The following is a 101,280-nucleotide window of genomic DNA, read 5'->3' as shown; positions in this document are numbered from 1 at the left end:
AGGGCGGCCAGCACATCCCTCAGCCCACGCTGCTTCCAGCACCTGGAGCAGCAAACTGCAGCCAGTGGGAGCCACCATCGGCCAAACCTGCAGACGTGGCAGGTAAACAAACCACTGCTCTACAGCATGAACTAAAAGCCATATGGCTGTTAGCTAAGGATGTAGAGCAAACCCAATCTCTCTCTCTCTCTCTAAATGGTCTCAGTACCACTAGATAGGCCAGAACACCACACCCAGGAGGTTTGTGGGTTACATATACAGCCTACGCAACGTTAAGTGCTTTGTGAATGTTTGGATAGCTCGGATTTGTTCTAAAGCAGGTCATCTGCAGTGCTGCTCTTTCAAAAGGAGTCTGAGTCTGCATCTGAATTCTGTGCAATCGTTATTAGGTTCTGATCAACCCCACCACATCTGGATATTAAAGCTTATTGAATGCTTTTGGGCCGAGCTGTGTATTAGTGAGTGTCCATACAACAGATGGACCCTGCTGGGTAAGAGCCTACAGAAGAAAGCAAGGGAGAAGGCGTTAGAGGAAGCTTGTGGAGTTTTTCTTACAGTTTTCCCTTGAGCTATCTCCTCTGGGGTGGACATGGGGTTAGGAGGAGGACAGGATGCTTTGTTTGGTTTCTAAAGGTCACCCACCCCACCTTTAAGACCACCATTTTCTTTCAGCTTGGCTTGTAGATCACATCAAATTGGAATTCAGGTTGTAAGTGAACATCTCATGTCTTGTGCTGGAACTTACTGTGTGCAAGGTTAGTGAGAAATCTCTGCAAGTGTCATGTGATCTCTTACAATTGCCAACCCTCCCGGTTTTGCCGGGAGTCTCCCAGAATCGGGCTTAATCTTCCGGGAGGCCACTGAAGCCAATCTGGGACATTTTAAACTGATAAAAGTCTGGTGGCACAGCAGGGCTAAGGCAGGCTCCCTACCTGCCCTGGCCCTGCACTGCATCTGAGAGCGGCTAGCATGTCCGGTCCCTAGGAAAGGAGGTCTCCGCGCACTGCCCCTGCCCACAGATGCCACCCCTGCAGCTCCTGTTGGCCGCGGTTCCCGGCTAATGGGAGCTGTGGAATCAGTGCTGGGGGAAGGGGCAGCACATAGAGCCACTTGCCCGCCCCCCCCCCACACACACCTAGGGGCCGGACATGCCAGCCACTTCCAGGAGTGGTGTGGAGCCAGGGCAGGCAGGGAGCCTGCCTTAGCCCTGCTGCACTGCCAACTGGGAGCCACCTGAGGTAAGCGCCCCCCTCACCTCCTCACATACCCCAACCCCCTGCCCTGAGCCCCTTCCTGGAGCCAGCACCCCACACCCCCTCATGCACTCCAACCCCCTGCCCCAGGTCAGAACCCCCTCCCATAGCCAAACTCCCTCCCAGAGCCTGCACCCCAACCTCCTGCCCCAGGCTCAGCCCAGAGTCCCCTCCCACACTCCAAACCCCTTGGCCCCAGCCCAGAGCCTGCATCCCAACTCCTTGTCCCATCCCGGTGAAAGTGAGTGAGGGTTGGAGAGAGCAAATGAAGGAGGGAGGGGGGATGGAGTAATCAGGGGCAGGGCCTCATGGAAGGGGTGGGACAAGGATGTTTGTGTGATTACACAGTTGGCAACCCTAGATCTCTTGTATTAATGAATAAAATAGTTTAACATACCTCATGACACCATTCCAAGGGATAAACACAAGAGGGCAGCATTGAGATTGAACTATAAATCTTAATTTGGCATTTCCCATCTTCTAAATGCTTGACTTCTGTCCAGATTGCAATGGTCCCCAAGGGAATGAGTGTTCAGCAACCCAGAAGAGTCAGAGCACAGAGGGGTTAGGCCTAGTCCAGCCTTCCCCCAAAATACCCATGTAGACCGGGTGCAGCGTAAGAGTGTTCCATTGGCCCATAGCTACCAAGGAATATTCCTTTTGACAGGAATGTTCCCTGGTGGGATGATGTGACTGGTTTCCAGCCCTTGTACATGGCACAGATTTGGGGCCTTTGTCACAAAATCAGTCCTGTTAGTTAAAATTTATGCTCATACTCTCTAATTCAGATATTATAACCGTTAGCGATAATGAAGGTTATCAGGGAAAAATCTGTTCCCTGGCTACGGCCCAAAGAAAGCAGACATCTTGATTCAATATGTCCAGGTTGATTAGTATCGTGTAACATTTTACACAGCATTTTTTATTCAGCATACTCTCCAAAATATATACATAAAGCACCACTGAACTAGAGGGCCATGTCCTCTGGGGTGGAGGCCACCTGCCAACGACAGCACAAGATGGGTGGCTGAGTGGGAGGATGGTCTGTGTAATGACACTGAGAAAACCTTCTCTTGCAAAATGCATCATATACTCTCCAATGTCCACACTGAGCTCCAGTTTTTAGGGCCTGGCCAGAATACTTCCCACAGCAAACTGCATGGAGCTCAGTCTATCTACCTTGAAGATGAACAGCTGATCTAATCCTGCCTACGTTTGAACTGGTCGCTAAATATCTCAAAATGTTGTGCTTGGACCACTCTGCCACCTCTTCAGCATGGCTTAGAAGCCCCACTGCTGTTTCTCTTTCATTGTCTTTATATATCAGATTCTCTTTTCACAGCAAATGCTTCTGCCAAACACTCTCCCCTTCAAGCCCCTTCTAGTAATTCTCATTTTACATATATCCTGATAACATCCCTGTCCTGCACACTCTGTGAAAGGCAGCATAGTTAGGCTACTGACAGGAATAGTCTCCCCTGTGCACTGCTACCCCAAGCTGCAGCAGGCACCAACTAACAGACTTTGCACCGTAATAATTTACTTAACCATTAAAATGTAGACAATGCATTGTCCCCCTGTGAGGTAATTCAATAACGTTACACCCATTTTATAGATAGGGAGTCAGAGAAGTTAAGAGACTTGCCCAGGGTCACCCAGGAATTTAGTGGCAGAACCAGGAGTAGAACCCAGGAGCCCTATTCTCCTGCTGCAGGAGACAAGTACCTGCTAGTGTGCCGCATGGGAGAGGTGTGTAATTGAGGGTGGTGGAAGGTAAGGTCCCAGGTCTCCTGAATACCATTCTCCTTGCAAAGTGCTCCCTCCCACCCTTCCTGGCAAGTCATTGAGACATCAGTTTTTGTCACCTCATGACTATCCTGCTCCATGTCAGCCCCACTGACTGAGGCCATAAAGTCAGGGGCGAGAGAGGAGTGGCTCAGCCACTCCTCTGTTCCCATCCTTAGCTTGTTCAATGCTGCTTTGACACAACACATTATGGCAGCTTGCTGGACAGTGTAGTACCAACACCCGCTTTCTCCTCATCGAAGTTTCCTTCCCTTAAAGCTACCTCTAGTAACATACTCCTGCATAAAATAATTTCATTGGTCTGACAGTTGGCCCACATATTTGTTAGGTGGTGAACTCTTTCCCACACACCTCTCCAAGTCATTACATGGGAGTGACTGTAAACTAGATGCTAGCTTTGCATTAAGCAAGAGGGCTATGGGATGGATACTCACACAGGGGAGTCAGATCAGTATTATCTCCATTTGAGAGACAGAAATAAAGATACAGAGATTAAGTGACCTGATTGGATGCACTGTAGTCTGGTAGCAGAGACCTGGACTTAGCTGCTGGGAGCCATAGTTTCTGGTCTTGCCTCTAACACAGATTTCTTGTGAGACTAGGGGCAAATCTCTGAGCTGCTTGGAGGCAGAGCCCTATTGACTTCAATGTGGATCCATTTACATTCAGTAATTTGCAGGATCAGCATCCCAAGTCCCCATGCGAGGAAGCCAGGTACATTTGCAGCTTCTTGAATAAGTGTGACTTCAGTTTTTTTTAAAATAGTTGTTCTTAAACAATTGTATCAATTAAACTGATTGACTTCAGCCTTGGCCCTAACCATTGTTAAATCAGATTTGGTTTCAGCAGAATGAGCTCTCTCTCTCTATAAAGCATTATTTAAAATGGCCTAGTAGACACTGCACAGAACTTTCAATTTTCAAACAAATGCAAAACCAATTTAATTTCTATTAAGGCAAGATGCTTTGCACCTGGAAAGCGCTTCCATCCCACAGCTCCAAAGCCGCCTCATAGACAGGAGTGGGAACAAACCCTCCCACCCCAGCCTGAGACATCACTTGCCAGTGTTGGTAAGAAATAGACAAACTCCATTAGATCATAGGCAACTTAATCAAGTTGTAAGGATGATAACTAGCTTGACTTCCTTGGGAAAAGCCTCAGATAAAGAATGTAGAAATTACCCTCAGAGATTTTTTGCTTACAGGAGGCTTACATAAGGTTACTTATCAAATTGGTAGACAATTATCAAAGCAGAATTCAAGTTACACAGTATGTGTGGCAGAATTTTAAAAAGCCAGTTGCTTAAAGTTAATTTCTTACCACAGCTATTAAGAAAAAGTAAAAACTGTCTTACAATAATTTTATCAGTGAGAGTTTGATCAATTTATACATTTTAGAAATACTAAAATGCTGGGGTTTATTATACCAAAACCTTTAATAAGTCTTAAACAATCAACCCCCTTGCAATTGAATTAAACCCCTCATTATTACCTCTCTGGGAGCATACAGGACCAACTTTCCCTAGAAAGTTTCTGATTTAATTTTGCAGCAGATATAAGCCTTTTCCAAGGGCTCAGAGCCAACCCTCACCCAAGCTTAACTCTTTGCCACCCTGTCCCTGGGCCTGTCAATGATGAGTCCCAGCTGATAGCCATCTGGAAGAAGAAACACTCAAAGTGATTCTCTAGCACCAGAATGAAATCAACATTTAAATTACACCATGCAAATATTATTGCTAAACAAACACACCCAGAGCAGACAAGGGATTGAAATGATTATGGTTATTTGTTGCAATCAAAAAGTAGCCTTTTTAATTAGCTGTTCTGTAGAAGATTAAAGCTATGAGCAAAATTAATTCAGCAATGTGGAAAAGAACTAATGGGTATGTGGAATTACTAAACTCATTTCTATTACCTATTTCCTCAAGATGATAGTAACTCTCTTTCAGTGTGTATAAACTAAACCCAAGCCCTTTTACTTGGTTGCACAACAGATCCTTAGCCTTACCTGTTTTAACTTGCATTTAGAAGGTTTCATAACCACAGCAGCTTGCAAATATATATGCAGTTTGAGTATATTCTGCAGAAGAGAGAATGGAACTCCTATGTGTCATCAACCTATTTATGTATACTAGTATTTTTCATCTTTGGAGCCCTTCGCAAATATTAAGGAGTTAATCCGCACAACATCTCCATGACATAGGGAAGCAAGTGGGTAGTATAATCTCCCATTTATAGATGGGGAAATTGAGGTAGAAAAATTAAGACAAGGCCAGAGAGGGTGTCAGAGCCAGGATTAGAATACTGCAGAGCCTAACTCCACGTTCCATCCTTTGATCATCAGACAACACATCTCCTACACATATGTGCTCATATCTGTTCCTGTATGTGGAGACGAGAGGTTGTCCATAGGAGCTCCACACTCACATGACACATATTGCCAGTTCCTCACCACAGATCTGTTTTCCCCTACACTGAGGCTCTGTTCCTGCAAACTGCCTGGCATGGGGGCACCCTGTGTGCCCGCAGAGCCCCACTAAAATCAATGGAGCAGCTTGTAGGATCAAGGGCCAAGGAGCCTGAGCCTGTGAAACATTGGGTGCCAGAATTCAGGGAGAGACAGACAAGGCAGAGGAGGTCATATATTTTACTGGACCAACTTCTGTTGGTGAGAGAGACAAGCTTTCACCAAGAGAAGTTGGTCCAATAAAAGATATGACCTCCCCTGCCTTGTCTCTCTCATATCCTGGGACCAACATGGCTACAACAACACTATAAACAAAATTAATGGTGCAAATCTCACTCCCTTCAGTGAGAGTTCAAGGCACTGAGCACATGGAGGGATGAGGTCCAAGAGGAATACGCAAATTGGAAACTACAGTAAATGTTTGTTCTGCAAACCAGAAACTGAGAGAAGAGGAACTAATTTAAGTTTACCAAGTGAATGGCCCACCTTGATTATCATACTGTCATAAATATAAAGGGAAGGGTAAACCCCTTTGAAATCCCTCCTGGCCAGGGGAAAGCTCCTCTCACCTGTAAAGGGTTAAGAAGCTAAAGGTAACCTCGCTGGCACCTGACCAAAATGACCAATGAGGAGACAAGATACTTTCAAAAGCTGGGAGGAGGGAGCGAAACAAAGGGTCTGTATCTGTCTATATGCTGGTCTTTACTGGGGATAGACCAGGAATGGAGTCTTAGAACTTTTAGTAAGTAATCTAGCTAGGTATGTGTTAGATTATGATTTCTTTAAATGGCTGAGAAAAGAATTGTGCTGAATAGAATAACTATTTCTGTCTATGTATCTTTTTTGTAACTTAAGGTTTTGCCTAAAGGGGTTCTCTATGTTTTGAATCTAATTACCCTGTAAGATATCTACCATCCTGATTTTACAGGGGGGATTTCTTTATTTCTATTTACTTCTATTTTTTATTAAAAGTCTTCTTGTAAAAAAACTGAATGCTTTTTCATTGTTCTCAGATCCAAGGGTTTGGGTCTGTGGTCACCTATGCAAATTGGTGAGGCTTTTTATCCAACATTTCCCAGGAAAGGGGGGGGTGCAAGTGTTGGGAGGATTGTTCATTGTTCTTAAGATCTAAGGGTCTGGGTCTGTAGTCACCTAGGCAAATTGGTGAGGCTTTTTACCAAACCTTGTCCAGGAAGTGGGGTGCAAGGTTTTGGGAAGTATTTTGGGGGGAAGGACGCATCCAAATAGCTCTTCCCCAGTAACCAGTATTAGTTTGGTGGTGGTAGCGGCCAGTCCAAGGACAACGGGTGTAATATTTTGTACCTTGGGGAAGTTTTGACCTAAGCTGGTAAAGATAAGCTTAGGAGGTTTTTCATGCAGGTCCCCACATCTGTACCCTAGAGTTCAGAGTGGGGGAGGAACCTTGACATGGTGGCATAGTGGTGGGATTAACCTGAAATCATTTTGAGATCCAGTTGAGATTTTTTGAACTAGAAATACAGATGTTAAAAAGATTTTTTTTTTTCCTTTGGAAAGGAAGTCCAGAAAGCAGTTGAAACTGAAAGCAGATTGTTTTTTCTCTGCTTTGTGGCCAAGCAGAGACAAAAGGGGATTATCTTGTGAATTGCAGGTTTTCTTTGCCTGGAGGCAGGGTACTTAACTCCTGCAGGGAAATTCACAGTCTTCCAACCCAGAGGTTTTTTTTTCTTTTCTTCCTAAAAGTAAATAGGGGGTGTGTGTTCTACCCATTTGCTTTTTCTTTGGGCTGGGTAAGCAGGTTTCCAAGTAGTTGGAGGTTTTTTGCTTTAATTTGGGCCCAGAGCAGAGACAAGGGAATAGCCTACAGAAAAAGACAGTCACTATCAGAGAATAGGTATTCTATTCCAGCACAGCAAAATTTTACAGCCACGTTTTGTTTGTTTATTTCTAAACCTCGGGTGTAAAGTTAGTTAAAAACAGAGAGGTTAGAATGACCAAATCCTCAGCTCGACTACAGCTGGAATTAGCCAAATTTCAGGCTGAGGAAAAACAAAGGGAACATGAAAGACAGATAGAACTCATGCGGCTGGAGAACGAGGTACAGGAGGCTGCCCACAAGAGGGAAATGGAGGCAAGGAAGCATGTGGAGGAGATGGAGAGGATAAAGGCCCAGCAGAATATACCAACAAACCCTAGCAATCCTTCTCCAGGTACCACTTCCCGTCCCAGAAAGTTCCTCACCTACAAGGCAGGTGATAATACTGAGGCCTTCTTAGAAAACTTTGAAAGGGCCTGCCTTGGGTACAACATCTCTACTGACCAATACATGGTAGAGCTGAGGCCGCAGCTCAGTGGACCCTTAGCTGAGGTGGCAGCTGAAATGCCTAAAGAACACATGAACAAGTATGAACTGTTTAAATCCAAGGCGAGAGTCAGAATGGGGATAACACCTGAGCGGTCTCGTCGGAGGTTCCGAGCCCTAAGGTGGAAACCAGACATGTCATTTACCCGACATGCCTACCACATTGTGAAACATTGGGATGCCTGGATATCAGGAGCAAGTGTTGAATCTCCAGTAAATTTGCCCTTCCTAATGCAAATGGAACAATTCTTAGAGGGTGTTCCTGAGGAAATAGAAAGATACATCCTAGATGGGAAACCCAAAACTGTAATCGAGGCAGGAGAGATTGGAGCCAGATGGGTGGAGGTGGCAGAGAAGAAGAAAACTGGTCGCAGTTGGAGCGGAGACCAGAAGGGACCACCCCAGACCACACCCTATTACCGGGGGCCGCCCAAAGCCCCACCTACCTCCCAAAGAACCCTCCAGACCCCTTATCGTCCCACCACCCCGTTCTCCAGCAACCCTCCTTGCCCCAGTGACCCGTCAGCTGGACGATGTTTTAAATGTAATGAGCTGGGGCATGTAAAGGCCAACTGCCCCAAGAACCCCAACAGATTACAGTTCATTGCACTGGAATCACACCAGAGGTCCACAGGCCCAGATACCTCCCAGATACCCTTGGAGCGGAGGGAAACTGAGTGTGGGCGGGAAGAAGGTCACCGCGTGGAGGGACACCGGAGCACAAGTGTCAGCTATCCATGCTTCCTTAGTGGACCCCAATTTAATCAACCCAGAGATCCAAGTGACGATTCAACCCTTCAAGTCCAACTCTTTCGATTTGCCTACAGCCAAGTTGCCTGTCCAGTATAAGGGCTGGTCAGGAATGTGGACTTTTGCAGTCTATGATGATTATCCCATCCCCATGCTGTTGGGGGAAGACTTGGCCAATCACGTGAAGCAGGCCAAGAGGGTGGGAACGGTCACCCGCAGCCAGGCTAAACAAGCCGTGAGGCCTAGCTCTGTTCTGGAAACTTCTATCAGGACCTGGTCAGAGGTGATGGACCCGGACCCCAGGCCAATGTCTGCAACAGCAGTAGTGGATCCAGTCCCAGAGACCCAGACGGAACCAGTCCCAGAACCGGAACCAGCCGAACAACCAACACCAGACCCCGTGTCAGCACTGAATCCAGGACTTGCAACCTCAACACCAGAGGACCCCACTGAACCTGAACTGGCAGCAGCCGATAACCCTACACAAGAGGCTCAGCCGGAGCCTGAATCCCAACATAGTGCACCAGCGGAGAGTGGTTCACAGTCAACAGAAACAGCTCCATCCCCTATATCGCTTCCAGAGGGACCAAGCCTAGGTCCCCAATCCAATGAGGGACTGATGTCTCCAGCATCAAGGGAACAGTTCCAGACCAAACGGGAAGCAGATGAAAGCCTCCAGAGAGCTTGGACGGCGGCACGGAGCAACCCACCGCCTCTCAGCTCTTCTAATCGATCCAGGTTTGTTGTAGAAAGAGGACTTTTATACAAGGAAACTCTTTCTGGTGGACACCAGGAAGACTGGCATCCTCAGAGACAGTTGGTAGTTCCAACTAAATACCGGGCCAAGCTCTTGAGCTTAGCCCATGATCACCCTAGTGGCCATGCTGGGGTGAACAGGACCAAAGACCGTTTGGGGGGGGGTCATTCCACTGGGAGGGAATGGGCAAGGATGTTTCTACCTATGTCCAGTCTTGTGAGGTGTGCCAAAGAATGGGAAAACCCCAAGACCAGGTCAAAGCCCCTCTACAGCCACTCCCCATCATTGAAGTTCCATTTCAGTGAGTAGCTGTGGATATTCTGGGTCCTTTTCCGAAAAAGACAGCCAGAGGAAAGCAGTACATACTGACTTTCATGGATTTTGCCACCCGATGGCCAGAAGCAGTAGCTCTAAGCAACACCAGGGCTAAGTGTGTGCCAGGTACTAGCAGACATTTTTGCCAGGGTAGGTTGGCCCTCCGACATCCTCACAGATGCAGGGACTAATTTCCTGGCAGGAACTATGAAAAACCTTTGGGAAGCTCATGGGGTAAATCACCTGGTTGCCACTCCTTACCACCATCAAACAAATGGCATGGTGGAGAAGTTTAATGGAACTTTGGGGCCATGATACGTAAATTCGTAAATGAGCACTCCAATGATTGGGACCTAGTGTTGCAGCAGTTGCTCTTTGCCTACAGAGCTGTACCACATCCCAGTTTAGGGTTTTCCCCATTTGAACTTGTATATGGCCGTGAGGTTAAGGGGCCATTGCAGTTGGTGAAGCAGCAATGGGAGGGAGTTACACCTTCTCCAGGAACTAACATTCTGGACTTTGTAACCAACCTACAAAACACCCTCCGAATCTCTTTAGCCCTTGCTAGAGAAAACTTACAGGATGCTCAAAAAGAGCAAAAAGCCTGGTATGATAAACATGCCAGAGAGCGTTCCTTCAAAGTAGGGGACCAGGTCATGGTCTTAAAGGCGCTCCAGGCCCATAAAATGGAAGCATCGTGGGAAGGGCCATTCACGGTCCAGGAGCGCCTGGGAGCTGTTAATTATCTCATAGCATTCCCCACCTCCAACCGGAAGCCTAAGGTGTACCATATTAATTCTCTAAAGCCCTTTTATTCCAGAGAATTAAAGGTTTGTCAGTTTACAGCCCAGGGAGGAGACGACGCTGAGTGGCCCAAAGGTGTCTACTATGAAGGGAAATGTGCTGGTGGTGTGGAAGAGGTGAACCTCTCCATGACCCTTGGGCGTATGCAGCGACAGCAGATCCAGGAGCTGTGCACTAGCTACGCGCCAACGTTCTCAGCCACCCCAGGACTGACTGAACGGGCATACCACTCCATTGACACAGGTAATGCTCACCCAATTAGGGTTCAACCTTACCGGGTGTCTCCTCAAGCTAAAACTGCTATAGAACGGGAGATCCAGGATATGTTACAGATGGGTGTAATCCGCCCCTCTGAAAGTGCATGGGCATCTCCAGTGGTTCTAGTTCCCAAACCAGATGGGGAAACACGTTTTTGCGTGGACTACCGTAAGCTAAATGCTGTAACTCGCCCAGACAACTATCCAATGCCACGCACAGATGAACTATTAGAGAAACTGGGACGGGCCCAGTTCATCTCTACCTTGGACTTAACCAAGGGGTACTGGCAGGTACCGCTAGATGAATCTGCCAAGGAAAGGTCAGCCTTCATCACACATCTCGGGCTGTATGAATTTAATGTACTCCCTTTCGGGCTGCGAAATGCACCCGCCACTTTCCAAAGACTTGTAGATGGTCTCCTAGCGGGATTAGGAGAATATGCAGTCGCCTACCTTGACGACGTGGCCACATTTTCGGATTCCTGGGCAGACCACCTGGAACATCTACAAAAAGTCCTTGAGCGCATAAGGGAGGCAGGACTAACTGTTAAGGCTAAGAAGTGTCAAATAGGCCTAAACAGAGTGACTTACCTTGGACACCAGGTGGGTCAAGGAACTATCAGCCCCCTACAGGCCAAAGTGGATGCTATCCAAAAGTGGCCTGTCCCAAAGTCAAAGAAACAGGTTCAATCCTTCTTAGGCGTGGCCGGTTATTACAGACGATTTGTACCGCACTACAGCCAAATCGCTGCCCCACTGACAGACCTAACCAAAAAGAAACAGCCAAATGCTGTTCAGTGGACCGGAAAGTGTCAGAAGGCCTTTAACAAGCTTAAAGCGACACTCATGTCTGACCCTGTACTAAGAGCCCCAGACTTTGACAAACCGTTCCTAGTAACCACAGATGCGTCCGAGCGTGGTGTGGGAGCAGTTTTAATGCAGAAAGGACCTGATCAAGAATTCCACCCTGTAGTGTTTCTCAGCAAAAAACTGTCTGAGAGGGAAAGCAACTGGTCAGTCACTGAAAGAATGTTACGCCATTGTCTACGCTCTGGAAAAGCTACGCCCATATGTTTGGGGACGGCGTTTCCACCTGCAAACCGACCATGCTGCACTGAAGTGGCTTCACACCGTCAAGGAACTAACAAAAAACTTCTTCGGTGGAGTTTAGCTCTCCAAGATTTTGATTTCGACATCCAACACATCTCAGGAGCTTCTAACAAAGTGGCTGATGCACTCTCCCGTGAAAGTTTCCCAGAATCAACTGGTTAAAATTGTCCTTGAGATGTGGAAAATATTGTTAGTCTTTATGTACTTGGTAGTATATTTAGAGATGCATGTGTCTTATTAACTCTGTTTTCCTAGAGCTCCAGGAAGAAATCCCAGCCAGTGTTTCACCCTAGCTGAGATTTGGGGGGCGTGTCATAAATATAAAGGGAAGGGTAAACCCCTTTGAAATCCCTCCTGGCCAGGGGAAAGCTCCTCTCACCTGTAAAGGGTTAAGAAGCTAAAGGTAACCTCGCTGGCACCTGACCAAAATGACCAATGAGGAGACAAGATACTTTCAAAAGCTGGGAGGAGGGAGAGAAACAAAGGGTCTGTGTCTGTCTATATGCTGGTCTTTACCAGGGATAGACCAGGAATGGAGTCTTAGAACTTTTAGTAAGTAATCTAGCTAGGTATGTGTTAGATTATGATTTCTTTAAATGGCTGAGAAAAGAATTGTGCTGAATAGAATAACTATTTCTGTCTATGTATCTTTTTTGTAACTTAAGGTTTTGCCTAGAGGGGTTCTCTATGTTTTGAATCTAATTACCCTGTAAGATATCTACCATCCTGATTTTACAGGGGGGATTTCTTTATTTCTATTTACTTCTATTTTTTATTAAAAGTCTTCTTGTAAAAAAACTGAATGCTTTTTCATTGTTCTCAGATCCAAGGGTTTGGGTCTGTGGTCACCTATGCAAATTGGTGAGGCTTTTTATCCAACATTTCCCAGGAAAGGGGGGGTGCAAGTGTTGGGAGGATTGTTCATTGTTCTTAAGATCCAAGGGTCTGGGTCTGTAGTCACCTAGGCAAATTGGTGAGGCTTTTTACCAAACCTTGTCCAGGAAGTGGGGTGCAAGGTTTTGGGAAGTATTTTGGGGGGAAGGATGCGTCCAAACAGCTCTTCCCCTGTAACCAGTATTAGTTTGGTGGTGGTAGCGGCCAGTCCAAGGACAACGGGTGTAATATTTTGTACCTTGGGGAAGTTTTGACCTAAGCTGGTAAAGATAAGCTTAGGAGGTTTTTCATGCAGGTCCCCACATCTGTACCCTAGAGTTCAGAGTGGGGGAGGAACCTTGACACATACACATTGTAAGGAGAGTGATCACTTTAGATAAGCTATTACCAGCAGGAGAATGGGGTGGGGGGAAGTATTTTTTCATGCTTTGTGTGTATAAAAAGATCTTCTACACTTTCCACAGTAGGCATCCGATGAAGTGAGCTGTAGCTCACGAAAGCTTTTGCTCAAATAAATTGGTTAGTCGCTAAGGTGCCACAAGTACTCCTTTTCTTTTTGCGAATATAGACTAACATGGCTGTTACTCTGAAACCTGCTGCAACAATGTAATGCTCAATCATGGGGCAAGGGTCACAGCATTCTTTAACCCTATTAAATGTGAATCTAGATCTGGTGAATACTCCAGTACAACAGAGGAATGTAACAGATAAGAATGACTCCAGTATTTCAACTCCAATAGTCCGAAAATAAAAATGAAATTTAGATTTCTAAATACTTGTACAAGTAAACACAGTTGATTTACCCCACAAAAATCATTTTAGGACAGGGAATATAATACACTCAGTTAACTGTGTTTTGGTTAAATTAGAACAAATCAAATAGCGAGACTGTTACTGCCATTGCATGAGGACTTTGAAGATACAAACAACTGTACAGATCAAGTTTAACCTGAGCCTTGGGAATTTTTACACTTAATACCTAGCACTTATATGGTACTTTCCAACTTCAAAGTATTTTGACCATTCACCAATCTTATCTTCAAATAGTCCTCAGTCAATGGGGAGAAGGAGGCTAGATCATAAGAAAACATTAAATGGCTTTCTAAAATAAGTAGTATTGTGACCTGGCTTATAACATTCTCATCATCAAATAAAATTGTTCAGGAGCATGAAATCACACAAATCTGAGCAAGTTGTGATCAATAAAATGAGTTTTCAGAGGTGGATACAATTGATCTCCACAACACTGATGAGATGGTTGCTCAGTCAGGCAATTTCACTGGTAATAAGGTTAGCAGAGAATTTGATATGACATTATTTTGTGTACCTATCACCCTTTTCATTGGCTTTATACTGTGCAATTAGAGAGAGTAAAAGTGAGACCTGTAATCAGAGTTAAAATAAGGTGTGGATTGCACTGGATTTCCCAATATACATAGCCAAGACACAGCCTCTAGGGCAGAGGTGGGCAAACTACGGCCCGTGGGCCACATCTGGCCTGCGGGACCATCCTGCCTGGCCCGAGCTCCTGGCTCGGGAGGCTGTCCCCTCTCCCCCACAGCCATGCTGTCATGCGGCAAAATGCTCTGGGCTGCGGGGGTGCAGAGCCCGTCCTGACCCGGTGCTCTGTGCTGCGCGGCACGGCTGCCTGTCCTGGTGCAGCTGCGCAGCCAGCCACCAGTGCTCCAGGCAGTGCGGTAAGGGGGCAGGGAGCGGGGAGGTCGGATAGAGGGCAGGGGAGTTCGGGGGGTGGTCAGGGGCATGTGTAGGGGTCAGGGCGGTCAGAGGGAGGGGAATGGGGGTTGAATGGGGGCAGGGGTTCCGGGGGGGGCAGTCAGGAAGGAGAGGGGAGGTTGAATGGACTGGTGGGGGGCAGTTAGGGGAAGGGGACAGTTAGGGGCAAGGGATCCGGGTCAGTCAGGGAGAAGGGGTGGTTGGATGGGGCAGGGGTCCCGGGGGGCAGTCAGGAAGGAGGAGGGGTTGGATGGGGCAGCGGGGGGCAGTTAGGGGCAGGGAGTCCGGGGGCAGTCAGGGGACCAAGAGCATTGGGGGTGGATGGGGCAGAGGTCCCTGGGGGGGCCATCAGGGAACAGGGGAGGTTGGATGGGGCAAGAGTCCCGGGGGGGCCATCGGGGGCGAGAAGTGGGGGCATCGGATAGGGGGCAGGAGCCGGGCAATGCCTGGCTGTTTGGGGAGGCACAGCCTCCCCTAACTGGTCCTCCATACAATTTCAGAAACCCGATGCAGCCATCAGGCCAAAAAGTTTCCTGCCCCTGCTCTGGGGGGTTCTGTTTTCATGCTAACGTTCTATCATAATGCTCTGGAATATAACCCTCACTGAAAAATAGGAGTTAGAGACCAGAATAGACAAATGCATTTTTCCTCACTTCAAACCCACGTAAGCATGGTTTGAAAGTTCATCTGGAAAATTATGGCATCTGCATTGCACAGAGGAGACATAACCAATGAAAAATATGGAATGGAAAATGGAGCAGACACAGAGTGAAAAACAAATTTAAGTGACTGAAGAATAGAGCAGAGAGTGACAATTAATAAAAACAATAAGTACATTGGGTCACATACTGGTCACTGGTCTGGTGGCACATTGAAGCTGTAGGAGAGCCACAAGAAGCTGGGCAAATACAGTACATTGGACACCAGCATAGGTGCAGCAAAAGGCCAGTGTAAGTGGTCCCTGGGGCTGCTCTAACTTACACTAGTGTCCACAGTGTCTCCTGGTCTTGAAAGAAGACTCTTAGTAGCACAAATGTGGTTTAAAGTAACTTTTGCCCCACCCTACCTCCCCCTGAGACGCGACTTCTGTACTGAATCTCTCAGAAAGCATGGCACAGAAGCTGCCCTACTCTGTATATTACATCCAAAAAACTATGTTAAAGAATTGCTTGCAAAGCACTTGAAAGATAGAAAATGCCAGAATTAAGTTTCTTATGCAACAATAATTTGGCCCACTTTTACCTATGCATTAAGATAGTCTTTGATTACATAGTCACATATTTTTTCCACAGGTGCCCTGCCTCATTTAGTGCACAGCACAGGCCTGTGCTGGGGATGAATAATGGTTGTGTAGCGAAGGAAAGTGTTGTGTGTAGGACCCATGCCTCATTTGCAGAAATTGGAAGGTGTGTAGTGGATCAGACAAGGAATTGCAGGAAGAGAAAGGAAGGTCTCATGGTTTTGCAGTTGAATGCTGCCCTTGTGAATCTGATTCTACCTCTGCCTGTATCAGAGTTCCTATATGATTCTGGGTAGGTCACATAAACCAGGTTTTTCCACAGATGGCCACTAAAATTCTGTGTTCCTCATTTTCTGGGTGTCCAACTTGATATTTTGGCTTTTGATTTGCAGAAGTACTGGGCACTGACAGCTGCAACTGAAGGCAAGGGGAGCTGTGCTTTGAGTGTATAAAGTGTTAGATAATGCTAAGTACTCTGAAAAATCAGGTCCTAAGTGTCTCCAATTGGCCACCCCAAAATTAGGGGGTATTTTTTACCTTAATCAGTGTACCATGGTTCACCATCTGTAAAACAGGGATATTCCCTACTCATTTTACAGAGGTGTTGTGAAAATAAGTTAGTGTTTGTGAAGAACTCAGATACCAAAGGAAAAAAGTCCATGAAGACATTAATAATCCTCTCTGCAGAATAATCTATCTATCTATCTATCCTATCTGCAGAATAATCCTATCAGCAGTAAATAAAGCTTGGGGCTACATATTAAACAATGAGGAGAAAACATAATATTGAAAACCTGCTCACCATCCAGCCTGTGCACTGAATTGCACAAGTCTGGTGCAAAAATAGTATGTGATCATGTAATTAAAGACTATATCATAATGGATATGTGCTGTGGATTTAAAGACCGCAATCCTGATGATGCTCTATATCAAGGACGATGATGCTCTGCATCAATATGAAAAAACAAAATCATCATCACATGGAACAAATTTTTACTGTTTTTTAACTTAGGAAATTACATAGTAAGCTAAATTAGATGAACATTAAGGTTGCAAAGTCAAGCACTCAAATGTAAGGAAATGCCAAAATTAAAGTTGCCCGTGCAACCTTAATTAGATTCTTTGTCCACATGTATTATGACAGTCTTCAATTATATCCTCACACACTATTTTTCCCACTGGACCCTTGCTTTATTGACTTATTTTTTTTTATGTAGCATAACAAAAAGGCCACCCATCCATAGACTTTGACCACCCTGCCAGTTGTTTAAAATTACAGAACCAAAAATGCAATTCAGGCAGCTCGCCCCTTGTAAGAAGTAGCAGCTTGGAATTAAATACAAAATTCAAATCATACATCAGCTTATACCTCAAGCCTCCTGGCTCTCTTTGAAAGGCAGGTGAAATAAATGAGTCCTGCAGCATAACATGATGCATCCGATGAAGTGAGCTGTAGCTCACGAAAGCTTATGCTCAAATAAATTGGTTAGTCTCTAAGGTGCCACAAGTACTCCTTTTCTTTTTGCAGCATAACTTGAAAGTCAACAAATCCAGGCTATTTTGCACAAGAGGCAGCCACAGTACTTGTTAAGGGGACACTTGATAAAACTAAAAGAGCTGCTAGGGTAATTTAGAGCACACACAAAGAAGTACTGTCCTACTTTATGCAGAATATTGTAAATGAATTGCATTCACTACTGATGATGATAGGATGCCTTACCTGGATGGTTTTTTGGTTGGTTTTTTTGAAGGACAGGCTAATTGAGGGACAGATATTTACTCCACAAGTAGTCCTAATTACCTTAATGGTACCAACTCCTGAATTAGGGTGTGGATTATGGAGTAGTATAAAATCTGTTTTTTTAATGCCATGAAATGTAACATCTGATTACCTTTGTTTAGGTAAAGTGGTTCATGTGAACCATAGCACTGTACCATTAGTCAGGTATGTTGTGGGTCATGTATCCATGTTTATGTCCATGGGGGAATAAAGACCTTACTCCACTATGCTCAAGTCTTAGTAAAAACAGGTTAAAGATTAAACTCAAATCAAATTTGTTTACAATCAGATTAAAGAAAGAACCCAAAGATAATCGTGAATTACAAAAATCCCACATACTGAATGATGTGTTGCTGGTTGCTTACTTGTTAACATTTTTTGATTAGGTACAGAATTAAAGAAATTCTCTCACTGCTTTTGTTCAGGTCAATTGAGTTAAGTAGTTATATACTTATTTTACCCTAAGCTCAAGTGGGGACTACAGTGTAGTGAGAGATTTTTGCCTTGAAAGTTTTGAATAAAGGCTTGCAGAAAAACCTTGAAAGGGGGTTTAAATTTGTAAATTTTTTCTCAATTGGACATAAAAAGAGTGATGACAGTATCAGGACACTTTAGTGTGCATAAAATAGTAATTAGTTTTAAAATTAAGGCTTAAAATAAATAAAAATTAATAGTTTAAATTTATAAAATCCAATATAGAGGACCAAAATGGCAGATACAGGGAAAGATCACCTAGAACTTTTTAGGAACTCCTAGAACCCAAGATGGTGCCAGGGAGAAGTAGTCACATGTAGGTACACATGAGTTAGAAAGCAGGTAGCTGATTGGCTAAGAGAATGTCACCCTACTGAAAGAGCAACCAATCAGAGACTGAGAAAATATCATGCCACTGAAAGGCAACCAATCAGAGCTGAGCAGGGTAGACTGGAAAGTGTATATAAGGGCAACAGCCACTAGACTGAATTCCTAATGGTTTGAGACCTTCAAGAAGAACAGAAGCTGCAAGACTCCTCCCCGAGAAGAGGGTTCTTAGGCAGCTTTGGGTAGACTCTTGTGAGGCTTTGGGAAGGGGTTGCTTTGGGGTTCTGAAGAACCACCACTTACAAGGGGCATCAAGACGTAGCAAGCAAAACAAGCTGGATTTTGGGTGGAGTCTTGTGAGAGTTTGGGGTTCCAGAAAGAGACTGCCTGCTAGAAGCCTCAAGAAGCAGCAGTTGCAGCAGCAAAAGAACCCTGAGGTTGCCTTGGCAATGGTTGCTATAGCAACCAAACCAACAGCCTCTGCCAGCAGCAGTTCTGTAGCTGTTGCTCCCTCAGCTGCCTGCCATAATCAGCGCTGGTGTCGTGTACCATCGGGGAGGAACAGCAGTGAGACCGAGCAAAAGGACCTTGAGGGCTCAAGAGCTACAGAGGGAATAATAGAAGTAAGTGTAAATCCCCATCTATTATTAAGGCATGTATGGGTGCATCTGTCAACAAAGCTGGATGCCTGTGTCTGAGTGAGCTTTCCCCTACCCATCCTGTGACAAGACTGAGCGGGGACATACCTTTTCAAGTACGTAAAAGGTTGTGACAAGGAGGAGGGACAAAAATTGTTCTCCTTAACCTGAGAACAGCACAAGAAGCAATGGGCTTAAATTGCAGCACAGATGGTTTAGGTTGGACATTAGGAAAAACTTCCTGTCAGGGTGGTGAAGCACTGGAATAAATTGCCTAGGGAGGCTGTGAAATCTCCATCAGTAGAGATTTTTAAGAGCAGGTTTGACAAACACCTGTCAGGGATGGTCTAGATCAGGAGCGGCCAACCTGAGCCTGAGAAGGAGCCAGAATTTACCAGTGTACATTGCCAAAGAGCCACAGTAATACGTCAGCAACTTCCACACCCCGCTCCCAGCGCCTCCCACCCACCAGCAGCCCTGCTGATCAGCTGTTTTGTGGCGTGCAGGAGGCTCTGGTGGGGAGGGGGAGGGGCGAGGGTATGGCAGACTCAGGGGAAGGGGTGGAGTGGGGGCAGAGCCTGTGACAGAACCAGGGATTGAGCAGTGAGCACCCCCCGGCACATTGGAAAGTTAGTACCTGTAGCCCCAGCCCCAGAGTCGGTGCCTGTACAAGGAGCCGGGTATTAACTTCTGAAGAGCCACACGTGGCTCTGGAGCCACAGGTTGGCCACCCCTGATCTAGATAATACTTAGTCCATCCATGAGTGCAGGGGACTGGACTAAGTGACCTCTTGAGGTCCCTTCCAGTCCTATGATTTTATGATCAGCCCTCACAGAATGTTAATGTACATATTAATGTAGACAGTTGTTAGGTATTAAATTGTTAGTGTTAAATGTGACTGTCTTAAGTGAATGATTACATTGCTATACATTATATAGTCTGTGTCTTTGTGTGCTGCACTGTGTATTTGAATGTAATTCTATTATGTTTTATGTTTGATGCATTCTTTCTTTAGTAAATTTCCTGTAACTTCTTACGTTTTTTTTAAATATTTGTTTTCAAAGAATTTCTACTTGTGTAACAATCCTTGAGCAGAAAGTGGTATCTGTGTCCTTTCAAGGATCAAGACTAGCTTGCTCTGGGGAGCCCTCTCCAGGTCAGAGACAAACCCCCTGGGAAAACCCTAGCAATTCCTTTAGGGCCACAACCTTGCTTTCCCTTTGTCAGATACATTTGTAGGTAATTTAATTGGCTTCTAAACTCCGAAGGTAACACCCCTGTTTAGCTCAGGGACCAGGGCCTAGGAGTCTTGAGTCCTATTCTCATTCCCAGTTCTTCCCTCGCTGCCTCTCAGTAACTTACCTAGGCTCCCCTAAATGTGCACGTCACACTTTGCCTAACTGTAAATTGGGTATGAGACTTGCTTCACTACAGGCTGAGGTTTAAGTTTATAAAGTGCTTCAGTATCCTCAGGTGAAAAGCTCTCTGTAAGAGGGAATCAATTTTGTTGGTTATTGTGGGGCTGAGGGATTCATGGCATTTCAGTCTCTCATCAACTTGCAACCCAGTTTGCTGAAGGGTGATGACAATGGCCAATTTTTAAAAAGCCACCATTCTTTTCATACCAATGTTTAAAAAGAACCAATGTTCTAATGCATGAATATTAAGTATTGTAAAATTTAAGTTTCATTATTAAACCTATGCAATGGTAAAATAGAAACTAATTTGTCCCTCACGCTGCTGTTGGACAGTTAACTCAATGGACACTCCCACTGTTAAGTTCTGCACTGATCTTTGTAATAAGAGTTAACTAACTTTTCCAACACACACAATCTTCCCTCTTGACTTCCTAGATTGCTAAAAGGAACAAAATTACTAGATTTTTATTTACTACTATGAAGGGAAGGCTGTGCTTGCTGTTTTAATATAGCCACTTTTTTTCCACAGATTCGAAGGCCAGAATGGACAATTTTGATCTAGTCTGTCCTCCTGAACAAAACAGGCCCCAGAACTTCCTTAATATAATTCCGAGAGCATATCTTTTAGTAGAACATCTCATCTTGATTTAAAAATGGTCAGTGATGGAGAATCGACCACAACCGTTGGTAAATTGTTCCAATAGTTAATTACTAATTGTAAAAAAAGTATGCCTAATCTTTCATTTGAGGAGAATCTGGAAAAGAAAATTACACAGGTGCCAAGTATTCAGCATTACTGCTGACTTGATGACTAATTTAAAATGTTTAATGTAGCTGTTTTAGTTTGTCTATTAACGTTACTACATTTTATTTTAATGCCTCAGGCAAAACAGTGATTTTGTGACAGCCTCAAAGCTGGTAGGACACCTGAAGCCCCTTTGATTTATCCAGATACGGATAGTAGGAAAAAATAATTTTGTATACCATCAGGAAGGGACAGAAGAATGCCACTTTGCTCATATGATAGGCATGAACTGCTCAGCTTTGTAGCTACTCACCATAACACTATCTACAACATAAATTAAATTTAAGAGGCTGTGGGTATAAGTCAAAAAACACACTTGGTCCTACAAGCTTAATGTATGGAGGTGGAGAATAGGCACTAATCCCAGGTATAATCAATGACACATACTCCACACATCTGAGTTTTATTATTATTTATTTATTATTCTTGGAATCCTGCAAAGCAAGTAATCAACTTTAGTTATGTAAAATTTTCCCGTGCCAGTCATGTAGGATAACTATGGATGCTTGGTTTAAGCATTAGAGCCAGGCAAAGTTTTTCAGCACACAGTAAATTTGCCAAAAAATACATTTTTGGGGGGCACTGAAACTATTTGCAAAACTGGATTGATTTGGACCAGTGGTTTTGGCTGATCTTTACACACACATTTAAATAGACTTTGGGCACATCCTTTAGCAGTTTAAGGAAAGATTAACACTTTTTTTTATTTAACCCTCAGTAAATAAAATTACTAAAATTCACAGGTGTCAGAGTAACAGCCGTGTTAGTCTGTATTCGCAAAAAGAAAATGAGTACTTGTGGCACCTTAGAGACTAACCAATTTATTTGAGCATAAGCTTGATTTTTTTTAAGATAGGCTGGCTGCTTAAGTGGTCCCTGTGACAGACCCTAAGGCAGGTTCCAGCCTCCTCTAGGAGCATATGGGGGAGTGTAGGGAGAGTGGTCTAGGAAAGAGATGTCATTTTTATATAGTTTTAGCAAACTGATTGGGATGAATTTTTTCCCATTTGACAAGTTTTTTAAAAACAAATTATTAAAATAGAAAACTAGTTTCTTTTCTGAATGCATTAAAATTGCTGGAGACACTTAGTCTATCCTTTCCAAAGGAATGTTCCTTAAAGCACAACAGTAGTTCAAACTCCAAAAGGCAGATATTTCAGAAATTTGAGTTTGTGGGAAAATAGTTCTAATGGGAAGAGTTTGCAACCGTATGTGTAGGAGGTGGTGATATCTGCCCATGATAATCACATGCATCAAAAGAGACTTTCATAATTGTTGCAATGTAGGTTTATGGCTTCCGCATACTAAGCTCTTGACCTATTGAACATTCAGTGTTGAGGTACCTATTTTTCATCTTTACAGCACTTTGCAAAGGAATGGAGTTAGGATAAGTTGCGTGTAGCTGTCTGACTACCATGCCAGTTAGTCATAGTGGGGTGTGAATTTAGCATCTACAGAATCACTATATTCTCACTATTTAATCACACTTAGTTCTGTTGTCTGCTTTAAATTAAATTAAGCACTAGAGTGAAGACTACAACTTAAACCTCACTTTTTAGGAATATTTTTGGCTATTGAATACAAAACATTGGTCTTCCCACACCATTAGAATACTGTCTAGTCTTTCCCACATTTGTATACACATTCCCTTTCACACTTATGTTTAAACAGGGCACTTGTTTAAAAAGAAAAATCCCTGAAATGACAGTTGGCGTTTTATATGTTAAGCGAACGTTGCCTCTGTTTGGATGTAATTAAAACCTACTGAGTAGTCCCCTAAACCATTTTAATAATATATCCTGTTATAAACTGTTAAACCCTAATTTGTTTTATAGTTTGAGAATAGAAACCAGAAAGTTTATAATAGTGGTAATCGCTTAACAGTTTGGTATACATGGTCTTCATCTTTATTAACTGTTGCAATATCAATAGTCCCCCCCCCCCAAAATTAAAATCAATGTTCAAAACTTCTATTTCTATGTGAGACCGTGGTTCTCTGAAACTTCTAAGATAGTATCAGGTGGGTGAGGGAAAAGCCTCCAATGTGACCCAAGTATCTAGAGCGCAAGTTAGTGTGTACACTACTTCAGTTTTTTTTAAGTTGAAACTGTTTAAGCTTTGGCTAATATTTTGGCGTTTCATTTCAAAATTGTGTTTTGTTCAGAAGTAGCTATTTACTTAGAGGGTGAAACACCTAAAACCATTCTGAAACAAAAAAGAAAAACCCACCCAAAACAAGCAGAGAACCAACAACAACAAAAAAAGTTTCACTTTGAAACAGTGTTTTTTGGGGATTTTTCAGTTCTGCCCAGGAACTGGAAAAACCAAACCCATTCACTCAGCTCTAGTAAGCATCTTCAACTTCTCCCTACAGTTTGAGTATTGTCCCAATTTACTAGTTCTGGTTTCTATAGTTCCTTTGTCCTTAACAACTGAGAAATAGAACCAACATTACTGGTTTTTCAAATACTACTTTTGTAGTACACTCTCTGTACAGCTTTACATTATGGTTTTATCTGCTATTTAATAATTGGTGTTTATGTTCCTCACAGGATATTTTCTCTACTTGATGTAAGTTGTTTGCAATGTCCTATTTTCATTGCAAATGACACACTGTTATATTACACCTGAGTACACAGGTGTCTTGTGCACCAGTGACTCATACATAGGCACTTTGGATGTCAAAATAGATAGATATTCTCTAGGAAAATTGAGGAATATTAATGTTTTGAAATGTTATTTTTGTTAGAGTGCAAATGTCATGCCAAGGAAATAACGTGGGTAAAAATCTCCCAAACACCAAAGTCTACTTCTGTCCCAGATCTAACACAAGACATTCCCCAACAGCTTGTTTATTCTAATAGGAGCTACTTTATGGATAGGTCATTTTACACACAGACATTTTAGAAATACATCCTTAATAATGAATAGCTGCATTAAACATTCTTCCAAACAATATAAACTCTTAATTTTGTTATTGTGAAAAGAGAGTAAGAGAACTCATTTAATCAACTGCCTCTTTTACACCATTCCCAGTTTTCTCATACTGGGAGAGGGTGCCATGCTAATGCAATTTTGTAGTTTAAAAGCATATACTCTAAAAAAGGAATTTTCAGATAGTGAACAATTGTGGTAACAAATTAGAAGGGACTAATAGGTGATTGTTGTATTACACTTACAGCAAAGATACTTGGAAGTAGAAACAAAAGAACACTAGTTGTCTGAACAGTCAATAATTAAGGAAGCAGATGGATGACCTGTCCTACATTGGATCTATTCTTAGCTATCTGCAGATAGCTATCAAACTTCTGATGAAAAATCTGTAGGCTGAAGATCCCCTTTCCAGAGGTACAGTTATTTTTATTGAAGGGTATCCAATTCCAACAGGCAGAGCTCATCCCAGATGGGTGAAGGATCACCATGGACTACAGGAACCTATGCACTCCCGCAGATAACTTTCTGAACGGCCTTCCGAAACCTCCATCAGTGTTGTGCACACAGTCAGCTAGCAAGAGAAAGGAAACTCATTTTATCCCTCCTGTGATTCACATTTTACCTATTTCAGATAGTCCCTGAGGAACAGAGAGGATGAGAACTATTTGGCTCTTTTAGCTTCTAATATTTCTAGCTGTATATATTATGAGGTTTGTTTTTAGTAAAACATTAGGTGTATGCTGTAAGAGCAAAAATTATTATGTTCTTGCCATCCACAGAGGTAAAAAGCCTATAGTCTAGCCACTATGATTAGTTATAACTAGATTTAATCCTAATCCCATTGAAGAACCGACAAGTGTCCATTCTATGCTAAAAGAAAAACTTTAGGCATGCTGGGACGTAGCACCTTGAGCTGCAACCCGAAAGTTTTAAAAGAATTAAGTCTAAGTTATGTGGATTGCCAATTAACCAGTTTTGTACTATGCTTAATGAAGGCCCAGAACCTCTGAAATGTTTTTGAATCAGTGTATTTATAAAAGAGGAGACATTATCCTAAAATTTACATCACCCCTATAAAAATAAATCAAACACTTTTCATCCCTTGATCTGTGCTCCTTGACATTCGATTCCTTGCTCCTGGCACTAAGGAAGATAAGGTGTGTGTGATGACTCAATTTGTAAACAGAGTGGACCAGATTTATCCCTTGGATATTTAAACTCTAAATTCATAGGTAACAGCATGAGATTTGGACGAGGTCAGATTCACTAAGTGTTTTTGCCTCTGACTATTTACAGATACAAGTTTAAATGATTTCATATACATTTTGCAAGTGCCAGAGAACTTTGACGCCAACATATTTTGAAGGAAGTTTTACTTAGGAATCTCATGTCAGTACTTCTCCTTGCTTTTGTAATTTGACTGCTGTTAGAAACGATTAGATGTTCATCCTTTTTTGATGAAGTTGGATTTGCTGCACATCCTCTTACCAAACTAGTATGATCATCGCATTCTCACTGATGTAAAATAACCACTAAGACATCTACTGAAACATTTTCAAGACCAAGAATATTTTTTTTGTTTCAAGTGTCTACCAAAATATACAGAGATCAACCAGGGTCAAATTTAGAGTCAGCCATGAGTAGGTGAAACTCCACTGAATCTGGCCTAAAGTGATGTACCCACGTTGTGGAAATACATCACCACTGCAAGAAATGTGAAAAAATAGTTACCTTATTTAAGATAGGCTTTGTGGAGAGAACATCATAGATGGCTGGTAGGGAGATGTTCTGAAAGAGATGAGTAAATTGCAATTAGCTAGGTTTATATTAGCTCATGTTTACATACAAATTACATAGCAAGATCATGCTGAGAACAGTGACCTATCATCTTTGCTGACTACTTAAGCTATAAAGTTAAAGCAGACTGAAAATACATAACTCCCCAACCACCCTCCAGACATAAGATAAGCAGGCACTAGAGATTGGCAGGCCAGGCTTTGCTGAAGGTAGGGCAGTTTTGTAACATTTGGCACCTGTAAACTCAGCTGTAGTATTTTGCTCATGGATGAAGCAATCCCTATATGTAGTTTAGGAAGTGTTTTTATATGATCAGTTGTACCCCAACCTGCTTGCACTGCTGAAGAAAAAAATACTTCAGAAATTGGAGTTTAAAAATGCAAAGCAGTGAGAGCCTCAGGCTAGCCCAGGAAGAAGCCTCCCATTAAACCTAGCAGCAGCCAGCTGAGCTGCTTTATACATACATCATGTAGGCAAATTTGCATCAAAGCCTTAGTTAAAATAAAAGGAGTACTTGTGGCACCTTAGAGACTAACCAATTTATCTGAGCGTGAGCTGTAGCTCACGAAAGCTTATGCTCAGATAAATTGGTTAGTCTCTAAGGTGCCACAAGTACTCCTTTTCTTTTTGCAAATACAGACTAACACGGCTGTTACTCTAAAGCCTTAGTTGTTCCTGTTACCAAGCTAATGCCCTGAACTGCCATGGTTAGTGCAGACCCTTACTATGAGGTGGCTTGAGTTCAGATAATTTCAAAATACTAAATTAAGTTATTTTAAAATATTTACCTCTTGCTTTGTCTGGTTCATGCACTTCATTGCAGGTGTTCTACGGTCATCCAAGACAAGGGGAGTCTTCCAACGATCATAGTTTGTTTCCAACACGTACCATGTGCCCTTGTTTGCATTAAGGCTTGAAAAGAGATGTAAATGTGTGTTCATTTTCTGGTTAAATACTCCAGATACACTTTTCCCCCTATGCTAACTGTATCTGTATTTCACTGACGGCACTAGTTAAAGAATTTGAGATTCCTGAGCAGATTAGTGAAATAGCCTAGGATTATAAAAGCACTTTTTCCTGAATAAGCCAGATACTATATCAAAACGCTGCTTTTTAGAGTTTTTAAAGCTTTTAATCCAATCAAGCAATAAGATTCCAGAGTCAGCTTTTTAAGGAAAAAAGAGCTCATACATTAGACATAGGTGTGCCTATGTCAACGGAATTTGTCTTACTCTTAAGTGTACTTACTCCCAGACATCCAAGGCAGCTTGTCTGCTACGAGTGATCACACAGCCCTCTCCAGATTTGTTTCCGCCCAGTATGAAGTAAGCTGGAGCCAGTAGTCTTGTTTTAACCAGCTGGTCCTTTGCTTCTTGATAACTAAATAATGCATTAGAGAAAAAAATGTAGTTCAACAAGACTCGTGTGCTTTAAGCCCTACGAATACCCAAACATTGATGCTCAAAGTATTTTCCATTATATCAGGCTTATTCAATAAGTAAACTTTAATAGAACTATATAAAGTAACAATACTGAGTTTCTAGAAGTAAAAATTCTCCAATAGCAAGCTGCTCATGTTTACAATTTGATTTTCTATTAAAAAAGCCTACAGTTTTCTGGGAGACGTCTCCTGGATAGTTTTTTCTTTTAATGGTTGTCAAGACAGAAATGGGAACTTTTTTATGACCCACCTAGTGGGTTGCAGCGAAACAAAGCATTTTTTTCCCCAATATCATGACATCCTAACTTATGTTAGTGTCTGAAGAGGTTCTGTCATGATATGCCACTCGAGAGGTGGAAGTGGTCCTGTTAATTTTAGCTTCATTTAAGAAAACAAGGGCTCGTCAGGAACCCCCACACATGCATGCCAGGAAAAGGTTCCTTTTCTAGCTTCTAAAAAGATCTACCACACATTTTTAAAATAGGCAGAGATCAGTTTAATTTTCAAGTTTCTAATAAGAGATTAAAAAAAGAGTAGGGGGGTTCTAAATGTTAATATCCACAACCATGATAAATCCACATCCATGATAAACAAACCCACTGGAAGATGACCAGAAAACACGTTACCTTGTACCGTTCTCTAGCACAGTTCTGGTGAGGAAACCCATCCACATACCATCTCTCCTCCCAAGAATCCACTCAAAGATTCCTGAAAGAAATCACCTGTTATAACAACTTTTCTTCATAGAGAGACAATCTTATTTCCCCTTGACTTTTATAGCTTCTACATCCCTGGTATAATCCCTAGCCTCAGCTTCTCTGTTTTTCCCCGTCTTGTACATCTGACACTGACTTCAGTCTTTTTTTTGTGTGTAAGTTAGCAGATGCCCCTAAATTTTGAAAACTTTGCTATGTATTCAAGAAACAAGTCTCAGTTACTCACCAATGTAGCCACCATCAAGACTGAAGCGCTCATTCATTGTAAGAGTGAAAATTCCCTGGGAAACAGTAAACAAAATGAGTTAGCTTTCATAATGAAGTGAAAGATACTTTTACTAATTACTGACACTGCAGTGAGTAACACTGTACTTTAAGGTGGACATATAGCCTGATCCTGTAATCTGCTCTGTGTGTGAATATTCCCAAAAGATACCAGTGGAACTACTCATTGAGAAAGGAATTGCAAAATTAGACACGTGCAGCAGAACCTCACTAATCTAGATGTGGGTAAGACCAGGCTGAACTGTATTCTGGGGTTTGTAGCCTACTGTAGCAAGCCACGAAGATTCTCCTGTCGTGCTAATCCAATGCTGGGGTCATTCTCCCTTCAAACCACTACAGGAGCATCACATCAGCTACCTGCCAATAATGTATCCGACCTCCCTTTTAGCCACCTAATTAGTCTCCCAGAAAGAGACCAGACCTTAGGAAAGTTCCAGGCTTGAAGACTTGCCCCATGGCATGGTCACTGGTACCACACTTATAAATTATAGTCGCACATGAAACTACCAAGGTGCATGAGCTTCCAGGTTAATTTCCCCAACCCCTCCTGTGTACTCCACTCCTCCAGTGGGGTGGGAAGGGAACTCAACAGCTAAGGCCTAGACTCCTGAAGGTGGAACTCACACTATATTGCTGGAGCTCATTTTACTGTGTTTGTGGCTAAAATGGTAGAGAAGAGTGGAACAGAGCATTTGGAGAAGATCTGAGGTGATGGTAAAATATAGGGAAAAGAGGAGGCAGAGAGAAAAGCCACCCGTTTGAGAAGCAGGGTGTATGTTTATAGTCAGTGTTTAAAATCTTGATTAAACCCCAGATCTCAGCTGCCTAAGAATCAAGACAAGTTAATTTAAAATACATGCCTACGTTTGCCAGGAAGAGAGATGAACACATAACACTAAGAACACTGACTAAGTTCAGCTCTTTGTCTTTTTGGGAATCACGGGTGATCTCATTTTTTGCTTGCTCACAAAGCTGCTCATCTGGGGGAGGGATAGCTCAGTGGTTTGAGCATTGGCCTGCTAAACCCAGGGTTGTGAGTTCAATCCTTGAGGGGGCCATTTAGGGATCTGGGGCAAAAATTGGGGATTGGTCCTGCTTCAAGCAGGGGGTTGGACTAGATGACCTCCTGAGGTCCCTTCCAACCCTAACCTTCTATGATTCTATGATCTAACTTTTCTTTTTTTAAAGCCAAATCTGTGTTAGATACAAGACCGCACGATTCTGAATTTTGAGAGTGTGTGAAATTTTCCTTTAGCTATACAAGCTAGCTTCAAAGTTCAAGTATTTTATGTGGGCAATTTCCTTTTATAATGAAATTGTGCAAATCAATGGCATTTTCCAACAAGTATCCTTTCTTCTTTTTCCATTCTTTGGAAGCATACATTTCCATCTCAACTATAAGTAAACTTGGATGCTATAACTTGTGTAAAGGGCTCAGTTACAAAAGATGGACAATCTCTGAAGGTGACAAATGAACAAGTTTCAAACCTGTTCCTAACTGATCCTTAGAAGGAAGGTTAATCTTGCTCTAAAAAAGGAAAATCTGAGCCAGAAAGTTTTGTGGTGTTGCAAACAAAGAACACTTACTGGTTTGATTCCAGACACCATGCCCACATATCCCGCAAAGTTTGTAGACTTAAATACTGTTTTGTTGTTTCTCTGGAAGTCCAGAGTCACCACTAAGGGCTTCAGTTCCTGAGTTATAATCCAGGAACTATTTTTTATGTCCCACCTACAGAAGGAAAGTGTGCATTATTAAGACAACTCTGCTAACCCATGTTATTATACAGACTGCAACATTTAACTATGCATTAAATGTACACATAAACCCAATACAACAGTGTTCTTAATTCCACATTTAGCATTACTTTTAATTCCTTACTTCTAGCGAATCTATGCATGAAGAAAGTGTAAATCAAATTTATAAAATGCAGTTTATGGGTGAATATATGGTTTTAAAGACCCAATACTGGCCCACACCTGATTGTTCAGTGCCAAACTGGACCTCTACGCAATACTTACTAAGCCACCCTAACCCTATTAGTAAGGGGTCATGAAGTGATCTCAACTGTCATAACGACCCCACTTTTGGCAGAGATTACCTGGAATTCCAGGAGCTACTGAGACTTTTAAAGCACCCCAAAGATGTATACCTCTTGGTGGTCTCCGCCATGAGATTTGATCACCCTTTGTCCATCTTTAGTTTAAAGTCTCAGCCAGGTCCTTATCTTATACAGACATTGAGAAACCAAAGACGCAATATTATCAGGATTCATTAAAGAGACATAGAGGTTTTCTTTGTTGAAAGCTGAAAGAACCAGAGTTGAAGTTGTTTGTGGGGAGGTTATTATTGATATTAGTCAAGGGACATTTGAAAGATGCTGAGGAGCACTGATCAATGAAGCTCGAATAAAAGAGCAGAAGTTCTAGTAAAAATATGGAGAAGACAGTAGTTATGGTTAATTTGTGGAGGTATTAGAAAAACCTAGATAAAACTGACATTTCAGAAATGTAATGGGTGAATAAGTTAATGGAATTCTGAAATTCTTGGCTATAAAGACAGTTGGAAGGAAAACTACTGCCAAACAATGGAGCTCACTCTATTCAAACAGAGAGTGGAAAGGAACATGATACAGAATCATTAGAAGATATATAATAGTGAGTAGACTCCAGCTCTGGACAGAACAGATTGTGAATACTGAGAGAAGTCAAGAAAACAATGACCTGTACAATAACGGTTACCCAAATCTAAACTGAATTGTTTAGAGACATTGCTCAGAATATTACACAGTTGAGTCTCTAGTCCATCTGTCTATAAGCAGCAAGGTGTACTGTAGGCCTCAGATACTAAGGACATAACTACATGATTATAGTTATTTAACAAAAAAACTGAAAACAACCTGAAAGTACAGTGATAGGCAGGTTAAACATATACAAATTTAAAAACAAAGCACATTAAGCAGCACCAGAGAATTTTAAGAGTGGTAAGATCTCACCCTTGTTTTGTACTCAGTTTACTATTTATACTGTTTATGGTTTACAATCTCTGAGCTAAGAAAAATACAAACTGGTCAAACTCTTGCACTACCATGTGGCAATATTTGGGATGCAAACTCTCCAAGAGAATTTAGAAGATTATTCCATGGAAACATTTCTACTGATCTTAGGAGATGTAAAAGCTGAAGTGTGTCTGACCCAAGCTATCCTTTTAAGGAAACTCAATTCCAGAGTTCACACTGATGGTGCTGTTGTGCGGTATGTGTGTATACACACACAGGACCATAAAACAAGCAGCAGGAATAATCCAGATGACATGGTACAAGTGCTTCTTCAGTTCACATGATGCTATTAGAAGAATTAGATATTGACCACAGCCAAAGCTTGGTGACCCCGGTGATCCACTACTTTTCTTTTACACGGTTTCTTTTGTGTATTGTGCCACAGCAGATGCTGTGCTCTGGAGTGAGTCCCACCTGCTGGGACAGAGTGGAGCACACAGAGTGCAAGTGTTTCCAGCAACTATTCATGCCCATTCCCTGGTGTGTGTGAGGGGGTGGGGGGGATTCACTTGGGCCATCTATGGGGTTCTTCCATGCTAGCAGGACAAGATATGATTTTTTTTAAAAATGGAACAGCCATTTCTGCTAAGTATGGAAGAAGGGTCATTTTACTACTTGAGGTAAAGAGCTGTACTCTTACCCTGTACTAGTCTTTTTCATTATACCAGCAATATACAGTGAAGAGTTAATTAGTAACAGTAACTAGTTGTGACAAACAATGTGTAAATGTTAAATTAATAGCTTGTACTGAAAAACAGCAGAGTAACATTCACGCCTCGGTTGCTTTTAGGACTCTTATTTGGAATCATTCTATGATTTCTAATGGGCAGATAGACACACATGTACTTACCCCAGAAATAGTCCAAAATCTAAATTTCTAGCATGGTACAGCTTTCCTGGATTTAGAAGAGAAGTTATTTTAATATATTTTTAAAAACAGGCATGTCTAGGGGGTTAAGGCTCTGACTAAAGAAAAACAGGCAAGCTGAACTCATAGCAGATAGATTTTTATAACTGGATGGTGTTGTGGGTGTTCTTGCTATACCAACATGGATGCTAAAGAATACCATTCTATATTAAGAATGATTAGGGAGACCAAAGAGATATTTGGAACAAGTCTGCTTCTAAAGCTTTTCCTTTCTAAAATTTAATGTTTCCTAACCTTAGTGTTTTTTCTCTGACACTTGTCCCATTGTTTTCTATATCAAAATGGACTCCAATCCCCAACATTATTTGGGGATTAAAATACAATTCTCCCAGTTTTTCCATTACTTGTTTTTTAAATAACATGGAATGTTATCAAATTAACATGATAGAACACCTGAATGAATACATAATCAGGTAACTTTAAAAATGCTGTGCCTTCTTGGAAAGGCATTTCAACTACCCTAGTAAATCTGAAACCTAGGCAAAGTTATAGTAGTTTACAGATTGCTAATAGTGTTTCAGAGTCCCTGGAATGATGAATACAAAGCAGTTCCAGTTTACTGCTTCAATCCACAGCTGTTTGAGGGTTTTGTTTTAAATAAGTAGATCTACTCTGTTTGTAAAGGTGTTTTTTTTTTCCCCTGCTCTAAAAACTCTGTTTATGGGAAGAGTGACCATGCAATATCAGAACTCATTTCCAGGAAGGGGAAAAAGCAGCAAATGAAATACTCATGTCATTTGTTCACTGAATTCACTCCTACCCTCAAAACTATCACCCATTTGGCTGAAAAATGGAAGACTCCTTTTGCGACAACTCATATTAGTGTCTGTGCAGTTTAGGAAGGGGAAAGAATGGACCAAGAAAAGAAACCCAGAAACCCAGTTCTCTCACATAGCAACTGAGAACACTGCAACGATGGAGTGATTTTTTTTTTTTTAATTCAGTAGGTATGAATCAGCCACTTAAAACTATTTTGGTTTAGAGTTATATAAATGCTGCCCATCACCACAGTATCTGAGCACCTTCCACATAAAGTACCGAACTTGTACATAGTGCTCTTCATCTCTAGATCACAACATGCTTTACAGTGTTCAATATCATCATCGCCTCTACTTTCTAGAAGGGGAAACTGATGCAGGAAACAGCAACCTTGAGTAAGTCACTTCATCCAGCTGGACAGCAACAGAGCAAGGAACAGAAGCCAGCAATAGCAAAGTTCCTAGTGGACTATTATCAAAAGCTCAACCAAAAAGTATTTACACAGGACAAAAGCCATTGCTCCCATAAGATTCACAATAAAAGTGGTTAAGAACAGACTTTACCTGATTTGTCTTCTGCTACTATTGAAGTGCATACTGTAAAGATTTCATAGAAGATATTAAACAGAACAATTTCTCCTAGGAAAAAAAAGGAGCATTCAATCCAAGTGCCAGACTGTCAATAAAAAGAGTAGCTATTAGAAAAGAAGTCTATTGGAGAAAGGAGAATCCTACAGCACTACCTCTCTAGAATTTCAATTTGACTCTTAGGGTTTGAGTCAATGGCCAGTTCACTTAAAGGCAAGAGCCTCAAGAGGTATAAGGAGCTTCAATATCTTAACTAAACTAACACGGGGACTAGATTCTCTTGCACCTATATGCCCACCCAAATCTGACACTGAAGATACAGCTTTCCTTGTTCAGCAACTTGCATCACACAAGATCTTCAACATAGCACTGCTCGTGCTGCTTGCACACTGCCAGGATTGTTGGGGGAAAAAAGCACAGATCAGCAGTTCTCCTGATCTGCCTGGATTCTGGCAGAGAACATGTAGTACCCAGAGATCCAGTGTGAGAGTCTGCACACACACCTTATATTAGCATGTAGAGTACATACGCTGCATGTCCCCCTAGCACTGGTATAAACAGCAGTGTAGATGGTGAGGCATTGCTTAGGCAATTCAAGTCACATCTGAACCCTGTGGGTATGTACCCTACATGGCTCTCCACATGTCCAAGCAGCACCTCCCCAGTCTACAAGGCTATTTTTAGCAGTATGGCTCTGGAAGTGGGATGCCTTTCATTTGCATGTGTAGCTGTGGCCTGCTTTTTACTATGGCATGTAGCTACACATAGCCTTTCTGGGGAGAAAAGTCCCACAAGCACTCCTGCCCCTGCCCCTGCCCCCTCTTGGCATGTTGGGAGTGGGTGTAAGGAAATGCAAAGAACTCTCAACAAAGCAGTGCTGCAACTTCTAGCAGTCCTAGATTGAGAGCCTCCATATCTCTCAGCAGAAGATCTGCCTCACAAGGCCATCAGAGAGAGGGCATGGTTGGACACAAGGGTTACAAGTTGCAATCTTTCAAGTGTCATTTGCTGTCATATTCCTACAGATAATGTGTTCATATAAATCATTAAATTATCATTATATACTGAATAATTAGGTAGTGTAGGCTAATGTGATAGATAAATGCACTGCAATTTTAAAGGGGAGGAAGAAAAATCAGTGATTCAGACATTATAGAACTGAAATGTTGAAATTATTACCCAAAGGAATGCCCGAAGCATTTGCAATCCCTTTGAGCTCTTCATTGAAAGGGTAGGGAAGGGTGGAAATCAGCCGAACCTGGGGGACAAAAAAAATACCAAACCCACAACTTGTTTAAATTGTAACTGATGATGAATAATATCTTGGTCTCTAAACAGAGGCTCTCTCCTCCTTAGTCACATCTTTCTAGGCTGACATTGTAAAACTGGACACTGAATATCTGCAAATATTTGAGGGGTTTGTGGAAAAAACTGAAAAGCAAGGAAGCACCTTAAGAATAAAAATTAGTTTATTAAAATCTCTACACTCAAACAATGGAGATGGGCACAACGTCCAGTTAATTTTTGAGACCACGGACTGTTAAGACCAAGACAAGACCAAGGCATCATTCACAATAATGCTGATTAGGGGAATCCCTACCTACACTACCCATTCCCCACCACAGAGGCAAATTGGAGTGACATCAGACTGTTGTATATTGTGTAGGGACAGACCTGGCCGCCTGCTGCCTTCAGGATGAGGCAAGCAGAGTTGTCTAATGTTATGTCTACACTGCAACTAAGAATGCTTCCCAGTCCAGGAAGACACACACACACAAGCTCTGCTTAAGATAACCTGGCAAAGAATTAGCTGACCAGCTACAAGCCTGCCTGATGCCCGGATCCATACTTGGGTGGCTACTCTATGTTTCAACATCCACTCTGCTCTTTTTAGCACATTAGCTTGAGCATGTCATCTTGCTCCCTGCTCAGGTCCTGTACCAAGTCTGGATCAACTAGGCTTGAAGGTTTGACCCAAAGAATCTAACTTTTATTAAGAGTTTTAAAGATAATCATTTCAGTCAGTTTAGCAGCTGAGGAGGTCTAAAAATTTACAAAGGATAAAAGGGAAATTGCAGTGTATACAGACATGTCTTACAATATAGATCAGCAGATTTATCAACACCACATCTGCAATTTCTCTTGCTTTTGTCCCTTTTACCCTTTGCAAAACTGCACATAGTAAAATGGTACTTTTAACTCCAGATATTACTGCTGCTGCTCAAAACTGTACTGTTTCAATTCAGTTTTGCCACACTCGTGAATTACTCACAAATACTTCACATATCTGCTAGTAGTTAAAGGGGAGGGGGCCACAGTTTTGCGGTTAGTCCAAAACAATGGACTCTGATCAAGACCGTTTGGTAAATTCATAAGTGCTGTTGTGGTCAGACACTTGTCACATGCAGTGAACTAAAGAAAATGACTAAGGAGTACAGCACAGCAGAAAAAACAGCATTGCAGTAAGTCTGTTTTGTTAAAGAGACCGTCATTTTCAATGGCGTATGAATTTTCCTACTAGATAGACTACGTTCAAACTTTCTTGAATTCATAAGAATTCCCCCAAACAGAACACTTGCAATAATTTTTTCCTCAGTTTAGTATCTGTCTTCCAATAGAATTTAACTCCAGAAAATAAGTTTTCTAAACTAAGAGTAAGTATCTATCACATCTGAAGTCTCAGTCTCTGGATAAGTAACAGGCTTAACCTACAGCAAGGGAAAAACTTTGTAACCATAAGGATAGTTAATCTCTGGAATAGGCTTCCAAGGGAGGTTGTGGAATCCCCATCCAGGTTTTTAACAGGTTGGACAAACACCAGTCAGGGATGGTCTAGGTGTATTTGATCCTGTTTCTGTGCAGGGGGCTGGACCTGATGACCTCTCAAGGTCCCTTCCCGCCCTACATTTCTATGGATTCTAGGACTGCATTCTGGAGGCTAGGGCATGCAGTTGGAGGATTAAAAAAAATTAGACACTGAAGATACTTACCAACTTAGTATCCACTATTTCAACCGCTTTGCCACTAGGGACGAATGCATTTGCTATATTTTTAATACTCTGAATTACAGTCTTCAACTAGAAAGGCAAAAATTTTAAGTTAATAGAGTTCAAGATTGTGATACTTTTGCATTTTAATATAGGAAATGATAGGAAAATGATAATCTGATGCTAGTGATGAGACAAACATTGCCAGTCTCTGCAGCCATTTAAGAGCCCAATTCTTGAACCCTTACTCACTATCTTATTCACACAAGACGATAAGGGCCCTACTCTAAGAAACTTCGAGTATATACACTGGAAAAGCTTCAAATTTTCTCCACTTGAGAGCACATAACAAATGCAGCCCTGTTGTAAATGGTGCAAATCCACTGATTTGGTTTACATGGTTCAAGAGGGGGTACATGATCTAAAATATAGGCAGGTGTTTTCCAGTCTAGCTAAAAACAGATTCCTAAACTTGCATTTGGGCAAAAGCAGAACTAGCTTAGTTTTAAGAGGCGATTAACAGTCCCAGCTGACACTGGAGTCAATGCAAGAAGCTCATGCCCAACACATCTGGGGAAAAAAGCCACTTCTAATTAGAGGCCTAAATATGATTTTTAAGGCTAACTTTAGAGACCAGCAAACTTGAAAATTTGACACAGTTCCTTTTCTCTTTAGGTTCAAACCAAACACCTTAATATTGTTCAAGAGTTATTCCTACCCAATGGCTTATTAGATGGCTTGAATGAACCAAATTTAGTGACCTCTTTCCACTCCACAAAAAACTCCACCACAGTTGGTGCCTTAATTTACATACAGTGTTAGGAAGGCCAAAAACAGTATGGTGATGAGGAATGTACTACCCATTCAGCACCAGAGTCAGTTTCTCCATATTAGGAAGGAGGCATACTGACTGGATCGTGTGGGAAAGTTAAGACTACTGCCACTGTATCCTGCGTTTGTGGATAGAATACTTCAGCCCCCAGAAGGCTGTCACTCTGGCACAATTCCCCCGTAATAAACGTGTTTAGATTTGAAGAGGAAAAAACTTAAGTCCACCTCGGGAAACACCACTCTTCAAAGTGTTCTAATTACTAGTTAACTTACCTTCTATTAAGTCAGATCTAGTTTGACAACCTACATTTTGTAGGAAGAAAGTGTTTACTTAGCCATTTTATTTTTTTTCTGGTCAAGACCTTAAGTCAGATCAGTTTAAGTACAGAAGACTGGAATTAGAAACGTTAATCATTAAATATTTCAAAGATAAATTCTTCCCACTCCATGAAAAAGTTGTATACAAGTTATTAAAGCTAAACTTAAGAGCAAAAGCTTTATTTCATACCTCCATTTTTTTGTCACTCATCAACTTATCCCATCTTCTGCTGGGTGGTAAATCAAGATTTATGATGTATATAGGAACCGTCCCTTTAAATCTGAAAAATGAGTACCAAAGTTCATATTTATACAGGTTTATACATTTGTGCTATACCAAGTACAAGGCCAAAACTATGGAAGAGATGTTTTCATTTGATTCTGTTATGTAAGCAAGCCAAAAGTTTAAACTGCTTTTTTTCTTCCCAATTCACTGTTTTCCTGTAATGTGGTAGAAAGTGTAGTAGTAATTGGAGTTACTCACGTTGGTCCTGTAGGAGGATATGTTTTACTTCTGCAGTCTTCTCCAAACTAGAGAGAGAGAGAGAGAAACAATACTGTTTAAGAATGCAAGGTGTTTTTTTTTTTTAAACCAATTTCTTGGTTATCTGACTTTTGTTTTTAATATGCCAAGTAGTCTTAGGTTTTTGGTCCTTTTAAATGAAGCATGTCCAGTGCCTCTGTGTCAGTACAGGTGCTTCCAGTTTGACCAATTAGGGGGACTAGGAAGCACATGCAGCTATAAAGGATCAGGGAGAAGCACAGAAGGAGGGCAGTTTTGGGGGGGGGGGGGGGGGAAGCTACAGAGATGTTTACTGGCTGACTGCCCCAAGCTAGAGAGGAAGTTACCTACTGACTTCCAAGCTGGAGAGCTGAAACCAAAGACCACAGAAGACTAAAGGCAAGGGTGCAACGAGGGGTTTACCCAATGAGCTACATGCTGGAGAGCTGGAAAAAGGTTAACAGGAGTGAGGTATGTTCCCCTGACATGGATGAACTCCCAGCAGAGAGGGGTCCCTGCTGGGAATAGTGGGGTTGTACTCCAGGTGAAATGGTTAGGTGGCTGTTCGGCAGAAGGCTAGGAGAGGACCAAAGAGGTACTGGGAGTGTGGTATGTGCTATGTCAATGGATTAGATGCACTGGTGGTGATATAGATGGACTATGCTTTGGGACTTTTGTTTTTGATTTGCATGATGTTTTTGTAATAAATGGGCCCCAAGGAGGGGTGTTGAAGCAAGAGAGCCTGCTGAGGAGTCCTTAGAGGGCCTGACAGAGGAAGTGGGACAGTAACCCTGGCCTTAAGGTGCTCAGACACAAGGGGGTACTTTGGGATGACCGGGAATCATTCATACTTTTATCATAAAGGATAATATAACCTGTTGGTTAGCTGAGCAATCACAACAGGCTGGGAAAAAATCCTGTATTTTGGTAGTCCAAGCTGAACAAGTGAAATTATTATTTATTGCTTAGTGGACAAGCTAATGGCTTGCATTTAATCCTATATATTAACTGATTATTCTACTGTGATCAGAGGTGCCAGTGATAGCACTTAGCATTTACAGAGCATTCTGTTCATAGGTCAGAATAATTCAGAAGCGTTAAGTAAATCACAACACACGTGCAAGACAGGCATGTTAGACAGTATCCTTGTCTTACAGATGGGTGGCAAAGGCACATACAAATTAAGTGGTTTGCCTAAAGTCATCACAGCTTGCTATATGGTACAGACATTACCGACTGCTGATGTGAGCAGCTAAACTGGTGCTGAATATGACTTAAATACAAGGTAACATTTGGCACCATTTAATTAATTTTACATTCAGCACCAATATAGAAACTGATTAACTGCAAGCATAATCCCAAGCATATCAGCTGCACCCAATGAGTATTCTTTTTGTAGTATAGGGAAGTCTAGGAGTCAGCATCAGGGTCAGAACCCAAGTCTTCCTGCTTCCAATCCTGTGATGCACCAGCTATTTCACTCTGGCAACTCACCTCATTTGACTTGTAAGCGTAGCCAGCTAACAGAAGTAATGGAAAAAAATTACCAGCCTGCTTCTGAGTTTTGTTCACCCAAGTACACCCCACATTGCCCTACCGAACAAGGGCACACTGCTAACAACATAAGTGCACCCTGAAGTGTTTTATGGGCACAAATGCCATTTACAAGTAAACAGGCAGAAGGTCAATTATTTGCAGTTTGGTTGCACCAGTAAGAAAGATTAAGTTTGTCCTTGACAAATGGGCATACAACTCATTCAGACTAAACAACTGACAGCCAACATATCAGTGTTCAATAATCTGGATGGAGATGCAAGTTGTCCTTGGGCAACTCATCTTAAATTCCCTAGATTCATAAATTCAAATAGCCTGTGACATTGTGCAAGATACCTTCCATCTTACAAGTTATTCCATGGTATCAATCACAGAGGAAGACAGGACATTTAAAAGCGTTAAAGTTAATTCATACTTGTGCAATATAATTGGTGAGAGGATTTTTGATCTGTAACAAATTAATCTAGCGAAGAGAGTTTATACCCATCAGAGGTTACCCTTTGGCAGCTGCTTCTTACTCTTACCCTGTTGTGCTAGTCACAGCTAAGAACAGTCATCAGCAGAGCGCTGAATAAATGTAATACATTTGTATTCTTGCTGTTTTGGGTGATTGGTAAGAAACTTTATGAAGGGAATCACAGCTCATGCTAGACATGACTATAAGAAGTAAGCAGATTCATGGGCATGAACACAATGTTGCACAGTTATAATATCCTCTTCCTAATTAAGACAAATGTAAAAAAATTTCAAACTTAGAGGCAACTACCAAATTAAGGAATCTGAAATAAGGAAGCTAGCTGGAGACATCAGGTGACTGAGAAGGCTGTAAGGAGTCGGAATTCTGAACAGCAAAACTGTATCTTGTGAAACTTTTACATTTCACAATACTCAAAAAGGAAATATTCCATCACATGAAACTGTTTAACAGATAAAGCAAAATTAGGACTAGGTCAGGCAGTTAGTACAGTGCCACTTCAAAAATAGATACCTGGCTGAAAAACATTGCTAAACAGACAAATATTCAAGTATCTCAAAATGATAAATGGTTTTGTTGCCACCATTGTTTAAAAACATTATCCCTTCACAACAAAATTATAACACAAAACTAGGTAAACAGTATAAGTTTGAAGACTTCCAGGCAATGCACCCAACTGCTTATTAGTTATCTACTGTTAAGGGAAAATGACAAATTTCAGTTTGGAAGTTTGTCTCTTTTTTTAAGTGATAGCTGGATACTCTAGAATCCTTTTCTTGATAAGAAGCTCAATATGGTAACCTAAGCAGTCTATATTAATTGAGGAAATATTATTGCCTCTAGCAAATTGAACATAATAGGACATTAGCTTGAAATCCAACCTTTTTTTAAGTTTGGTGTTTCTAGTCCTACATATGCTGCTATATCCCCCAGCTAATTTTGGCTGTTCTATAATCACTTTTGCAAGGCTTCCCCTTTCTTTATTTGTGTAAAATAACCCACATAGTCAAAGGGGGTGTGGGGTGGGTGGATGAAACTGTCCTTTTATGTCCAGAAGTGACTTTTCTCTAGTCTTTCAGTTATAGTCAGTGTGTATTATGTCACAGTTAGTTAAAACACCACCCTTAACTTATTTTTAAAGTTCAAGAAAACAGACAAGTTTCTAGGTGGAGGGTTACAAACATAGCCTTCCATTCATGAACCAACACACACTGCTGTTTCCAGATCTTCAGACAGTTCTAGAGCATCTACTATTCATAGCTTTCCTAAGCAAAAAGCATGAAATTGACAAGACTGATTAGTTTCACTGCTGCTGTTCAGAAGCTTCTCTGGAGCAGCAGTGAAATTGACACATTTCCCAGCAACAGAATGAAATTAGGAGCAGGTCTGGAGCTATTACTGTGGTAAGGGAGACCCCTTCCTTTACAACTATCATGAAGCTGGAGGAAGGATAGAGGGGAGACACCCTCTCCTCTCAACAGTCAGGCTGCTCTTAGTAGACAGATCTTCTCTTCACTTTCAGAAGCCATGAAAGTGGGCTTCAGGTATGTCAGACACTTAATCAGAGGCTGCTACAAAAAGTGGAGCCTGGAAGCAGGGGCCTGAAGCGGCATCTTGTTAAAAATTCCTATACTTTCCTCTTTCTCAATAGCTAGGGAATTTTGGTTGAAGATAGGATAGCTTCTTGCTTGGACATTGGCCCAGACAGGCTGCATCTATCTTACCAACTTTTTGCTACCAGGTTTTGATTGTTAAATGTCGAGTAAAGTTTTTCTAAATTTCGTGTGTACATGAAAGTATGTGAGGGTGCGTGGCAGCATAAGTTACGAAAGAGAAATACAATAGATTGTGGAGGAGAAGCAGAAGGAAAAATATATAATGGAGGAGAAAGGTAATGCAATGCAGGGAAAGAGGTAAGATGGCTGAAGACCACATAGAAAAGATACACCATGATCAAAGTGAGTGAAGCCAAGTTACAAAGAAAGGGAGTCCAAAAAAGTCTATTAAATAGAAAATTGACAGTTACATTTAAATACAGAATATAGCTGTTGTAAACTGCAGGAAACATGGTGCCACAAATTTGTCACTGTAGAGTAGCATTAGTGCCCAGATTAGTAACAGTTGGGTAAACTTTTCAAGCCCAGCCTATTTACATTTATAAAGTTCATCTGGACATTTAAATTGTCCATTCTGAGCATTCCAAGCAACAGGGATTTCATCATTGCCTTGGAAGAATATTCTGTACTCCAGAATTTCTGGAAATTTTCCTCACTACTCAGTCTAAGATTTCCCTTACCTAACCCTATTATTCCTAATAATCTCCCTTTGCACAACTATAACTTTGAATAGTATTTTATAGATTAAAGATATCACATTAAAGCTATCAGACTAATTGATATTCAGCATTTTTTTGTAACTGAAGACAGCTTAGAATTCTATGTTCCATAAAACAGTTTCTTTACCTCTCCCATTACAGGGCAGTATTCTGCCATGCTGTAATAATCCTACTGATGTTTTTCATCCTTCAGAATAATAGTAACAAGTAATACACAACTTAACAGAATTGCAGACAATGCAGATACGGCAAGTGAGCCCAATTTTCTTCTGCTTTTAGTTCTATCTAAATTGAAATGGCAAGACAAGTTTTGCCCTCAGTTACATGTGTACAACCCACTGAAAGCATTCAGTTACAATCTGTGCAATTCTCAATACAATGGGGTTACACAGCTGTAACTGAAAGCATTAGGATATTTAATACTAGTGACAAAGTGACAAGAGAAACCAGCTTGATAGCCAGTGGTATGAAGTATACTTTAACCTAATACATCTGCATCAAATCAAAAGAAACCTGAAGTTCTTTAAGAAACTGAATCACACAAATTAAAAGTTATATAGTCATCCACTTCACCACCAACTCTCCCATCACACCTCTAAATAGCCTACCCCAACACTTTTTCACACTAGTGCCTCTAAACCACTACAGTAGTATGCTCCATGTGAACATGGAGCCCCAAGGATACACCTGGGTGCAGTCAACTACAAGATCAGGATCTAAGAATCTGGCTGGATTTTTAGATCCCCTTTGCCTCCCTTCAATTACCTTTGCAGTACTTTCATTATAAACATATTACAAATATTTGTTGTACTGGTGAAGGCCACATTTCATATTTTAAAAGGTATGATCACTTAGAATCATAGAATCTCAGGGTTGGAAGGGACCCCAGAAGGTCATCTAGTCCAACCCCCTGCTCAAAGCAGGACCAATTCCCAGTTAAATCATCCCAGCCAGGGCTTTGTCAAGCCTGACCTTAAAAACCTCTAAGGAAGAAGATTCCACCACCTCCCTAGGTAACCCATTCCAGTGCTTCACCACCCTTTTAGTGAAAAAGTTTTTTCTTAATATCCAACCTAAACCTCCCCCAATGCAACTTGAGACCACTATTCCTTGTTCTGTCATCTGCTACCATTGAGAACAGTCTAGAGCCATCCTCTTTGGAACCCCCTTTCAGGTAGTTGAAAGCAGCTATCAAATCCCCCCTCATTCTTCTCTTCCATAGACTAAACATCCCCAGTTCCCTCAGCCTCTCCTCATAAGTCATGTGTTCCAGTCCCCTAATCATTTTTGTTGCCCTCCGCTGGACGCTTTCCAATTTTTCCACATCCTTCTTGTAGTGTGGGGCCCAAAACTGGACACAGTACTCGAGATGAGGCCTCACCAATGTCAAATAGAGGGGAACGATCTCGTCCCTTGATCTTCTGGCAATGCCCCTACTTATACAGCCCAAAATGCTGTTAGCCGCCTTGGCAACAAGGGCACACTCTTGACTTATATCCAGCTTCTCGTCCACTGTAACCCCAGGTCCTTCTCTCCAGAACTGCTGCCTAGCCATTCAGTCCCTAGTCTGTAGCAGTGCATGGGACCCTGCACTTGTCCTTGTTGAACCTCATCAGATTTCTTTGGGTCCAAACCTCCAATTTGTCTAGGTCCCTCTGTATCCTATCCCTACCCTCCAGCGTATCTACCACTCCTTCCAGTTTAGTGTCATCTGCAAGCTTGCTGAGGGTGCAGTCCACGCCATCCTCCAGATCATTAATGAAGATATTGAACAAAACTGGCCCCAGGACGGACCCTTGGGGCACTCCTCTTGATACCGGCTGCCAACTAGACATTGAGCCATTGATCACTACCTGTTGAGCCCGATGATATAGCCAGCTTTCTATCCACCTTATAGTCCATTCATCCAGCCCATATTACTTTAACTTGCTGGCAAGAATACTGTGGGAGACCGTATCAAAAGCTTTGCTAAAGTCAAGGAATAACATGTCCACTGCTTTCCCCTCATCCACAGAGCCAGTTATCTCGTCATAGAAGGCAATTAGATTAGTCAGGCATGACTTGACCTTGGTGAATCCATGCTGACTGTTCCTGATCACTTTCCTCTCCTCTAAGTGCTTCAGAATTGATTCCCTGAGGACCTGCTCCATGATTTTTCCAGGGACTGAGATGAGGCTGACTGGCCTGTAGTTCCTCAGATCCTCCTCCTTCCCTTTTTTAAAGATGGGCACTACATTAGCTTTTTTCCAGTCTTCCAGGACCTCCCCCGATCACCATGAGTTTTCCAAGATAACAGCCAATGGCTCTGCAATCACATCTGCCAACTCCTTTAGCACTCTCAGATGCAGCGCATCCAGCCTCATGGACTTGTGTTCATCCAGCTTTTCTAAATAGTCCTGAACCACACTCTCCACAGATGGCTGGTCGCCTCTGTGACTGACTTGAACTGGGACTGTACAGAACATTGTTGCAACCAAGGTCCTGTAGTAGCACCAAAATTGTATAACAGGGGTCAAATAAGGTGTCTAAGACAAGGTTACGGTTTTCTGATTATGATTATGCAATCTGTATGCATGTATCATTTTTGTATTTAAAGTTAAGTATTGGCTCTATACTGTCTGTATTTCAAACTTGTGCTATGCTTCTGCATGACACCCCAGACAAGTTGGTGTCAGCTCTGCCTAGCCTGCTTGATGGCCCATTAAGGACCATCAGCTATACAAGTGACCCACTGAGAGAAGGCAAACATGCCTTGTGACTCAGCAAGGTATGCAGGGACATGCCTATGGACAGAACTCTGAGGTTTTTCCATGCCATGTGATGGACAACTTGTCTTTGGAACAAAGAAAGACAGACCACATGGCAAGAGAATATAAAAAACTGCTGCAGCTCCTCCATCTTGTCTTCAATCCTGCTTCATACCTCTGGAGGAGCTTTGCTACACTGGAGCTTTGAACCAAGGACTGAAAGCCATCCCAGCTGTGGATGTACTCCAGAGACTTTATTTGAACCTGCAGTTTATTTTATCACTGCTGCAAGCCTGAACCAAGAACTTTGCCATTACTGTATGTAATTGATTCCATTTAACCAATTCTAGCTCTCATCTATATTTTTTTCCTTTATGAATGAACCTTTAGATTTTAGATTCTAAAGGATTGGCAACAGCGTGATTTGTGGGTAAGATCTGATTTGTATATTGACCTGGGTCTGGGGCTTGGTCCTTTAGGATTGAGAACCAATACCCCAGTAAAAGAAAAAAGGTTTTCATACCCATCTGTCCCATAATGAGTGGCACTGGTGGTAATACTGGGAAACTGGAGTGTCTAAGGGAATTGCTTGTGTGATTTGTGGTTAGCCAGTGGGGTAAAACCGAAGTCTTCTCTGTTTAGCTGCTTTGGTTTGCCTTGGTGTGCATAGAACTCCAGCCTTGGGCTGTAACTGCCCTGCTTTAAGCAATTGGTCCTCAATTGGCACACTCAGTTGGGTCCTGCAAGAACCAGCATCGTTACAGCCTCCTCCCCACACTGTGCTGCCCAGTGCAGTAATCTGGGAGCTGACCTTCTTTGTGAAGACAGGCAAAAAAAGCATTGAGTACATTAGCTTTTTCCACATCCTCTGTCACTAGGTTGCCTCCCTCATTCTTCTTGTTGCTAACATACCTGAAGAAACCCTTCTTGTTACTCTTAACATCTCTTTCTAGCTGCACCTCCAGGTGTGATTTGGCCTTCCAGATTTCACTCCTGCATGCCTGAGCAATATTTTTATACTTCTCCCTGGTCATTTGTCCAATCTTCCACTTCCCGTAAGCTTCTTTTTTGTATTTAAGATCAGCAAGGATTTCACTGTTAAGCCAAGCTGGTCGCCTGCCATATTTACTATTCTTTCTACACATCGAGATGGTTTCTTTAAAATACAGCCAGCTCTCCTGGACTCCTTTCTTATGAAACAAGAAAACTGTTACCTAGACCACAGAAAGTCATAAAAGGAAGCAATTGTTCTGTTGTAAGTTGCTGTGGACTAGGGAGAAGAAAGTCAGAGGACTCTTCTTAAAACAAAACTTAACTATATTGGCAGAAAGAACAGGAGTACTTGTGGCACCTTAGAGACTAACAAATTTATTAGAGCATAAGCTTTCATGGGCTACAGCCCACTTCATCAGATGCATAGAATGGAACATATAGTAAGAGGAAAATATATATATTTTTTCATACAGATAAGTTGGAAGTTACTATACAAACAGAGGCTAATTAGTTAAGATGAGCTGCTATTAGCAGGAGGAAAAAAAACTTTTGTTGTGATAATAAAGATGGCTCATCTAGACAGTTGACAAGAAGGTGTGAGGATACTTAACTTAGGGAAATTCAGTATGTGTAATGACCCAGCCACTCTGTCTCTATTCAAACCCAAGTTAATGGCATCTAGTTTGTATATTTATTCAAGATCAGCAGTTTCTCTTTGGAGTCTGTTTTTGAAGCTTTTCTGTTGCAAAATTGCCAACCTTAAATCTTTTACTGAGTGGCCAGAGAGGTTGAAGTGCTGTCCTACCAGTTTTTGAATGTTATGATTCCTAATGTCAGATTTGCATCCATTTATTCTTTTGCACAGAGACTGTCTGGTTTGGCCAGTGTACATGGCAGAGGGGCATTGCTGGCACATGATGGCATATCACATTGGTAGATGTGCAGGTGAACGAACCCTTAAGGCACGGCTTATGTGATTAGGTTCTATGATGGTGTAGCCCATGAAAGCTTAGGCTCTAATTTGTTAGCCTCTAAGGTGCCACAAGTACTCCTGTTCTTTTTGCGGATACAGACTAACACAGCTGCTACTCTGAAACTTGTCATTATATTGACAGGCATTTAAGTTATTACTGTTTGCACAGCTTCCAGCCCAATGAGGTCCCAATTCTGAATGAGGTCTCTAGAAATTACTGTAATCCAAATATTTAAACATTTTTTCATCTCAATGTATACACGCAGCTCACTTCATCTACTACTGAAATGAAGTTACAGATATTGAGAGGATTAATTCAGAGGTGTAGGAAAGTTACAGGTTTCAGAGTAGCAGCCATGTTAGTCTGTATTCGCAAAAAGAAAAGGAGGACTTATGGCACCTTAGAGACTAACAAATTTATTTGAGCATAAGCTTTTGTGAGCTCTAGCTCACTTGCTGCATCGGGCTACCTCAAAAGCCAATTTGTGTAAATTTAATCAGCTAGGAGTTTAACTAGCTTGGATAGATTTCTGCTATTCTGGTTATTGCGCAAACTTTGAAGTGTTTTCTTTTTCCACTGAAGAAAATCCAAGCTTCAATTCAGAAAAGTTCCCTGGGCCACTAACTTCAGTGGAGTTTTTAGAGAAAGTGGGGTCTTACAAATGTTCTCCCATAGGCCACCACCACTGGTTTTTCTGTGTATTATCTTGTCTGTACATTTCCTAACCCAGGGAACATGTTAATTGTATGTTTTGTCATATGAAGCGGAATAATAAATACTTCTGGTTACTCCTAGAAGATCTCATTTGAATACTAGTTTTCTGCCTATACCTTCTACAGAGAATAATCAAGTTTTCCCAATAACGTTCTGCACATTTAAATCACCCTGCTTAAACAACACGACCACTGGTTAACTAGTTCAGGGCATCACTAAACAATGTAAACAGCCCCAACCATCTCCTGCTTTACCGAATAAAGCTATACATTACAAATAACCCATACAAAGAGTGGTTTGGGGCAAATAGTTAAGAAGAGGAGAACCCATAACTTCAGCAGCACATAAAACAGGCTGAAAAGGATTTGCTCTTACTGTAGACTATACAGTACCACTTTCTGCACAGCAATACACCAAGCTCCTACATCATTAACAGGGGCTACCGTTTATGAGTTTGGCCACCTGGAATTCAGTACCTAGATCAGTGGCCTAACTTTCAGAACAGCTACACACCCCCAGCCTCCCCTGAAGACAGAGGATAAGATACTAAGAGAAGCAGTCAGGAGCACTGCACCTCTGCCATGCTGGAAGGTCAGGCTGCAGTGCCTAATTTCGGGAACCCCACTCTGAAAGTTTAGACCGATACCAATTACAAGAACAACTGAAACCAGCTTGACTCCCAGGATCCTAAGCCCCCACCTACTTGCTATTAACCCAGGCGCGGCAGCCCACTTCTCTCTCAGCCTAGGGCGGTGCCTTGAAGAGCGAGGTGCGGCCCATGCACATAACTAGTACCGACAAGGCTCCGCGTCCTCCCCCGGGGACCCAGAGGCCGAATCAGGCGAGGGCCGCCTCTGCCTGAGAGGAGAGCGCTGCAAGGGGGCACAACCCCAGAGAGTGCCCGGGCCGCTGAGGGCCGCGCTCCGTCCCGCAAGCAGGGGCAGCCCTCGCCCAGCCCGGCGCAGCTGCAGTTCCCCCCGGTGCTTCCCAGCAAGGCGCTGCGGGTGAGGCTCGGAGAAGGGCGAAGCCCCGCACCTCCAGCTGTCACCCGCGGGGAGTAGCCCTGCAGCCTGCCCCACGCAGCAGCCCAGCATGCCCCGCTCACCGGGTCCTCGGCCAGCGCCGCGAGCGCCGCGGCGGCAGTGACCGCCAGCAGCGACCAGCGCGAGATACTCATCCTCCCGCTGGGCCCCGCGCACAGCCACCGCACACTGACTGAGCCGGCACGCGCAGGAACCAGGAGAAAAGCGGCATCATGTGACTCGGCTCTGAGACCACACCACCCACGCCCAGTGTGTGGCGCGCCACGTGACTCATCATCCCCAGGAAGGTACCACTCACGGTGGAGGGGGGAGAGAAAGCGAGGGATGGTCTGCTGGCACCCAGCGAGAAGCAAACAAGGGGCAGTGCAGGAGTCCGAGTGCGGGCGCTGGGCCAGGTGGCTCAGCAGGGTGCAGCAGCCCTCGGCACACGCCGAAAGCGGCATAAGGAAATGCTTCTTTTGCACCCCCCACAATTGGCCTGTGGAACTCACTACCACGGCGATGCAGAGCCGTCATAGCAAAAAAGGGAAGGGCTAGTTATATGGACAGTGAAGTGAGAACACCCAGCCTTGTATTAGTTAAGATTAAAACTGTTTCAGGGCTATAAGCCTTCATGCGGCCACCTGGAATAACGCAGGCACTAACTTCCTGGAGTAAGGAATAAGTTTCCCTCATGGGCAGATTATTCCATAATTGTCCACTCCAGGGTTTGTTCCTTTTTACTCCAAGGCGAATTCTGCATCAAAAAATTAAAAATTCTGTGCAGAATATTTTAAAATTCTGCAAAATTCTACGTATTTTGTTTGTCAAAATAACACAACCATAATCATGCTGGTTTCAATTATTTTGGTAATTAAACTGCAATATAATGGATGGAGAATTGGAGTGGGAAGCATTGGAGGAAATCCCCAAACCCCCTCTGTCTAATAGCAATGTAGCTAGCATTGACCCTTTCTTCTAGTTGTTAGTCAACAAATATATGGCCATCTGCTCACTGTTACATCATAGGCAACTGAAGAGCAAGTAAGGGCTGGGGACTCAAACTCACAATATTGGCTACTGACCATCTCCAGAAAGGTCAGTAGCAAACAGTTCATGGAGCACGTTTTGATATGAAATTTTTTCAGTCCCAAAATTTAGACAGGTTCTAATCACTAAAGCGCCATAAGCATTTCTAAGGCCACACTTTACAATAAGGCTCCTTTACACCACTCTGGCAATGTAAAGGAGCTTTAAAATTTTTACACCTGTTTTATACTCCTGGGGGAATTCAGTAAGAAGAATGAGAACACTTCACTAAGCAGGCAGACTGCTACATTCTGCTCTGCCTGAGAGGACAGAGTCTGGTCCACACCTACCTCCTGAGAAACACCCCAAAGCCCTGCCCCTCCACACCAAGCATACCACAATAGCAAGTGAGAGGAACAGAGTGTCTCTCTCTCATATGTATGACTACCCAGCCCTCCTGTCCCTGCGGAGATTTGTGTCTCTACTGGCTGCTCCGGGCAGCCAAACTGATCTGTCTGCACTGCCGGGGAGGGGCACATAACCACTCTTGCGGCTTCCCTTTGTATCCCCGTTAGAAATAATTTTTCTGCAGGGAAGCAAAGAAATCTGCAGAGGTCATGAATTTTGCGCACGCGCAGTGATGCAAAATTCCCCCAGGAGTACCCCTTCCTCAGAGGCATCTATTAGCTCAGAGGTGGGCAAACTACGGCTCGCGGGCCACATCCAGCCCATGGGACAGTACTGCCCTGCCCCTGAGCTCCCGGCTGGGGAGGCTAGCCCCCGACCCCTCCCCCGCTGTCCCCTCTCCCCCACAGCCTCAGCATGCACCACCAGCCTGCTGCTCTTGCCGGGCAGCGTGGGCGGCGTGGCTGGCTCTGGCCAGGCAGTGTAGCTGCGAGCTCCTGCTGCTCTGAGCAGCATGGTAAGGGGGTGGGGAGCGGTGGGGTTGGATAAGGGGCAGAGGGGTCCAGGGGGCAGTCAGGGGACAGGGAGCAGGGAGCAGTTGGATGGGGTGGAGGTTCGGGGGGGTCAGGGGAAAGGGAACAGGGGGATTGGATAGGCATGGGAGTCCTGGGGGGCCTGCCTGGGGTTGGGGGTGTGGATAGGGGTTGGGGCAGTCAGGGAGCAGGGGTAGTTGGACAGGGGGTGGGGTCCTGGGGGGGTGGTTAGGGGCAAGGGTCCTGGGAGGGGGTGATCAGGGGACAAGGAGCAGAGTGGCTTGGATGGGTTGGGAGTTCTGAGGGGGGCAGTCATGGGGCGGGAAGTGAGAGGGGGTGGATAGGGGGTGGGGGTCAGGCAATTTGGGGAGGCACAGCCTTCCCTACTCGGCCTTCCATAGAGGCCACAACGCCAATGTGGCCCTCAGGCCAAAAAGTTTGTCCACCCTGTATTAGCTGCTGCCAGATGTAGAATACCTTACTAGACTGGATGGTTCACCATTCTGAACTAGTATGACAAGTCCTATTTTGCAATCTATGTTATATAAAGAATTTTAGCTGTTTAAAGAAAGAGTTGAGGCAGACAATCTACAGCACATTGGGAATGAGGTTGGATGTTGCAACATCTCAAAGCAATGATCATTAGTCAACATAATATTGAGTTTCTATTCTCAGAGTTCACTGCATGGAGCATGAAGAGACTATTTCAGAGATGAATTGCTTGGAGTCCATCCATACTGAAAGAGATTTCTCAGTTTGTATTTCTGTGAGACTCTCACTTGTTCTCTAGCTGAGTCTTGAAGACAGGGTGCAGATAATTAAAAGTATTTGAGAGATTATAGTCGGTTCTGAACAGTTCCATACCTTATTATAATTATTGGCAAAATATCCTCCCAGATGAGAAACTTTTCCTAACTCTACCCAGCAGGGCATGAATTGTAGTTTAGTTTAGAAGCAACTAGTGATTTTGTTCCTTGCTGTAAGACTAAATTAAATCATTTTGTAGTGTTGGAAGGGAGGTGAGCTCTGAAGTGGTAGACAACAAGATTAGTTGGCTTTAGGAGTACAGCACGCTCCCCTACACCAGTCTGGTCGGTGGCTCAGCAGCGGACTGGGGCTAAGGCAGGCTCCCTGCCTGCCCTGGCTCTTTGCAGCTCCTGGAAGGGGCCGCCGTCTCCCTGCGGCCCCCAGACGCTAGGGCATCCAGGGACTGGGAGGCTCCACGCGCTGCCCCCACCCTGAGTACCAGCTCCACAGCTTCCACTGACCAGGAACCACGACCAATGGGAGCGGGGGGCGGTTCCTGTGGGCGTAAAAGTAGTGTGTACCGCACAGAGCTGCCTGGCCGCCCTTGCACTTAGAGACCGCAGGGACCTGGTGACCACTTCCAAGAGCCCCAGTAAGTGCTGCCATAACCCCGCACCCCAACCCTCTGGCCCAGCCTGGAGCCCCCTCCTGCACCCCAAGCTCCTCATCCCCGGTCCTACCCCCAATCAGAGCCCTCACCCCTCCTGCACCTCAATCCCCTGACCCAGCTCGGAGCCTCCTCCTGCACCCCAAACCCTTCATCCCCGGCCCTACCCCAGAGCCTCCACTCCCAGCCCAGAGCCCATACCTCCCCTCCCACACCCAACCCTCTGCCCCAGCCCGGTTACAATGAGTGAGGGTTGAGAAGAGTGAGTGATGTGGGGGCGGGGCCTCAGAGAAGGGGTGGGGTATGGGCGGGCCCTCAGAGAGGGGGCAGGGCAGGGGTGTTTGGTTTTGTGTGACTAGAAAGTTGGCAACCCTACAGTGCCTGATGTCAGCAGGGCTACTCCAGCCAAAAGGAAGAGCTATTGGTTTCCCAGTGGGGGATACCAGCCCTTCTTACTGAGCTCCAACTCCACCATCGCTCAGCAACTCTCAATGTTGTTGTAGAGAAATAAAAAATTAGGATGTTCCTTGTAATAAGGGACTGTTGACAACCATAGCGGGAGGCCTCTGGGGTGCGTCTGACAGTTGCGCCTCACAGGCACAGCACTGGGTTGGAACTCAGTCTCTTCTTTGTGGAGCTAGGGGTTCTAGGTCAGTCTCAAGCCCTCTGGCTGAGAGAGATAAAATGGCTGTTTCCCCTTCTGCTACAGGGAGCAACGCTAGGTCTGCTTCTCCTCCTGCTGCTGTAACCCAACTCCTTGCAGCCAGCTGTCTCCCACAAACAGTGCCCCTGCCCAGCTCTCTGTGCACATGTCAGGCTGGTTCTAGGCATATGCAAGCTCTCCGGGGTCTGCAGATGGTCTTCCAGGCCACGCAAGCAGGTTCTGATATGGTAACTCCTTCTCCTCCCAAACAAGGGGTCTGTCTGGTGCAGCTCCAATGTCAGGATGGTCCCAGTCATGTACAGGCTATGCAGGGTCTGTATGTGTTTGCCCTGCTTTGTCAGTCAGACTCCAGTTCCCCAGGCCTCACAAGCAGTTTGTGTCCCTCAAGCAAAAGCCAGGCAAGCAGTTTCAGTAGCACTTCCCCAATCCTCTGTGCTTCTGACTGCATGAGCTGCTGGAAGCTTCTTTTCTCAAGCCCCCAAAATACCAAGGAGGCTACATTTATCACAGATTTATATTTTGGTAGTGCCTAGAAGCCAGTTACTGTGCTATTTGTTGTGAAAACATACAGTAAACAACAGTCCTTACCCCTAAGAGTTTTAGGATCTCCATTGTTCTTTGATCTATGACAGCATCAGCTGATGCAGAGTTCTTTTTCAAGAAGAGATCAACTTTTGGAGTATTGTAGAATAGCTTTGGCACTTTAAAACAATATCAAAATTATATTTTTCAAGTAGTTGAAACAGGAATTGCCAAATTATTTGGTTGACAGCCTTGATGCTGCAAACACTTCGAGTGATGGCTTATTATCAAGGTACGGCTGCTAGTTTGCTGGCTGATCTTTGTGGACATATTTTGACTTATCTGGGTAAATGATAATAAGGAATAAGTGGGAGTGAAGCAATCTCCAAAGACTTTTGCTATTGTCTTGTTGCCTCGGTTAAATATTTCAGACTACTGTCAGCAGTGAGAAAGACTATGTCTACCTCAGTGGATGCACTCTGAGCTGTAAAATAAGCATATGGGGTCAAGCCCTCAGCTGTCCCTATGTCATGCTCCTACAGCTGAGGTTGGGCTGGAAGTGAAGATGACTCTCAGTCACCTTTCCATTCTCTTAAATCTATTCCATGGACTGTTTCCCTCCAACATAGAGTAGCCCAAGGGTTGCTGTAAATTATATCAGTTGGAGCACTTTCATAGGGACTACTCCACCAGCTGATGATTTATCTCAGGGGAATCCTTGCCGGACTCTTAAGGGCAACTTTCCAGCTGTTTTGCTCTGCTGCTGCAGCACAAAACACCTGGAACAGGAGCCAGAGAGCTGGTTCATAATCTTTCTCTATGGGATCTGGTTCTGTGTTGTGGTTTATCTCCTTTTGGTGGTGCCTCCTTCCAGCCTGGGAGTAATAAACTGTATGAAGAAATATATTAAGAAATCTAACACAGGTATCATTTCATGTGCAGAGGATGGAACACCTAGATATTGCAAATGGGGAGTTCCTGAGATTATAGCAATCCAACCTTGGGCTGAAATAGTTTTTAACCTTTAGAGGTGAGGATAGTGTTATTAATACAACAGCAGGACTGTGGGCAGTTAGGAAGGTTGCATGAACCTGATCAAACCAGTCCAGTCTTTTTGTAGTTAATGTGTTTTTTCTTTTATATCTATAGGTGTGTTTGCTTTGAATAGTTTAATAAAAATGGGATATAGTTATCTGTAGTATAGTGAAGTCAAAAGAGTTACAGTGAGGATTAATTTGTCCCAATAACTTTATCAGTAATACACCCAGAAACACCCAACCCCAAGGTGCTCAGGTCAAATGAAAACCTTATAAAATATAAGACATGAAAACCTCTTAAAACACATAGTTATAGTTGGGGAGGTACTTTCCTTATAAGCATCTGTGTACAGGAGAGTTCATATAACTTGCTCAAAGCTACACAGCAACCTAGTGGCAGAACCAGGATGAGAAGTGAGTGGCCCACTTATCCCACCAGTTGTGCAGCTGCATGGCTGACTTCAACAGCAGCTATTAAAAAAAAAAATGAAAATCAAACAAAATATACTTTGTAAATGTTGCATTCCAAACACTGAGGCATTGTGCTACTGGATAAGAAGTAACATAACTTTGATTATTAAAAAAGTCAGTCTAAGGGTGTCATTTCGCAAACCTTTACTCACATGAATAGTTCAAACTAGGATGAGGCAGAGGACGGCTGGGGTTAAAGCACAGGACTGAGAATCAGGCAATGTGGGTTTCGTTCGAGGGATTTAGTCAATTTTCTCTCTGGGAACTCACTTGATGCCTGCTTTTCAGGAGTGCTGAGCACTTGTAGCTCTCGTTGATCTCAACTGAAATTGGGAGGGTTCAGCACCTCCTTAAAGTCATATTCACAGAACAAGGCACTTCTAAGCACAGAGGTGAACCTGGCTTATTTTATTTATTTATTTATTTGTATTCGTGTAGCCCCTAGGAGCCCTAGTCATGCCCCCAAATCCTACTGTGCTAGGTTCTGTACAGACTGAAAGGAAAAAATGGTCTCTGCCTCAAAGCAATAATAAACTATATCTTCCTCACAAGGTGTTAGGAAGATTTTATTCTTTAATGTTTGTAAAGCTGAGTGAGCTCGTTGGCTAGAGGTGCGGTAGAAGGGCAAAACAGTATTATTCAATTGGGTTGGTTGAAAGTTTCCATCAACTGTTTTTCAACAGAAAATTGGGTTTTCAACAAAATAATTTTTTTGAGGAAAGTGTTTGCTTTCCATGGAAAATCTTGACTTTTCATCTAACCCCCCAAAATTTTAGGCTTTCATGGGTTTTTTGCACAAAAAGTCTAAATTTTCCATGGGAATCCCCCTCCCAAATTTCCAGTGAACTCTTTTTAATCTGTTTGCATTATCCAAGTAGAATGAAAAACAAAAGAGACTGCATAAATATTGAAAGTAGAATTATTCAGTAACTTCATTTAATCACTTATTCTTTAATCTGAAAGTGTCTCTTTATGGCAGTATAGTTAATACAAAATAATATAAATTATTACATTGAGAACAACAGGTCTGAGCAGCTGAATGTCCAACTTGTCGTGTGTAACATTTTCAGCTGTAATACCGCATTAGTGTATTTTATGTTTTTGACATTTCTTTCTGTGAGACAATACTTGTTTCACTGAACAGAAACTTGACAATCAGGTTCTTGTTGATTGCATTTGGCTTGTTTTAAAAGATACTTGACTGGTTTTCAGCTGATACAGCAACTTAAAATACTAACCCAAAATGGAACCTACCTTAAAAATACATATTCAAACGAGTGTCCTGACTGAAAAAAAAAATCTATCTGTTCTGCAAAAGTGAGGCTGCAACACGAGGATTCTATTTTCTCTGTTAGGCAACCCTGTCTGAACAAACCTCTGGCGGTAAGTTTAATTTTGTATCCATTGCTCTATCTAATTGCTCTGTCTATTTGCTTAGTTCTTTTTAGCAGGTTATGGTAATAAAGAAGCTTAGTCTCCTGAAACTCTTGGGGGGCATGTGGGGGTGGGGAAGGAGTTTTTGTTATCTTGCCTGCTCAAGAATGCAACAAGCAGATTACCCACAGGCATGCAGCCACAGAGCTAACACAGATGTAGCATTAGACCTACCACCTTAGACAGTGTGTCTATTATTTATGTGTCACTGTATGTGATGTTTTACAGGGCTATAAATAACTCAGCAAACAGATAACAAGGTCCAGATGCTAAAGAGTTTATAATAAAAAAAAATACAAACTAGTATTGTTTTAATACTGTGTGCTTTGTACTAAAACACAGGCACTCTACTGTACTGTGTCTGAATGTTAGGTATGTAGGCCTTCTGGAATGGGAGCATTTTAATTTTGTTTCTTTTGATTTTTCCAATGGCCTACTCAGTTTCTAGGCACGTCACATAATTTAAAGCACACATACACAAGATATAAATTCTTTAATAAGCTAGTCTCTGCAGTTATCCAAGTTATTCAGGTATTGAACTGCCCCCCAAATAAATAAAACCCAGATGATATGAAGATGAGGGAATGTGTTGTTGGCAAATGCCAATGGGTTACTGTACTGAGTGGGAGGCACCGAAGAAGGTATAGTGTCACAAAACGATAAAGGAAACAAAGTGTTAAGAGTGCCTGAAGCAAATGTAGGGTGTGCAGCCATGAGTAGGAAGCCAGTTAATAGATGCAGACAGGTGTGGAGTTGCATAAAGCTTTTAAGGTAACGATGAGAAGCCTGATGTGGACATTGTGAAGTCAGTGTACGGATTTGAGAAATAGGGAAAATTGCTGCTGTAACTGTGGAGCTCAGCACTTTGACAGGAGTGTTTCATCATCAAAGGGCTCTGGAAGCTTGTTTTAGTACCTAATGTACAGAAAATCACCTACACTACTTTCTTTGGTGGCTACCTGTCCTTCTACTTGGGTGTCCTCATTGGGGGTGGAAGGGAATATACCTTGCATGTGGCAGAACACTAGCTTCATATTTACTGGTGGTAGCTGGATGCATTGTTTTGGTCTACTGGAAGAAAAGAGACCAGCCAACTTAATCTTGCTAGCTTACAAAAGTATATTACACCATTTCCATGGGAAAACTGACTTGCATCAATGCCAACAAGAGAGAATAGCTGAACATCTGGTTTCCAGTTTTCAAGTATGCAGTTAATGCAGATAACCTTGGTACATATAGGTTAAGGATGTATTACTGTTTTTCTTATATAAGATTCCTAAATCAAACTAGGACTACAACTTAGCTCCAACCTCAGATGAAGTGGGCCAAATTCTTCCACGGCAAAACTCCTTTGAAAAAAAATATTGTGCATTATACAGATGTTGTCACTTAGGTTGCTTCCACATTAGACTAATAGCTACTAGTTGGGCTGTGTAACAACAAAATATTAAGATAAAAGAGGAGCATGTGCTGAAAACTTTAACTCCTTCAGAACATGAATATCATCAAAGTGCTATACTTACTGTAGCTAGTTACAATGGTGCATATTTATTACTTTCCAATAGAACTAATTTTTTATTACAGAAGGAGTAAAGGGACATATATGATGAGATCAGGACAGCATGAAAGTTAGATGGTATCAAGGGAGGGTGTTAGCGGACGGCCAAGGATGTTTGGTGAGGTGCCAGCTATGCCCGTTTATACCATCCGTGACTTTAACCGCTAGGACGCACTGTCCCTTCGCGGCGGGCAGCCCGGGCTAGGCTGACGGATGCCCCAAGGTCCTAACCACCCGTGACTTTAACTGCTAGAGCTCAGAGCTCCTTCGCAGCGGGCAGTCAATACTGACTGACAGGTGCCCCAATGGCAGCACTAAGAGCCTCTCCACACCCGTGACTTTAACTGCTAGAGTTCAGAGCTCCTTCGCAGCGGGCAGCCAGGATTGACTGACAGGTGCCCCAAGAGTTTGCCCCGTGGAGGCGGCACAACTCAACGCTAGGCTCTTAGTACTCTCACCTAATGGCCAGGCTTTAGAGCCAAAACGGCTGAGGTTCTTTAATTGTGTTGGCTGCTTTACAGTAAACCAGAGAAAACAAGTCAGGCTTATGCACAAATGGTTACCAAAATTTATTAAGCTAGATTCTAATCATGTGGTTACAAAATTGCTAGTGCCTACTTATTTAAATGTAGAGATGTTACACACACAAACAAGTTACAAAACTGAAGCCACAATCCCAAAGAAAGAAAACAAAGTATAGAGCTCTATTTCAAAATATGTGTACACTAAAGATAGGAGATCAGGTGTGGGTGCTTCTTACCCTCCTTGCATCTCTCGATTCCAGCGGTGCCAAACCAGGATCGGTCACTCAATTCCGCGGAAAGACGAATAAGGGACAAGGCGTAGGGACCCTCTTAGCTGCAGAAGCCTTGGGAGGCTGTCACTTATCTGACCAGCAGATAGATAGTGAAAAGCACTCAAAAATCATGGTGCTGTAGGTCCCCTACTTATACCTCTGTACTCCTTTATTCTCTTTCTCCTTTCTTATGCCAAATTGAGGCTGGTCTGTCGGGGTGACGCCAGCTCTCGCAAGAGTAGTTTACACTTGCAAGGGAGAGAAACAGTAAGTGTCGACTACTGGACATTTCTTTTATCAGGGTAAATATTTTCCCACCTAGGATGTTGGTGTGTGTGCATCACGCTATTTAGTAGGGGCTAAGAGCCATGTCTGTCACAGGGCCTCTGCCTGCTGTGAGCTTAATCGTGGTATCTGTTCCCAGAGGCACATTGTAGCAGCACACCTGTGCTTTCACAGCTTCAAAGGCTGTGCTGGAATATATGTTAAGTGCCCTGTTCCGGCTTCCTCCTGTATTTCCAGCAATGCTGGTCTGAGGGGGGGGGGGGGGGGCTGGCTGTCTGGCTACAGAGGGCAGACCATAAGAAGATACTATAGTTATTGTATTATCTAAGGGTATGTCTACACTACAAAATTAGGTCAATTTTATAGAAGTCGATTTTTAGAAATCGATTTTATACCGTTGATTATGTATGTCCCTACTAAGTGCATTAAGTCGGCGGAGTGTGTCCTCAATACCATGGCTAGCATTGACTTACGGAGCGGTGTACTGTGGGTAGCTATCTCACAGTTCCCGCAGTCTCCATTACCCATTGGAATTCTGGGTTAAGCTCCCAATGCCTGATGGGGTAAAAACGTTGCTGAGGGTGGTTTTGGGTACATGTCATCAGTCGCCCCTTCCTTCCTCCCTCCGTGAAAGCAACGGCAGACAATCGTTTCGCACCTTTTTTCCTGGGTTACCCATGCAGACGCCATACCACGGCAAGCATGGAGTCCGCTCAGCTCACTGCTGCTGTTGTGAGCATTGTAAACACCTCACACATTATCCTGGAGTATGTTCAAAACCAGGCTAAGAGACGCCAGCACAAGGACGATTGTGATGAGGACATGGACACAGACATTCCTGAAAGCACGGGCTGTGGCAATTGGGACATCATGGTGGCAGTGGGGCTGGTTGATACAGTGGAACACTGATTCTGGGCCCGGCAAACAAGCACAGACTGGTGGGACCGCATAGTGTTGCAGGTATGGGATGATTCACAGTGGCTGTGAAACTTTCGCATGCATAAGGCCACTTTCCTTGAACTTTGTGAATTGCTTTCCCCAGCCCTGAAGCGCAGGAATACCAAGATGAGAGCTGCCCTGACAGTTGAGAAGCGAGTGGCAATCGCCCTGTGGAAGCTTGCAATTCCTGACTGCTACCGGTCAGTCAGGAATCAATGTGGAGTGGGCAAGTCTACTGTGAGGACTGCTGTGATCCAAGTAGCCAGTGCAATCACTGACGTTCTGCTATCAAGGGTAGTAACTCTGGGAAACGTGCAGGTCATACGGGATGGCTTTGCTGCAATGGGGTTCCCTAACTGTGGTGGGGTGATAGACGGAACACATATCCCTATCTTGGCACCGGACCACCTTGCCAACCAGTATATAAACCACCAGGGGTACTTCTCAATGCGTCTGGGTGAGGAGGATATGGAACTTGGGGAGGAGGGCAGGCAGTTATACAATGGATACAGCTGGGCTCTGTGCTCTTGTTGGCTTTCCTGCAGCCCCAACAGATGCTTCATCATGTCCGTTTCCTCCCCCATTAGCCTCAGCATCACCTCCTGCCTCTGCGCTTTGCACTCACTTAATGCTTTCCTGGCCTCTGCCACTGAATGCCTCTATGAATTAATCTGTGCCCTGTCAGTGTGGGAGGACTGCATGAGCTTGGAAAACATGTCATCGTAAGTCAGGTTTTTTTTGCCTTCTAATCTGTGCTAACCTCACGGACAGAGATGAGAGGGGGAGCATAGAAACATTTGCACCTGGGGGGAGATAAAAAGGGAGATTAAAATTTAAGATGATACATTTCTGAGAACAAAAGGGAGACTCTTTCACAGTGAATCAAGCAATTTACAGCAGACAGCACATGTACTTTAGGTACAAGGTCGCATTTTGCCTTTTATATTGAGCGCCTGCCGGTATGGTGATACATCACACACAGCTGGGCAACAGAATTCAGTTTCCAGGCAGCCATAGTAAGCCAAAGGGTACGAGGTGTTGGCTTCTTACGCCTTCATAACATGTGGGAATGGTTTCAAACTGCAGCGCCATCCTTTCCAAGCAATGCCGGTTGGGTTTCACATTTAAAAGGAGGGGCTGTGGTTTTCGGGTGGATGTGCAGCACACACCTCCCCCACCCCAAGCCGTGGCTATTCTCTGGGATGATCCCTTCACCCCTCCCCCGCCACGTGGCTATTCTCCTGGATGATCCCTTTTAGCCAGGTGCAAACAACCCAGCATGAATGGGGTCCTTTTACTGTTCCCTTACAAAAATTACCCTATTTCAACCAGGTGACCATGAATGACATTACTCTCCTGAGGCTAACACAGAAAGATAAAGACCGAATGTTGCTTGAATGCGACCAAAACCCAGGACCATTCGCTGCCATACTTTGTGCTGCAATGATTCAGAATACTTGCAACTGGCTTGGCGTGGTAAAGTGTCCTACTGTGGAGGATGAAATAAGGCAGCCCTCCCCAGAAACCTTCTGCAAAGGCTTTCAGAGTACCTCCAGGAGAGCTTCATGGAGATGTCCCAGGAGGATTCCCGCTCCATCTCCAGACACGTTAACAGCTACTTTTCGAGTAGCTGTACTGGTCATGAATGCATCCCAATTGTTCAGGGCAAATCAAACATTAAACACTATTGCTTTTAAACGCTGTACTGTAGTTACATCTGTGCACTCACCAGAGCTGCCTTCTCCGGCTTCAGGGTCGGGGATCCCGCCTTGGGAGGTATTGGCTCCAGGGTGATGAAAAGATCCTGGCTGCCAGGGAGAATGGATTCACCGCTTGCCTGCTGCACATTCTCCTCCTCCTCTTCCTCATCCACAAAATCCTCCTCCTTGTTGTGTGAGACGCCCCCCTTGCAGGTGTCCACGGACAGTGGTGGGGTAGTGGTAGGGTCCCCACCTAGAATGTCATGCACCTGATAATAGAAGTGGCATGTATGGTGCTCTGACTCAGAGCGACTGTTTGCCTCCTTTGTCTTTTCGTAGGCTTGCCTGAGCTCCTTAACTTTCATGTGGCACTACTGTGTGTCCCTGTTGTAGCCTCTCTACACCATGCCCTGTGTGATTTTGGCATATATATTAGCATTTCTTCTTTTTGATCGAAGTTCGGCCTGCACAGATTCTTCTCCCCATACAGCAATCAGATCCAGTGTCTCCCTTTCGGTCCATGCTGGAGCTTGTTTGCGATTCTGCGAGGACTGCATGGTCACTTGTGCTGCTGAGCTCGCCACGCTGACCAAACAGGAAAATGAAATTCAAAATTTCCTGGGGCTTTTACTGTGTACCTGGCTAGTGCATCGGAGTTCAAAGTGCTGTCCAGAGCGGTCACATTGGAGCACTCTGGGATAGCTCCCAGAGACCAATACCGTTGAATTGCATCTGCACTACCACAAATTCGACTCAGCAAGGTCGATTTTAGTGCTACTTCCCTCGCTGGGGAGGAGTACAAAAGTCATTTTTAAGAGCCCTTTAGGTCAATGGAATGGGATTAGTTGTGTAGATGCATTCATTTTAAAATTGACCTAACGCAGCTAAATTCAACCTAACCCCGTAGTGTAGACCAGGGCTAAGAATGGACAACTTTTCTTGCATAAGGTACTAAAGTATAGACAGGAGTCTGAGTCGCAACGATGGAAGAAAGGCTACATTTAGAGATATCATAGAAGAAAAAATGATAGGATTTAACAAAGGTTTTGATTTTGTGTGAAGGAAAGAGAGGAATCAAAGAGGACACCAAAGTTTTAACCCTAAGTAATAGGGAGGCTTATCAGTTCCGTATTACAGGCTCTCTATTAATAATCTTTTTTCTGTTTGGGAAACAACGTATGGATCACTCACAAAAGAATTGCTTCGTTATTCAGCAATTGTTTTTTTTTTCTCTTTATACCCTCCCAGCACATATGGCTATACCTGGGCAGGTCAGTGTTACTGAGTTTTGCTAGCATTCTCTATATGGGACTTTCCTAAACAGAAGAGGTTTGAATCCATCATATCGAGCCCTGTACAAGAGGGTTTGTATTCAGTCCAGAGACAAGGTAGGTGAGGTAATCTCTCATATTGAACCGACTCCTGTTAGTTAAAGACACAAACTTTCAAGCACCACAGAGCTCTTTTTCAGGTCCAATATTCAGTTCAGACAGTGTCATTCACAGCAGTCCTGTCAGGCAATCAGAGTTCTGAAGGTTTTTCTGAAGCTAAGAACAAACGTGTTGGAAACTTACCAGATTGTCTCCCTACACTGGGCAGTAAGAGGGAACTGGTGGAGGGTCACAGCTGCCCTGCCCTTTATGCCCTCATACAGGAGTGTGAGGAGAATACGGCCCGAGTGGCTCCAGTCGATGCTATTAAAAAGATTCCAATCTCACACTGACACATATTCATTGATGATTTTAACTTTGTCATTAAATGAAGCAGACTTGTGCAGTAGCTTATAGTCAATTTTAAGACCACAAACACACTTTAAAGTAGGAACTGAGCATTTATTTTAAAAATTCTCTAAGACTAACAATTGCCAACTTTTTGAGAATTCATTACCTAACAGTGTTTTATTTGGTTGCCTGTGCCTGATTTATATTGTAGACAATTGAAAAATATCGGTAGTAATACCAGACACACTGTAAATGGCTATTTGGTCTTTATTTCTACATTTTAAAACAACCATGTACATTGGGCTTTTGCTAGTCATGTAGAGATTGGCATAGCTAAGCTTTTTATTTTAAAAAATCAGATAGTGATCTCATTATGTGGTAAGCTTTATATAAAATGTCTGAACTCATTCACAAAAACTGTTTATCCACTAATTACATAAGCATCTTTTTTTTGTTTGCATTTATGGGGCGTTATCTCTGTAACATACCAATGCATACCATGTCTCTAAGGCTTCAGCAGCAGTATGTGATTTGCATTACTGCTTGACTAAGGCTTTACACGCCTCTTCAGTTTTTCTTAGGGTGGTGTCCCAAAGGACTCAAGCCAAATTCTCATATGCAATCCTACAGTTAGCCCAAACAGAAACACGTTGTACATGATGTGTGTCTGTGTAGGTGTGGGAGGGATGGGGCCTTAAGAACCGTATGTGAAGGGAGGGATGTAATTTCATGTGAAGTTCGTGAAAAAATTAGAGAAACACGGAACATGTTTGGTAACTACATGACTACTGTTTGTTTCACTCTAAATGATCTGCAAACTCTCTGGGGTAGCTTACTCTGGTAGGTAAAATACTGCCATAAAGTAGAAATAAAAAATAGAAATGAAAGACCAATTTTCAACATGGTAAAAGGTTAAAGTAGGGTGACATGAGGCTCTGTACAAGGACTGGAGTTCAATATATTTTTAAATTATCTTCGTAAAATGGGTGAAAAGTGATACTGCAGAATTTACAGGTGGCACAATTCTAGAGTTTAGTCAAGCCCGCAGAATACTATGAGCAACGTCAGAGGGACCTAACAAAGCTAGGTAGATGGGCAGCACCAGATCAGATGAAAATTTTTTGTTGACAAAATGCAAGATAGTGGAAAAAAAAAAAGAGAGAGAGAAAGACACAAGTGTCAGCATGGACAGTTCAATGTGCTCTACAGCAGTGGTTCTCAGCCAGGGCTGCGCGTACCCCTGGGGGTACACAGAACTCTTCCAAGGAGTACATAAACTCATCTAGATATTTGCTTAACTATACAACAGGCTACATAAAAAGTACTAGTGAAGTCAGTACAAATTAAAATTTCATACACAGTGACTTGTTTATACACTATACACTGAAATGTAAGTATGTTTATATTCCAATTGATTTTATAATTATATGGTAAAAATGAGAAAGTAAGCAATTTTTCTGTAATAGTGTAGCTGTGACACTTTTTTGTATTTTTATGTCTGATTTGTAAGCAAGTAATTTTTAAGGGAGGTGAAACTTGGGGTACATAAGAGAAAAATCAGACTCCTGAAAGGGATACAGTAGTCTGGAAAGGTTAAGAGCCACTGCTCTACAGCAACTGTCAAAAGAAAATACATTAGGATGCATAAAGAAAGAACAATACTGAGAACATAACACCATTACATCAAGCTTATAGTTCTCCTTACTTGGAATACTGTGTTCAGTTTTAGTTACCCTACCTCAAAACAACGTGGCAGAAACAGAAATTCAGACATGCGTGATGAATATGATTAGATCATGGCAGGATTTTGTATGGATGAGGAATTGAAAGACCAGAACTGCTTCATTTAGAGAGGACACAAATGACAGGTGATATAATGGAAGTGTACTATACAATCAAATAGCCCAGAAAAGATAAACTGAATGCTCCTATTTATCCTTTTTCACAATCCAGGAACAAGTGGGATGTTCAGTGAAATTGGAAAGCAACAAATTCAAAACTGATACCTGCAAATACTAAAAAAAACCCCAACACCTGACAACATAACTTAAGACAGACTCATTCCTAAACAATATTGAGATGGCTGAGCTGAACAATATTTAGAAAACAATCAGACACACAAAGTGGGTGAGAGAATCTTTTATTGGACCAACTTCTGTTAAGGAGAGACACAAGCTTTTGAGCTTACATGGAGCTCTTCTTCAGGTCACTGTATACAAAAAAGGATTAGACATTTATATAGTAAAAGCAAATGTCCAGCATTAGAGTTATGTTTAGGAAAGGCTATAAACCCTCATACTTCAGGCCATAGGTAACAGAGATTAAGGAGAAACTTTTCTGAAGGTCAGGTTCGACCACAATTGTCTACTGTGAGGTTTCTTGCACTCATCTTTGATGCATCTGTTAGTTGATACTGTCAGATACAGGTTACTGAATGAAATAGACAAAAGTGATGGCAATTTCTCTTGTTGTTCTGATTAATTTATCATATTATTAGTCATTCTTACAGCTTGGCATGGCTACGGCCCTTGCTTTAAGTTAACTTCTTTGTATTCTAACTTATTTCTATCAACCTCATAGGTCTTATGTGCCTTCCAGTGAACTTACTATTTAAAGGCTTGTCTTCATGGGAAATTATACCAGTATAATTATATTGGTAGCATGGCTGTAAATTTCCTCATGTAGACAAGTCCTCTTCTCAGGCAAAATCTCACACAAAAAGGCTTGGGAAGGAAAAATGGCAGAGTTTCTGCCTATTTTTCTGTTGAGTAATAAGTTTGACCACCCTGTGGACTAAGTAGATCTGCTGAGATCTACATGGAGGCAAAAGCCATATGCATGGAGGCCCTCTGACTCCACAGCAGCTCTGAAAGTCTTTTGACCCTCCCTCCGACTTCTTGGCAGCGCAGCAGCAAATGAACCTTGTGACAGATTCCCCTTGAAAAGCTACTTCCCAACAGGAGGGATATAGCCCCACGTTATATTAACTTTCATGTGAGATCCCTGCAGCATGGGCAGGAGGATGTGCATTCCCAAGCACGTCCCTAGCTCTTATGATTTCTCAGACCTGCAGAGGGCTTTCTTCAGGACTGGGGACACAGGGGAACAGTGCAGCTTATGGTTCCCATCCTTCCATGAGGGAGACCTAGGTGCAGAGTCCCCTCTGCATGAAGGTAAATGGCATGATCTGGTACGTCTAGACAAACAGCAACAAGGGATAAAAAGTAGGTGATAATACAATGGACAAGTGCTATGGTTTTTATTTTTTTAAATATATATATATTTTCTAAAAAACTAAGAGTTGGATTCCATTGCTCTATATTATCTAAAACTTGGATCCTTTATCTTTTTAATAGTATAAAATAAAACATTCGATTCCTGGCATTAAAACCATGTTGGAGAGCCAACAATCAATGTGCTTAGTTAGCACAGAACCAGTAAACTTTCCCAAGCACCAGTCTGAGTCCTGATACAGTAAATAATCAGTTAGCTTTTCATGTGATGAGGGATAATAAAATGGTGTGCAACGTGAGTTTTTCAGCAATATAAATCTGCACAAGCTATACACCTGTTTGTCTTATGAGTCCCTGACACCAGCATCACATACTCTCATGTGTATACAGCTCTACTACTGCAATTCTTTCTTAACTTGGCTTCAGCACCAGTTATAACTTGTTCTGAATATAGGCAATTAAGTTCACCCTGTTTCATTTTCACATAGGCTGGCTATGAAGTGACACCACTTTAAACTGGCGGTGCTGTCTTTCAGCCTTATGCTGATGGGTATTTATGCTCAGACTCTACCTGTTCTTTTAATGATCCCATTTTTATGCCTCAGGTCAGGCGTAGTCTATTTTTTGTCAAGGTCCAAATTTCTTGGTCAAGATATAGTCAAGGTCCCAATGCCAGATAAAAATATTTTGGGGGCCCAATTAAAAGTGTTTGGCGGTCTGGATTTGGCTCGTGGTCTCCCTATTAATTACCCCTGCTTTAGGTTATAGGCAATTCCACGCTCCAAATTTAAAACCACAAAAACCAGCATAGACTACACGTTGCATGTAGGTAACTTAAATTATGGCCTTCACTAGAAGTAAGACTTGAGATGAAAAGGCTGAGCCTGGTAACCAAATACTTTTTGACGACAGGTTAGAGCTGAATTGTGAAGGTGGTGTTACAATCAGTACAGTTGGAATAGTTCCTATAAACGGTTTTTATTAAAATAAAATTTTGGTAACAAGCATAAATAGCAAACAGCATTCTATGTAATAGTTATTAGGAATGCACAGTATCTGCATTTTAAACATTCTTTAACATTTTTACTTTAAAAGATAGAAACAAGTCCATCCAACAGCTTTAAATTAGCAAAATTTGAAAACATAAAAACCATCAGCAACATATGGGTAATTAAAGGGTTTCCTTTTCTCATGAAGAACCTCAATTTCTACATTTCTGACAGCCTTTTCTTCATTTCCCCATACTGTTTTTCAACTACATAGTTTATGCAAACATTCGCTTAATGTTTACAGACCCACTGTTCTCTATAAATGTTGAAAACCATTCTAGATCCTCAGTTGGTATCAGGCAGCATTGCTCCACTGAAGTCAAGCTGAGACTTCAGTCCCATATGTTCAGAGAGACATTAGTTTGATAAAATTTATTTATCCAATGAAAGTACAATTGGTCAGGGCAACTTTGTAGTTTGGTTTTGTATGCAGCTCTTCTCTTCGTGATTATTAATCATGACCTTCAGATTACTGAGTTGCTTCTCTCAACCTTCAACAATTCAATTTGCTAAAGCTATTTGCTTTTGGATAAAATTCTGCATACCAAATTTCAATACCGTGTAAAGTTTTATAATAAACTAAATGGCATTCCATCAGAATAATGACAAATTCTTATGCAGAGTGACACTAGATACTAACTCTAATGAGAAGAAGGAACAAAAAAGTCTTTGCATAAATAAAGTCACATTTGCAAAATGTCTTATTCAGATAGTATGTTCAGTTGGACAACCAAAGGATATAAAAGCAAGCAAACAAGCCAATTGTTTTTGTCACTTGCAGTATCTATCAGCTTTCAATTTTGCTCGCCTATATGAAAGAGAAGACAGACAAAATTTAGGTTACACAAAAGCCACATACATTTCAACAGTGTGATAGTTACAAGACATACGGGGAGGCTGTTATAACATTTGCTTCTACTTAACTTTGGAACATTGGCAAATGACATTAGAGGCCTGTTAGTACTTCTGAATTGTTTGTTGGCTTTGTTACTTTGTACAGCTAGTATTTGCTCTTGCATTAGAGCCGTGAGGAATATGCCCACTGGTCGCACATGCAACCTTAAAATTTTGGAGTTTTCTGGTTTCTGAATCACGAAGCCTTAATCTTTTACTTTTTTTTTTTAATAGAATTTTTTTAAAGACAGGGAATGTAAACAAAAATGATTCCATAGTCAAAAACTATTTGGCTGGACCATCTCTGGCATGCCACATCACACTTAACAAGGAAAGGCTTCATTGGCATACACAGCGAACATCACAGAAAACATTACGCCAGGTTAATAAAATTTTCAGTTGCACAAGTCAATGCAATGGGGCAGGGCTCCTATGGAACCCTAATGCCTTAAATCGACGTAACAATTGTACAGTAGTGGCATCAGCTCTTCTCAATGTTTTTCACAGCTGAGTTAATTACTTATAGGTATACAGTACAGCTTTCTTTTGCTTAGAAAGCTGGTAAGTAGTGCTTGGAATATTCTGCATTCCCCAAATACTGTACCTGTACAAAGTGCTATTCTCACACCCTCATAGCTTGGTCAAACCAAGAGTAGTTTTCACTAAACAATGTGAAAAGAATCCTTAATAATGGCTATTTCCCTACAAAAATGCAACTTTCTATCCTTGTTTTGGTGTCAGGGTTGTTGAAAAAAATAAATGTAAGAATTTTGCTTTTATAATACAGTATTATTGTTCTCCACTCTCCTTGTACTCAATTGACTAAACGAGTTTTGCTCAAGCTTTCCATAAAAGTTTTCTTTCAGGTAGAAACCAGGCAGGCTTGAAAAAGGCGAGTTTCAAAAATATACAGGCAGCAGAAAATGGACTATGGTGAGAACATTTAGGCAATCTTAACTCTAGTTGTCTTTAGCATTCCAGGTATATCACAGATTTATCTGTCAATAGCTTTCATTTAATTAACAGCTGGAATTATTTGGATTTGAAAATACCTGTCCAGCAACGTCTCATGGAAAGTGCCTTCTTTTCTAGCTTTTTTGAGAGCTTTACTGTCTTCTTGGCTTATTTTGAGTTTACGATCTTGGAAACTTTGGAACTTCTTTCTGCAACCAATAAAGAGGGTGAAAATAGCTCCAGTTCTATTGGAACTTTATATAATAAAATGCAATAGTTGTGCAAGGATTTCAAAGTTCAATTCCTGGGCTAGATTCGTGGCCTAAAAGTAGAATAAGATGTAAGAGAATCGGTAATGGTCTCACATGTTACACTGAGTGTTGTGGGTACAACCTATTCAGACAGTCTGTGTTCTAAGATCATGGGTGGCGGGTACAATAGGCCAGGGGTGTTGCTGCCACACCTGCCGGACCCCTGGTTGCGGGGTTTGGTGGTGAAGTTTTTGCTTTATTATGCCCCATGCAGGTGCCAGGGCGGCTGAGGAGGTGGTATGGCCTCCTCGGCTGCCCCAGAACCTGCATGGGGCATATCGAAACAGTCTTCTAACAGATGCTTTTCCCCTGGGCGGGCTGGGCCTGGGAAGGGAAGGCATGGTGTGGCTTTGGCCAGCCCCAAGCTCCTCGGGGCAGGGCGGGGGGGGAGGGAAGATAGACTAGCCTCCCCGCCTTTGAGAGGGAAGACTGTCATTCAGCAGGAACCTCTTTGGGTTGTTAATGTGCAGTGCTGACAGGACTCTGAAGAGAATTTCATTTGACTAGAAGGATGGTGGGTCAGGATTGTTTTAAACAAGGGGAGATGGGAATCCCTTGTGCTCAGATACGGAAATGGATAGTTTATTTTAGATGTAGAAGGCTGGCAGCTAAATAGCTTTCAATTACATACACATAATTGATTTCACATTGTTTAACATTTCCTTTGTCTTCTTCTGGAATGTCATCTTTCTGCTTAGCTTCTCTTTCAGCACAAGTACGGATCTAGTTATTAGGGGAAAATAGAAAATATACATTATACGAACTACAATTGATAGTAAGAAAAAACTAAACACATTCCAACTTCTCCTGGCACTCAGGATATGAAAAGCATTGAATTTTTGAGTAGGTCTTTTCAGTTTAACAGCTTCTTAGGATATGACAAAGATCTCTTAACAAAAAAGTTGATTCTATTCTATTCTGGTTTTATAAAGCCTTTGCTCCTACCTTGAAATTGTATATATAAAACATACAAACACTAAACAACATTTCACATATTTCTTGAATATACAAACAAAATATATTCTGAATCTACAGTAATAAACACTACATTTAAGGGATTAGCCACGATTCATGTTGTGACTGGTTCCCCCAGGGTGCCACTTGGAACTGGGTTCCCTTTACACTGTGCTGCTGTGACAGACTCTCAAGCTCCCTTCCAGGATACACACTTTGCCCAGCACTCAAGTGCACACCCCCCTTTGGAGTGTAAGCCCAAAATTGTCTTGTGCTGCACAGAGAACTGTACAGTATAAGCTCATGAAATTCGCTCCCTCCCTCAATGTGGAGGAAGATACGCACAGCTTTTTGGCCCCGTTATGAATTCCACAAACTGGATTTTAGAGAAAACAAAAACAAAATTAACTACAGAAGATAGATTTTAAGTGATTATAAGGGATAGTGAACAGATCAAAGCAGATTACTGAGTAAATAAAACAAACTCGCAAGCTAAGCTTAAGGTACTAAAGAAACTAAATGTTGTTTTAAGCAGATTGCAGAGGTTCTTGAAAGCAAGCTGCTTTTGCTTGCAGCTTAAAACTCCAGGAATTTCTTTCACAGACAAGACACCCTCCCAACCTGGGCTCAGCTCCTCCTCCTCATTCCCCAAGTCTTTGTTTCTAAGGCCTTGTCTACACTGCCACTTTACAGCACTGCAACTTTCTCACTCAGGGGTGTGAAAAAACACCCCCGAGAGCTACATGTTTCAGCACTGTAAAGTGGCAGCATAGACAGTGCACCAAAGCTGGTAGTTGCACTCCCAGTGCTGGTAGCTACTCCCCTCATGGGGGTGGTTTTTTTACAATGGTGGGAGAGCTCTCTCCCAGCGCTGGTGCCATGATTACACAGCCACGTTAAAGCGCTGCCGTACGTTGCTAATAAAGACATACCCTTAGATGTTTCTAGCAGTCATCCTGGGCAGGGATTCAGTGAAGAATGAACCACAATTATGTCACTCTCCTGCCTTAAATAGGTTTTACATATGGTGGGAATCCTTTGTCTTCCAGTGATTCCCACTCCTGGCCAGTGGAAAAGTACTGATTTTATCATGGAGTCAGGTGACTTGATCACATGACCCTGCAGCCATAACTTAAAAGTCTATTTGCAGAGTCCACAGGAAGGCTTTCCAGGAGGGTGGGATATCTTCAAAGACCTACTGTTTTTCCAAATGGCCCTTTCCAGCCAGCAACTAGACCGACTGCATTGTTTAGTGCGTGTTCCCCAGGTGTAAACACATTTGTAATAGGTGTATAGACAATATTCCTAACTTCAGATACAAAAATGTACATGAATACAAATATGATAATCATATTCAGTAAATCATAACCTTTCCAATGGTATCTCACATGACTCATCTTGCATAAAATACATCTTAATTATGCCATTATCATAACAGTATTTCTATGAATTATATGGGGCGTGGTGTCATGTTCTGAAACAGTTAATGCTTTGCTATATATGCAATTAAAACATCATCATCTGTACTTGGCAAGATGAAAGAGGACTTGGAGACTCCTATTTAAATTGTACAATCTTACAAGACTGAGTTCTTAGCAAATTTTATATACCAAGTTTTAGATTAAGTTTATGGGATTTTAGAAACTAGAAATCAAGACAAGAATTTTTTTTTTTTTACTCCTTTAATGTCCAGGAGTGACAATATATTGCATTTCTAATTTAACTGATGTTGAATTATAGATGGAGCTTAAGTGCTTTTCTATTAGAAACTGTGATAGTCTTGTTTGTACAAACCAGGGACATCTAGTACTTGCACCCGACATTGCCAAGGAAAACCCAAGTTGCTGTCAGTTACTGGCAAGGAGGAGGTGGTACACTTCTGAGCAAGTGTTGAACAAATAATCTAGCATACTATTAGAGAGCAGTTTGCTGTCAGAACTACAATCTGATTTGTTCAGACCAAAAAAGACAGTGACCACTTGTGGTCAGAGATCTTGTGGCATTTGCACAAGAGTAAGGAGTTTGCAATCCTGGTTACTTGGCATAAGCCAGTTTTGTTGAGTATTCTGCCTACCTGCAATTTCCAATGAGTATAACTCTCTTCCCATCTTAAATGGTTAGGCAGCAGATTTGTTGAAAAGCTGCCCCATATGACCTTGGAGAGGTCCATAATTCAGTGATGAATGAAGATGCTCCTTAATATGAAGTTTGTAAAGTGAATTAGAAAAATTCATGATGAAAGGTATTATGTAAACTTACGATGTTAGAATGTTTGTTCCATAAATATTATGGATAGTACATAGGTTTTGCATTTTCCACTATAGCATTCAAGCTGATAAGTATAGAGAATATATCACACACAAATTACCTTTATCATTTCTTCTTCCCCTGCAGTTTTACTTTTGGCTTCTATATCTCCCTCTTCATTACAGGTGATAAAACAGCTATTTGCTGCTAATAAAGCCATTTTCCCCTGTTAAAATACCACCATTTAAGTTAGTACTGTTAACAAATTTTAGACATGCCTTAAAATTATAAGAATTCTAGAATACTCCAGAAGACACCACAGATGTCTAAGGAATTCTTAGTAGCCACCCTTGGCAATCTGCTCTCTCTTTTACTCTTACATTGTATATTGCTGCCAAAACCAGAAAAACATTTTGATTTAAAGTCTTTAAAAATACAGTAATGTACCCAACTGCAACTTACAAATTAACTATTCTTTATAATTTTGCAATACCTGTCATGTCATTGTTTTACCACTTGCATGGAAGAGTATCCCATTAGCACTATTAATGTTAAGTTTAAAACAACAATTTTTACCAAGAACATCACCTGCAGTTAATATTAGAGATGGCTTACATCTTGGAAGACAGGTTCCCATTGCTCTCTTGATCCTATTGCATCTGATCGTCCAATAACAAGACCATCTGAATTTATGCCAAGGTATTTGCCATAGCCAGACTTCAGTGCAATTCTTAGAGAAATGAGGAAAAAAGATAGTGTTTTAACTTTAAAACATTCTGTAAAATATTCAATATATCAAAGAGGTCCAGTATTTTGGTTTTAGCTATACTTCTAAGAGCTAGATGTTACAATAAAGGAGATTTTAAGGGAGGGATAATTAGCTTTGATTCAGGGTAAGAGATCACATATAGCAGTCTAAATGAGACCTTATGGACATTCTTGAAGTAAAAACTGCACAACATCAAATTTTTCAAAAATCCACTGGAGAAATTACCTGGTATCAGACAACTTTACTGCTGTAAACTGCTCAGGAGGACTAGGGCCATCATCCTCTGAAAGACATTTTTTTTGAAAATTATTATTAGGTATAAAGCATTAGATATACAATTTTTGAATTTATGACACTAAGTTTAAATAAAGATGATAGATTACACAAGAATGATCAGTATACAATACAGGAAAAGGCTATAATGCGGGGCCAGATATTGACATAAATTTTCAGAAGAGTATCCAAACACTGTAAAAGCAAAGAAGAGTTTTATAGGAGTTATCTAAGCACTTACAGTATATGGTTAGCATTCTACAAGACACAAATAAAGACTATCCCTGCCCCCAACAAATTTAGGATTGAGAATTTATAACTATTCATGGAAAATGTGAATCTAAATCCACTGAATTGCTTTGTGAATCTCAGCCTATGCATTATATAAGCTTCTCCTAAGAAAATGTACTTGCACTGTTTTACTTGAGCGCATGACTAGAATTCAGTATTTTAAAAGCCACCATCACTTTTGCAACAGCGGGAATGATATACTGCCACCATTCCTGGACTGGCCATTACCTTACTCTGGGGTTGAAATACATCCAAATTCACTCTGCTTCCAGAACAGGGATTCCCTACTTGAGCAGTACCTCTCTCACTCTCAGAGTGAGGGAAAGACCAGTTACCAGGCCACCTCCACAGAACATCTACATAACAATTACAGGTATAGGAGGGTTAGTCAGCACCCTTTGACGTGGAGTGGGAGTTGTTGGTTGGTAAATGATGGTCCTAGTCTGACTTTAGTTTCTCTTTTTATAAGACAAAAAGAGAAACTAAAGTTAGACCAGGACCCTCATTCTGGTTTTGCATGGTTACTTACAAGAGCGATAGTGCTTTCCACCTTGTTAAAGGCCTAAACATACAGGTGAGCATCAGGAAAGGAACTGAATTACATGTTGTCATAAATATAAAGGGAAGCGTAAACACCTTTAAATCCCTCCTGGCCAGAGGAAAAACCCTTTCACCTGTAAAGGGTTAAGATGCTAAAGTTAACCTCGCTGGCATCTGACCAAAATGACCAATGAGAAGACAAGATACTTTCAAAGCTGGCGGGGGGAACAAAGGGTCCTCTCTGTCTGTGTGATGCTTTTGCTGGGACCAGAGCAGGAATGCAGGTCAGAACTCCTGTAAAGAGTTAGCAAGCAATCTAGTTAGATATGCGTTAGATTCTGTTTTGTTTAAATGGCTGATAAAATAAGCTGTGCTGAATGGAATATATATTCCTGTTTTTGTGTCTTTTTGTAACTTAAAAAGTTTTGCCTAGAGGGATTCTCTATGTTTTGAATCTGATTACCCTGTAAGGTATTTACCATCCTGATTTTACAGAGGTGATTCTTTTACTTTTTCTTTAATTAAAATTCTTCTTTTAAGAACCTGATTGCTGTTTCATTGTTCTTAAGATTCAAGGGTTTGGGTCTGCGTTCACCTATGCAAATTGGTGAGGATTTTTATCAAGCCTTCCCCAGAAAAGGGGGTGTAGTGCTTGCGGGGATATTTTTTGGGGGGGTGAGGAGGGAAGGGGGGAGAAAGACGTTTCCAAGTGGGCACTTCCCCTGTTATTTTTGTTAGACGCTTTGGTGGTGGCAGCATAAAGGTTCAAGGACAAAAAGGTAAAAGTGTGTACCTTGGCGAAGTTTTAACCTAAGCTGGTAAGAATAAGCTTAGGGGGTCTTTCATGCAGGTCCCCACATCTGTACCCTAGAGTTCAGAGTGTGGAAGGAAACTTGACATGGTGGCAGAGTGGTGGGATTTATTTGAAATCATTTTGAGATTTTTTTTGAACCAAAAACACAGAAGAATTTTAAAAGATTTTAAAGGGTTTTGTAAAAGGGGACAAAGCAACAAGCATAACAAAAGGGAGCTTGCTTTTGTGAGCTGCAGTTTTCTCTATCTAAAGGCAGGGTAGTTAACCTCCTGCAAGGAAATTCACAAGTTCTTCACAGACCTGAAGAGGTCGGGTTTTTTTGTTTTTTTTTAGCCAAGAACAATTAGAGGGTTTTTCTGTCTATTTGTCTGGAGACAAAGGATTTTTCTGTCGGCTGAGAAAACTATCAGAGAACATCGGTATCAGGTTACAGCACAACCTATATTTTTGACAAGCCAAGTGTTTTTGTTTGTTTGATTTCTAACTCTCGGGTGTAAAGTTAGTTAAAAACAGAGAGGCAAACATGACAGAAACCAAGGCAGAAAAAAACAAAGAGGCTGCCCAAAGGAGAGAACTGGAGGCAGCGAAAGAGGCAGAAAAAAAACGAGAGGCTGCCCGCAGCAGAGCTACGGAGACAAAGGAAAAAGAACTGGAGGAGAAGGAAAAAGAGAGGAAGCATGCACTGGAGATGGAGAAGACAAAGGCTCAGCAGAATAGCAATCTTTCTCCAGGTACCGCTTCTCATCCCAGGAAGTTCCCCACGTACAAGGCAGGCGATGATACCGAGGCCTTCTTAAAACACTTCGAAAGGGCCTGCCTTGGGTACAGCATCTCTACAGACCAATACATGGTAGAGCTGAGGCCGCAACTCAGTGGACCCTTAGCCGAGGTGGCAGCTGAAATGCTTAAGGAACACATGAACAAATATGAACTGTTTAAAACCCAGGCGAGAGTCAGAATGGGGATAACACCCGAGCATTCCTGTCGGGGGTTCAGAGCCCTAAGGTGGAAACCAGACATGTCATTTACTCGACATGGCTACCACATTGTGAAACATTGGGATGCCTGGATATCAGGAGCAAGCGTTAACTGTCCAGAAAAGTTGCCCTTCCTAATGCAAATGGAGCAGTTCTTAGAGGGTATTCTTGAGGAAATAAAAAGATACAGATGGAAAGCCCACAACTGTAATCGAGGCAGGAGAGATTAGAGCCAAATGGGTGGAGGTGGCAGAAAAGAAAAAAACTAGTAGCAGTTAGGGCAAATATCAGAAGGGGCAAACCGGAACAAAATGGTTGGAGGGAGGAGAGAGGAACAATCCTGGTTGCAGTTGAAGCGGATACCAGAAGGGACAACCTCAGACCACACCCTACTACTGGGGGCAGCTCAAGGCTCCAACTACACCCCAAGGAACACTCCAGACACCTTATCGTCCTGCCACACCGTTCTCCAGCAACCCACCTCGCCCCAGTGACCCGTCAGCTGGACGATGTTTTAAATGTAATGAGCCGGGGCATGTAAAGGCCAACTGCCCCAAGAACCCCAACAGATTACAGTTCATTGCACCGGAATCACACCAGAGGTCCTCAGGTCCAGATATCCTCGGATCGGAGGGAAACTGTGAGTGTGGGCGGGAAGAAGGTCACAGCGTGGAAGGACACCGGAGCACAAGTGTCGGCTATCCATACTTCCTCAGTGGATCCCAATTTAATCGACCCAGAGATCCAAGTGACAATTCAACCCTTCAAGTCCAACTCTTTCAATTAGCCTACATCCAAGTTGCCTGTCCAGTACAAGGGCTGGTCAGGAACGTAGACTTTTGATGATTATCCCATCCCCATGCTGCTGGGAGAAGACTTGGCCAATCATGTGAAGCTAGCCAAGAGGGTGGGAATGGTCACCCACAGCCAGGCTAAGCAAGCCGTCACGCCTAGCTCTGTTCCGGAAACTTCTACCAGTACCCAGTCAGAGGTGATGGAACCGGACCCCATGTCAACGTCTGCAACAGCAGTAGTGGATCCAGTCCCAGAGACCCAGATAGAGCCAGACCCAGAGCCGAAACCTGCGGAACAACCAGCACCAGAACCAGTGCCAGCACTGAATCCAGTACTTGCAACCCCAACACCAAAGGGCCCCACCGAATCTGCACCGGCAGCAGCCGATAACCCTACACAAGAGGCTCAACCGGAGCCTGAAACCCAATGTAGTGCACCAGCAGAAAGCGGTTCACAGTCAAGCGGAAACAGCCCCATCCCCTACATCGCTTCCAGGGGGACCAAGCCTAGGTCCACAATCCAACGAGGAACTGATGTCTTCAGCATCAAGGGAACAGTTCCAGACCGAACAGGAAGCAGATGAAAGCCCCCAGAGAGCTTGGACGGTGGCATGGAGCAACCCACCGCCTCTCAGCTCTTCTAATCAATCCAGGTTTTATTGTAGAAAAAGGACTTTTATACAAGGAAATTGAGCATCAGGAAAGGAACTGAATTGCATGTATAAAGAAAACATCAAGACTGGCTTAGAAAAATTAATTAGTGGTCAGTCATTAGGATTCAGTTATCCTCTTGGCTGTGCCATATAGGATGATATTTTGTATTATGTATATTAACTAGCATCACTATAAAAAAATCTTTAGGTTATTGTCTTCAACAAACACTCTCCACTTTGCAAAATATGTTTCATACCTCGACACTGCAAAATTTTTCTTTTTCTGATACAAACCTTTATGTGGTGCTCCAAGTGTAAAAAGGCCATTGTCAAGAGCGTGGATATAGGCTCCCTTGTCCAGTTCTATTGCTACAGTTCCTGTGATTTCACCAAAATTTTTTACTGCCCACCAGCTTCCTAAAATATAAGAAAATGAAATAACATAGCACACTTACAACTGGATTTTAGCCAAATACTATTATTATTTGAATTAACATAGCACGTAGGAGCCCTATCATGGATCAGAACCCCATCAGACTATGTGTTGTACAGAACAAAATGACGGTCCCTGCCTCAAAGAACTTGCAACTGACAACAGATGGATACAGACAGACAGGGGAGTACAAGGAACCAAGACAGTATTCATTAGCAGGATAGGCAGTGGTCTCAGCATACCAGCAACTTAACTGTCTTCAGTCTTTTTGTAGGTGTCACGGCAAAGGAAAGGGTTTGGAGGATAACGATGTTTGTGGGAAATGCTCTTAAGCATGAGGGACAGCACGGGAGAAAGCATTAGGGTGCTTATTTGAAAGTTTAATAAGTGGGTGATAGAGGTTGGCATCAATGGCAGATCAGAGGTGTGAATCAACATCTCAACTGTGAATGAGAAATTATAGGTAGAGTTGGGATACACTGTGCAGCGTTTTGAAAGTGAAGAGAAGCAGCTTATATTTGATATGCTAGAGATGGGAGAGCCAGTGGAGTGTTGCAAAGAGAAAGATGATATGGTCAAACTAACAGGCTAGGAATATGATCTTTGCAGCAGCATTCTGAATGGATATGAATGGGACAAGATTTCATTTGTTACAGATGTTAAAAAGAGAAAAGGATGTTCCAGTGATCAAGATGCAGCGATAGCTGCATGGATGGATAGGAAAGGCTATATCAGGGATAGGCAACCTAAGGCACAAAGGCAGCACGCGAGCTGATTTTCAGTGGCACGCACACTGCCAGGGTCCTGGCCACCAGTCCGGGGGGAAGGGGGGGGGGTTTGCATTTTAATTTAATTCTAAATGAAGCTTCTTAAAGATTTTAAAAACCTTATTTACTTTACATACAACAATAGTTTAGTTATATATTATAGACTTATAGAAAGAGACCTTCTAAAAACATTAAAACGTATTACTGGCACGTGAAACCTTAAGTTAGAGTGAATAAATGAAGACTCAGCACACTACTTCTGAAACATTGTCTATGGGCTATATCTTAGAGAAGTTTCTCAGAAAGAATCTGCAAGATAGCTTAAATATGAGGATCTAGAGAGAGGTTTGAGTTGAAGATGATGCCCAGGTTATGTGCCTGAGTGAAAAAGGAAGCAGTGCCGAAAGGGCATTGAGGGAAGATTAAGAGCTGTTTTAGCCATGTTGAGCTTCAGCTGATGGCTAGACATCCACGAGGAGATGCAGATTTTGGTCTGGGTAGGAAATAGATCTTATCTAGTAATATGTAGTAGCATGATAAGCTCCTACTGTTTAGGTAGTTTGCTGTGAAGCCTTGATTGATAATTATATTTAGGTTTATTTTGCTCTTGCAGTAAAACAATCTACAAGTATTCCAGAAGTTGAACAAAAGTGTTCTGCATCATTCACTTTAAAGCAAATAAATGACAAACACCAAATACCCTTTTTGACTTATGATGTGACACACTGCAATTAGAAGTTAGACTTAGCTGTTGGAAAGATTATTTGTAGCCTTAAACTTAGAATGGCCTTTTCCTCTTTTTTGGAAGCAGCCAAGAGAGCATAGTGTGTGTAGAGAAACAGAGGCTATTGGACATCAGACCTCCCTTCTACCCCATATAAAAAAAGATTTCTATACAGATTTTTTAAACAGTCATTTATGTATTTTTCTTGACTACAAGGACTATGATTTATAGGTTTGCAGACATGTACAAATAGTCAATGCAAAAGTGTTTTGTATTCATGCCAGAAGCCCAAACAACAAAACAAAACAAACACCCTAACTTTTCCTGTCTTTATCTTTACTTCTATACTGGTGTGCACATCCTTGAAAGCCCACTCACCAACAATATCAAGCTGATCTTCTGCATTTTCTTCTCTTTTTCTTTTCTTATCTCTGTGCTTTTTCTTACTGCAAAGCGAGACAATGGCAAAAACGGCTAAATAATAAGCCTTCCCTAACTAACCGTGTGTCTCTGGACCACCACCACTAATACACAGTAACACGGGAGGAGGAGAGAGGGGCGGGTCACCAGGACAAACCTCCGCTCTGACAGGGCAGCCCTGGGCTCTGCAGACCGAGCTGTCAGCAGGCTCACGTTGTACCCATCTCAGAAGTCGGTTTTTAAACCGCTTTACTCAAAACCAGGCACGACGCCGTGTGGACGCTCTCGCTGGGGTTTAGTTCACACCTGACCCCAGTCAGTCGAAGCTACAGCGAGCCAGGGCCGCTTTACCCCGGAACGAGCGCGGTCACGCGGGGGCGGGGGCGGGGGCCAGGGCGCGCGGTGACTTCACGGTTGGGGAGCGAGCCCCGGGCAGGGCCCCCGCCCGGGAGCAGCAGACAGAGACGGACCGGCCTGTCCATGCCGGGGAGCGGGGCTCATCGCGGCGCGTGGGCGACCAATGCGGGGGGGTCGGGGGGGGGCGGAACGTCCCGGCCACTTCGCACCTTTTCTTCTTCGTCCCCTTGAGAACGAGCTTGGTGGATTTCACGCAGGTATATTCCGCCATTGCTGAACCACAGAGGCCGCCGCGTAGCGGCACGGACACAACGTCCACGCCTTCCCGCAACTCCAACGGGGGCCGCCGAGGGACAAATGGGAACGGCCGGCCGTTAGGCAACGCGTGCGAGTGGTGTGCACATGCGCAGTGGGAAAGCGAAGCCCCTGCTCTCACCCGGCTGGTCCCGCCCCCTTCGGGCGGGTGTTGTGAGTTTGCAATTAGATACCCAGGGCGGGACCACGCCAGCCGCCTCCGGTGCTTGGGGCTCTGACTAAGGCGCTGTTTGATTACCATGTAGACGTTTGGGCTTGGGCCCCTTCCACCTTGCAGGGTGTTAGACCTAATGTCCACACCACAATTAAACAACCCTGTGAGCCCGAGCCTCACGAGCCCAACTCAGCTGGCGTGGGCCAACCAGGGGTTTTTAATTGCAGCGTAGACATACTCGTAGTCTATGTCTACACTAGAACTTCCTTCATCAGTGTGTAGAGTATGTGTAACTAGACAGCACAGTGAAAAGCAGCCTGTGTCCACACTACGGTGTGTAGCCAGAGGTCTTGATGAAAGCGTCTGGCAGGGGAGGCAGCAGGGAAAGACTCAGCAGCGGCAAGCTGCCAAAGCTTTTCTGCGCTGCCTTCCCTCTGCCAGAGCCTTTCCCCGCTGCTGGAGCCTTTCCTTATGGAGGGGAAATACTCCAGCAGCCGGGAGGCAGTGGAACACTACACTGCTAAAAATAGCAGTGTAGAGGGGCAGAGGTACTACTTGGGTGTGTAGAGTGCCACATAGGGGACATGACCAAAGGGTTCAGGTGTGTTTTTACTTGCCTAAGCAGTACCTCACCATCTACACTACTATTTATATCCATGCTAGCGGTGTGTATAGTGTCTGTATTCTACATGCCACCAAAAGGAGTGTGCAGTGTAGATGTATCCTAAGGGTTTTATAGTACAGCCCATCACCATAATATCTGAACATCTACATACAATCAATATCAATAGCCAGGACACAATGTACTTCATGAGGTCTCTGACCCTTCTTCCTTTTCAGGTCAAAACTCTGTTTGGGATAGGTTGATTCTTTTTTTCTTTTTGGGTGGTGATGAAAGGCATTTGGAAATAAAAGAGTTGTTTGAACTATGAGCATCACTTATGTTGAAAAGGATTTCTCAAAGAGGAAGGCTTTGCAACATTTCCTAAAGATGGTCACACTCTAGATTCACCTGATTTCCTCAGGAAGATTGTTCCATAGCCAAATCCCTTCAACAGAGAATGCTTGGTCCCCAGCTCTCACATGCTTTATCCAGGGCTTTCAGATCTCATTGTCCCAGAGGAGCTCTGCTGGCACGGTGATTCATAGATCAAAAATTAGACTTTGATTTAGGTGGGCCTTGATCCATTAATTGCTTAGAAAATCAGGATGAAAGCATCAGAAACTAGTGTGATGGGCCACACTAAAAACTTGAAGAAACTTGAGCACAGGCTTGATGTGTTCATGATGGCCTGAGCCATGGAGAAGGTGGGCAGCCATATTCTGTACCAGCTACAGTCAGTGCATCATCTGCGTATTCAGTTTCAGATATGAATTACAGTAATCCAGTCTGGAGGTGACAAATGCATGGATCGGTATGTCCAGGTCCTTGTCTGCATGAGAGGGACAAAGTTTCATATCAACCTGGAGGTGACAGAAGGCATTTTTGGAAACTGATGCTTCCTGGTCATCCAAGCTCAGTGAGGGGTCAAATAGGACCCTGAGGCTTCACATCACTTTGACGAATGAGGGCTGTGTCCTTTGATGGAAGGTGAAGACAATGTCTTGGCCAGCTCTTACAAGCTGTTCTTCTTTCTGATCAGTGCCACTTTGGTTTTACCTGGGTTCAGCTTGAATCAGCTGCTCTTCATCCAAGAGCTTATTTTCCATAAATGTTCTGACATTTAAAAAATGGTGATGGTTGCATCAGTTGAGAATGAGATATATAGTTGAGTATCATTGGCATACCGTTGACAGCTAAGCCCGTAGCATCTCGCTCTCTCTCCCAGTGGTCTCATGTAGATATTGAAGAACTGGGGGGAAAGAAGGGATTGCTGCAGGATCCTTAGGTGAGGGTCTTCAGAGGGAGAAGAAGTTACCCATCACTACTCTTTGAGTTCTTCTGGAGAGGAATTATTGGAGCCACTAGTGCTGGGTCATCTTCTGTGTCAAGTAGGAAAGTTAGTAGTACTTTCTGGTCCACGGCATCAAAGGCTGCAGAGAGGTCCAGCAGCATGAGCATGGAGATTTTACCTGTGACCATGATCATGAGGAGATTGTCTTCTAGTGCCACTAGAACCAGCTATGTGCTTTAGTATGAACACTGAGGCATCCAGGATGTTGACTGATGTCACATATTGTTGGAACTTAGTGGTTACTACTTTCTCAGTTATTTTGCCCAGGAACAGGAGGCTGGAGATGGGTTAGTAGATGGAGAGAAATTCAGGACTGAATGTTGGTTTCTTGAAGTTTGAGTTAACCATTGCATTTTTCACAAAGTCTGGTAGTTATGTTATTTTCTGAAAGAAGCACTGACTATTTCCTTTAGTAGTAGGCATAGTTCTTTGCTGGTTTTCACCAGCCAGGAGGGACATGGATCCATTTCACAGGTTCATAGCTCACACTTCTTTTTACCCACAAAAACTTATGCTGAAATAAATCTGTTAGTCTTTAAGGTGCCACTGGACTTCTCGTTTTTATCAGATAACTGAAATGTCTTCTCTTTATATTCTGCTATTTGTCCACCAGATGTTGCTGTATCCACAAAAATACATGAAAATTAACAAACTTTTGAAAACTATAATGTCTATACTTTTGTTACAGTTTGCTAATGATATCTGCCTGATCCTGGAAAGTCTTACACACTTGCTTAACTTTGTGCATTTTGAGTGGTCCATGAAGCAACTATGCACTTTAATTGAACATGTGTATAAATTTTTGCGGGATTGGGGCCATATTTATTACACTTACTATTTATTTGCAAGGCTGCCACCTTGCAATTCTTACTCTACAATGCTGAGAGTATACATTCCTAGTGCTTAAAAAAATTTAGGCATGAGTTTCTCAAGCTCCTATAATGTGAGACTTAAGTTCTCTTCTTTTTAATGGATATAATTTTATTTACAATAATTACATATTTTAAAGTATTTTTCATTTCAGTGACACTAACAGCAAAAAGACATCATTACATTATACATACAAAACTATGAAATCTTCTCCCTCAGGGCAAAGTCATACCATCAATCAGAAAACAGTGTCTAAAATAGTGCCATGCCATTTTAGGAAAGCTATTTACATTCTAATTTGCCAGTTAGTATTTTTGAAATTAAAACATTTCCAAAATGTGCTAGCTATGATTGTTTAAAAATGTGTAATGGTTCATTTTCTTTATGGTAGTGGAAATAAATGGAGCCTTGGTATATGAAAATCTAGAAAACAAATCATAGATGGATTTTGTTACTGGCTTGGAATTTGCTGTATGTGCTTTTTTTTTTTTTTTTAATAAAGATTCCTAAAGATTGAGATCATTTGCCGTCTCTCATGCAGATGGGGTATTTTCGCTGAGGTGTCATTTGCAAAATGGGCACCTTCATAGCTCAAGTTATAAAAAAAATCCTTATGAACAACATGTCTCTAGGACATTTTGAAGTGATGGAAATAAAGAGATGAAGTTGTGCTTGCATGGATATATTCAAGTGCTTTAGATGCATATGCTAGAGATGGGCTTGAACCAAAATCCGAGATCTGAACATCCTTGAACTTTGGGATCTGAACTTTGTATAGGTCTAGGTCTATCTCTTTTATTTATAGTTAGAAAATGTGGAAATCTTCCAGGTTAAGACAAACTCTAGTGGTGAATGAGCTCTCTTAATTGTGGAGTTGGCTCAGTTTCTCTTTCTTTACAGCTATGGGTGGCCCTCCTAAAATATCTCGCTCTTGGCAGATATAACAAGCTGCATAAAAGGTAGCTTGTGTGAGGTTTACATTTTGCTTGATAATTTGGAGGAGGGAAGTCTGATGTGAGGTGGAGCTCAGGCTGCCACCTTGCAATGCTTTGTTACAACATTCCAAAATAGTTGTGTGATCATGCTGATGCATCGCCATAATATCATGATGCAAGTCATGATGTCAGAGCACAGCCCCTGGATGTCAAAATAGAGTCATTTTGGCCCACTATATTTTGAAAATGTTTTTATTGTAACTTCTGAATATTACAGATGCCTTGAAAATTGCCAGTTTTGTTAAATAAGAAGTTTAATTTCAGATTTTTACATGGACAAGTAAACATTCATAAACAAGCATTTTACAACTTTAGTCAATACATAATACAATATTTAGGATATCAGAAAAAATGTAAGAGCTAATAGTACATTTTTGCTTATTTGACAGATTTTGATCATAAAACTTCCATGATGCCTAGGGTTGCCAATTTTCTAATCCCACAAAACCGAACACCCTAGCTCTGCCCCCTTCCCCTAGGCCCCACCCCTTCCCCAGGCCCCACCCCCACTCACTACATTCCCGCTTGCTCTGCCCGACCCTCACTCACTTTCACAGGGCTGGGGCAGGGTGTGGGGTGTGGGGCCAAGGATGAGGGGTTTGGGATGGAGGAGGGAGCTCCAGCTTTGTGGGGGGGCTCAGGGCTGGGGTAGGGGGTTGGGTTGCAGGCTTACCTTGGGCAGCTCCCGGCAGTGCAGCAGGTCTAAGGCAGGCTAATTCCTACCTGTCCTGGCTCCGTGCTGTGCCCCGGAAGTGGCCAGCAGGTCTGGCTCCTAGGTGGAGACAGAGGAGTGGGGCAGGAGGCTCTGCGTGCTGCTCTTGCCCACAGGCACCCTCCCCAGCTTCCACTGGCCACAGTTCTGGCCAATGGGAGTGTGGAGCTGGTGCTCTGGGAGGGGGCAGTGCGCTAAGCCCCGTGGCCCCCCGCCTAGGAGCCTGACCTACTGGCTGCTTCCGCGGCGCAGCACAGTGCTAGGACAGGTAGGGACTAGCCTGCCTTAGCCCTGCAGCTCCACTGACCGGACCTTTAACGGCCCAGTCGGCGGTGCTGACGGAAGCTGGCAGGGTTCCTTTTCGACCGAATAGTCCAGTCGAAAACTGGATATCTGGTAACCCTAGTGATGTCTCTTACCATGGGCAATGCGTGACTCCTGCATTTCAGGAGGCTGGGCCTCAGCGCCAGAAGCTCCCTAGAAGTGGGAGGGGCCACCAGTGCCCGGGCTGTGGTCCTCCCCCTGCTGCACTCCGAGGCCCATCCCCACCTAGCCTCCTCTCCATGAGGCCCCACCCATACTCCACTCTGATTGTGCTCCAGACCCTTCTCCCACTTGGCCCCCTTCTCTGAGCCTCAGAGTCTGAGGCCCCCCACCTGCCGCTGGCACATATGTGTCCCCTTCCTCAAGGGGCCCCTCCACCTGTGCCTCTCTGCTTCCTCCTCTGAGGGGCTCCCCCACTGCTCGCGCCTATCTCCGCCCCCTCCATCCCCCATGGGACCCCAAACCCATGCCTCTCTGCCTCTCAGGAGGCGAAGAGGCGCGAGAGGCGAGCGGGGGAGGGAGGCTGTGGAGGAAGTGTCGGAGAAGTGCGAGTGGCAGATGGGGACCCCAGGGGAAAAGGCAGAGCAGGGACAGGAAGAGGAGGAGCATGGTTGGGGCCACTTGGCAAGAGAAGGATGTGGGAATGGAGCCTTGGGACGGAGCGTGGGCGGGGCAATGGCTCGGGCACCCTTTTGGCAGTGCTCCAAAGGCGACAGGTTCCCGGTGTGCCTTCAAAGGGAGGTGCGCCTCATTCTGCCTCCCCTGACCTATTATACCCAGCGCTCATGCCTCTTACATTCAGAAGTTGTGCAGGTGGGAGGAGGAGGTATATCACCTGAACTGAGATGCCTGGAAGCATTATATCTTTATAATCGTAATAACTTAGGGAGCAATGGAGACAATGCAGAAGGTAGTGGGATTTTGCTTAACCTTTAAATACAGTGCTCCTCCTCTGCACAGCACTGCTGCTGGAGTCAAAGGGCAACGAAGCTACAGAACAGTCCTGCAGCTGTTCCATGGCCCTCTTGGCCCCTGTAGATTTGCCTGGGATTAACTCTTCTGATTTCATTTTATCCTTCTGAGTACATGATATTGTCTGCCGTCATAAAAATAAAGGGAAGGCTAACCACCTTTAAATCCCTCCTGGCCAGAGGAAAAACCCTTTCACCTGTAAAAGGTTAAGAAGCTAAGATAACTTCGCTGGCACCTGAACCAAAATGACCAATGAGGAGACAAGATACTTTCAAAGCTGGAGGCAGGGGTGGAAACAAAGAGTCCTCTCTGTCTGTGTGATGTTTTTGCCAGGACCAGAGCAGGAATGCAGGTCAGAACTCCTGTAAAGAGTTAGTAAGCAATCTAGTTAGATATGCGTTAGATTCTGTTTTGTTTAAATGGCTGATAAAATAAGTTGTGCTGAATGGAATGTATATTTCTGGTTTTGTGTCTTTTTGTAACTTAAGGTTTTGCCTAGAGGGATTCTCTATGTTTTGAATCTGATTACCCTGTAAGGTATTTACCATCCTGATTTTACAGAGGTGATTCTTTTACTTTTTCTTTAATTAAAATTCTTTTTTTAAGAACCTGATTGCTGTTTCATTGTTCTTAAGATCCAAGGGTTTGGGTCTGTGTTCACCTATGCAAATTGGTGAGGATTTTTATCAAGCCTTCCCCAGGAAAGGGGGTGCAGTGCTTGAGGGGATATTTTGCGGGGGAGACGTTTCCAAGTGGGCACTTCCCCTGTTCTTTGTGTAACACTTTGGTAGTAGCAGCTTTTAACCTAAGCTGGTAAGAATAAGCTTAGGGGGTCTTTCATGCAGGTTCCCACATCTGTACCCTAGAGTTCAGAGTGGGGAAGGAACCTTGACATCTACTCTTTCCCAAATTAAAGTCTATTGTTCTTTTTCCACTAACTCTTCCTAGCTTTTATATATTGGCCTTTCCCTTCCTGTTTCTTAGTAATCATTATTATATTGTAATCATATTGACGGTCCCTTGGTTTGCCGTAATTACATTAATTCCCTGTGGTAGGTATTTGATGTGGCCCAATGTATTGATCTCATTGTGCAAATACGCTAGCTTCACATCCTAGGAGAAATGAAAATATGGGGAAAGAAAATGAGGCAATAGCCAACTTTTCAAACAACTGTCTCTAAAATTCTAGAGAGAATTTAGTGATTGGTGTTTCATGTAATTCCATTAATGTTGAGGTTAGTCTTTTCTTTTTATTATATACCAAAATTTAATTTCTATATGATTTTCCAAAGCAATTGCTACCCAGTGTTTACCTTTATTGTATCAGACTGATTCCTCAAAATGTTTCTTCCTCACAGCTGGAAGCAAAATAGGCCAAGATCTCTGTAGCTCTGGGAGAGACTGCAAGCCTCCACAATCTCCCCCTCTCTGAGGGAAGAATATATAAAACCCACTTTCCCAAGATTCCTTATTCTTGCCTGAGAAAATAAGGCGCCTTGCCCAACCCGTACTTCAAGGCTTCAGTCCCTGAGCCCTAGATAAAATTAATAACCTCAGTTTTCCTCAAACTGCCAACTGCTACTTCAGCAGTTGTTTTTTTCTTTCTAAGCAGTTATTTCCTCTGTGCCCTTGATCTGTGTTTGCAGAAGATCCCTTGGAACTTAGTGTGCTTCTGTCATAAATATAAAGGGAAGGGTAAACCCCTTTGAAATCCCTCCTGGCCAGGGGAAAGCTCCTCTCACCTGTAAAGGGTTAAGAAGCTAAAGGTAACCTCGCTGGCACCTGACCAAAATGACCAATGAGGAGACAAGATACTTTCAAAAGCTGGGAGGAGGGAGAGAAACAAAGGGTCTGTGTCTGTCTGTAGTCGTCTTGGCCGGGGACAGAATAGGAATGGAGTCTTAGAACTTTTAGTAAGTAATCTAGCTAGGTATGTGTTAGATTATGATTTCTTTAAATGGCTGAGAAAAGAATTGTGCTGAATAGAATAACTATTTCTGTCTGTGTATCTTTTTTGTAACTTAAGGTTTTGCCTAGAGGGGTTCTCTATGTTTTTGAATCTAATTACCCTGTAAGATATCTACCATCCTGATTTTACAGGGGGGATTTCTTTATTTCTATTTACTTCTATTTTTTATTAAAAGTCTTCTTGTAAAACACTGAATGCTTTTTCATTGTTTTCAGATCCAAGGGTTTGGGTCTGTGGTCACCTATGCAAATTGGTGAGGCTTTTTACCAAACCTTGTCCAGGAAGTGGGGTGCAAGGTTTTGGGAAGTATTTTGGGGGGAAGGACGCGTCCAAACAGCTCTTCCCCAGTAACCAGTATTAGTTTGGTGGTGGTAGCGGCCAGTCCAAGGATAACGGGGGTAATATTTTGTACCTTGGGGAAGTTTTGACCTAAGCTGGTAAAGATAAGCTTAGGAGGTTTTTCATGCAGGTCCCCACATCTGTACCCTAGAGTTCAGAGTGGGGGAGGAACCGTGACATGGTGGCACAGTGGTGGGATTAACCTGAAATCATTTTGAGATCCAGTTGAGATTTTTTGAACTAGAAATACAGATTTTAAAAAGGAATTTTTAGGAAGTCCAGAAAGCAGCTTTGAAACTGAAAGCAGCTTGGTTTCTCTCTGCTTTGTGGCCAAGCAGAGACAAAAGGGGATTATCTTGTGAATTGCAGGTTTTCTTTGCCTGGAGGCAGGGTACTTAACTCCTGCAGGGAAATTCACAGTCTTCCAACCCAGAGGTTTTTTTTTTTTCTTTTCTTCCTAAAAGTAAATAGGGGGTGTGTGCTCTACCCATTTGCCTGGAGACAAAAGTGGCAGGGTTTTTTTTAGGATTTTGATTTTTTTTTGTTTTACAAGGAGCACAGGTTTGAAAAGAAATTTTTTTTTTCTTTGGGCTGGGTAAGCAGGTTTCCAAGTAGTTGGAGGTTTTTTGCTTTAATTTGGGCCCAGAGCAGAGACAAGGGAATTGTCTTTTTCTGTAGGCTGACAATCACTATCAGAGAATAGGTATTCTATTCCAGCACAGCAAAATTTTACAGCCAAGTTTTGTTTGTTTATTTCTAAACCTCGGGTGTAAAGTTAGTTAAAAACAGAGAGGTTAGAATGGCCAAATCCTCGGCTCGACTACAGCTGGAATTAGCCAGATTTCAGGCTGAGGAAAAACAAAGGGAACATGAAAGACAGATAGAACTCATGCGGCTGGAGAAGGAGGTACAGGAGGCTGCCCACAAGAGGGAAATGGAGGCAAGGAAGCATGTGGAGGAGATGGAGAGGATAAAGGCCCAGCAGAATATACCAACAAACCCTAGCAATCCTTCTCCAGGTACCACTTCCCATCCCAGAAAGTTCCCCACCTACAAGGCAGGTGATGATACTGAGGCCTTCTTAGAAAACTTCGAAAGGGCCTGCCTTGGGTACAACATCTCTACTGACCAATACATGGTAGAGCTGAGGCCGCAGCTCAGTGGACCCTTAGCTGAGGTGGCAGCTGAAATGCCTAAAGAACATATGAACAAGTATGAACTGTTTAAATCCAAGGCGAGAGTCAGAATGGGGATAACACCCGAGCGGCCTCGTCGGAGGTTCCGAGCCCTAAGGTGGAAACCAGACATGTCATTTACCCGACATGCCTACCACATTGTGAAACATTGGGATGCCTGGATATCAGGAGCAAGTGTTGAATCTCCAGTAAATTTGCCCTTCCTAATGCAAATGGAACAATTCTTAGAGGGTGTTCCTGAGGAAATAGAAAGATACATCCTAGATGGGAAACCCAAAACTGTAATCGAGGCAGGAGAGATTGGAGCCAGATGGGTGGAGGTGGCAGAGAAGAAGAAAACTGGTCGCAGTTGGAGCGGAGACCAGAAGGGACCACCCCAGACCACACCCTATTACCGGGGGCCGCCCAAAGCCCCACCTACCTCCCAAAGAACCCTCCAGACCCCTTATCGTCCCACCACCCCGTTCTCCAGCAACCCACCTCGCCCCGGTGACCCATCAGCTGGACGATGTTTTAAATGTAACGAGCTGGGGCATGTAAAGACCAACTGCCCCAAGAACCCCAACAGATTACAGTTCATTGCACCGGAATCACACCAGAGGTCCACAGGCCCAGATACCTCCCAGATACCCTTGGAGCGGAGGGAAACTGTGAGTGTGGGTGGGAAGAAGGTCACCGCGTGGAGGGACACCGGAGCACAAGTGTCAGCTATCCATGCTTCCTTAGTGGACCCCAATTTAATCAACCCAGAGATCCAAGTGACGATTCAACCCTTCAAGTCCAACTCTTTCAATTTGCCTACAGCCAAGTTGCCTGTCCAGTACAAGGGCTGGTCAGGAATGTGGACTTTTGCAGTCTATGATGATTATCCCATCCCCATGCTGTTGGGGGAAGACTTGGCCAATCACGTGAAGCAGGCCAAGAGGGTGGGAACGGTCACCCGCAGCCAGGCTAAACAAGCCGTGGGGCCTAGCTCTGTTCCGGAAACTTCTATCAGGGCCCGGTCAGAGGTGATGGACCCGGACCCCAGGCCAATGTCTGCAACAGCAGTAGTGGATCCAGTCCCAGAGACCCAGACGGAACCAGTCCCAGAACCGGAACCAGCCAAACAACCAACACCAGACCCCGTGCCAGCACTGAATCCAGTACTTGCAACCTCAACACCAGAGGGCCCCACCGAACCTGACCTGGCAGCAGCCGATAACCCTACACAAGAGGCTCAGCCGGAGCCTGAATCCCAACATAGTGCACCAGCGGAGAGCGGTTCACAGTCAACACAAACAGCTCCATCCCCTATATCGCTTCCAGAGGGACCAAGCCTATGTCCCCAATCCAATGAGGAACTGATGTCTCCAGCATCAAGGGAACAGTTCCAGACCGAACAGGAAGCAGATGAAAGCCTCCAGAGAGCGTGGACGGCGGCACGGAGCAACCCACCGCCTCTCAGCTCTTCTAATCGATCCAGGTTTGTTGTAGAAAGAGGACTTTTATACAAGGAAACTCTTTCTGGTGGACACCAGGAAGACTGGCATCCTCAGAGACAGTTGGTAGTTCCAACTAAATACCGGGCCAAGCTCTTGAGCTTAGCCCATGATCACCCTAGTGGCCATGCTGGGGTGAACAGGACCAAAGACCGTTTGGGGGGATCATTCCACTGGGAGGGAATGGGCAAGGATGTTTCTACCTATGTCCAGTCTTGTGAGGTGTGCCAAAGAGTGGGAAAACCCCAAGACCAGGTCAAAGCCCCTCTCCAGCCACTCCCCATCATTGAAGTTCCATTTCAGCGAGTAGCTGTGGATATTCTGGGTCCTTTTCCGAAAAAGACACCCAGAGGAAAGCAGTACATACTGACTTTCATGGATTTTGCCACCCGATGGCCGGAAGCAGTAGCTCTAAGCAACACCAGGGCTAAAAGTGTGTGTCAGGCACTAGCAGACATTTTTGCCAGGGTAGGTTGGCCCTCCGACATCCTCACAGATGCAGGGACTAATTTCCTGGCAGGAACTATGAAAAACCTTTGGGAAGCTCATGGGGTAAATCACTTGGTTGCCACTCCTTACCATCATCAAACAAATGGCATGGTGGAGAAGTTTAATGGAACTTTGGGGGCCATGATACGTAAATTCGTAAATGAGCACTCCAATGATTGGGACCTAGTATTGCAGCAGTTGCTCTTTGCCTACAGAGCTGTACCACATCCCAGTTTAGGGTTTTCCCCATTTGAACTTGTATATGGCCGTGAGGTTAAGGGGCCATTGCAGTTGGTGAAGCAGCAATGGGAGGGAGTTACACCTTCTCCAGGAACTAACATTCTGGACTTTGTAACCAACCTACAAAACACCCTCCGAACCTCTTTAGCCCTTGCTAGAGAAAACTTACAGGATGCTCAAAAAGAGCAAAAAGCCTGGTATGATAAACATGCCAGAGAGCGTTCCTTCAAAGTAGGAGACCAGGTCATGGTCTTAAAGGCGCTCCAGGCCCATAAAATGGAAGCATCGTGGGAAGGGCCATTCGTGGTCCAGGAGCGCCTGGGAGCTGTTAATTATATCATAGCATTCCCCACCTCCAACCGAAAGCCTAAGGTGTATCATATTAATTCTCTAAAGCCCTTTTATTCCAGAGAATTAAAGGTTTGTCAGTTTACAGCCCAGGGAGGAGACGACGCTGAGTGGCCTGAAGGTGTCTATTACGAAGGGAAATGTGCTGGTGGTGTGGAAGAGGTGAACCTCTCCATGACCCTTGGGCGTATGCAGCGACAGCAGATCCAGGAGCTGTGCACTAGCTACGCGCCAACGTTCTCAGCCACCCCAGGACTGACTGAACGGGCATACCACTCCATTGACACAGGTAATGCTCACCCAATTAGGGTCCACCCTTACCGGGTGTCTCCTCAAGCTAAAACTGCTATAGAACGGGAGATCCAGGATATGTTACAGATGGGTGTAATCCGCCCCTCTGAAAGTGCATGGGCATCTCCAGTGGTTCTAGTTCCCAAACCAGATGGGGAAATACGTTTCTGCGTGGACTACCGTAAGCTAAATGCTGTAACTCGCCCAGACAACTATCCAATGCCACACACTGATGAACTATTAGAGAAACTGGGACGGGCCCAGTTCATCTCTACCTTGGACTTAACCAAGGGGTACTGGCAGGTACCGCTAGATGAATCTGCCAAGGAAAGGTCAGCCTTCATCACACATCTCGGGCTGTATGAATTTAATGTACTCCCTTTCGGGCTGCGAAATGCACCCGCCACTTTCCAAAGACTTGTAGATGGTCTCCTAGCGGGATTAGGAGAATATGCAGTCGCCTACCTTGACGATGTGGCCATATTTTCGGATTCCTGGGCAGACCACCTGGAACATCTACAAAAAGTCCTTGAGCGCATAAGGGAGGCAGGACTAACTGTTAAGGCTAAGAAGTGTCAAATAGGCCTAAACAGAGTGACTTACCTTGGACACCAGGTGGGTCAAGGAACTATCAGCCCCCTACAGGCCAAAGTGGATGCTATCCAAAAGTGGCCTGTCCCAAAGTCAAAGAAACAGGTTCAATCCTTCTTAGGCTTGGCCGGTTATTACAGACGATTTGTACCGCACTACAGCCAAATCGCTGCCCCACTGACAGACCTAACCAAAAAGAAACAGCCAAATGCTGTTCAGTGGACCGGAAAGTGTCAGAAGGCCTTTAACCAGCTTAAAGCGACACTCATGTCTGACCCTGTACTAAGGGCCCCAGACTTTGACAAACCGTTCCTAGTAACCACAGATGCATCCGAGCGTGGTGTGGGAGCAGTTTTAATGCAGAAAGGACCTGATCAAGAATTCCACCCTGTAGTGTTTCTCAGCAAAAAACTGTCTGAGAGGGAAAGCAACTGGTCAGTCACTGAAAAAGAATGTTATGCCATTGTCTACGCTCTGGAAAAGCTACGCCCATATGTTTGGGGACGGCGTTTCCACCTGCAAACCGACCATGCTGCACTAAAGTGGCTTCACACCGTCAAAGAAACTAACAAAAAACTTCTTCGGTGGAGTTTAGCTCTCCAAGATTTTGATTTCGACATCCAACACATCTCAGGAGCTTCTAACAAAGTGGCTGATGCACTCTCCCGTGAAAGTTTCCCAGAATCAACTGGTTAAAATCGTCCTTGAGATGTGGAAAATATTGTTAGTCTTTATGTACTTGGTAGTATATTTAGAGATGCATGTGTCTTATTAACTCTGTTTTCCTAGAGCTCCAGGAAGAAATCCCAGCCAGTGTTTCACCCTAGCTGAGATTTGGGGGGCGTGTCATAAATATAAAGGGAAGGGTAAACCCCTTTGAAATCCCTCCTGGCCAGGGGAAAGCTCCTCTCACCTGTAAAGGGTTAAGAAGCTAAAGGTAACCTTGCTGGCACCTGACCAAAATGACCAATGAGGAGACAAGATACTTTCAAAAGCTGGGAGGAGGGAGAGAAACAAAGGGTCTGTGTCTGTCTGTAGTCGTCTTGGCCAGGGACAGAACAGGAATGGAGTCTTAGAACTTTTAGTAAGTAATCTAGCTAGGTATGTGTTAGATTATGATTTCTTTAAATGGCTGAGAAAAGAATTGTGCTGAATAGAATAACTATTTCTGTCTGTGTATCTTTTTTGTAACTTAAGGTTTTGCCTAGAGGGGTTCTCTATGTTTTTGAATCTAATTACCCTGTAAGAGATCTACCATCCTGATTTTACAGGGGGGATTTCTTTATTTCTATTTACTTCTATTTTTTATTAAAAGTCTTCTTGTAAAACACTGAATGCTTTTTCATTGTTTTCAGATCCAAGGGTTTGGGTCTGTGGTCACCTATGCAAATTGGTGAGGCTTTTTACCAAACCTTGTCCAGGAAGTGGGGTGCAAGGTTTTGGGAAGTATTTTGGGGGGAAGGACGCGTCCAAACAGCTCTTCCCCAGTAACCAGTATTAGTTTGGTGGTGGTAGCGGCCAGTCCAAGGATAACGGGGGTAATATTTTGTACCTTGGGGAAGTTTTGACCTAAGCTGGTAAAGATAAGCTTAGGAGGTTTTTCATGCAGGTCCCCACATCTGTACCCTAGAGTTCAGAGTGGGGGAGGAACCGTGACAGCTTCCTTCTGGAAAGGCCATATTTCTGGAACAGGGTCCTTAGTTGTGTAGCCCAATGATATGTTTCAGTGTTGTAGAGGGCCCATCCCATACCCTTTTTTCCCCTTGATAGCACATGACTGGTAAGTCTTGGCAGTTTACTTTCTAACCCCAAATCTTGTGTTACAATGCTGGATGTCATTTATAGTTTCCCTAGACACTTGAATTGGCAGAGCTTAAAAAGAAAATGAATCCTTGGCAGGTTATCCATTTTCACTGCTGCTATTCTCCCCAGCCATAAAACCATAAGCCTTTTCTTCCTAAATTATGTTTGCTGTCCCACAGGAATGCTGTATCATTTCTTTACAGTTTTGTCTAACTGGGATAAGGTACTGCCAAGGTATTTGATTGTTTTCATTGCCCATTTTAATTGGAAGAGCTGTTGTAGGTGACTTTCCTCTACATATCTTACAGAGCTTCTGATTTTGTGTCATTTGTCCTGAATCCAGATACTGTCCCCACAAAACCACAATTTTCTTTACACGCAATGGGAGTGAAATCCTTGAGTTTTTAAACAACTTATTTTTTTTTTAAATTGTTTTGGGGAAACTTAGTACTTGTGAAAGGTGGGAGAAAGCGCAAAGGACCCTTATCTGCAGAACAGGCAGAGCACAGGCAGTGGCAGAGCAAGCTTCCTGGCTTGAAAAGAAAACCTCTAGGTGTTCATTCTCCATGTCCATTCAGTCTATTGTCTCACTACTATGACTGTGGCAAAGTATCTGTGATACTAGCAAACCAGCTCAGGCCAAGGCCCTTAGGCCTCAAGTGAACACTGACAGATGCATAGGAAACCAGTCTGGCTCATGGGTGTGTTGTAGGTAAAATAGGTATTAGGCTTATAAAAATGCATTTAGTGTTTATGAAATGCTTGCAAGTTTCTGCATACATGAAACTGACTTATAATAACCATATCCCATGTTATAAGATAATATTTAAGTGTTTGCTCTGTAACTCATACCATCAGTCAGGAGAGAAAATTACTCAGTGTGAAATATTGGTTTGCCACAGGAGTTGTTATTTCCTGCCCAACAAAAGAAGGCCTATAGACAAATCATTGTGAAACATCAGAGGATAAAAGACTTTCGTTGATTGCTCCCTCCCACACGCCTATGAAGAAGAGACGTGCGTGTGGATTCGTCACATAAGTTTGAACTCTGGGGGAAGGGAATAAAAATCCGTGACAGGATGAAAGGGTATCTTTGTGCTGCTTGGATTCTGAGGGTATGTGGTGTGGGAGGGTCCTAGAGCCCAAGCTCCAGCCCAAGCCCAGAAGTCTACACAGCAATGAAACAGCCCCACAGCCTGAGCCCACGAGCCCAAGGTGGCTGGCATGGGTCAGCCAGGAGTTTTTCTTTGTTGTGTAGACATATTCTGAGGGGCAAGGATTACTAAGAATAAGCAGAAGTTCCCCAGTGCTTGGCCTGGGTTAGCCCTCCAGGACAGATAGAGTTGGTTTATTATAGAAGTTTCTACCACCTTTTGAAACCTAAGACTGTAACTCACTTGTCTGTATATGTTTACCTGCTGCTTTAACCTTGTAAATAACTCTCATTTCTTTTTCTTAGTGAATAAATCTTTAGTTAGGTTTCAGAGTAACAGCCGTGTTAGTCTGTATTTGCAAAAAGAAAAGCCGTATGGAGTGGAAATCTATCAACTGCATGAAAAAACTTGTACAGATACAGACAGACATCATCTTCCTTTGTGTATATAATGTCTTCTGCAGTTTCCACGGTATGCATCCGATGAAGTGAGCTGTAGCTCACGAAAGCTCATACTCAAATAAATTGGTTAGTCTCTAAGGTGCCACAAGTACTCCAAATCTTTAGTTAGTTTATCATAGGATTGGCTATAAGTGTCATCTTTGGTATATGATTTAAAGTACAATTGACCTGGGGCAAGTAACTGGTTCTTTGGGACTAGGATTAACCTGAATATTGTTGTGATTTTTGGTGAAAGAAAAGGCAAACTTGCCTAGGTGGCAAGATAGACTGGAGTGCCCAAGGGGACTGTCTGTGACTCCATGGGTAGGCTATTATAGTGTCTGAGGAGTTTACACTTGATACTTGGTTGGTGAAATCCTAAGGATAGAATTCACACCAGTTTGGGGTTTGTGCTCTGCTTCTTAAAAGTCTGCCCTGCGGTTGGTACTCATAATCTTGAGCCACTCCAGATGCCTTAACAGTGTCAGTTGGTGCTAGTGGTTTTTTCCATTAGGAACTTGACTAATGAGACTGTCACATTTATTTTCCATCTCAACACCCATCTAATGTAATAACGGTCAACTGGATTTATATCAGTGACAGGGATGAAAAAAGTATACAGTACATTTAATTTCCTAATCTGTACCTTAGTCAGGACATCATCAGTAAATAATTCTACTTTTTGCTTTTGTTTTGTCAATATTTTCTCTCCATCATAAACCTAATATACTTGGGCTATCTAACTTTTTGAATCTGAGTTTTTAAGACCAACACAAACTAAGGAGGAACAAGAGCATGCATTGCTGTCTCAAGACTCATGTTAATGAAAATCTGTTAGGTGAGCAAAATCCATTCAGATTATATTATGAGCCTATATCCACATAGTCTTAAATATTGGTTAGGCTATTTTTAAAGCTATTGAATTAAAAAAATAATTTGGGTAGGAAAAGAAAGAAACAAACAAAAAGTCCATAAATTGAACACGGAAGCCTGTGTTTCTGAGGTGGCCAGGAGTTCAGCTGGGGCTTCTGAAATATTCAGAAGCTGTGACTTTTTCTTTCAGAACTTGGCCTTGCCATGGTAATCCATGCTTTTGATGTAGTATGCTGAGTGGGACTGGAAAAAGGTGATCAGGTTTCAAGAAGGACATATATTAGTATGAGACCAGAGATGGGCTATGTCTACACTTAAACCACTGCAGTGGCACAGCTGTAGTGCTTCAGTGTAGATACTCACTAGAGTGATGGAAGGGGTTCTCCCATTGCTGTATTTAATTCACCCTCCTGAGTGGTAGTAGCTAGGTTGGAATAAAGAATGCTTCTGTCTACACCATCTACACTTGGGGTGGGGTTTAGTTTGGCTTAACTGTGTTGCTCAGGGGTGTGGATTTTTCACACTCCTGAGTGACATAGCTGGGTTAACCTAACTTTTTAGTGTAGACCTGGCCTGAGGAATGCAAGCTTGGGGCTTTTTTGGAAACAAACAAAGCCCCAGCATGTAATGTTGGCTTCTCGGGGCTGGTTTACACTGAAAAGTTAATCTGCATAGCTACATCTCTCAGGGCTATGAAAAATCCACATCCCTGAGAGACGTAGTTAAGACGACCTGAACCTCCGTGTAGACAGCGCTAGGTTGATGGAAGAATCCTTCCGTCAATTTAGCTACTGCCTCTCAGGAAGGTGGATTAACTACAGCTGTAGTGTTTTAAGTGTAGACATAGTTTAACAAAGCACTGTGTTTTTCTACCCTGTCTGCTTGCCGCATTACTTTTTGCTATTGAAACATTTGTTACCTCTAAGCTGGACTACTGCAACAAACTTCATTTGGGTTAGCCTGGGAAAGAACTTGTGGGATGCCAGCAACCACAGAACACTGATCATGATTGCTCAACTGCCTGAGTCATAAAAATGCAGTGCTCATTGTTAGTCGTTTTGTAATAGTTAGTTATTAGTTTTGCCAACTGGTTTCTTGTTTTCCAAGTGTTTTTCAATCTAGGATAGTTCTCTACTTCTACCATTACCATAATAGCTGAATGCTTCATAATCTTTAATGTATTTATCTTCAGAATGTATGTAATGTATTATGCCCCACAACATAGAGAAGCATTATTATTCTCATTTTACAGATGGGAAACTGAGTCACAGGGAGACTAAGGGCCAGATTTTTAAAAGTAATTAGGTGTCTAATTCCCACTGAAATCAAGGTCCCAAGGCTACACAAGAAATTTGTGATAGAGCTGGGAACTGGACTGGGGTCTCCCAAATCTCAGGCTTGCACCTAAACCACTGGACCTTTGCCATCTGCATGTAACATCTAATAGTATTATATAATGTATAGAACCTATTTTATAATATGTGAATCAGTCTTGCCAACTATCATGATTTTGTTGCAACTCTCATTTTTGGTGTTTTTTTTAAGGTTCAGCTCCTGGAGTGAAGTGATTATGTGAAAATCTCAGCTTTTATTTTAAAAAAGGATGTTTCTAGCCCTCATGGTTCTGGAGGAAAGCAATTGAATCAACTGACTGTATGCAATGTTGTTGCAGTATAGGAGTGAAAGCTAATGACACCTTGGTGAGTAATATAATTGTGAAATGTATGTATTAACACTATATGAGGAAATGATATTATGTTTTGAAGTCTGTGGCCATTTGGGGAGAAACAGGTTCCCTCTACACAGTAGAGAAGGTAACTATTTACCTATCTCCTATGTCAGTTAAAGATGATGGAATCAAAACAACAGAAGTCCCATTTATATAGAAGGGGATGGGAAGCCCACAGGAAGGGAAGAACAGCATGGAACCACCCTGCCTCTTGAAACAAAGTTATTGAACTTTGGAATATATAAGCAAGGAGAGCAGCCATGTTTGGCATCCATCCACTAGCCAGACACAAGTGAAGAGAGCTCTTGCAAGCTGAGAAAGATGGGCCCTTCAACCAAGGTGTGTGTGTGTGTGTGTTTGTTTTGAAATCTCTGGGAACTGACTATAGGCGAGAAAAATATCTTGAACAAAGCCTGTATTTTACTAGATTTTTAGACTTTTTTATGTGTGTTTTCATTTTTATTTGCTTGTAACCCTTTCTAACTTTATTCCTTTTAATTGGCATCACTTAACCTATCTTCTTTAGTTAATAAACTTGTTTTATTATTAATATAAACCATCTCAGTGCTGTATTTAAATGGATGGTGTCTTTACTCCAGTTAATATGCTCTGATGTGCTTTTGTGTTTAGAGGAAAAGCAAACCTTATTACTGTCCAGGAGAGAGCTGGACATTACAGAGCACACGGTTTGGGAAAGTTCTGAATTGGGAGTGTGTTGGGGTCACCCTGCAAGTAGTAACTAGGGCTGGTGGAAGCCACACTGGGGCTGTAGAGAGGCTGTTGCGGTCAGAGCTGCTGAACCAGGGTTGTCTAAGCACACAGACATGCAGGGTGTGATCTGCAAGCTTGTAGGCTGGTTGTGAGTGTCCTAGGTTGGGAGCTACAGCAGCAAGGCATTGTGAGGCACTCAGGGTTACAGGATAGGCAGTGACACAGCCCCTCACTGTTTT

At 43.0% G+C, this 101,280-nt stretch overlaps 2 protein-coding genes across 2 annotated transcripts; both read right to left on the bottom strand.

Annotated features, from left to right (window-relative positions):
* Positions 1–21,567: 21,567 nt before the first annotated feature.
* ASAH1 (N-acylsphingosine amidohydrolase 1) lies at positions 21,568–49,396 on the bottom strand. Its single transcript, XM_073341910.1, has 14 exons — positions 49,212–49,396; positions 38,297–38,343; positions 38,003–38,093; positions 36,667–36,753; positions 34,856–34,934; positions 33,653–33,727; positions 32,253–32,298; positions 29,931–30,075; positions 28,285–28,339; positions 27,969–28,050; positions 27,150–27,281; positions 26,690–26,813; positions 25,836–25,892; positions 21,568–24,675 (listed from the first exon to the last, which is right to left on the bottom strand). The coding sequence occupies exons 1-14, from the start codon at positions 49,281–49,283 to the stop codon at positions 24,586–24,588; spliced, it is 1,182 nt and encodes a 393-aa protein (XP_073198011.1). The 5' UTR covers positions 49,284–49,396; the 3' UTR covers positions 21,568–24,585.
* Positions 49,397–65,760: 16,364 nt separating this feature from the next.
* FRG1 (FSHD region gene 1) lies at positions 65,761–81,459 on the bottom strand. The gene is made up of 9 exons (XM_073341879.1): positions 81,300–81,459; positions 80,692–80,759; positions 78,684–78,806; positions 74,273–74,330; positions 73,894–74,008; positions 73,400–73,504; positions 70,709–70,800; positions 69,865–69,975; positions 65,761–68,726 (listed from the first exon to the last, which is right to left on the bottom strand). Exons 1-9 carry the CDS (start codon positions 81,359–81,361, stop codon positions 68,690–68,692), a joined length of 771 nt encoding a protein of 256 aa, XP_073197980.1. The 5' UTR covers positions 81,362–81,459; the 3' UTR covers positions 65,761–68,689.
* Positions 81,460–101,280: the final 19,821 nt, after the last annotated feature.

This window comes from Lepidochelys kempii, chromosome 4 (assembly GCF_965140265.1).
Source record: "Lepidochelys kempii isolate rLepKem1 chromosome 4, rLepKem1.hap2, whole genome shotgun sequence".
In the NCBI taxonomy this organism is placed as follows: domain Eukaryota; kingdom Metazoa; phylum Chordata; order Testudines; family Cheloniidae; genus Lepidochelys; species Lepidochelys kempii.
The sequence above is the reverse complement of the archived record's forward strand: the minus strand, read 5'-3'. Positions and strand labels throughout refer to the sequence as shown.

What these genes read in the sequence shown, in the direction of transcription:
- ASAH1 (XM_073341910.1), bottom strand. Translation starts at nt 49,283, where the DNA reads ATGAGTATCTCGCGCTGGTCGCTGCTGGCGGTCACTGCCGCCGCGGCG. An exon ending in AAATAGTGGATACTAAGTTG is followed by an intron (nt 34,935 to 36,666) that starts GTAAGTATCTTC and finishes TTTGTCCCCCAG; the next exon opens with GTTCGGCTGATTTCCACCCT. An exon ending in CAAAGCCTATCTTAAATAAG is followed by an intron (nt 24,676 to 25,835) that starts GTAACTATTTTT and finishes TTCTCTTGCTAG; the next exon opens with CTGACTGTGTGCACAACACT.
- FRG1 (XM_073341879.1), bottom strand. Translation starts at nt 81,361, where the DNA reads ATGGCGGAATATACCTGCGTGAAATCCACCAAGCTCGTTCTCAAGGGG. An exon ending in GTAAAGTTGTCTGATACCAG is followed by an intron (nt 74,009 to 74,272) that starts GTAATTTCTCCA and finishes CATTTCTCTAAG; the next exon opens with AATTGCACTGAAGTCTGGCT. An exon ending in CAATGTGAAATCAATTATGT is followed by an intron (nt 69,976 to 70,708) that starts GTATGTAATTGA and finishes TATTGGTTGCAG; the next exon opens with AAAGAAGTTCCAAAGTTTCC.